We start from the raw sequence: 139192 nt of genomic DNA, 5'->3' as shown, positions 1-139192 counted from the left end.
AGGAACTGGTGGAATTGTAATGTCTAGTTGTATTATCTTCAGAAGTACTCTGGTACCTGCTAACCAGCCCAGATTCTTTATTAGTACCAATGTTATCTCTCTCCTTCCATTGCCAATCATCCCCCTTCCAATTGATCCCTTCTTTGGTGTATTCTTCAACCTTTTGTGAAGCCAACGCCATCACACCCCTCATTATCCCCCATGTCTTCTGCCCGATCTCAGTGGTTTTTGTAGCAACCACATTCACAGTTTCATTCACTTTTTCGTCATAAGCTCCTTCAGATACCTGTATCAGAAATGTGAAAATTTTCACTAGAATGATACTCAAGCTAATTCAGTGAAGAAAGAGGTTCAGTAGAAACTTTACAAGAATACTCTAGAAGGATAGAAGTAAATAGAGTTAGGAGATATAGAAGAAAAAAAATGCAAGCCCAATGCCTTGACTTCCAGATCTTTGAGGATAAACCAAAATAAGCATCCAATCCTAGATGGGATTATGACGCTTGCGTAGGTCCCTGAATATCTGTTTTCTGATAAGCTATTACAAATTGCTATTAAAGAAATTTTAGATGAGGAATATGTATATATTTAAAATATAACTAATGCTATGAAGGATTTCATAAAAAACAAATTTAGAAACATGTGCATTACTTTGGTAAACCTTTTGATAATACTTGTTTTCTTAGCTCAGATGCATGTTGCTGTGATTGTTATAATGATTTTAACTTTCTAATAAAATACAAATAAAAATAGTCAATTGGTTATTGAACTTTATCCAAATTGATATGGCAAAAATACAAATTTACTATTTTGTACATTGGCCACTTTAATTTTAAAACTATATCATTCTAAAGTTAAAAATCTGGTATATGTGTCATTAACGAATTTATCTCTCTTAGAATAGTAACTTAATCACTATAATTGGCAATGTTGTCCGTTAACTTTAAATATCATATGAAGTGAATTTAGTTGGCTATTGATATTATTAATTAATTATTTCATGTATTTTTATTAATATTTTGAATGACATTTCAATACTAAGAAAAATGATCAAAAGGAAATAAAATATAATGATAATAGAGAAGCAGGGAGAGAAAAAAAAAGAAATTAACATGAGATTGGTAAAAATTAATGGTATTTATGGGAGACTTACAGGCATACAAGGATATATATGCAATATTAGATTTATGCATTATTAGATTTTTCCTGTGATGGCAAAATATGATATATATTTACCCAAGATATTAATTTTGTAAGGAAACCCGAGATAGGGTTGTTACAACAATTCAATTGTTAAGTAAATCAAGTATTAAGAATTCATTTTTCCTCAACATTAGGTATGGATTTGAGTAGTAAACCGGTTTATTGAACCAAGTTTGAATCAAAAAAGAGTCCAATTTTTGTATCCTTTCCTGTCAATGTTAAGCCCTTGTTGCCTTGAAAATAAGGTGCTATATGCTTTTAACACAAGAAATGTGTTTAACCAAAGGAGCAAGTAATATTTGAGGGGTTCACATGAGTGCCAATTACTTGGTAGAAAAGCTCAAACATTTTATGCATGGAAAAGCTTAAGCAATTAGAACAAGCAAAAAAAAAAAAAAACAATGAAGGGTACCTTGGATGCTAGATCCTTTGTGCCTGCTTGTACAACATTAGCAGCCGACTGTACAACAGAGGTAGCCATAAAAGAGAGTCGACCCAGACCCTATTAAATAAACAAGATTAAGCCATATCTTCTTATCAAATACAGCGAAGCCAAAGATAGAATCCAATTATGAAATAGGCTTATAATTTTTCAAAAACCTCAAGTGTTATGAAAAACTCATCCTTGCATTTATGTAATGGTACAAAACTCTTATTGATGACAGCATATCCTTTCTTGATGATACAAGGGTACTACATCCATAAGTTCTTCATGTGTGGATCTTAGATACCTTAGTTGTCCAACCTCTTAGCTAAACAAGTATGCAGACTTGTTTACTAATCCTATCATCCATAGGCATTTTGTTTGTGTTGATTCTCAATCTATATTATAGATACTATCGATATGTTATTACTTTATAAGTGAAATAAAAAGATATGGATACCATTAGTGATAACTATGCATAAGTTATAAGTTTGCATAAGTTAATGGAGGGATAAGATCCATTTGCCTGATCCAAAATAGTTGGGCTTCACAAGCTTAACCATGGTAAACATGCTATTATTAAACCAAATAATAGGTTGAAATTCAATATACCATCAAAAGGCAAAGAATATGTCAACAAATGCAATGCCGCACTAAATCTAATGTTGTTTAGTAGCTGCCAAAGTATGAGATACAATGATGATAATATCCCAAGATACCTACATGATGGATTTTTCAATTACCAAGATCTTTTTCTGCAACAATTGAACTTTTAGCCTGAAAAGCTCAACTAATCAAGGGTACCAGTAAAATATATATGTACAAAGCAAAGGAAAACCATTTCATCATGAGAAACTATCAACTGATTGAACAGATTATATTTACTGATATAAATCTTTCTAGTTAAATTAAATACATGAATCTTAGAAATCTATCTCTATAACGACTTCTACTTGACAGACCATTCAAATGTAAAACCAAAAACATAAGCATGGTGAATTATTAAATATGTATAACAGGATTAAGTTTCCTACACCTGAGAAACCATGGAAACAGTGTCCTGGAGAAGATCACCCGAAGGGTCGTTCCTCTGAGCAGAAGATGGCAGTGTCGATCCAAAACCAACATATTTTCCACCCTGAGATGGAGGAATTCCCTCAGGACGAGAAGCATTTTCGGATACTTTCCTCGAAAAAAAGCTCTCCTTGTTGGCGGCTGATGCCTCCAGTTGCCCCCTGGAGTAGATGTTCTCCGTTGATCTGGATCTCGAGGGCGGTTGCGCCCCTCTTTCACCTCCACTTCCGGCCCTAAAATCGCCCACCGATTGGTTCCTCCGAATATCGGACGACGATGTCAAATTTTCGCCGTCCCAACTATCCCAACCACCGTCACCCGTCAAGTTGCCACCTTTGCTGGCGCTTGATCCCAGAGGAGGTTTTTTCGCCCCCGAACCGTGCGTTTCCTTGACGACGGGAGGATCACGCCACGAGCGGCCGTCTGCGAGGGCCTGGATCCGCTCGCGATACACGGCGGCAGCCCGCGTGTTATATTTAACGGCGATGTCCGTTTCCTTGGAGACGCCGTACTCAGCGAGGAAAGCGTTAAGGCGATCGTTTCCTCCGACCTCCATCTTCCTTAGCGGGACCTCGGACCAGGCGTCCATCGTGACCGATCGGACGAAGCTAATGTGAACGCCGAGGCCCCGGTGCTTCCCGGAGCATTCGAGACACATGAAGACGCCATATGAGACGGAGGCCCACTGCGGGTTCTTCTGGGCGCAGTCAACGCACGTCCTGTTCCCCGGCTGCGCCTGTAGCTGGCGCAGGCGGCGGGCAGCGGAGGCGTCCGCCATCGATCAAGATGCAAGATTCCGATGTGATCGAGCGGAGGGATGAAAATCCTAGAACACGAAATGCCTAGCGATCAGGGTAGTCGGTATGGAATTCAGGTAACGGTGGAGGGCAATGCGATCTTGAATCGCAGCCATTTTCGTCACTCATTCTTTCCTTCGCTGGGCGTGACTTTATTTATTCATATTTTTCGGCGTGCGGTTAATTATTAGCTCATTTTTAATATAATTAAATCTTATTTGAACTGTCAACCCAATAATTTGATCTCTGATTTAATTTTTTTTATAACATTAATAATTTCAATAATTCAGATTTAAATTCTTCACAAAAATTGACAATTTGAATTATACTACACAAAATATTACATAAATGTCATAATTTTAGTTGTATTTCCACGGATCTAATTTATATATTTTAGTTACGGTCAACGGATCGCCTCTTCCTCCTCCTCTTCGTCTTCCCACAGCCCAACGGCGCGCATGACACTAACGGAGGCCGCAAGCACCGCCACATTGAACAGCCGCGGGATGACGGCGTCGATGGCGGATCGGTCGAAGAGGTAGGCAGGCACGCACACTGCCTCACTTGGAGGGCCATCCATCGGGAGCCGCACTGATGCCGCACCGCACGACCGCAAGGAGGAGGCCGGCGAGAGGGCCCACACAAAGGCTACCTCCGGCGAGAAGACGGTGGCTGAGATGAGGGCGGTCCAGGTGGCGGCGTAGACGAGGAGTGGCCACCGGCGGAGGAGGAAAAGGAAGGGCATGGCGGACGTGATCGACGGACGCTGTGGCAACGATAGAAGTAATGGCGCGATTGAGGAGCTGGTGAATTAGTGGCTTCTGACGACTCCTGTTGTGTTCATGGTTCGGCTGGTTCATCAATTCATCCATGAAACTATCGCAAATTTTCTATTGAAAAAAATATATATTTTTTAATGCCACATTTCACCAAACAGTAAAGAAAATTAATTAAAAGAATTTCAGGCACAGTTGACCAAATCCAGCTATTACTAAGATATTAAAAAAATGCAATTTAATCTCCATACTTCTATTAATTAGAAACTTTAATTATAAATAATAACATTTTACCATAAAAATAAAATAAAATAAAATAACCTAATATTACATAAGTACCTTTAAAATTTTGCTAAAATATCTAATATATATCCATTTAATTGAATAATTTTCTAACAAACTTTCTGTCCGAATTCTCATGCACTAGTTGAAAATAATTTTTTTATTAAAAGGAGTAGCAGGTAAAGTTGATGGTCAACGAAGTATGAAGCCAAATCAACAAAACCACAATCTCCCACCAAGTTACAATTGCAGACAGCAGAGGCAAAGACAAGTAATTATTTTTAATATTTATCTCTGAAAAATGTTTAGTATCAATTCACCTATTAAATCTAGAATTTGATGTCCGACACTTGCGGTAAATATGAAGCATCAGCATTGCACATTATGAACTCTTTTAAGCTCTTAAAAAAATCGAAAATCTCATGTTGAGTTCGGCAACAAATTAAAACATATTGAATTACATCGATCTGCCTGTGGTTCAAACACTTTAAAAAAAAATAAATTTTAGCATTTTTATTATTGATGTAATCTTCTGAAATTTGAAGATTACCTTAGAAAGAATGTAAACATTATAGAAGATAAAGAGATTTATTGAGAAAAGGTTTAGTGCGAAAGTATCAGGGGATAAGATTAGATAACACGACTCATAGACAACAAATTAGAGTTGTTTAATCACTGGAAACAAAGAAAGCTTAAATCTATCAGAGATATTGCAGCACGCTGTGAGATCAAAATCACAAATGATGAGCAAACAGCAAAAGCGTAACAAACAGATAATCAACAAAATTTCAAAATAATAATAATTAATAAATTAGAGATCTAAGGAACAATGTAGGGTAAAAAGACGGCAATTTTGCATTTGGGAAAGTAGCATATTACATCATAACGAATTTTCCTTCCCATCGTAAAATAAAACATGGAGCACGCTAAATTTCTAAGGCAAATTCCGGATACCTAGCCACACGCATTGAAAAATGTTCTTATGAACTCGTAAATTTGGTCACCGCTTTTGTCCCTTCAGAAACAGCGTGCTTGGCGAGCTCACCGGGAAGCACCAAGCGGACAGACGTCTGGATCTCTCGAGATGTGACGGTGGGCTTCTTGTTGTAGCGAGCGAGCTTGGAGGACTCCTGGGCGAGCTTCTCGAAGATGTCGTTGATGAAGGAGTTCATGATGGACATGGCCTTACTCGAAATACCGATATCAGGGTGAACCTGCTTGAGCACCTTGAAGATGTAGATCTTGTAGGTCTCCGTCCCCTTCTTGACTTTCTTTTTCTTCTTGTCGCCGGCGGAAGCGTCCTTGGAGAGGCGCTTTTCCGCCTTGGGCTTCTTTTCCGCGGGGGCTTTCTCCGCCTTCTTCTCCTTGTCCTCCGCCGGTTTCTCGGCTGCTGGCTTCTTCTCTGCCGGCTTCTTCTCGGCCTTCGGCGCCATCGAGATTCCAACAACGGAGACCTAGAAAAGCTTTGATTCGGTTAAGGCGGTAATTGGGAACTAAATCGATAAATGACTTTGTTATATATAGGGAAGGCGCTGTGATTTGATTGGCTTGAATGAAGGAGTCAAGGATCGATGCGTTGGACGACATCAGAACGTTAATTTTCGTTTCATTCCGACGGTTACGATCTATGGAAACAACTTATCTACATTACTCGAACTGGGCGCCGTATCTACGTTCTAAAAGTATATTTTAATCGATCAATTAATAATAGTTCAGTGAAAAATGTAGCGTAAAAAAATTACGATAAATCCATCGTCCGCGTATTAAAAAAAGACAGATTAAATTGATACATCTAAAAACATTTATGAAAAAAATATTTTGGATTAGAGAGCTCTTAAGAGCTTTTACTAATCTAAAATTATTACATTTCATAATTTTAAAATACTATATAATTTTTTTAAAACACGATTATATAAATTTTAAAATAGATAATATTAATTTTTTAATATTAAAATACATTATATATGTATATATATATATTGAAATGATATAAATTTCAGAAGATTAAGGATTGATTAAATATTTCTAAAAAAATAAAATATGAATACAAATTAATGTGATAATTGTAGTTAAAATTAATTATATAACCGTTTTATATTATATAATTATTTTATCTGTTATTATTAAGTTGTTTGATTACTTTACAATATCTTTGATTATTTTTTTAATTAAATTTTAAATAGATAGATGAATTAAAATATTAGAGTTCCCTCCTATATCCTTAAAATAACCAAATGAATTATTAGTATCGATCGTCTCAAAAATATTGTCAATATGACATCTACTTTTAAATCAGTGATGTAATAGTTAACACACTCCTAATTAGTTTTTATTCGTTATTGACGAACCACCATTGTTTTCCAATGAGTGGGCATACTATTGACTAAGTAGTTAATTATAATATTTAGATAAAAATTAAATCTTGCTTTTTAAAATGATAGAATTCCATTCGGATATTTATTTTTGTCAGCAATTTGTTTTTCAACATATAATGACACAGTAATTTCAGTATTGAAATGTTTAAATTTTAAGGTCCAATAAACTTTGAATGTCTTATAACTTTTATAAGGGAGAAGAGAATAAAAAGAAGTCAAGAAAAGAAAATAATTTAGAATTTAAGAATTAATTATATCTCTTCCATAGGAATGGAGAAGCATCGACAAGGGTGAAAGAGAATTTTGAAAGGGCAAAAGGGCCACTAAGTCTTGGTTGTCCCAATAAATATTGTTGAACAACACTATTTCTAAGTCATTTCGCATAGATACACACTTGTGACTAGGTGTATCATAATGTATATATACTATATGTACTTGTGCTACATTTATAATACATGCATTTATATTAGATTACACTCAAAACACCCTCTACACTTGTAAACATTCAAGTAAAGATAATTAACAATCTTTATACTTGTAACAGCTTTAGTTTTTGTGGTAATTAAGTGGTAGTTTAACTTAGACAACAAAGGGAATCTTAATATAAAAAACTGTTTGTGACTTTGATCAGTTGACCCTGTGGTCTCAAATCAATCCAACCAATTAAATGGATGATCCATCATTAAAGGAAGATTATCTCTATCAGCATGCATCATTACTCTGCAAAGACTACTCTGAGCATGCTGAGGCTTAATCATGATCAGGCTTCAACTAGCAAATTAATAACAGGGTAATGATTAACTCAATTATCCAAAATTTAGTATAATATACAACCTATCTTCCTCAAGTGACAATATCCACATGCTCTCCTATTTGTCAAAGAGGCCCAAAAGTTTCATCAAACAAATTACACAATGACAACTCGTCTTGTTTATAAACTTATCGCCTTCACTTTCTAGCCTTCTTTTGACAAGTTCAGTGTGTGTTGGATTATTTTTTTAAGTTATCATCATGAGACATGGTTACTTCCATGGAATGTGGGAATATGTTCCTATTTAATAACATATTATTTGCCTTCTTTAGACTCTTAAAGCAAACCCATTTGCTAGCTATAGTCCACATGAAGGATCTTTAGACAATAATATTATCTAATTTAAGACCATGGTATTGATTTGAAGTAGATTGGAGGAGGAATAATCAGAGATCGAGTGGCAAAAAAGAAGGATTGATAAAGTTGAATTGATGAAAAAAAAAGCTTAAAGATGATTATCACTTGCTAAAAGTTTAACATCTACTTGCTATATCAAATTTGCATATAATGATAATTATTTTTATGTCACGAGATACTACAGAAAGAGATGAATAATCTTTTTTTTTTAATATATAATCTTGTTATCGGAACTCGGATATATAGTGTCTTGCATGAGAGGAAACATCATAGTCAATGAATTCATATTTAAATTAGTAGTGCTAAAGAGCATCAGATTCCAATTTTCAGTGGAAGACTAATTTGGATTATGGCAGGCAAAAGTATCTCTTTGGCTTCTATTAATATTATTACATAAAATAGTAATGATTATTTAGCAATCGATATGATGATAACAAATCGCGAGTTGATACATTTCCATCAAAGAAGTAATTTGGAGTTCCTCTTTAATATGACACATTTACTACTAGGATTTTAAAGTGCATTATCATATTTACATGTTATATATTCTTATTGACACATCCGATTCCGAAGCACCTACGATAGTTAATACATTTTAGAATAATTATAATCCATTTTATATAAATTTATAAAATCGGTATACGTATCAAATTTCTAAAATCTTTATTTAATCCTTCAATGTCAATTCAGGACATCAATTCTCGTGAATGATACTGATAATTTAAACTAATGGCCATATCCTAACACACCCAAGCTTTGTCCTGAGAACGAGAATCAATTAAACTGCAAGCGGACATGTTTTGCTGCAAATTAGGCTTAAATTAAGGGCAGACAAAGTTAATTAGAAGTGTTAAAAATTGTCTCCCACTAATTAGTAATATAACTATCTTTGATATGCTTGAAGCTAATCTCAGACTTAAACCAAGAACAGTTGGGGTTGTTTGCAAACGAGAAAACCTGGCCAAAAGGATGCAAGTCAATAGTCAATGTGGCCGAAAGGTTTCGGCTGTGATTGATAGCCCACCAGCACTTTAATTTTTCTAAAATGTCTCAGCTTAATGAGTGATAGACATTTGTCATTATGATATGGTTTAACTTAAGCTAATGATAATCAACTCATTAAGGTCATTTATTTGTTTTTATTAATCCAAATCTTCAACTAAGATCCACAGTTCGCACCACACTGGTGCCCTGTTCCCTGGTCCTCCTCAATCTCATCCCCTGTTTCTTGCCACTTTTTTCTCTTACTTTGCTCCCACTTTAAAACCGCATCAATCTACCTTGTTGTGAAGCTTCTCCCCTCACTGCTCTTCCACGCCTGCATGCTCTCTCTCCTCCAATCATGGCTCCCCTGCTCCTGAGAGAAATGAAAGGAAAGACCTTCTCCTGCTCTTCCCCTGCTTCCTTAGCCACTTGCTCCACCATCCATCACAAATCCACGATCCAACCCTTAACCCGAATGGAAATCGATCGACACACACCCCGTCTCAGAGACCCACAGAGGATTCACTTCGATCGTTCCAACTCATCCTCCAAACCAAGAGCAAGACACAGTAGTGACTCGAAGGCAGCAAGGAGGAAGAGCTCAGCAGATGTTGACTCTTCTAAATATCTCCTGAAATCTTCAAGATTTAGACTTGATGACTCTTACTACGATATATTTCCTGAAAATCCTGTACAAATTCCGAGCTTTCTAGCCATCGAAAAGCCAAGATCGGAACGCATAGGAGGCAATCAAGGGGCTGTTTTGAGGCCGTCTTCTTCTACTAGAACACAAGATCAGGTTTTAACCAGTCGCGTCTATATTTGATTTGGATGTTTCTTTCTTTTAATATGTTGTTGTTGGTTGGATTTGTCTCTAATTAGGTGGTTGTTCTGAGAGTGTCCCTGCATTGCAAAGGCTGTGAAGGGAAGGTGAGGAGGCACATAGCCAAGATGCAAGGTGAGACCATTAGATTCAGTTTTTTTTTTTTAATCTGCTTTAAACATGGAAATCCATCACTTAACCATGGATTGGATGTTGAAGCAGGAGTGAGATCTTTCAGCGTGGATTTGGCGACGAAGAAGGTGACTGTGGTGGGAGACGTGACGCCGCTGAGCGTGCTCAACAGCATCTCCAAGGTGAAGCATGCGCAGTTCTGGCAATCACCTCCTCGGGCTTCAGCATCCTTCTAACTCCATTCGATCGATCCGCTTCCTTTCGACGTGATTAAGAAAAGTGTGGCAAAGTTTGCTTTTGATCTATGCTGAAAGTTATTTCATGAATCCCGTCTTAAGCTGTGATCATTATTAGTGTACTTGTGCTTCCATTAGTCATGGTGTTTTAATTTAATCTGAAACATCCCAAAGTGAACGAGAAAGCAATTAATGAAGAAACCAACATGATACAGGAATGGACAGAACTCAAAAACGACCATAGCTCATTGCCCGAGGGTTGGAAAAAACAAGACCACCTTAAAAGGACGAATTGTCCGAAATATTAATTCCAATGGTCCCTGGTGTTTCGAGAACTAGTGGATTGATTGGATCGACCAATTCAACTAGAGATTTTCCAGTCAAACCGCTGATTTGATTGGAATTAATAGTTGCTGTTTATCTCTGCTGTGAATATGTGCAGTCCTCGGACAATAATTCTTCGGGGATTTGATTAGAAAATTTCGAGCTTCACGATATAGATAAACTGAAGGTAATCAAATCTTTTAATTCCACACGATGGATAATTCCAGAAGATTAACCTCTAGAAAAGATTATTCAAGGAAAATGTACACGTCGACTTCAGTTGGTCGTATGGGGGACGTCTAAATTCCAACAACCCGGAGGCCACCGACATGGTCGATCGCTTGCTCCGTCTCCTCGCCTCCTACGGCGTCGTCATCAACAAACCCATGTGAATATGTGATCTCCCAAGCAACGCCAATCCCAGTCCAAAACCACAAAAATCATGAATTAACGGTTCATAGCCGAAAGTGATGTGCCGTATCAAAAACCTAATAGTTGTTCGCATTGATCACTTCTCGGCCACCTAAATCGCGCTACATAAGTCACTTACAATTTCTTTCTCACTGGCACACACTTGATGAGGTGGAACCCTTTCAATTGACGGCCATGATGGCGAAATTGCAAATCTTAATGAAAAGCGTTGTTGGAGAAGATCCGTGTCGTTTCCCTCGCGTCCTCTTCCCTTTGTGACGGCTCTCTTCCTCCGCTCTTCGTCGCCTTCTCAGCAAGCTACATAGAGATCATGCAAGCTAAATATATCCATATCTCATTAAAATTCCAGTCGTGTTAAGTAAGATTAAACCAATTTTGCCAAATATAAAAACAACAAAGAAGTTTTATATATTACTTAATTAGGCCAACTGTAAAATTTTCTTGATGCTAAATGAAGTAGCATCACTATGCATCTGCATTGTTATGTTTACATGTTTTGCGTTTTTTGTATCAAGTATATTCATATACAAAATATGTATATGAAGTTATGAAATGGTTAGGATGGTTAATATAATTATTGCAATAAAGCTAATATTTGGTTATAATGATTACTAGATTGTTTAATTTGTCATATAATATATCAGATGTCAACTCCTTTTTTACATGATGCTATTCATTATTGTCAATATCACTAATATTTCTTTATTGCACTTTAATGGTATCTAATTCAAATGAGTTTGATTTGGATATTCACTTATTTTTTATAGTTCAGACTTGGATATCAATACAATATGGCAAGATTTACATTGGCATTGCATAAAATGGTTAAGTTTAAATGGCTATGGAATAACAACCAATAAATAAATAAATATACTCTATATTTTGTAATTTAAATTATTATTTTATGATAATACATACTACCAACATTGCATTAGAATTATATTTTATGGTATTAATAGTTTATATCAGTATTCAATTTTATTACATATTTAATTTTTTACTTCGTTCGCCATGTCGCTCCTCGCCTTGCTTTCGATCAGAATCCGCCTTGTGACCGTTCGTTCCTTGTTTAACCTGCGACAACGAGGACGACTCCGAAGGTTGCGATGCCTCTCCTCCCTTCTCTTCCGCTATTTCCCTCTTTAATTAGCATGCAGCTACAAAAACACTACTTCTCCCTCTCCGTTACGCTTTCCCCCTCGTCTCCTCCTCCTTCCTTCCTCGGTTCCTCCTCTTGTCTCGATCCCATCATCGCCTGAGAAAGGGAGAGAGAGAGAGAGAGGGAGGCAGGAGCGAGGGCAGAGAGATGCTGCAGAGGGCGGCGACCAATTCCTACTCGTGGTGGTGGGCGAGCCACATCCGAACGAAGCAGTCCAAATGGCTCGACAACAGCCTTCAAGGTCGACTTTTTATCCTTTCCCTGACCGATTCATTGTTCATTTTCGTCCCAATGATTGTGTTCTGTTTGTTTGGATGGAAATAAGATAAGGAAAAAAGAAACGAAATGAAACCATCCATTTCTCTTGTTTTTCTTGTGAGGAAATAATTAAGAGGACGATAATTCAATTCATTTCCTATTTCTGCCCGAGTCGCATGGAAATAGGCGAAAACACATTAAGGAAAATTGATATACATGTATGCTTGCCGTTTTCAAACGGCTCGGAATTTTCTTTTGTTCTTTCTCCACAGGAAGAATCAGAGAATACATGCATAAAGGTCTCACTAAGGTTTTAAACTTTTTCATTTTCGGGATTTGACGATGGAAGAGTTAAAAATAAAGACTCTTTAGGAAAAAAAAAAGACTTTGATTTTGTTGGCGATGAATATTGGTTTGGTAAAACTTTGATTATTTGAGTAGGAAAATCAAGATCAAAATTAAACAGGAAGAGAAAGAAAAAAGAAACAAACTCTGATCTAAAACGTGAGCCGACTTTGTTTGCCAATTTGTTTGTGATAAATATAATCTCCAGTATTATTGATTCCGACCTGTAATTAGTGGAAAGAAACTAAATATATGGTCGCAAGCATTCTTCTTTTTGAACAATGTGTTTTCTTTTGTGCTCTGTATATAAACAAAATCTTGATTTACCAATCTTCATATTTGATTTTTCTCACCAATAACATTACTGCAGAGATGGATAATGTAGTTAAAGCAATGCTCAAGCTCATTGATGCAGATGCTGATTCCTTTGCTAAGAGAGCAGAATTGTACTTCAAAAGAAGACCAGAGTTGATAAATTTTGTGGAAGATGCACACCGGGCATTCAGGGCATTGGCTGAAAGATATGACCATATATCGGGAGAATTACACAAGGCCAATCACACCATAGTAACTGCTTGCCCTGATCAAGTTCAGTATGCCATGCTAGAGGAGTACGATGATGGTCTTCCTAAAGCAATTATCCCAATTGATCCAAGTAAAATTAACAAGGCACTAGTGGAGGGATTAATAAACAAAAGAAGAGAGAGTGAATCTTCCTTGAATAAACAACAGAAAAATAGTGTGCCACAGATAAGTTTAGAAGTGGCCCAAGAAGAGATAGGTAGGCTTCAGAAAGAGATATTGGTTCTACAGACTGAAAAAGAATTCATCAGGAATTCTTATGAAAGTGGGATAGCCAAGCACTGGGAGATTGAAAAGCAAATAATAGAGATGCAAGAGAAAGTTTGTGGCTTGCAAGATGAGTTTAGTACCACCACAGTCATTGAGGACCATGAGGCACTTTCTTTGATGACATCCACAGCTCTTAAGTCTTGCGAGGATTCCATGGTTAACTTGCAGGAACTGAGAAAGAAATCCCAGGAACAAGCAAAAGTAGAATCTGAAAGAATTCAGGTTGCTTACGAAAAACTGAAGTCTCTCCAAGGTGAGAATTGCCAATCAAATGCGGAAGATACAGACATCTGTGGCAAAAACACACATATGAGTTTGTCTGCTGTAAATATCGAGGAAGATGCTTTAAACAAGGCAAGGCTTGATTTACAGTCCATTGGTGAAAAAATTAAGATATATTTTGAGATGAGTCCTGAAACTTCTGTGAATGAAATTGCAGAGAAGATTGATGAAATTGTAAATAAGGTTAGCACATTGGAAATGACAGTTTCATCACAAACTGTGCAAATCAATCGTTTGACTTCTGAAAACAATGATCTTGAAAAATCCCTTCACAAATTGGAAGAGGAGAAAACATCTCTGATCAATGACTCAAATGCATTGTCTAAAAAGCTGAAGGAAGCTGAAGAGGAGTTAAACAGAGTTCGAGCAATTGAGAAAATTGTTCATAGTGGAGAAATCAGTTGCAGTCAAAAATTTACTGAAACCTGTTGTAGTCTCAGCGATATTTCAGAGAAGCTGCAGACTTTTAAACCTCTGGAAAATGGGTGCACTGCAGATACATCTGTAGAGGAAGAATCTTCCACGTGTAACATTGAAACAGATAAACTCCGTCAAGTCATAGAGATAACTGAAATTAATGATATCAAGGTAGATTTGGTAGAGGAAATTAATGCAACTCAAGGACTTGGACGTTGTAAGGAAGATGCATCACATAATAGGGCTAGTTCTCATCTCAAGGATGCTTCAGAAACGATTGAGGACCCAAAGGAAACAAAGGGCCTGGAGGAGAAAGGTTCATCACAAATCCATTCTAGCATTCATCTGACTAAAACTTTAAAAAGCCTGCTGGGTGAGCACACTCAAACAATTTCTAGCGGTCTAGAAGGTGAAGAAGACGGTACACATGCTGAGTACACATCAGTTTTGCAAAATTATGAAGATACAAAGAGAACATTCTCTGAAACAGAGAAGAGAAGTGATGAAGATAATGAAGAAACAATGACTTTGATATCAGAACTGAAGAATACAAAGAGCCTTAAGCAAACAATTTCTAGCGGTCTAGAAGGTGAAAAAGATGGTACACATGCCGAGTACACATCAGTTTTGCAAAATTATGAAGAAACAAAGAGAACATTCTCTGAAACAGAGAAGAGAAGTGATGAAGATAATGAAGAAACAATGGCTTTGATATCAGGACTGAAGAATACGATCATAATGAAAGATTATGAGATCCAAAGGCTGAGACAACTTCTATCCTCTATGAAGACAAGTTCTAATGTCGCTATAGATTCTTGGAACGGTCAACAAAAGGCTGAAAGCACATCCATTGAATCTTTAGTTGTCACGAAGAACTATGAACTTCAAGATTCTACGATAACTGAAGATCAAAACCTATCATGTACTAAAACGGAGTCACTTGCTGAGTGTATGGAAAAAGAAAATGCCTTTACACAAAGCACTTATGCAAATAACATGAATGAGTCAGATTGGGTTTCACCTATTGCAGAAAAGCTCAGAAGAGATATTGACACCTTGGTCGAGGGAAATTTAGAATTTTGGCTTAGATTCAGTTCATCATTCCATCGCATACAGGAATTCAAATCCAAATATAATAATCTACAAGCTGAGATCAATGGTCTCAATGAAAAGAAGACATCAGGAGCAGAAGCTAGTCCCGAATCGGTACTGGTAATCTCAAAGCTAAGGGAATTAAAAACTGAAGCCCTTGTTTGGTTGGAACATAGCGCACTTTTAAGAGGGGAGCTGCAAAGTAGGATCTCAGGTCTTTCTGAATTGCAAAAAGAGATATCCGGTGCCATCAACACAAAACCTGAATCTGAAGAAGTTTTCTTCACTCCATATGAAGCTGCAACGTTTTATGGTGAGGTTATGAACATGAAACAGGAGTTTACTAAGGCTGAATTTGAGCTACAGTCAGGGAGAGAGCAAGTTAGGAAGCTTCAAGCTGAAATTGATGGTCAATTAATTAAGTCGTGTGGGAAGTTCGAACCATTTCCATCAGGCCGCTTTCATGCTCACTTGGATAATTCGCCGAGAGCTACAATACCCTTGCGTGTTTTCCTTTTTGGTGGTGCGAAGCCTAAAAAGCCATCGTTCTTTCAACGCATACAGCCAGTGTTCCAGAAACAAAACAGCAAGGATAGAGTTGAACGTCGGTGAGTTGCAAACTTGTGCAAGTTTGTAGATAACCAAAATTGATTTCCGTCTATCTTTTGCTTAAACTAGTGGTATTATCTTTGGCAGGTCTAAACACAATCTGCAGCCTGACAAATAACTCATTGCTAGTTGGATGATAAACACATTCTGCAGCCTGACAAGAAGTTCATTTCTTGTTGGATGATAATAACTACTACTATTACGATGAGGGCACGTCTAAACATCTTCTGCAGCCTGACGCCTTCTGCTTGGATGGTATCTATGGTTTGTCTCAGTTGCATCTTATTCCTACATAGGAACAACTTCCGTTAGCAAGTTTGATTGGCTGGCTTTGGATTTATTTCTTCTTGGTGAAAGAAGTTGAGTTTTGAGTTTCATGTTTTGGACACCTAAATTAGGCGATGCTGATTCTTTGCCCCCCAACATTACCTCATCTGCTTTATTATTCAATGCCTGGATTCTTTTACCTACTTGTAACACTCAAGAAGTTATTCCTTCTCCCCATTTCTTAACCAAGAACTTTGTACTGAATATAACTAATATTATATTTAATACTGCAATTTGAACTCATGTGCTTGATCTTTTTTTTTCCTTTGATCAACTCCAGCAGAAAATTTCACTAGCGTGAAAGTAAATCTTTTGCAACTAGACTCCATACTTCTGATTCCTTTCACTGAACGAAACACAAGAACTTGGCCTAAACAATGAAATAGTCTTCTTCTAGTGCATCTACTTTACAGAAATGTAATCTATTGTCCAATGTAGCCTTACTATGCTCTTATTCCTTGCATGAGTTTCACGAAGAAGTCAAAGTTTTTTTAGTTGGAAGAAGAATTGTAGCTGACAGACAAAATGCATGTCAAAATTACAATTTGAGTGCATTCACTGTACGATGGTTCACGGTCATTTGACTACAAAGGGGACTACTCACTTTTCAAGGGCACTCCAAATTTTTGTTGCTCGAACACCACGAGAACCAGAGAATAAAAGGATAAGCCTATCAATAAGTTTTTTGAATTAACCAAGACCACTTTGGCTGAACAACTGTGGGGTAGTCCTTAAGTACACCTCTGAAGTATATTAGATTGAGATACTAGAAATAACAAAGTGGTAACAAGACATTTTAACGATGGTAAAGGTGATTACGTTCATATTTTATGGTTGCGGCGAGGAACAAGCTGCTAGAGTTTTTTCTCTTCTCGGGCAAAACCCTGGCTATTTTACTACTGAGTGGAGGAGCGGGCCGGCCACTTGCCTTCGTTTGTTCTTAATCTGTCGTCGTCGTCTACGTTACCGAGATGGGGAAGGCGTATCCTTCTGTGTGCGAGCAGTACCTGAAGGCTGTGGAGAAAGCGAAGAGGAAGCTCCGTATCCTCATCGCAGATAAGAACTGCCTCCGCTGATGCTCCGCCTTGCGTATGTGGTCAACGCCACTTGATTTAGTTAGATTTTCTATGTTTTCGAGCATATCGGTGGTTGAGTTTGGAGGTTGGAGGTCTGGGGCTTCAGGTGGCACTCGGCAGGTACTTACGACGCCGTGTCGAAGACCGGAGGGCCTTTTGGGACTATGCGATTCAAGGAGGAGCTTTCGCATGGCGCCAACAATGGACTAGACATCGCCGTGAGGCTCCTGGAGCCAATCAAGGGTCAGTTTCCCATCTTGACCTACGCTGATTTCTACCAGGTTCGTTCTTTTCTTTTTATGCTTTTCTTTTGGTATTGTGTCTTTTGCCCTTTTCTTCATTCTCATTTCTGCTTTTCTATTGATAGCTTGCTGGTGTTGTTGCTGTCGAAGTTACTGGAGGACCGGAGATCCCTTTCCATCCTGGAAGGGAGGTATATAACTTAATCTCGACCTCAAAAATACATTTTTTTTCCTCTCTGAATGCTGGGAGTTCATATACTTCAGCTGCTATTCCTAGTGATATCTATTCATGCATAGGACAGCCATTACTGCTATTTTTTTCTAGTACTTTGTGCTAATTTGTCATAATGAAATCTCGTTATGTTTGTCGACTTCTATTGTTGTTGCCTCATGGATGTTAAGAGAACAGTTTTAGACCTGATAACTAAATCAATGTTCATTTGTGTCCCAAAGTATATGTTCTGACTCATTCCGCCTGAAGTCCTATTTGCTTGTGAGCTTTTATTTTTGATGAATCAATTCATGAAAGTTTTTTCTTGTGCAGTCTCCCTTATTAATTCTTTTTAATACACGGGCTTTGTTACTGTTGTCCAGTTGCGCAGCACTAATTTAGGGTGATATTTATATTATTTTGAGACCAATCATCCAAATATAGCCCCTGAAATCGGTAAATGCTCAAACCGGACCTATACCTTCCAAAATATAAAATATTGGTTCCTCGCATTAGTTGGACCAAAATTCCGTTTACTACGAAGAGAACTTGCTTTCTTGAATTAAGCTGTTATGGTGAAACAACTTGTGTGATTAAAAGAATTTTAAAAAGAGGAGCAAATTGATACTTGATTGACTGAAATAATTTTATTTATGCAAATAAAAATTAAATACTTGCTTTAGTTTAATTGACATCTGTTTTTTTTTAAATAACTTTTTTATTATTTCTGTCCTTAAACTTGTTTACCAAATAGCCTGATAGAATGTGACTGATTAATTTGGTTATTATAAAAAAAAAATTGTATGAAAAATTAAATGGATGAAGAATATTTATCTATTAAATTAATATCAAGTTTTTTTAATTGATATTCATCAATTGAATAATTGGTCCAACATTAACTTGCAAGAACTTTTTGTTCATTTATCTAAATTATATTATTACTAAATCTTATATTTTATATATTCAGTTTTAGATTTAGTTCTGCTTATATCCTTAAGTTTTAAAGTTTTTCTTCATAATTGTTTTTAATTAATATAAGCATTAAAATTCAGGAAAGGATTTTCCAATACTATTTACACTTGTTCAAGCCAAGCACATTGTTTTTTTTTTTGGCTGACTCAGATCGGTTATGTTATAAAAGGAAATTTCTTGAGATGCTACTGAGCATTTTATGTCCATGTACTGCAGATTTATACATTTGACACTTTTGGTTATCCTGGTGCAGGACAAGCTGGAACCACCAGTTGAAGGCCGTCTTCCTGATGCTACAAAGGGTATGTTTCGTTGCTTTTTGTACCAGTTCAACTATGACAATATCGTTCTCTCATTCATCTTGTTTGTTTAACTTCTGAGATGCTACATGTATTGCCTTCCATAAACTGTCATTAGATTATCTGAAGTTCCTTTGCCTTTCAAAATAACATCTTTTTTTTTCTTGAAAAGAAGCTTTCATCAACTCACATATGCTTTCATGTGGGTTTTTTTTCATCCTCCAGGTTCTGATCATCTCAGGGATGTCTTTGGACATATGGGTCTCAGTGATCAAGATATTGTTACTCTCTCTGGTGGTCACACACTGGTGAATTTCCTATTGTCCTGTTTAAATGTGTTCATAGTGTTTGTAACCATCACTGCGGCTCATTCTTCCATTTCATCTGTATGGCTTTTACTTTTCTTGGGACAGGGAAGATGCCACAAGGAGCGATCAGGTTTTGAAGGTGCTTGGACTTCAAATCCTCTTATTTTTGACAACTCGTACTTCAAGTAAGTTTTTCCTTCAATAATAGGGTTCATAAATTTCAATGACGATAATCTTTCAGCTACTGAAAGTGAGATAGATGATTTTTCTGTAGCTGTAAGCTTACATCAAGGTCAATTGGGTCAGGTCTAGTCTTTATCTTTTTTTCATTTGTATTTACTGATCATATTTAAGAAGAACCTCCCTCCATATGCTATTTGCTGCCAATATTGTGTTAATTGCTGACAGAGAAATCAGATTAAATTTGAAGCGTGAATTTTGGAGAGAAATTTTAGAAATTAAAAGTTTTAGGATAAGAACTGAAATTATTGAATATATGAAATACAATTTTCATAATAAGAAAATAATCTATGGAATTGTTAAAAATGATAATATAAAATTTGGAAAGTGTTTTAGTTATTTTTTAAATATACTATTCAACAAGGGGATATCAATAAAGATAAGAGCTAATCATATCATTAATTAAATAGAGAATGGATGGTCAACATGGAAAGAGGCTTATGATTATCATGACTCTATTAGGTTAAAATGAAAACTTTATAAGTATGACTACCACACTTATGAATTGGAGTGGTGGACTGATAGGAAGTGACACAGTAGAGATGAGAATACTACAACAGATGCATAAAATATAAAATACTAGTATTTAGGAGCAATTATGTGTAACTCTAATAGATGATGAAACATGAGAAAATGAATTGAGGAGGTTTGATCATGACGAAGATGACCAATAGATATTATAGTTAGGAGAGGTGATTGGATTAGTCAATATAATAAAAAAAGAATTTAGTTTCTTTGAATATTAATATTTAATATTGAGACAGCTTTGCATAGAGCTCAATGGAAAATAAAGTCATGTAATCGAGTGTAAATAGTTGAAACAAACACAATTGGATAATAGTGATAATCTATTCTTGTCTGTTGCCCCATTTAATTCAAAAGCATTAAAGCTATGTGGCATATGTATTTCTTAAGAAGTTTTGAATATAGAGAGCTTACTGATTGGATTTTCTGGCAGGGAACTTCTGAGTGGTGAGAAAGAAGATCTCCTCCAGCTGCCCTCAGACAAGGCCCTTCTAACTGATCCTGTATTTCGCCCTCTTGTGGAAAAATATGCTTCCGTATGTAATTTTAGTTTCATTGCCTTTTCCATAGAATCTACTTCGTCCAGACTGTTACTAACCCCGCCTCCAAATGGTTTGTTTTAGGATGAGGATGCTTTCTTTGCTGATTATGCTGAAGCACACCTGAAGTTGTCAGAACTTGGGTATGTTTAAGAGTAATTGTGAAGGTATAAACACTCATTTTGTTTAAAAGGCTTAATCTAATGTTTTTGATGTTCCCCTTTCAAGATTTACTGAAGCTTGAAGGGGTGAAGCTGCCAGATCTAGCAAGTCATTTCGTTGATATATCTGGCCACTACTATCACAAGGAGTTTGTCAGAAATAAGATTCTATGGTTGTATCATCTTTTGGTTATTCAATCGTCCATTTTTTTTAAAAGCTTAAAATGTACTCCAAGTCATGCATGTTGCAACTGCTAGAGATGTTGGCTATCTTTTGTTTCTCGTTGTTCCTTGAGTTTGAGTTGGATATTGCTGTTAGAATGATTGCTCTGCTAGGAATACATGCTACGTGCTTCATCTCTGTGCTTGATGTGAGTTTAAAACTAACTTTACCCTGGAACCAAGTTTTTATTTGCTTATGAGTTTATTTTTTGTACAATTGATGTGGGGGTAGGAAATGTACAGGTAATGGGATTGAACATGGTGTTATATTTTTTTTCTAAAAATGGAACTATTTCAGCTAGCGAAGTTGTTTCACTAAATATTCTTATATAATGATATTTATTAATTCGTCTTTTTTCTTTATAAATTGAATAATGGATTTGCCTATAAAATTAAATAGACATTTTTTAAAATTTTATTTTCCCATGACCCACCCACACCTTTGAATCAAGTTATTTTGATAGTAAAAAATATTGTGGTTAAAAAATGAGAGAAACTTGAACTATTGAAGTAAAATGTAATTCATACACTTTAAAATTTCCCGTTACCCACATCTTCAAGCATGAATTAAAAAGTAAATCAATTATTACACTTTAAATTTGAATTGAAAATTAATCAACGAATGTTAGTAAATCACTCCCAACACTTAAGACATAAGGACAATTGATTTATTGTAAATTCTAATCTCAAACTATTCATCTTCATTCATATGCTGTCTTTTTTCCTTTCAATCCTTGATAATCTCTGTGACGATTAGCTAGCTCGTTCTTGATTTGGAATGTATTTACTTCCTGAGTCTGCTCCATTTTAATATTTAGTTTTTGCAGTGTCAAATGTCATGACTAGCACTATTAATGTATTATTATGAAAATAAGAATTGTACAATCAATCCAGCTATTGAAACTCCAGGACAGTAGTAAATTGTCGTTTAATTCCCAACGCGTCGCAGGTGTCATCCATCTTTGGTACTTGAACTTCTACAGTAGCAATGACTTCACTCTGGATACTTCTGAAGTGTGCACTGGGTTATAAGAACACAACTAGTTTGATTTAAATTGATGCCTTCTTTTGTCTGCTAAAAACTGAACTAATGTTTTTTGAATCGAATATATGAAAAAGAACTTTCAAAACAGTGTTTGCATGCCGACAGAAATGGACTAGGACAAAACCGGGCACACTGCAGTGATGAAACAGATAGGTTTAAGTTAGCTTTCAGTATCCTCTAAGCAAAAGTTTCATAACATTTAATTTCGTGAATTAATTTTCATCTCCAGAAAAGCATGTCTTTACAGGCTTTTGAGTATACATCTGACCAGCTTTTTTTTTTTTTTCTGAAACGATTCTACACAAAAAGCTGCAGAATACATGATCATTTGAGAAACACTGCTGACCTGAAAAGGTTCTCGATCGGCTAGTTGTATTCCAAGTTGCTCTTAGTGCATGCCACTTCACCTAAAGAGAAGAAAGTAATTCTTTTATCGACAAGTTCGTACTTTGTTCCATGTGGTTCGTAGAGCCCATAATGCAATTCAAGTACTGCGAAATACAAAAAATAATTATTTGGTAGTTTCGTTTATGAATGAAATATAATATTCTCATTTAATATTGTTTATAGGAATTAATGTTATAAATATATTAATAATATATATATTCTATTGTTTGACTCGTTAAGTCTGTCAGTATATATATCCTCACCATTTGGTCTGATCTATTTAGAATATATATATTGTTTCTCAAAAAAAAATTATAGAATTGTTTCTAAATGTTTCACCAATTTTTTCTTTAAATAAAGAAAAAGGTCAATTCTTTAAAGAGAAGAGAATAGAGTTTCTAGAGAATTGAACAACTTTGAGCTCATTAATTAAATATGTAAATGTGGAGATTGAAGTGTAAACATTCGCTCATATATATGGAATTGTGTATACACTGTACCAAGTTTGGTCTACTAATTAGTGCAGGGTCACCCTTCCAATTAACCACCGATCACTCAAATCCTGACCAACTTATTCCTTACTTTTCAATAAATAAGTGAAGATTCTCCAGAGCTTAAAACAACTAAACTTCTTCAAGTCTGAACTACACTTGAATTGATGGCTTTCGAGTGAGAAACCGATCGAGGTCTGGAAACAGCAACTCAGTGGAGTCTGAGGCCACTTTTACATCATCTGAAAGCTCCTCCCAGGGTCAGAAAAGAAACCAGTCATGTTTACACAACTGCTCCAAAAAGTGAGATAATTATTTAAGCATATATATATCAAATGCTCAAGGGTCCCTCCTTGCAGCTTGTTGTAAAGCCACTGTGATCAGCAGAAATACTTTATGAGACGAATTAAAGCACTCAGTTCCCATGCAATTTTTAGCTAATTCATTTCATTTTCTTCTCATCATTGAAATTAGGAGCCAAAACAAGTCAAATCTTCCACATAATATTTTCTCCAAGTTTGACTTCAATATTATAAAGTGGTGCGCAGTGGTCTGTGTAGATGAACATTGACCTAAGTGTTTGGCTACGAGACATGTTTCCTGCATGCCAGCTTGTATCAAAACAAAATGTGTAGGACTTGTGGTCCTCTCTCAACAGTTTACTTTCGTTTGTTTTTCTGTTTTTTTTCAAGGATGTTCCTCCATTAAGTCATATTAATTAGCCTACCCTACAAATTGGGAAGAGTCAACCATAACACTAACAAGTAGGCACCTCCTCTCCCCAAGTTTGGGGTTTAGATAATCGAGTGTGGATGGTTTGAACGTTCAACTAATTCTTTGTACGCTTTCCCCTTCTATGGCTCTATTTCACGTATATATATATGTTTTCAATTACAGTAACTTCTCCCTTAATCAACGGAGAACTTGAAGTTTGTGGTAGGACTTAAGGAGAGTTTCTTCAGGACTAGGTCAGTCAAGTTCTATTCAGGGTCTTATGATCCACTCCCTTTTGTTCCCATTGCATCCTTAATTCCTAGGCTCTGAAACATGCACCAACCATAATATAATTAACGACTGTTTCGATTAATTACCTGGGGCAAAACTCAAGACCTTAATGGATTTGTATAGACTGATTATTGTACACTTAAATAACGAGTTCAATGTCTAATCCAAACTTAAGAATATTGTTATCCACTTGATGATACATTAATCTCATTAAATTAATTATATATCTTTAATCCTGATTAAAGACTGAAGAAGAAGATGGATAAGTATCCACTGCCAGCCTTGTCAACTGCCCTACCGGATTTTGTTCCCACTCCCATGAAGTCCACAAATAGAAGAAACTTTTTAAAAAATAATAAAAAAATTATTTGAATGGAAGACTATTTGAGGCGATACCTTTCTATAATTTTCTACGTCTAGAAGCGAAATAAGTTCTTGGCGCAATTAGGGACCATAATTGGGGGTCAAATCTAACTTATAATAAAATGCATCTTGCCGATAGCTAGCCACTTCTCTAAGAAGGATATATTCAAGATTTTTCTTTAAGAAAATATATAGTTAATTTAATTTTGGCCTTGCATTCAGGGTTTGAGCTAATTAACCTAGCGTGCCTTTGGCTTTAGGCTTTAGGCGTGTTAATTTAGTCAAGTTTTTTTGTTGATTTTATGGGGGCAAGTCAAAGGACTTTTGGACTCTAATTCGGGCCTTTGTTGACTATATATAATTCAACATGTTTTTGTAGACGATCGAGTTAAGCTTTTAATTTGTTCTCTATATGCGAGCGTAACGTGTCAAAAACGTAGCACTGGCCTTAAGTAAAATTGTGGTATTTAAAACTGAAATGTACCATTTATTACGAGTAATTAATTATGTGTAACACCTCCTAAAAATTAACTTGTGACACTTATTTACTAGTGAAAGATATTAGATATATACAGTTGTGGCACCTCAACTCAAATTGATTATTTGACCTATATATTTTTTTATAATCCATGTATCCATGTCTTATAGTCTGATTATTAGAATAGTCGATCGTGACGGAAAATTAATTTGACACATGTGTCAGTTATTTCAACTAATGACTTATCATCAGTCCCTTGCATGCATGAATGCGACAAATTAATTAGTCAGTGCTAAAAAAGCCTTTTTTTACTAGATTAAGCTAAATTTAGCCACATGTATTAATTATATAATTAATCCTTGTTGGGTTATTATATTGCGGCCATAATCAGATAGAAGACATGACGAGTCTGAACAAAGGTAAAGGAAAAAGAGTAGATTCGAGTCAAATTGTCTCTTTTCTCGGTTTGGAAATATTGATCAAAGTCTGTCCTCGTGAGGAAAACATAGCCTTAAATTTCATGGTAGATTTGAGTCATTTTCAAAAGGGAGCTTCCCACAACATCCTTCTTGATATTTTCACATTAAATTAACTCTCTTAATATTTGATTACTTTTCAAAAAAAAATCAAAATTATTTCGAAGAATATATTTAATAGTTTCTTTACGGCAATTAATGCACAAGAAGTGAGGAAGTCAAAAAATGTTAACATTAATCACTTAGAATGATACAATAAAAGATCTCACAATATAATTAATCAAACCTCTCATATATATAAATAGACTTCGTCCATTTTAATTATTCCAATTATTGATTAGAAGCTGCTTATATAATTAACTAGCTAGCTAGGATTTAGATTAATTAGACAAATTATATTGTCGCCAACATCGATCGATCTTGATGTCTGTTTAATTAATTAATTGAAATCTTATATATCCAACCACGGTTCACATCCTGAGGAGTTGACAAAAACGTAGCCCTGGCTGATGTCGTCGAGTAAGTAACAAGCATCATCGTTCTGAACCTGAAACATGCCATTGGGATCGGGTGCAAGTACTGGAGACTGATCTTGCTCCATTTCCATGCAAATCAAGGCGACCAAGTTCTTGTTCTGAGCTTGGAGGTTGATGAGCTCCGCCTGTGTCCTGGCCAGCTGAGCCTGGAGCTCGCTGACTTGCTTCTGAAGGTGGCATATCGCGCCTGCGCAACCGTACACCGGATCTCGAATTCGGGCACTCGCTTCGTACACCATGCTGCTCACTGCGTCCGCCCTTTGGCTCTCTGGCAAATCCTGCCACCGTACGTGCCATTGTTCAGCATTAAAAACTTGCACATTAAATTAAAGCTTCATACTGCCTCCTAACTAAAACAGATCTAGTACTAAGCTCTTTTTGTTTTTGTTAATCATAGGTTGATAATAATTGTCTACATGTTTTTGCTCTTAGAGTCTCGTTTACAAGAGATAATTGCCGTACGTTAAGCCTCTTAATAAGTAGCTTAATGTCCCTAAAGAATGCATGAGAATCGGTCAAACAAAGAATTAATTTAAGCGCCGAATGCAATCCTTTTTCTCAGGCAATGCTTAATATTTCATGGCCTAATATGTCGCGTCCCGGCCCCCAAAAGTCAAAATTATACTTAAAGACGACGAAGGGTGGGTGAATTTTGATGTGAATGCTAGATTTATTTTCTAAAATTGGAACCTAAAATCTATTTTTTTTTTCTCACAAAAAGAGTTTTGTTTTCAGACAAATACAAATACTTGCAAATAAATTAAATAAACGAATGAATACCTGCAAAAGTTTGATAATATTGCTAGCGCCGAAAACGCGGTGCGCGGTGGTGAATTTGAGCGGCTCCGTCGGCGGGAAATAAGGCGCGAGCACGCACTTGTCGGCGCACCGCCGGCGGAGGATCTTGCAGGCGGCGCAGGGACTGTGGATCACCGCCGGCGCCGGCGCCGGCGGGGAGGAGATGGGAGACGAAGACGTGGGCGAGGAATTAGAAGAGTTGGAGAAGTGGTGGAAGCTGCTGGTGACGTCACTCGACTCCATGGCGATGGCGGAGAGATGAGAGATGATTAAGAGGTGGTGGAGGAAGCTGCTTAATGAATTAATCGAGTCTCCAGAGAATAAATATATAGACGGAAGGGGAAGGACTGCGTGACGTCCCGACTCCAGCGATTTAGAATCTTTGGCATTAAATCCCCCACCGAGGCCAACGTGTGGTCTTGATTAATTAGCAGCTGGCAAATTCTAACATTTGGAAAATTTGGGGTTTCCCATTTCAATTTCATCTCAATATATTGAAGTTTAATTTCTACGAGAAGTAGAATTAATTATGTAATTCTCTAGAATATATGAACACAACATGGAATTAATTCCAAAGTCACAAGATCATATATAATTTGGAGAAAATTCTACTTAAAGTTATTCTTTTTAGTGTGTCGTTGGTTGACTAGCGCTCTTTGCCTAAGGCTCTTGTGAATTATTAATAAATTAAATTGCAGAAGGGTAAGATCGAATTGATCTCATCAAAATTTTGAAGATAATATCTATGAATCAATTTGACTTCAAGATTTTTTATGAACAATCAAGAACATCGTATCTCCTCGCTAAAATTAAACAGAATCGAAAAATAAAATAAAATAAAATAGAAACAAAATTGATTGGTATTATATATACTTTGGTATGAAAATTTGCTAGTGAATCAATAAACGAATTAAAGCATGCCCACCACTGCATAGAGCCTCCTGCCCTCACCAAGTCAGCACTGTGCCCCACCGCATTGAGGTCTCTCAATTTTGACTCGAGAAAGAATATATATAGTTCATCTTCCTCTTCGAGATGATCTCCATAATTTTAGGAAGACTGACCCAGTTACCGAACTGGACTTCCAGTCCTAGCTAACTCGTGAGATTGTCACTACGACGATCAAAATGACAAGCTTGTATAACTTTTACTGTGGTTAAATTTTAAAAAAAAATTAAAGTATATATGTGAAGAAGTTAATTTAAAAAATTGAAAAACAAAACAGCATCTTAAACAAGCGAGGAAGTTATTTATTTATATATATATAATCTTAACTATGCCTGTGAAGTCAATCAGATACGAATCCAAAGTGTTGAGATCCTCTAGTGCTTCCAGACTCGCCTTCAACGAGCCGCATAATAATTAATTAATCAGCTCACCTAATTAAATTGGAGGTTGTATGACTCATCATTTGTCTTTAAACGACGACATGTATATCACGATAGTCATCACCTTCCACTTTTTTTCCAGTTACCCTGTTCGCGAAGTGGGAGTCAATTAAGCGCTGTGATTGAATTCATTGCATGGGTGAGATGCTGCCAGGAAAGCAACCGTTTATCCATAATGGCTCCCACCACACCTAAACTGCACACTCTTAGTCTCATCTTAACTATACATATCACAAAGTCCTCTTTTTATTATCTTTTTTCTTACGTAATGCAAGCTGGAAGTAACTGTGGACTTGTGGTAGAACTAATTAAGATGACATTATATTGCATTGGATTCGATCTCTTCAAGCTTCCTTTTTCCCTTAGCTAATTCCCACCTTCATTCACATAGTTAGCTAGGTATAGTATTTCTTCCATTATCGTAACGCTAATAAAAAAGATTGGATAGAAAAGGATGCATTCGGTCTGGCTTGTAGTCAAACTTGGAGACTTATACATCAGCAAAACCTCTAGACCAGGCAAAAGGACTAGTTGATTACAAAACCAAATTAATTAGGTTCGCAGTGGTCTCCAGTGTCAAAAACTCCCCGTCACTGGTCAAAGAGAATGATCATTAATCGAAGAAAAAGGTGGCTGTTGGCACACTTAATCAAAGCACAACTAGTATATATCAATATTATCGTCCGTATATTTCTTTGAAAGGAAATAAAAAGTCATATAAATCATGATGAGGAACTAGAAGGGAGAGAAAAGTAAACAGCAGCACTGTGTATGTGTACAATTCATGGATGTTATACACTAGTGCACGTCAATTAATCCAGTTCCATGCACAAAGACGACCGCCCACATGGTCTTCATAGATCTTAGCAATTCTCCACTAACTTGAATCGAGATGGCATTGAGATGAATGATGCCAAATTAAAGTAATCATTCATGTATGCGTGTAAACTAAATTATATTAGTTTGTCTTGTTTTTTCCTCTTGTATATCCTTGCGTTATCTTCAGTTTGATCACAACAAGTGTCTCCCTCCTCGATATGCTTTCTTCATGCAGACATTGGTGATGATGGTGAGAGATTCCTGCATGCACCTTTTGCTATTTAATTTTCATCATACCGAATACGTGTGTAGTTCCTCTCTTTGTGCTTTCGCTTTCGCTTGCTGAAGACTGTCAACTGGAGGAGTTGGAGGGCACTTCTCCATCCAAAGCCAACTTGGCACCATCAATACTGCTGTAGACTTCGGATTTATGCGTAGAGAGAGATATAGGAATTGTCCGAAACAAAATCTCTGATTTGGCATGACATAAACAAGCAGAATCATTCTGTAAAACCAGCTTGAGTAATCGATAATCTGGTTGACTAATTGATTTCAGGAACAAGGTAGGTAAAATATCACTTCTTGCAAACATGAAATTTGCTATATGCATATGCAGGAAATCTCTTCAATTGTCCTTGAATTTCTATTTACCTATCAATGTTCTTGAATTTTGAGTACGGTTATAAATGCACTAAGTGTTCAAGGACAAACTTGACATCTTGATACCTGACTCCTTAAAAGCTTATTTATAATCGTTAAATACAAAAGTATGAAAGACAAACAAGCTTAAACATATTCTTAATTAGAACGAGCTTAACCACTTGTAACCTCAGATAGTTAACACTGAAAAATAAAACTGCAAAGTATTCATGAAGACATATATTTACAAAATTATGAATACTCATCTATGATCTGTTTACTAACTTATTCTCATACATATAATGAATGAATACAAATCACATTGTATATAAATATAGTATTTATGATATTATTTTTGTTTATTTTTTATGCAGCATAAATTTTAAGATTGCAAATTATTTATAGTATGCTTAAGAATAAAGAATGGAGCATAAGTTAAATTTATTAATTTTAGTTTTAGGTAACTTACAAGGGAAAATTTGTAATTTTATCAATCTTGAGCTTAAATGACATTGAGTTCTTTCAAACTCGTTTAATTTTCTAGTAAACAAGTTTGAAACCAATCAAACTTGGTCATAAGTTCTTGCTAAGAATGAAAAATAACCAAAACAGAAGTCAGTAGACAATCAGGTGAGATAGAATCTCTCAAAGATGTTATACAAGGATGCCAAGGCACTCGGTCGTGTTCCCAAGATGATTTGATTGAGTCCTAGAAGACAACTCAAGTAGGGTTCAAAGTTATTTCAGTTGTGTTTAGTTTAAGATGCAATTAACCATAAGTCGTAGCAAATGTGACCAGTAAATGATAACATGATTAAGCTGAACATTGTGCACTTATTTATACTGAGTGCGTATGTCGATATGGAACCGTTGTTCGTCCTATTAAATGAAAAGAAGATCAGAAAAATATCAATCAAGGTATCAGCTAAGGGAAGGCATGCCCTACAAAATGCTGTACTTTTTTACAACAATTTGCGAATGGAAAACTTTTGTTTTAAAAATTATGAGCTTGACATGAGACTGTAATCTTATGGCAACATCCTATCACAGTTGACTTTATTTAAAGAAAGAATAGTAGCCTACCGACAAAACCCATCTCTTTCATTTCCACTTGGATTATCCCAACACTCCACAATGGGGACCCTCTCTTTGATGAGAGCTCCTTCCCCATAACTCGCTTCTACCTGGTGAGCTCTCTGGAATAGTCGTCCTCTTCAACTAAATTTTCTCCTGTAGTCTTGTCATGTATTTGCTTTTATGCTCCCCATGAAATATAATCGAGTTGATACTCAAATAGTAAATTGACATATGCAAGCAGGGATCAAATCTGCTAGATAAACAATCTCTTAGGAAATAAAATTCCTGCCACTTGAAGAGATCGCTCGATCATTGTAATTTACCTCCCTTCAATTCATTGTGGAACCAACATTAAAGAGTGCTTGGAGTGAACATTATCACTTTTTGCCACGTGTATTTGCATTCATGCAATGGACGGCCTTTTCAGAAACAATGATTCATGCGTATGCAGTGAAAGTTCTCCCTCTTATAAGAAAGCTCTTGAGCATTAAATTTGCAAATTGAGCTAATAATGAACATTTGCAAACAAATCCAATGAACCAAACTACATGAAAAGAGAAGTTTGTAGAGACCACTTTATAACTCTATTTGAAAATTTCGTTTGCAAAATCATACAGGATTTTGCAGAACCTCAGTTCCCAGCCTCCAGAAAGACAAACAATAGAAGACTAATGCCATTGCTGATGATAAATAAAAGATTAGCCATTGATGAACTTCAACAAAGATGACAAAATGACCTAGAACCCGAGAAGGCATATTACGAAATCATAACCCATTTAATAATAGCCAATTAGCACCAAGATTGCAATAAGCATTGATCAAGTGTTAATAAAAATAGTTCATTGTAACCAATAAACATAAGACCGTGTTAAGCACAGAGAAATAACATCCACGAATGTGCTCGTCTCACTTGTACAAGTACTTTAAGATGCATGGAAGATTACACAAGTAATTTCTTGATCTGTCATATTCTTAAGGGGTTAGTGAACTTATAAGCTTCTAATGCTACAGTATGCAGGGGAAAACAAGGTCCAGAGTACATTTGAGCATCAAACATCTTTAAGGCCACAACCATCGCAGAAACTTCTGAATCAACTTAGAACAGACATCCTTTGCAATAAGTGTGTATTGCAAAGAATAAAGTTTTTAAAGAATAGCTTTGATGCACTTATATTTATATAACAAAAGTTGACAATACAAGCTCCTTTTAAAATTAGGAAAATATGACTCTGATACTATGGGGAAAACCCATTTATTGAAGGAAATAGATTATCAGTACCAAAACAAACTGGTCTTGACTTATCGTGGCATATAAGTCAACATTTGTGTTTGACTTATAAGTCTGACACAATAAGCCACTTGGCACAATAGACCATAATATGGCTTTGTTCTGGTCTGCTGACATTTGAGTATCCCAATATGTCCCCCTGAACTAGGCCCCCTACAGACATCGTTTGCCATGAAAGATCTATACTAGTATCAGAAAATAAACAAAACAAACTAAAATGCATACTTCTAATGAGACACAATAAAATACCTTGCAAACTCTAATGTTCAACTTGCAATTGGAGGAAAAAAAAATGAGGACAAAATACAAAGTGATTTTACAAACAGATGAGCATGATTTATATCACTTAAATAGAACCCAACCAACACAAATAATCGTAATGAACATCTATTATTAATCTAAAATCCTCATTCAGTTATCACTATATCTTTAATTAAACACATCTTTCCAAAGAGTTGACCACATTTAAGTTCTCATTAGAGTTCTCACAATTAACATGTTTCACTAGTTAAATGCCACATTCTTTTGTTGGCACTCATATCTCATTATTTACTCTAGTTTAATGCTCTGTTGCAAGTTATGATTATGGTGAAAAGCACAATAACCGCTCTAATAGATATCAGATACATAATAAGCTCGCTTGATGTTGGATCAATGCCCTATCAATGTGATAAAAGTAGGAATGGGTAAAAGCCCCCCATAACATGCGAGAGCAAATCACCTTGCACTTAGCTGCACAAGGACAACTATCCTAATACAACTCGTAAACCACTAATAAACTAAAGTCCCTTAGGAGCACAGGAACGAAGCCCAAATCACATGATTGGCAAGTTTTCACCATCATCACTTTCTTATTTCAATATAAGTATTTACATGTTATTTTACTCTTGGTGTTCTTAACATTGTTTAAGTTTACTTTAGAGTATTAAGAGTTTTACATATTAATTAGCTCATTACAATTATTACACAGGTATAATCTCAAAAAGGTCAACAACAAGAATATCATACAAACAAGCAACTTAAAGACAAGTATCAAACTAGTAAGCATTATGGAGAAAATTTCCCAAAAACAATCCCACAAATGAATTTACCTGTATGAATCAAAGCCCATGATCAGATGACAAGAATCGAAACATCAAATCAGTTAGTCCCTTCCCTCATAAGTTTATTCCTTTTCCTGGTTCCAATCATTTAAACAACAATTTTATATCCCTCATAAGTTTCAGCCTTCAAAATTGAGAATCTTGCTTACAATAATACCAATTGTTAGATCCATAATGGTTCAGTTAGGGGAGTGAATAGAAAGTGCTCTTTTTCTTGCATACAACAAAGTTCAAACATGTTCATTCCTTCTAGACTCTCTTGGCCATAGTTAATTACTCAGTACATATTCATCTTAGCAATGTGTCCTCTACCAATTTAATTCTTGTCTATGTTTCTTCCTAACAATCCAACACTTTAATACATAAAAGTATTGCTGCACTTAAACAGATAAAGTAATCATAATTTATAAAAAAAAATTCGCTTTAGCCTAAGGGGCACACGTTCATCACAGTTAAGAAGACTCTAGAAGCATATATCTATTTCGACTATCTATTCTTTATGCTACTAATAATATCTTGATTAATATTCCCTTCTTGTTGAATAATAATGCAAGATACATCAAACTCTTACAAAAGTTTTTGGTCATTCATCTTGATTACTCTGTTACCTTTTTTATTATTATTGAAATTATATTAGGCAACATTTTAAAAGAATATTGAAAGATATGAAGTCAGAATTTTTATTGCAAATATCTCCAAAAATTATTGCCAGACAAAAGATAAGAAGTAAAAGGTAGATCTAATAACTTACGAAGAGTCGCTTTCAATCTTTAGCTAATTTCTTCCTGGCAGCCCTGGCATTGTTGTATTCAAACTGTAGCACGTTCGGGATGTGCGAGGAGTCCTTTAGGTAGAGGAACCTCCCAGCTGCGCTCTCTTCGATTGCCGGAAAGTATTCCACGAGCATAGTGTTCACTATCCAAAACCACCCGGCACCAAGCGCCATTCCAAGAGTCGCTCCAGCGATGACCTAACCCATTCAACACGTGAAAATTAAATCTTGAGTGGATCTCACCGAAGAGAAGCGACAGCGGGAGTCATACCTGGGCAATGGTGTGGTAGCCGAGATAAACTCGGGAGTAGAGGGTGAGTAAGGCAGCCGGCCAGGGAAGGAGGGCGAGGAGACGCCTGGATCGAAGGGAGGAGAAGCCGGCGCCATTGAGGAGGCAGAGGAGGGTAAAGTAGGAAGCAAAGAAGAACATATACTGCGAGTGGCTGGAGGGCCAGCCATGGGAGTCGCAGACCTCGAGGACGGCGCACATCGCGGAGGGACGCGACTGCTGGATGGAGGACTTGATGAGCTCGTTGAGGAACTGGGAAAGGACGAGGCCAAAGGCAAAGAAGACGCCCTGCAGTTCCCGGCGGAAGATGAAGTGGGAGACGAAGCCGCCGAGGCTGATGAAGACCGGGATGAGGGAGACCCATGCCAGGAAGTGGCCCAAGGAGTCGCCTCGCCGGTAGCGAACGTGGGTCAGCGTCACCGCCTTCAGAGCCGCCACTGAAGGTCCCTCGTCCATCTCGCGGAATGGGAGCGTCGGTGGATCGGAGGAGGAAGGTGCTCGATGAATTGTTCTGCCTTTTTTGGAGGGCCTAGGTTAAGGACAAGAAGAGTACATGCAGTTGGTCGTTGCCTTGTTGGTTGGGAACAATCCGAATGGACGGTAGATGTTCCATGTATTCAACGCGTAGGTCGCCGATTTGCCTCAAGACTGCAATTGTTGAGTCGTCAAAAATGGAACGGTCTTTTTGATCCGTAAGAAAAGGGTGTTCTGGCTTTCTCGATCGCCAAAACAATAAAATAAAATGAAGTGGAGATCAAACAAAAAAACGCTTATCAAAATCAAACTTGTTGATTAGTTAGGCCCCACGCTTCTAGGCAAATTTAATCCAAATCATTCATGTACGAACAACCAAAGTTTTACGCAATCATGTAAGGGGACTTTTAATTGGCCGTTATATAATTTTATTTAATTTAGATTATGATTAATTTTTAAATAATATAATATCATCGTCACGAGTAAATAAATTATAATTCAAGAATATAATTACTTTAGTAGTATAATGTCTTCTACGATTTTGAAATTAATAAAAAAAAATTCATAATTATCTTATAATTATAAAATTGAGTTAATTGAAATATATGTAAAATTTAATTGAAATTAAATTAATTAATTTAATAAATTTTAATTTAAATATTTATAAATTTAAAAAAGATAATTTATTTTAAATTTTAAAAATTAAAATTAAAAATTATATTTATTAATTTAATAAATTATTTTATTAAAATAAAATTAATAAATTATAGTTATTAATGTAACAAATTATTTTAATGAATTATTTTATTAATATATATATATTAAATTTAAAAAAATAAAATTAAGTAATTATATTTATTAATTTAATTAATTATTTTATTAAAATAATTGTTTTAAAAAATAATTTTATTAAACATATATATATATTATTTTAAATTTAAAAAATTATAAATAAATTATAGTTATTTTTTATATATTATCAATTTATTGTCATCATTAATATTATTATTTTATTTTATTTTAAAAATAAAGATAATATAATAAATATTAAATTAATTATATTTTATTTTTTAATAAATTAAATTAGATTATAGTTTATACCTTATAATTTTAATATAATCACATAAATATACGATAATTTGAACAAAAACATCCGGATAGTTTTACATCGTAATTCATGTCATGCGTTTAAATCGTCAGGAAGTGGACAACGACTATCCTTCGTGTTTTATCTTTTGGTCGCTTCTTCTGGCCCAACATGCTGGAACAGTGGAACTACCGAACTACCAAGTTAAATTCGAATAAGAAGGACGTTGTGTACTTGTGGTTAACAGCCAAGAGTTTGATATGAGTCGAGAAGTCATCCAAAGCAAGAGGATGAGATCGCATAACTCTATCAATATTGGCCGCCAGCGCCATTCACTCCTCAACAAGCAGCGCCGGGGCAGCAAGAGCTCATCCGCCCCGGCGCCGTTTGCTCCATCCCCCCGAGGGACGCCGCCGCGTCCCTGTAGGCTGAGGGCTTCTGCCGCCTCGACGTCCGTCCGGCGTGGGAGCACTGCAAGGCGCGCTTCCTTGACAGTACTCTTCTTCGTGGAAGACAACGATGGGACGCCGCTGGCGCTGCTGAAGAAGTGGGCTCGCTTCGGCTATATCAGGCTGTGGATGGGGTAGTGTCTCGCCAACGAGCGGCTACTTTAATCAACACTACCTTCTTGATTGCAGTCCTTTTTGGCTGCAATCACTATATGATTGTAGTCTCCACGGACTAGTGCATGGTTCTTGTAAGGACGTTATCATTGATAACCATTGATTGCAAGCGCTACTGTTGTCAAGGACGAAGTTTCCATAATCTATCTTCCTTTCAAAATTCACCTTTATGCCACCGACTACATGATTGTAGAATAGAGGACAATTGGAAGCTTCAGGTTGAATGATTAGGCAGAATATGAATTGTTGAAGGGAAATGGAGAATGGACTGCAATTTGAAGCTAGACGATTGGATCATTGACCAAAATATGAAATGTTGCAAAGGACAAAACATGAAGAGAATACTAGTGGGGTTAATGGCGAAAGCTTGTTGATCTTCCACTAAGATACTTCTTACCAGCCTCGCCAAACTTGCTAATCAAAATAATTCCAGGAATCACACACTTAGCTGGGCAATTCACGGGGAATTCTAGTGCAACAGTGGAACACAGCTTGATAAAGATTTCAGGCTGCAAATGGTCAACTCTCACAAGACTACAAATTGACTTCTTTCAGTAGCATGCCAAATGTTAACTGATCCATATGCATATGCAGTGTATGCAATAGACTTAACCTATTCATATGAGAGAGGCCTATAAAGAAACTGTAACAGCCAAATGAGCCTGAGTAAGAGGAATCATAACCTAAATCCACGAATTGCAAAAGATGTGCAAAAAATCATACAGCTTATATATTAGTTGATGCTGAACGAAACCATCTGCTGGTTCAATTTGTAAGCTGTCAACTTCTGCAGCGACCACGAGTGCTTAGAACACCAACTGAAGCATAGACTATAAGCTGATAACTTCTTAAACAGATGCAATATTGGTATGTATTCAAGCCGCAGATAGTTATTATTCTACCTGACATGCTGAACCTATTGTCTCTCTATCTGGATGGTCACATGACTTATGTTGTGCTCTCTCCTGATGTATCCTATAACCTGATCAAGCACAACATCGGCATCCGCTTCCTGAGTGATTGTAACATGACATGCAAGGAGAATCTTCCCGACAGTGATTGCCCATATGTGGAGTTCGTGAATGGCTACCACGTCATCCATCTCACAGAGACCTTTCTCGAGCTTGGTTGCATCTATCTCTCGAGGAGTGCTTTCCATAAGGACCTCCAGTATATTCCTCAGCATCTTCACTGTAGTCAACAACACGACAACAGAAAAGATCAGAGTACATATGAGATCAATGATCTTCCACTCAGGTTTGTACCAGATGATGGCACCTCCAATCATGACTCCAACACTTTGGATCGAGTCACCAATAACATGTAGAAAAGCACTGTGGACATTGATGTTTCGTTGCTTCTTCCAGACACTAGAATTCTCATCTGAAGAATGTTCAGAATGTTGCAAAAGAGGAACATGTTCATCCTTCAGCCTCTCCTTGTTGGTATGATGATGATGGCTGGTGATTGTAACGTCATAACCATGATCATGCTCAGCATTGTGTTTATGATCATGAACATGGTGATCATCGTGCTGGGAGTGGTCATGGTCATCATCCTTATGACTGTGATCATGTTGACCATGCCCGTGACTGTGCCCACCATGTCCATGCTCATGACCCAGCATGACAGCCATCATGATATTGACTAATAAGCCAAATGCAGCAACAGCAAACATCAGTTTGCCTTGGACCACACCATTGTCATGTATAATTCTAACAATAGCTTCGTAAACCAATATACCTGCCAGGAGCCATATCATTTGAATAGAGACCAATGCTCCAAGGATTTCTACACGGAAAAACCCATATGATTGCTGAGGTGTTGCCTCCCAGCCTGATGCCCAGAGTGAGAACAGGGAGATAGCAAAAGCAGCAACATCAGAAAGGAGATGAGCAGCATCAGTAAGGATCGCAAGACTGTTTGCTGCAACACCTCCAGCTACTTCTACGCTCATAAATATTACACAAAGGATGACAACAATTAAAAGTTTCTTCATAGATGCAGATCTTTCTTTGGCATCTTTGGAACTGTTTCTAGAGTCAGAGAAATCACAAGAAGCACCCCCACAAATCTTATTTCCATCAATACCAGAAACACCAGGAGGCAAATCCATGTCTAATTCAATAATATGAGAACCATGAGAACTTTTCTCCATCTGAAACACAAAATAGATGTCAGCAACTCTCTGTTTTATCAGCATAGAGCTTCTAATCATTTCGGCACTATGGCTTCTAATTAGAGCTTCACAAGATATAAACAGTAACTAGATTTTCCCCATAGCATGACTCAACAACAGAAGTGATATCAAGAGAAAACGACCAAGAACGGTAAGCAGACATTATAAAAGAATAATTCAACTAAACTTTACTTCAATCTCAATGGTAACATCAAAAATAACGTTTGAATTTGCCGTATATGTCATAGTAAACTTGATAGTCAATGCTGAAACATCATAATTTCATAAGTATAAGACAATTAACAGCAGTACATTCAAAGTCAGATAAGGTAAGAAGACTTAGCATGAATATAGATTAGATGAGGAAAAAACCCAACATTTCTCGCAATCAAATAGCAGAACACCAAAGCCAACATTGTCATGCTAATATCTCTGATGTGGGATTATGGGTCATTTTGTTTCTGGTTAAGTTTATGATGCAGGGAATTCAAGTTCAATTGCAGCATCGGTGAGAAAGATGAGCATAAATGTAACATCATATTAATAAAAGGAGAAAAGTTTCAACTCAAAAGTCTTCTCTCTTTCAGCTATTCTTCTCAAGAGTTCTCAACCCTTCATGGACTTATAACATTGCCTAAGAATCTACTTGAAAAATAACTTTTACCAGAAGGAACAACATCAGACATTTACCTACATAGCATCTTAGAATTTCGTTCAGTAATTTTAATAGATTGTATGGACCAAAAACAACATGGACCTGAGATAAAAAGGAAGATTCGGCTTATGCAACAAACGCTATCTTCCGCTGTGAAAACGATCGTGTCAAATTGAAGCTAACGATTTGGGTCAGAATTAGAAAGGATCGGTCAAAGGAAAAGTGTTTTAAATTTCAAATAAAACCGTTTTATTCAATTACATGGGAAAGTTAATTTAAGAGTTGCAAGGATCCTGGACGTTACATTACAGGATTCACCATCCTACGCTACGAGGTAACTGAAAAGAAAGTGCTCTCCAGGCAGAATAAAAGGCGAAAGTATTTGGTCCAGGCCATCAATGTACTGCTTCAATTCCCGTATCAAAGAATAAACCCTAATTCTTCTGCAAGAGTCCGTAGACCACGTGATTTGCCTCGGCAAATGCTGAAGAATCACAGTTTATCCTTCGTAACGAAATATTCGAACCCGTTTTCTGTCCCTATCATCTTGAAAACGAACAAACGATGTCGCGATTTTAGAGTGAACGCAAGAACCCTAATCGCACCAATGAAAGCATTCACATATTTGGACCAAAGACGAACAAATTGCGCTAATTATGCCCAAAGTGAAAATCAAAACGTCGAAGAACAGATTTCAACTAATCATGACAGCAGCGGACACAAAATACTAATAATAAACTAAAATATTAAAAAAAAACGCAGATTCTCAGACTCACAGAATCGAGAAGAAGACCAAAATGTATACTTATATACATATATACATATTAAAAAAAGGGTAGAGAGTTTCTTAATAAATCATTGCTGCTGCAATAAATCAGATAAAGGTAAAACTTAAACTATGCCAATATTTGGAACCAACGATGCCAATATTTGTTACCTTGTGAAAATCAGAGGAGAAGGGAATAATCTCCGGCGTCGTTGCTTCCCCCCTTGTGGAACGAACTGAGTGGAGGAAAGCGGAGCGAAAGAGATTGGGAGACTGGAATGGATCTGTACGCCCGTCCAAAACTGATTCTGAACTCGGGTTGGCCGATAAATAAAAAAGATAAGCCGCATTTGAATCATCACCTACGTCCTACCACGCTTAAACGGAGAACAACAGCCCACTTGTGTTCGAGGTAACAACTTGGGTTGGGTTTGCGTTCCTCGTTTAGAAGAGGCAGTTCAGGCGGGAACCATCTGTGCCTCGACTATTCTTCCCGTGACCGACTCATCCAATTTGTTCAGTCACACAATCACTCATTCAATCACAATCATCCATTCAATCTACGTTCTTATAAAATAACCCAAGTTCAGTCATGCCCGAGTCAGCGCGAGCTTGACTCACTATTTTTAAGACCACCCTAAAATCCTCATTGTGCCTGCTTATGGCTTAAGCCACCCTCACCTAGATCATTGTGCAGTTCAAGCTAAGTTGGGCATGGCGACACGTTTGAATCACTATTTAATTTACATTCGTATAGGCCGTTAGCTTTCCCTCTTTGCGGTGTTCTCATGTCTTACGTTTTATTGGCATTTCAAATGCCACATTTTATTTATTAAATAACATATGCAACTTTTAAGAATATCCAAATTAAGGGTGTATTATATTTTGGTATTTATCAAAAGACTATCTCATCAAATACTTAAGTCCACCCAATCAGCTTGTCTTTTTTTTTGTTACGTGGAAGAAATTAAAAGAGATTGCAGAGGCATACCTCTTCTTCAAATGTCGGAAGTTGGGCATGGCGACACGTTTGAATCACTATTTAATTTACTTTCGTATAGGCCGTTAGCTTTCAAATGTCTTACGTTTTATTGGCATTTCAAATGCCACATTTTATTTATTATAATAACATATGCAACTTTTAAGAATATAAATTAAGATCTCGGGGCATAACTGAGTTGGTTACGACGCAGCAGACTTGCAGAAGAGGATAAGGGTTCGAATTCTGACGAAGCCAGATAATATTTGCTGTATTCTGCGTCATAACCAACTGCAATTTCTCGATTTACCTCCTCACAGATGATCGTAGGACCGACTGTGTGGGGCTGCTAAGGTGACGGATTCCACCTTTACAAAAAAAAAATCCAAATTAAGGGATTATATTTTGGTATTTATCAAAAGACTATCTCATCAAATAAAGTCCACTCCGCCAGCGGTCCTTTTTTGATCTCTTCGTCGGTCTTCGGTCGCGATTTGGCCGAAAATTGATCACGATTTGACCTACAGTGGTCAGGTCCGCGATTTGGCTGTTTCCGACTGAATTCGGTCGGATTCCAACCACTATCCGGGCGGAATCAGGTGTCGGATGGTGCGCCAACGAGTGGGCCGTCAATCGGCCCGGGGCGGCAATCTCCGATGGTCGGACGACGACGACAGTGGTTGGGGGTCGGGGATGTCGCGCACAGGTCGCGGATGGAAGTGTCGCGCAGCGCATTTATATATATATATATATATATATATATATATATATATATATATATATATATAATGAATGAGTGCAAAGCTACTTTTCTTATGTAAAAATGTGAAATTTGTTATCTTAGTAGTTTTACACGGTCGATCTCACGATCATCTGTAAAAAGGTAAATCAAAACACTACAATTAATCACAATGCAAAAGGATATTACCTGACTTCGCCATAGCAAAGTTACTTTAAACATTGGACAAGAGGAAGTAACGAACAAAGAATTAAAATATATGCTGCAGCGGAATAATGAAGCATCGTAGTTTGCATGCCTTAGCTGTGGTGTGGATAGAGGCAAAGTAGGAATATATCCTTTGAGTCTTACGCCCAGTTTACTCAAAGTAGGATTTTGATGTGTTAGAAATAACATTGGAAAAGATTAATTTGCTTGATTATGCCTCAATGTATACATGGAACTAACATTTGATTACAACAACATTTACATTATAATAAAAGGTTTATTTCTATTTCCAACGACACTGATTCAATACTACCATAATTAATAAGAGCTTCACTGAAATGCATGCGTTATGTACATAATAGAGAGATCTTGTTCTCTATTTATTTATTTATTTAAAGATATTGAATTCTAATGCATGCACTCAAATGATTTGGATTCAGAAGTGACATTTTGAGGTACACTATTTTAGATTAGATCATTTTCAGTGCTACCTTTGAACAAGACCGCATAGGAATATTTTAAACATGCAATGACAAACAAACTTTTCCTTTGCTTTCGATACAATAATTGTGTAAGAATTCTGTCCCTTGTTAATCAATTTGAGCATTTTGAGTCTGCATGGAGCCTTAAGTGGCATGATTGGATATGACACTTGATATAGAAAAATATTGCCGGCCGGTCTAATCAGATCAGTTTTAAGTAGCTAAACAGAGCATTCTCTTCCACCAACTTAACAGATTAATTAATGGACCTTTTGTGGCTAATCAACTCACCGTGCACGAATGAGCCCTAGCTGTCCTTTTCCTCAGCACCCTTCACATTTCTATTTCAATGAGCCCTGTTCATCACGAAAGATCCCTTGGTTTTTTTAAGTGAATGGAAGGAAAATGTATAATTACATGTGTGATGAACATAAGGCCAGATGAGAATAGTCTCTTTATTTACAAGTTAAGGGGGAAAAGCTCATTTATTCAACTTGAGGTTCACGTTTTATTCCTTTGACCGATCCGATCACCGTTCGGTTTTAAAATTAATTAGTAGATGGAATTTGGTTGAATAACCTCAAACTGGCACAGCTGTTGCCCGTCACAAGCTCACCAACCATGAGACTGCTGAGCTGCCTTCATGAACCAAAATTTCTAACAAGTAAACTCTAAAAATTAAGTGAATAATAATAATTTAACAAAAGTACTTGATTCACAGAAGCAAACTCAACTTGTTAGACTTTTAAATTTTATTTATCATGTGACAAGCATATTATATAATTTGGAGGAATTCCTTCTTTCACTCTTCTACTTTAATTTATTCAAATTTAAATAAGATTAACTAGGTCAAGACAATATAATTACTATAATTTCACTCTGTTATAGCATCAAGACTTTATATATTTTTTTATTATAAATTCCTTTTATTTTGAGTACTCAATTAACTGGTTCAATTGAATCATGCCCTCTATTGTTAAAAAAACAATTTAAGTTTGCCTCAAATAATCCATAACAGTATACCCTCGTCTTAATTAGATTATAAATCTCAAGTTAGTCCTATCATTTTAACTAGATAAATGAAAATAAATCAAATTTATTTTTTACTTCCATGATAAAAATATAAAGGTGGCAGGCAATGAGTTATATTTTAAAGGCTTGGCACGTTTTTTATATTCTTTTTATCAAAGGTTGCAATTATTGATGCTGGGCAGGAGCTAGCAATTAATAATTTGTCACAGTACTTTTGTTTGGGTAGGAACTCAATTATTTTCAAGGACCACCATTTAAAAACAATTGATTTGCATTAAATTTATACCCAACAGATTAGATATGATATGAACTTTAGTTAGAAGTCACAGTTAAATCCATATGGATTTAGATTTTATGATGTCGACTCAGTAAACCTGCTTACACCTAATGATGATATATATATTAAGGCCATTTACCAAATCACACCTTCTCTAATGATTATTTATTGACTCACACCTCAGTCTTGTTTAAAAAAATACAAAATTCAAATGCAAATTGATTATTAAAATATTAAACTTGTACAAAATTAAGGCATGAGAAATTTCAAAAAAAAAAACAAAGAAAGTAGATTGAAGCAAGGGACTAGATATTTAATTTTGGGACAAACATAATGGTGCAAGTTGATATGTGACTCATTATTCACTTGTACCTTAACCTAAACAATGTATCAACTCCCATAGCTACCTCAATATATAATTCATGGAGCAACTCAACTGCACTCACGAAACCAACGGGACAAAACTAATTACTTTTTTTTTTAAAATCCATGAGGATCTTAATGTGCTATCATATTCATATTGATGTGAGGATGACTATCAGTGTTTGGACTTGGAAGCTAGTAGTTGATGAACGGCTGCAACTAAACCCCAAACTAGCCAACCACAGACATGTGCCATCGCCAGCTAGCTATCAACTAAATATAAAATAGAGAGAGGTTTACGACTACAAGCAATAGCCAGATAAGACGGAGCTAGACTTTGGCAACCTCTCTAGCTGCTGTTTTCTTCTGTAAAAAGGCGGAATTTATCACCCCAGTAGTTTCACAAGACCGGTTCACGATCATCTCTAGCTGCTCTTGATTGTTCCAAAAGATACAACTTTAATTACACAAAATTGATCACGGTTCTAATTCGTTCTGGTTCTTTTGTAGTAGCAACCAGCGATTAGGATCGGACCACCCCCACCTACTATTTTTCTTTCTTTTTGGAACCTTCTTTGACACTCCCATTGGCATTTCGTCCATCATCAAATTGATCCTCCTTTGATTGAATTGTTTTCTCTTGTGGCGAGGGATAAAGTAAAGGAAGAGGAAACTGGAAAGCAATTGTCGAACCAATCCATCAACACCTCCTCACTTTTTCCTCCACTGCCTTCTTTCTGCTCTCTGTTGTTGTATTTCAATCCCCATTCTCAAGAAGGTGAGTTCGAAATGATGGCTCGTCGGAAACTGCCGCTCCTCGAGGCGGACGCGTTCGGCTTGAAGCAGTCGTCACCTTTTGGAGGCAACGGCCGGAAGAGCAGCAAGTACTCTGTTTTCGTGGTAATCTCGACGGTGTTGCTCTTGTTCACGTTCATGTATAATGAGGATGTGAAGTCGATCGCCGAGCATCCTTTTGGCAGCAGGGATAGTTCTCCGACGGAATTCCCCATAAGACATGATATAGGCCACCAACAAGTCAAGCAGGCAATTAAGGAGGATGAGATCGCTATATTAATCGAGAAAGCAGAGGGGAAGCCGGCGACCGAGAAGGATCGAGCCGTGATGGTCGACGTCGTCGACTCTTCCGTCGAAAAGGAAGAGCGAAATGAAGACGAATCGCATGCAGAAAAGGCGCCGGCCATCGAGGAACAAGACCGAAAACAAGAATTGCAGGAAGCAAAGGAGCCTGCCATCGAAGATGAAGGGAAAAAAGAAGAATTGGGTGATGTAAAGGCGCCTGCGCCGGCCATCGAGGAAGAAGGACGAACAGGGCAATTGAGGGAAGTAAAGGCATCGATCATGGATAAAAAAGAGAGAAAAGAAGAATCGCGCGAAGTAAAAGCGTCGGACTCTTCTTTTCATGAAGTAAAGCCACCGGCCATGGAGGTCGAAGAGGTGATGGAGAAGACCGAGCGGCAGAGGATTGTCCTGGACGTGCCGGAGAGCTGTGACCTGTTTGACGGTAGGTGGGTGTACGACGACGTGAACTACCCGGTATACAAAGAAGCGGAGTGCCAGTTCTTGACGGAGCAAGTCACTTGCATGAGGAACGGCCGGCGAGACGACCGCTTCCAGAAGTGGCGGTGGCAGCCCAAAGATTGCACTCTGCCCAGGTTTGAACTTTGACTCTGAAAACCTGAGTGAATTACGATTCTTCTACTAATGCTTAATCAGTTAAACTAATTGATACAAATTTAACAGGTTCGATGCGAAAGTGATGCTAGAGAGGCTGCGAGGGAAGCGGCTCATGTTCGTCGGCGATTCCCTGAACCGAAATCAATGGGAGTCAATGGTCTGCCTCGTCCAATCTGCCGTGCCATGGAACAAGAAGAGCCTCACAAAGAATGGCTCGCTCAGCGTGTTCCGGCTCGAGGTAATCCATTTCAACCAACTCTGATATTTGATATTCAGTCTTTGATCAAACAACTATAATCAATTCGAATAGGAGTACAATGCGACTGTGGAATTCTACTGGGCACCATTCCTGGTCGAATCCAACTCCGACGACCCCAAGATTCACAGTATCCTGAATCGAATCATCACGCCCAAATCCATCGACAAGCATGGCGAGAACTGGAAGAACGTTGACTACCTCGTCTTCAACACCTACATCTGGTGGATGAACACCCCCACCATGAAAGTCCTGTGCGTTATTTGGAAGCTAAAATTATTCAATCCGAACTATGTACACTCGTAAACAGATCTAACGACTCCAGCTTCTGATTTCCATCTAAACAGACGAGGATCGTTCGACGAGGGATCGACGGAGTACGACGAGGTGCAGCGGCCGCTAGCGTACAGGAGAGTGTTGAACACGTGGGCTAAATGGGTGCAGAACAACGTGAACCCGAACCGGACCATGGTGTTCTTCATGAGCATGTCACCCAACCACATCAGGTCAGATTCCTTTCTGGACATCATTGCCACATAAAACAACAGGATCGAGCTAATAATGTCGAAATCATATCGCGAACCCCGCAATGATTTCCCCTTGCAGACGCAGCTCCTCACGTCAGAACCTTATTCCGAGCTTTAGAAAAGCCACTTTGATTAAACAATATCCCGAAGACTTTAATTTGGGCCCTGACAACATCGAGTCTGTAATGACATTGCAGGAGCACGGACTGGGGCAACCCGACTGGGATCAAATGCGCGCTGGAGACCGAACCGGTGGGGAACTGGTCCGGGTGGCGGCCGCTGGAGGTCGGGACGGACTGGAGGTTGTTCGCGGTGGCGGAGAACGTGATCGGGAGGCTGCGGAGGAAGGTGCCGGCGACGTTCGTGAAGATAACGGCGATGTCGGAGTACCGGAAGGACGCGCACACGTCGGTGCACACGCTGCGGCAGGGGAAGCTGCTGACGGCGGAGCAGCAGGCGGATCCTGCCCATTTCTCCGACTGTATACACTGGTGCCTGCCGGGCTTGCCGGACACCTGGAACGAGTTCCTCTATGCCCGCATCGCGTCGAGCCCTTGGAACGACCAGTAGCCCTTCTTTTACGTTCTTTTGATGTGATTTTTTTTTGGTATAATTTTGATTTGTGATAATCAACACCGAACGCTTGGAATTGATAGCAACAATTGGTTAAACTCCACAAACTACGTACCGGTACAACTTCTCAGGGATCATGGCAGAACACAAAAGCACCAATTGAAGCTTGTGCATTACATGACTAGCTACGTACTGCATAACCTAAACAAAACACGAAGTAGTTGAACACAAACTGATCTAAGACACTACTTGCGACTGACTACGTAAAAGCATGCATGATTGGTTGGTTACTGCTGCTGCCCAGTTCTGTACTTGGACTCGTCGATGGGGATGCCTTCCTTGGCGGCCCGCTCACCGCCGGACTCCTCCGAGGTGGATAAACCACCTTTGCGACCCATCTCCTGGTAGCCTTCGTGACCGATCTGCTGCTTCCTTGTCTCCCCTCCCTTGTGGCCCAACTCCTGGTACCCCTCCGTCCCCAGTTGCTCCCTCCTTGTCTGCCCTCCACGGCTCCGTCCTGTTCATACATCATCACACCCTCTCACAATTTATAAATATCAATTAATTTGATAAGAACACAGAAATGCGCTGATCGATTGGCTTAATGGAACCTTCAGCCAGGTGTTCTTGGGCCTCGAGGCTCTTGCCGCCGGTGCCGCCTGGGACGACAGTCTCGCCCCGCCTCGCCAGCTCGTCCAGCTCGCGCCGCTCCTGCTCCGTCGACATGGTGCGGATTGCTGCTACTCCCGACTGTTGCCTACCACTCGATGAATATTTCGGCCGTGGGAGCCTCAATCGCATCCACATGCGATGCCTACGATTGATGGGAGCAGGAGATGAAATGAGGCGTGGTTAAATAGTGTGGGAGTCGGTTGTGGATGGGGACAGCTGGGAGCTTAGTTGGCAGCAGGGGAGAGCGTGAGAGCTAGGGGGATGACACGCTTCCGGCTGGTCTCCTGGTGGTGACACGCGAGCCATCTGTAGCAGTTTCTTACATGAAATCGTCGGTTAGATTCATACCTACAGGCTTTATGCTAAATCTGGGTTCATTCAATCTGACAAAAGCAATAAAATTTTTATCAATTTTTGCAAGATCTCGAAGCCGAACAGAAATTGGATGAATGAGTGAGTTAGAAGAGTGGAGTCTGATTGATGTAAAAGAATACAGAAACAAGAAGCCTGATGGCGAACAGAATGCTTTTTACTAAGTTTTGAGCAAGTTTTTTGTTAAGAAAAAAAGAGAGAGAATTACCGAGAGTGTTTTCAACTATATCTGACATTTATTGGTATAACAATCCATTCAAGTATTATATATTGATCTATCTGACAATGTTTTGTCGACAGATCTGATACTTTGTAGCTGACAAGATGCTTTCACTAGATTGATCTAAAGCATATATGTGAATCGATGTGTGTTGTATATGTAGTTGATTTGGTTTTGTCTTCAATCTTCATACCTAATTATAGATGTAATTAAAGGAGAGAAAATCGTATCAATTAAGGAGAATTAATGGGAGTTTGATAATCCATTATTTGATAACAAATGAAGGTGAGATAAGCAAAACTTGACAAACTTACTCCTTCTTTGCCTCGCCGAACACCTTGGTTCCTTATTGAAAACATACCAACTAAAGGTTAGAATGAGGGCAAGGCGCATGCACTTAAGGGCCCCTCTAATATTCAAGTTAGAGTTAAGAAGAAGAACATAGAAAAGGAATGAAAAGTAGTAGAATAAAGAGTAGTTTCACCGTCAATTGTATACACTTAGGGACAAGTTAAGAATTTCATATTAGGACGAAAGATGTATGTGTTAAGAATGGACATTGCCTCCTATTTGCTCCTCATTCACCTTCCATTTCTATACTCCTACCTCTCTTATATTAAAAAATTAAAAATGAGTGATCATCGTCATCATCCCCACTTTAGCTCCATCCATGAGTATGCATCTTCTTTATGTTAATACAGTTACCTTATATAGGCATGGAGGGTGAGCAAGGTTTTCCAACGGACATCTCTTTATAATCGGCACGCCTCCTTCTTTAATCAGCACCATTATTGTTGACGAGATAATCGACGTACCTTTTTATCAGTTGTTGTTGCTCTTGTAACTAACACACCTTTTTGATAACCGACATCTCTTCACAAGCCTTCTGATGCTTTCACATTATTCATCTACTAAAACAAACATAGATACAGTGTTCTTCAACACTACAGAACGTGAGAGTGTCACCCACTTGGGTTTGGAGATGCTACAGTGTTGGGGTGTTATTGTGCTCTAGATGCATGGTCACCCACTCAAGCTTGAGATGCTACAATTGTACTCGATCACTATGATGCTCGGGATGAAAGACTACAAAATCTAATTCATAATATGACAAATGAGGAAAACACAATATACGAAATTAGACGTTAGAAAAATACCTAGAGCAGAAGATGTCGATGAGCTCATCTTCGTTTCTTTGAGAGAAACCTAGACAAAGAGAAAATAGTAGAGAGGAAACTGCTCCTATCACCCGCCGTAGACAAAATTTCGTGTATGTCTCAATGGGGCGACAAAACACCTACGTTAGGGTTAGGAGTAGGGGTCTACACATATAGAAGAAATAATGGACCAAGCCTACCCATTATGGCTAAGCTCAATAGCATCCTATTAATTATGCTAGTCCACATAAATTATCCAACATTCTCCCACTTGGACAGCATAACTAATACATCAGATTAATCAACAATATGTGACCATAATAAGATGTCAAAATAAGTCAACACATAACACGAAAAGGTCCAAAATGGAACTATAAGCATCTTAATAATACAGAAAATCACATTCGAAGGAATAATGATATCATGCATTGTAAGATACTTATATCCTGTGACCCAACAACAAAATGGAATATGGATAAATGGGAAAGCCCAACAAAATGACATGCTAAAATTTGAACAAAGTGTTATTTCCCAGTAGAATGACCCAAACATCTGCCCAAGATGTCATATAATAACAACAAAATTGAGACTGGGTCCGAAATGTCTCCACAATATACAATCCCAAGATGTCATATATAATAACAACAAAATTGAGACTGGGTCCGAAATGTCTCCATATACAATATTGCCCATCACAATATATATACAACAGTAGTTATTATTTGAGCAATATCAACAGTAGTTATTATTTGAGCAATATCTCAATATTGTTCAATGTCTCAAATATTATAAATATGATGTCATAACAAAAACATAAGCATAAACTCCCACTAACCCAAAATATCAAAAGGCTTTACCACACCCATACGGGTTACATGGTCAACAAAAGCTTTAACAGTTATGTCTTTGGTTAGGGGATCAGCAATATTAAGCTCTGTAGGGATATGCTCGACACGAGTTTTAAACTCTTGAACCTTCTCTATCACAAACATAAATTTTGTCTCAAAGTGTTTGGTGCGCTTTGAGCTTTTATTATTGAGAGAGAAAGCTCACCACGACAGAGTTATCACAATATATAGTGAGAGGCCTAGAGATACTCTCCACAAAATCAAATTCAGCAATAAAGTTTTTTTCAACCATATCGCTTGACATGTGGCCTCATAACAAGCTATGTACTCTGCTTCCATGGTTGATGTAGCTGTAAGAGTTTGTTTAACACTTTTCCAAGAGATAGCTCCTCCAGCTAACATGAATATATATCCTGATGTGGACTTATGATCATCTGGGCAACCTCTATAATCAGAATCAGAGTAACCTGTTACCTCAAGATGATTTGATCTCCTATATGTGATCATATAATTTTTTTTTTTTCAGATACCTCAAAACACGTTTTACAGCCTGCCAATGTGTCACACCAGGTTTACTCAAGTATCTCCCAAGTACACCCACAACAAAAGTAATATCAAGATGTGTACATACTTGAGCATACATAAGGTTGCCAACAGACTTTATTAGAATGAGTCCATTTTTTTTTTTATGTTTTGTTATAACAGCAGCGGAAGATTCAGTTGTGGGAACATTAGGCTCATTCTCAGTAAGGGCAGCATCAACATTAGAAATGGCAAGGAATAACTTAACAGAGTCAACCCAGTCCTCATAATTGGTTCCATTCAGCTTTGGTAAAGAGTTCATACTCATAGGCAAAGCTGGAATTTAAACATTAATGGGAGATTATTGTCGAGCATATCCAACAAAAGAAATAGAGCTTATGACCACAATAAAATTATCTCATGCAAATGCAATCCCGCCGAAGGGTCCCGAATTACAATGCATCAATTAATTCTCACATCACATAATTATATTTTTAAAGCTAATATCGAAAGGATACTGAAAACTTTAAAATATAATTACTAATCATTAGAACTATATCAATAAAGACAAACCGATAGGGTAAGTGCATTATTAAAATAATTCCTAATGCCACATTAATAACAATTTTCCAACAATGATATTTTATCATAATCCGTCTCGCGAAGGCGAGCTCACAACTATGAAAAAAATATTAACAACAATACAAAATGGTTTTAAATTTAGAAGACCTCTTTTAAATTTAAGATAATTTAAAATAACAAATGTCGTAGGCAATTTGGTTAATGGAGAAGAACAAAGCCATTGCCTTAATTAAGCAAGCAAAAAGAACCAAACAATGAATGGGGTTAGCTAGTTGTGATCCACCCCAAACATCCCAAGGTTCCCTGTCCCTCTCTCTCATTCGGCGCGATAGTCTATAATGTCTAATATATTAACAGGGTATCCCAGTGACTAATCATTTTAAGATGGAATGAGGTTTAATTATAATTCAACACGGTATCAGACCAACATTGATATCATTGAATTAAGATAGGCATGAAGGGGCGTGTTAAGCAAAAATATCACATTTTCATTTGTCCCACACGGACATGTACAGGTCCATTATGTATATCTACTAAAAGGATATCCCCTCTCAAATGACTAGTCATTTGGGATGGAATGGGTTCAACCCCAATTGAAGATATACTTAAGTTCTTATACAATCCCGACAAGTCCACATGATACACCCCACATAATGGAATACATAATGACAGAAGATTAAGGACAGTCATGTATAGGCAATTTAGTTCATGAGGTTACTCAATTTCACTATGAAAAAGTCATAAACAGACTTGTAATCTGTGAGAAAGAATGTCTTGTTGGTTGCTTGCACGATAGGAAGTCACACTCACAAACAAACAAAATAATAATAAGCATGATGCCAACTTGTGATCTGAGTTGGTGAACGCACATGGACAACAATTACAAAACTAGGAACATTTAATCATCAGCAGAATCTAGACCAATTTCATGCAGTATGGAATAGATTGATGTATATGAGTCTATAGAAAAGCATTGTTCTGTTAAGAAGAAAATTTGGATTTTTTTTTAATAATTAAAATGGTAAAAAAAATTGAAACCACGTCGTTCTCAAATTTGGACGCAATTAACCACGTTGTTCATTTTCAAAAACTGACGCAACCGTCCAAAATTTTAAAATTAATAATAATAAAACAATAAATTATTGTTGTCATCGTTCTTTCCGAACCACCGCCAACATCACACCGTCTCAAGAAGACAGTTTCCAACCATGAAATTCATAATATGACAAATGAGGAAAACACAATATACGAAATTAGACGTTAGAAAAATACCTAGAGCAGAAGATGTCGATGAGCTCATCTTCGTTTCTTTGAGAGAAACCTAGACAAAAGAGAGAAAAGTAGAGAGGAAACTGCTCCTATCACCCGCCGTAGACAAAATTTCGTGTATGTCTCAATGGGCGACAAAACACCTACGTTAGGGTTAGGAGTAGGGGTCACATATAGAAGAAATAATGGACCATTATGGCTAGCTCAATAGCATCCTATTAATTATGCTAGTCCACATAAATTATCCAACACGGGATTGTCCGAGCACTTAGAAGTGCAACCCACTCGAGTTCAGGTATTTAGAAGCGTCATCCACTTAAGCTCGAACGTCTCTCAATCATACTCGAGCATCAACTACTCAAGCTTAATACCAATAGTATCTTTGAAATCAGATTGATCAAGGTTCTTATTGACCAAACCACAGACATACCATGTGCTATGTTGACCGAGTCAAGGAGCATTATGTTGACTAGGTTAATTAAGGTCATGCCACACGGTTAGACCACTATTCACCTCTGTATCAAATATGAATAAAAGTATGTAACGGACAATATGATATCCCTGTGTAAGTGTAAATAAACTTTTTGAATCATGAAAAATTTGTGCGTATTTTTTATTTACTGATTATTTGTCGGTCATGGCTCAATTATATTACACGAAAGATCTATTAAGATCTTAATAACCGAACTAATTTATTTGCTTATTGAATTTAAGCATTGAGTCAAACATTTAAAATCCACTCATTTGAACTTGTGAACGCTTTTGTTGCCTTGTAATATTTCTTCACGTGGGACATCTTCTATGTCATAATTTTTTAAAAACTTTTTTCTTTAAAAAAAAATGAAAGGCCTCCATTATATATATATATATATATAACTAAAATTATTTATTAATTAATTAGCTAAAAATCATATGACCATTTCTAATTGACTATCAAAGGATATATTTATTTTAAACAAAAGGTAATTAACATTTCTAATTGACTATCAAAAGATATGTTTATTTTAAACTTGATAAGTTGATTTCCACCTATAATTCATTGCCTCAATGCAAACAAATAGATTATGAAGTGGTAAAATACTTGCCTAATTAAAAAGAATATAAAGACTACTAAGGATAAATTATTATAAAATAAATAATAAAATCATAAGAATCATTAAAAAAACATGGAGCAAATTAATTAGAGTGAAAGTAAATTTAAAGAATAAGAAATGAGTTGAGAGTATACGAATGAAACATAGAATTGTGGTGATGATATATAGATGAAGGATGAAATAGGGAAGGTAGTTGTAGGAAAATTTTATAATTGTTTGAAATGTTTTCAGAGTTGATTTGATAATCTTACGTAAAAACTAACAATAATAACCTTGAAATTATAGTTATTTAATTGGGCCCTTGGTATTGAACTCGGGTAATTCCAACATGCATGTAATGCTCACCTCGGCCTACAGGGGCGAACTGTCCTAGCTAGTCCGACTTGACCTGTCCGTCGAGCATGGCCTGGTTGAGCCACGAGCAACCCAATTTAATTGTCACCTCTATCATAATTATAATGGACAATAAGAAATCATTTCTAAAAAATCTAAAAGACGGTTACATGGCCAATTGAACCTGAACCCACCGTTTCACCAATATAAGAAGGCCCATAAATACTACATATGCATAATTATGATATGTCTTATCTTTATTGATTTACTCTCTTTTTTGTTTCATTTTTCATGTTCAGTCTCCATGTCGTAGGTCAATATATTCAATGGTTGGGATTCATTGAATGTGGGCGCGTTTATCATAAATTTGCCATTTGTAATTGAAATTGATTCTTACATTGCTTTCTTATTTTCATACATACATAGATTACTAAATAAATAAAATTTGTAAGAAAAAAAAATCCTCTTTTTCATTTTTTTTACAAAAAAGTGTATCATGGACTACTAGAATAATGTTCTTTAATACACTCTTATAGTACACTTTTAATGATTCTAAAGTTATTGTGACATTATTGAAAAATACATTAATGTATAATTTGTTCAATGTTAATATAAAAATATACTATTTTAGAAACATATTCAGAAATCAGAAACATATCAGAATATGCTAGAATATGCTATTCGATCCTGGTTGAAAGGATTGTTGAGATACAATCAAAGTACCATATTGGAAATACATGGAAAAGATCATGAGTTTATAATATGGAAGATATTTTTATTGATATGAAGTCTTTTAGGTTGAGCCTGAAAATAAGATCATGAAAGTTTATCCCCAAAGTGGATAATATCATATCATTATGAAGATATTTTGATTTAAGAAAAACAAAGAAGGTAGGGGAGGATATACAATCAAAATACCATATTGAAATACATGAAAAAGATCATGAATTTATAATATGAAAGATATTTTCATTGGTATGAGACTTTTGAGTTGAACTCAAAAATAAAATCATGAGGACTTAAGTTCAAAATAGATAATATCATAAAATTATGAAAATATTTAATTTCATTGATATTAACATATCAACATATTCAGTGTCAACGTTCTAGGAAGTGCACAGAGGGACATGATCGGATAAATATATGAAACAGTTCAGTACCATCACATCCTTATTTCAATATTTAGTGGGAGAAAAACTACAATGACTTTCACTAGATCCATCTTCACAACAGCTAGCGATACAACAATAACAACGCCAATATTGAGACCAACAATATTGTCGGAATTCAACAAAGCTTCCACCGGATCGTATCCAAATCTAACACACGTACGTACGTACCACTTCAAATAGATTATCCAAATTATATTCTACTAGCTCTCACCTTCCACAAGATTATCCAAATGTAACTCGATCACAATTATTACCAAATCCAACCACATCATGAAGCATGCAGTACTCAATCAAGGTGTCCTCGGCTGGAACGGGTTCGGAATTTCCAACCCGGGGTTCGGCACAAAGGTGTCGTCGATCCCGGGAAGAAACTGAGCGCTCTTCGCCGCCGGGCCGCTGCTGTCCAAACCGCGGACCGCCGGCAACTCATGGCTTCCGAGGGCGTACCTTCCGATTCCGGGAATGACCACGGTGCCCTCCTGGACTCCTAAGAATTCCGGTTCCTTCTTGTCGGGGATCGCCGGAGTTCCACGTCCGGCGAGTGCAGCTGGAAGTGCAAATGCCGAGAAAGCCAACAGGAGGAGCACGAGATGGCAATTCAACGAGGCTGCGGCCATTGGACGTCGATGAAGAAGAAGATGGCAATGATATGAATATATTAGGAGGATCGGTGGTTGATGGAATTGCTTCCGAGTGGTCTGTTTTTATAAGAACGGAGTAGGTGGAGATATGGCGGTGATTAAGAAGAGCCTAAATTCCTAGCTCAACAACTTGTTGCTGCTCATTAATTAATTATGCAGCTGATGGAAGAGTGGACAAATTTGGTTTATAACGTTGAAGAAATTTTCTCTCGCATGGTTTAATTCTTATCTATTTAAGGAAGGTAAGAATTGCTGATGAGAACTGGTGGACATTAAAAATGTTGGATGGGCAGCGGGTGAACGAAGCGATATATATATCCCGCCAGTATACGATACCTGGAAGCAAATGAATTATAAAATAAATTTTCATTCGAAGTTTAAATTATTATTTTGTATGTTTTATACGGTGCTATTAAAATTTTGTTTTAAAAAAATATTATTAGATTGTATTATAAATAATATTAAATTATATCATAAATATTATTTAGTTTTATTACAAATGATATTAAAGTATACTATATAAATAATGACAATAAGTGATGAAGTGAATTTAACGCAGAAAAAATTACCAACTAGCTAGTATCGTAATTAAGGGATACTGATGGCAATGCGTCTAATACTAATAATTTTCTTTTGTATCCTGATCCATTCATATAATACCTCAAAGTTATAAATTTATTATGTCTGTCTGTTTAACTAAGTTGATACACATCAGGAAATTGAATCTGTCACAAATAAGTGAATAATGTTATATCTAAAAATAAAGTGAGCACCTAAACTATATATATATAGATATGAAATGGCACACACATAAAATTACTAACACTCTAGTAAACTAATTGCTGTTTATGTTTATATTTAACAATTTGTTATGGAAACTAATTTTCGACGGATCTCATAAGCTGAACTAAAAAAACATATCATAGTTTTCTTTTGATTTATTTTTTTAAAAAACAATGATAAATTGAAGAGTGCTTAACCTGGGCTTTAAATCAAATGGACTGGACAAGCGTCAGAAAACTAGACGCTCATCAAAAGCCCATTCACCTCGCTCCTTCAATTCCTAAATCGGTTTCTCCGGCTCTTAAATGGACTGAATTCACCTTGGGCTTCTCGTCCGGACTAAAGAGATCGGCACTGCACCACTCTAGTGAACACTGGAAATTATTTTTCTTGATACTCGCTTATTTATTTTAAAACTTACGAGAAGGCAGTTCCTTCAGCAGAGAGTTTCCCTGTGTACATAAATTTTTAGATTTGCATGTAAAATACAGTTGCGGCGAGGCAACCTCCGGTTCGCCGCACTAAATCCTGCACATTTTCCCTCGGAAGTCGGAAGCTTTAAGCTTTTACAAAACCTCGAACTTGTTGCTCGACTTCGACCTGCCGAGCTGCCGTCGCCCATGCATACAGTCAAACTGTCAAAGGCAGAATAAATGCGGTCGGTGCCTACATTGGATCTGTTTCAGCAAAACAAGGTCAATCTCCTCGCTCTGCCACTTCCCATCTGCTCCGCTGAGCGATACCAGCTCGCCTCGGGAAGCAACGCGTCCTCTTCCAACCAATCTATTCCTACCTCTTAATTGCTGTTGGTTTCTTCTAATTTATTTTGCGAGGGGAAGGAAAAGCAAAAGCAAAGGCTGCCTGCTTGCTTCTTGCTTCTTGCTTCTTGCTCATGCCATTCATCGTGCTGATGCTGTGGGCGGGCGGAAAACAGACCGCCGGCAGTTTCGCCCTCCGAGTAATGGTCTACCTTGCCAGATATTTCGTTGCGTCTTCCGAGAATCCTGTTCCGTCTGTTTGATGAGCTAGGTATATATGGTGTCTCGTGCGTGCGGCACCAAACTTAACGTATCCGGAATATAACCAACGGTCAACGGAGGAGACATGGTGGGACCCAAGTTAGTTACTCCAAATGATATCAGAAGGCTGCTCACTGAGGACCGAGTAGGAACGAGCGACCTGAAAAAATTAGCGTGACGAAGGAGACCTCATGGTGTTTTCTGTCGAAGTCCCTTATTATCAGCGCCGCGATTGAATACTGCTAAGATTGCTTAAATCTGACATTAGATACAAAATAAGACATCCAAAAGATTTTTTTTTTTCAAGATGAACTCTATGAATGAAAAATAGCATGAAACAGTTGAAGGTTAGAGAGCAAGAGTCTTAATGCAACATTATCAAGGGATAATGCATGTGAAGATGAAAATTAATTTGTAAATTGATGAATAAGGAGAAATTATATAAGTGATTGTGATCTTAGTTTATATTTTTGGTAACACATTATAGAGATGATGCGTATGCCTAAATATGGAATACCCTTTTTTAGAGTCTTTGATTAAACAAATCACATATTCCTAATTTTAGTTGGTTGTTGAGCTTAATTCTAAGTTTTACATATATAGGCTTATAAGAGTGAAATTCAAGTAAAGTTTAAAATTCTAAGCAAATTCATTTAATTGATGGTGAATATCACTCAATTCTAGTAGTCTGTATGATTTAAAAGTAAATTGTATAATTTTTATTTTTAAAAATATATATATTTTTAATCTTAGTTTATTGAAATTGATTATTTATAGTAAAATCTATACACACAAAGTATCAAATATGTAAACATCTTTATTACAAATTTTATCCCGATAACAAAAAAAATCATTTAGAATCTTTTTAAATATGTATGTTATACTGTTTTATTAGCATCACATAAATGTTTGTTGTGTATTTTTTGGACACTGTCTCGGAACACGATCTTTACTAAATTCCAGACGCCGTTAATTATATATATTCTCAAATCCTCCTCACATATTGCGGGCTTTGTTCCCTAACACACGCTCAAAGATGCCAACACCCTTGCTGGCATGGGTTCTTGCCATCACGATTTCCCTTTTTTTTAATCCATTGAATTCAGTGCTTAATATCAAACTCATTTGAAAATAAAAATAAATCCTTCTGATTAATTAAAACATGCAGTTAAAAACTTATGATTGAATCATTTATCAATCGGACTAAAAAAAAAGCTAAGATCGAGAAAGAGGTCCTTGCCCTTGAAAGAAAAATATTTTAATTGAATTCTTGATTCCCTGTTTGTATTTTCCCACATTATATTCCATACATAATTTCACCTCAACAACTGACAGACAATTAATATTTTTAAATAATCCCAATATGTTTTTTTTAAAGATAAGGATACTTTTATTTAGAATAAATTAAAAAAATACTTGCACTTTTCAAAAATATAATTTCATAAATCAATTATTAGTTTTTATTAACTATGATTCTCTAATTCTTTCGGTCGATGCCTGAATATTCCAAAGTTATCAACTTTTATTCTTCTTCTGATTACTTAACTTCGTGCATTCCTCACAAAAATCTTTCGCATGTTATTCCAATCTCGTCGCTATCCAAAAGTTATATTATTTGCTTTTTCTTTTTTTACTCTGCATGTTAACTTCAAGCACGATGACAATGATTTAAAAAAAACATCTCTTTCTTAATAATTTTTTAAATTAAATCCGCTGGAATCGTCGTCAATATTTTTTGCTTAATTTCTTTTTGTTAATTATTTTTTGTCCGTAAATTAATTAAAGCCATATATATACATAGTTGCCTGGAGCCACATACTAAAAGTATTTGTTTGTGCTTCTTCGTGGACTCCATCTATTGATATGCTCCATCAGAAGGAAACATCAAATCCACCAATCATCTGTTTGTCTGTCTCATCATACTCGGAACAATTACTTGATCACGGTCGCAATATAATTGGTTAGCATTCAATAATCTTGTGACTATCTTCCTAATTAATCATTAGGGATACGTGTGTCGACTTTTTGTGCTCGGCGACAGCTACAACAAAACTTGTGCATGGAGGGCAGGGGGGTTAAGGTTGAATATTCGAGAAAAATTAAAGGCATGGTTGATAATTTAATTACAGGTTGATGATGAAGAGTCGCAATCAGTTATAAGATATATTTATTCTACAAAAATCTATAGGCAACACATCTGCAAAATCTGGGCAACAACCATTACCAATAAGTTAACCAACCATTGATTGAATCAAACAGTGCCCGATGCCTAATCTATCTATCACTTCTTCAACTCCAGGTGGTTGGAGCAACTCATCGCCACTGATGCCTTCTTACCGTCCAATTCGCAAGCAAATTAAACGTGCACCCTTCGCCCAAACTCCCCCCACCAAACTGCTAGCCAGCAAGCTAACGGAAAAGAAAACAGAAGGGCATGCATCGTGCACGTCTCCTACTTCTCCCGCAACATCCAGAAGCCACAAAGGAACACGAATCCCCCACTTCGTCCCTATCGTCTACTTCGCCAGCAATATCCTGATCGAATCCATTAATTAATAGTAAGTTAGTATGAGTTAATCAAACGCAACCAACCAGCAAGATTTATCTATCCGATCGATCCACTCTCAAGTAATCACTCGAGGAAAAATTTGATGAGCGATTGAATTAGTAATTATATAGGTTCAGTAATTCAGATAAGCGTCACTTCGTTATCCAACCAGAGTAATTCCGTTGCGTCCAAAATACCGTTTACCTTCTCCCTCTCACGTGCCATTGTTTTTGTTATTTTTGTGTATATCCAAAAACCCACCTTTAAATACCGGCGCCGAGTGGCCCGAGTCCATTTCACCTTCTCTGCTCGGGAACCACGCCTACCGCCTTCTTCCATGGCGAGCTGGACCAGAGGGCGGCAAATCGGCAGCGGCACCTTTGGTGACGTCGACCTTGCTGTTCGTCAGTCAACCGGCGAGACCTTCGCCGTCAAGTCCGTCCACATCAATTCCCCCCATCGCGCCTCCCTCGAGAACGAGATCGCCATCCTCAAGTCCCTCGCCTCGCCCTACGTCGTCCGCTATCTCGGCGACGACACCGCCGGGGAGCACCGGAACCTGCACCTCGAACTCGTGCCTGGAGGCTCCCTGGCCGACGTCCTGGCGTCCGAGAAGTGCGCGGCCCTCGACGAAGCGGAGGTGCGGGCGTACGCCCGGTGTGTGACCAGCGCGCTGCGGTACCTCCACGACGTCGCCGGCGTGGTGCACTGCGACGTCAAGGGTAGGAATGTCCTGATCGGCGGCGCCCCTGGCGTCGCCAAGCTCGCAGACTTCGGCGCGGCGGTGCGGACTTCGGATGACGGCGTGAAGGGTAACCGCGGGGTTCGTGGGACGCCGCTTTGGATGGCACCGGAGGTCGCGAGAGGGGAGGGGCCGAGACCGGCGTCCGACGTGTGGTCGCTCGGGTGCACGGTGATCGAGATAGTCACAGGGACACATCCTTGGCCGGAACTCAAGCGAGCAGAGCCCGAAGCAGCTATGTTTCACATCGGCTACGGAGACGAGCTGCCGGAATTCCCGCTGCATATGTCGAAGCTAGGGAAGGATTTCCTCGGCAAGTGTTTGAGAAAAGAGACGAGTGAGCGGTGGACGGCGGAGCAGTTGCTACAGCATCCCTTTCTTGCCGAAGAAGGTATCTCCCTCGACAATTCGCCGAGAGGAGTGCTCGAATGGACAAATTGGGAGTTTGACAGAGACAATTGCGGCTCCGATTGCAGTAGCAGCTTTTCATCTTCTGTCGATCCGATGTCTCATGCGAGAGACAGAGTGAGACAGTTATCTTCATGCAGTAAACAAGTAAGTTGGGATGATGATGATGATGATGGTTGGGAGGAGATCAGGAAAGCAGATCAGGCCAATTTAGCAGGGGATGGAACAGAGGAAGCAGCAGAAGAACATGTCCAAGATTGCAACTGCTCCTCTTTGCGATTGGACAACATTGATCGAGGAGTCTTCGTTCCTGCTTCTGATGCGTCTTCTTCTGCTTCTGCTGTTAATCGTTGTTGTTCTTGGTGTTCCCAGGATGGCGGTGTGTGGCACCACCAGATTGGGCTCGACAGGAAGTTGTTGGTTGGTTGGTGTGAATTATTTTTCCAACTACAGATGATTATTGATACGATTCTACATTATTTCCCTTTCTTTGATTTTGTTTCAAGTCGTTGACGGAAGATATTTCTTGTTTCTGATTTGATTGGTTAAATCGGCCGGTTGATCAGGTTCTGGAAACATTATCGCATAAATGACGTAGTTGATTACCTTGGCAAGTCGCAACACCGAATTTTAAGGGGTGAAAGAAGGGACACAGAGTATGGTGTGGTTGAGCTAATAGATGCTTCACTTTCTTGGTTTGTGATTAAAAAATAACTCGTACACATTCTCATGCAACTTGGTGTATCATTGTGTCTGGCCAGGCTTGGTTTGGCTTGACTGGGGGAGAGAGAGAGAGAGAGAGAGAGAGAGAGGGAGCGCCTGTGTTTCGCTGCCTGGTCCTCTACTCTCCTCACTGCTCGTCTGCTGCGGTGCTCTTCAGCTTTTTAGCCTTTATGCAGGATGGATTGAGCCTTCGACGTGGGGTCCTGCGCCGGGTGATACTAAAAGCGTGGCCTCAAAAGATGCACGCGCCGGGTGAGGCTACAGTACAGTGCAGATGGCCCGCATGATGCCCTCTCTTTCTCTCTCTCTCATGCCATACAAAATTGAGCATTTTACTGAGTCACGGTCTTCCTGTTCATTTTGACCACATTCTTAGGCTTTTAATTAACTCACCCCTTAGTTTTTATTGTGCACTATATTGTTTTTGATTTTCGAATGTTATTCAAAAACAATTTACATTATAATTTCTAAAATAATTTTAAAATAACTGTCAAGACGTCCCCGCGTTTAGTGCGTAAACAAATTGAAGATAATCACTGTCTTTAATTAGAAGGAACTTAAAAAGTATGTTCCTGGATGATTTTAATTTACGTACGCCCTGAGAAAAATAAACTTCAGGGCGTAAACAAGGAAAATGAAATGTGATTTGGTGAAACATAAACACAAGCAGCGTGATTAATGGTACTCCCTACAAATCATTAAGTTGCAGGAAATCCTTCGCTCCGTGATAACTTATTTATATTGATGGGCCAGCTCGAAATCCAAAGTGAAAGCTTTGTTCAAAGGAACTTTCTTCCTCATATGCGGTCAAAGCTAAGTACAGCGAAAGAAAAAACCATAGCACGGTACCGATTGAAACACTCCGTTGAGCAGTTTGTTAAGTGAATAACAAATTTCTAGTTTAACCGATGAAACCTATTATCGTAAATTTAGAAATAGTTTATTACATGTTTTCACTTGTAAAAGTAGGATGGAAAGAACTTAGATCATCATTTTAGTAAGGGTCCTCTTCGATTGGTTGCATGATCTGATTGATCAGATTTGCCACGAGAGAATGTTCTTAGCCTCATGATATCGAATCCTATGGAAGGGAATGGCCGGAGAATAAACCCACCCTCCATATTCCGCATCTAGTCATTCATGTTCATGTTTATGCGCTTGAGTTTGAACACGAACTAAAACTCATCAAGAATTGGGTTAATCTTATGCACCTTGAATTGATACAGCATGCTAAGACACACTTATTGGACAATCTTGTTGTCGAAGATAAATGAGAATTTGCTATGATGAACAGCATGCTAAGACACACTTATTGGACAATCTTATGCACCTTGAATTGATGAAGCCAAGAAAAATATCTTCTCCGTAATGGTCAATTATAATTTTCTGATTTACCTCCTCACATATGGTTATGGAGTCGATCATGTGGGCCGCCGGGATGATGAATTTCACCTTTTGCTATAATAGAAGGGAATTTGCTGAATTGAAATTACAAATCAAATCACACTTATCATTTAGTGATCTGGGCTGATAATCTCAAACTGTTAACTTTGAAGGTTAGGCCAAGCTGCTAGGTTGTCTGCACACGAGTACAACGAGGTATGTTACTCCAATGTTTCCCGAGTCTGAATGGGAAGTTGGCTGAGTATCCATGTACCGAGTCGACCGAGTACTCAAAGCGTCAAGTACTTCGAGTGTAGAGTCGACCGAGTACGTATCGAGTCATCGAATACTCTGAGTGCCGAATTGACCGAGCTCGTGTCGAGTCACCGAGTACTTCGAGTGCCAAGCCGCTGAGTGTTAAGCTCGTCTGAATGCCGAGTCGGGAAAGAAGTCGTCCAACTACCAAATATCGCCCGAGTGTCAAGAACTCAAGTGTGGAATTTAGGTGCTTGGGAAAGTAATCCCAAGTAAATTTTTGAGAGCTCGGGAATGAACAATGAAAGAACCCAAAAATAAGATGAAGATATCTTCATTGATATGAGATCTTTTGAATAGAGCCCAAAAATAAAATCATGAGGGCATAAGTCCAAAATAGACAATATCATACTAGAAGATATGTTGATTCACTAGATTCTAACAATTGATATCAAAACCATGATATGTGTAGAGCCATGTGGGAACACTCGAAAAAAATAATGGAGACAGGGAAGGCCTAAACCATGAGGATAATGATTGGTACGAGACCTTTTAGGTAAAACCAAAAAATAAAATAATGAGAGCTTAGATCCTAAGTGGACAATATCATACCATTGTAGAGATATGTTGATTTTATCGGTTCTAACAGTCCGGTCAATCGTGACCCATCTGGATTTTTCTCACCTTATGCCAATGTTATTCTGGACTTCCGACATCGTCAAATATTCGATCAATCTGACCTACTCAACATCTCACTTTACCACCTACATATTATTCAAACATCGAAATTCAACTCGAATCAATTTAATCTTGGTCAACCCAATCAACCCTGACCAAAGGTTGATTGCACTAACAATAATCTGACAAAATATTTTACGTTGATACCAAGCGCCCAACACGACTGACCCCACATCCAAATGTAGAGATATAAATCAAGAAGTTAAAATAATAAAATTGATCCCCATGTGGGAGGGTAATTTCTCAACTTCTTCAAGTTTCAACTCTTGTTTAATGTGACAAACCTATCACATAGTTACCAACTCAACCATTACCTAGGGGCACTTTGTACCAACGATAGTGAACTATGAGTTAATGAACTTTATAGGCTTAGATAGTTAATTTAATAAATTAGTTTATTTATTAGTTAAATAATGTGATTTTATTTTATTGTCACAAGAATTATGCATTAAGATTTTGCCATTAAACCGATTCAGATAGAAACGAGAAATTCAACTCATCAATTTTTATTGGAAAAAAGAAGAAAGGAAGAGAAGAGAAGACTCGCCGCCTACGCAAAAAATAATTTTTATTGTCTTTTTCTTTCTTTCACTGTAAAATATTCAGAAAAATAATTATTAGAATTTGAATTGAATGAACTTTTAGAAGTCGTCTTCTAAACATATATAAACATGCTTCAAATTTATTCGGACTATTATAAAAAAATACCCCGTCTCTATTAATTATATTATAAATGTTATTGACTCAACACCGAGATCAAATTATCAAACAAACCATCTAAGAATTAAAAACGAAATTGATAAAATCAAAAAGAAAATAATCTCACACGTATAAAAAAACTGTCGTACAAGAAAGTAAAATAGAAAATTATATTAATTCAAAGAGGACTAAACTATAAAAATTTAGATTCTTTTTATTGACTGACTCATTTAATAATAAATATAAAAATAAATATTTTAAATAAAAAACTAATCTAATTGGGATTATAATTATTTTATATTTATTATCAAAATAGAAATTATTAATTATTAAATAATAAAATTAAATATTTGATTTATTATAGATGTATCACTATTGAATATTTTTTAATTTAATTTAATTTATTATAAATACGTTAATCTTAAATATTTTCCTTTTATTATTTTTTTTTATTTTCCTTTTATGACAAATGCATAAATCTTTAATATTTTCTAATATGGAACACTTTGAATGTTTTTTAAGATCAATCTGAAATTTATTTTTAATTATTTTTTCCTACCATATTTATTTCCTTTGCATTATATTATTAGATTATATTGTATCATAGATTATATAAAAAAATTCTGACAGTAGTATTAAATCATATGATATGTGCTGCTAAATTTATTCTATTTGCTATTAAATTATAAATTATATGCTAAAAAGTAGTATTTAAATTTTTTTGTATATTTTATTTTAAATTTTATATGATAAAAAACAAAAAAAAAACGTGCACACGTGTAAAAATGATTTCACAGGAAAGCGACTAATCACAACATGAAGTCAATTCAACTGGGGCACGTTTTAATTTATGGAAATTTCGAAGCTGTCTTTTTCCCCATTCTATTTTTAAAATTATTATACGGAACAGATAGTTACGCTGGTTTAGCTTGTCAATATTTTAATGTGGAAATGGAAAGGATCATCACTGCGTCCACTTTGCCACGCAAGGCGCGCCGCGTGGTGTCGACGTGTCGTTCTGAGAAACCAAATTTATGCGTTGAAAAACATCGGACGGCGACAACTATGACAAAAGAGTCCAAACTCAAAGTGCAGTACCTGCCCGTGCCATGTGTCGATCTAATCCAACACTTGCACCCTTTACATTTCTTTATTCGTCTTCTCTATCCATTTATTTTCGTTGTTCTATTTCCAGAAGACATCGTTCCGTAGCGGATTAAACGTTTCTTCCAGATTGATGGTACATCAATGAGATCGACGGTCGGTTGTGGGCGTTACGAATGGGTATCTTTAGGTTCGCTGAACCTTTTTAGAGATGCACACTGACCGCCCCGTGATGATTGATTGAACAACGGAACGTCCTCCTATGTAGGAGTAGGACATCTGCTTTCCTGGACCAGTTTGTTACGTTCCTTCGTTTGCATCTCTGGCTGAGGTGGATTGGGGTCTCGTCTCCTACATCATTTTGCGATTTGATTGATTTGTGATTCCAGATCGTGAAATTTTCCGTCCCTGTGGTGGTGGTGGTGTTGGTGGTGTTGAGAAATTTGAATCTCCCTCGAAGATTCACCGGTTGGTCCTCTTCTTTTCCATGGCCGCTGCAGCTTCGGACAGGGTTCGTGAAATTGTTCGTTGGTTTATTATCTTAATCCATAAGAGACAATATTTTAATCTTTGATTTTGATTTGCCAGGGAGGGCGTAGCTTGTTGGGGAATGGAGTCGTTGGGATTCTCGCGGAGTCGATCAATATATGGGAAAGGCGAGCGCCGCTGGCTCCCTCGCACTGCGCCCGCCTTTTGCTGAGCGGGAAGAGGCAGAGCGGAGTCGAGAGGATCATCGTGCAACCGAGCACGAAGCGGATTCATCACGACTCCCTGTATGAGGATGTAGGGTGCGAGATTTCGGACGATCTTTCTGAATGCGGGCTCATCGTCGGTATAAAGCAACCGAAGGTTGTAACTTGGGTCTTTTAGTTGAATCTCTGTAAATTTGTGACTTGACTGGGGGCTGTTTTGGTTAGTGCAGATGGAGATGATTCTTCCAGATAGAGCATATGCATTCTTCTCGCATACCCACAAGGCTCAGAAAGAGAACATGCCCTTGTTGGACAAGGTAGCTTCTCGAGAATGCTGGGCTCCGATGATCTTTTTTTCTGCATCCGCAATGTGAATGGTTTTATACTTCAACTTGCAGATTCTTGCTGAAAGGGTATCCCTGTTCGATTATGAGCTTATAGTTGGAGATAATGGGAAAAGGCTGCTTGCATTTGGCAAATTTGCTGGTAGAGCTGGTCTAATCGATTTTTTACATGGTCTTGGACAGCGTAAGAGACCGTGACTCTATTGATAACTAACTTCTCTATTTTCGTCTTTTGGCCGCTGATTAGTTTAATTCTTCACTGCCGAGACAACCAAATGTTGTCACTGCGTCCATACTGCATCTTTCTTGCTTAGTTCTTACATTAGCAAACTAAGACGTTTTTAGACTAACTAAATCTTGTTCCTAAGATACTAATGCAATTTGTTTGTTATCGTTTACATTTCTAAGCCTACTCTTTTTCTATGAAGCTTAACATCCTTGTTGCCTGCATCAAAATAATAACTCCTCTGATTACATATTTGTACCTCTATTGTGGGTTGATTTTTTATTTTTCTTAACTACAGGATACTTGAATCTTGGATATTCAACTCCTTTCTTGTCCCTAGGAGCATCTCATATGTATTCTTCCCTTGCTGCGGCCAAGGCTGCAGTGATTGCTGTGGGAGAAGAAATAGCAACATTTGGGCTGCCATCTGGAATTTCTCCTATAGTCTTCGTATTTACTGGGGATGGAAATGGTAATCTGTATAGAATGATTCGTCATCTGGAGGTTTATTTGTATTATGTTAGTCTCAAATTCTACACTTGTATTTACCGGATTATCTAATGTTGTCTGTACCTAATAGTGGGTTGGTCACTCAGTTATCTGGATCATATCTTGGATATAGCATAACCGTTAAATGGTTTCAGCTGTTGCATTTAAACAAAGGCAAATAGCTAATGGTTGTTGCAGTGTTTTATGTACTGCAAACTAAAGAAGTGACTTAAATAATAAAAAACTTTTTGCTAGTTATCACTATGAAATCTCTACTGTTTTTCATATTAGATAATATTTCACTTTTTGTAGTGATTCCACCTAAGCTTCTGATGACTATATAGTCTATATGCTGGCATAAATTACATGAGATGTAGGCATAGTATCTATGCATGCATCAACTTTTCTGGTTATGATTTTGTGGGTGACATTCACAACTTATCTTGTTTTGATTGTGTAGGTGCCATTCACAACTTATCTTTGCTGCATATAACGTTGTTGTTGTTGTCGTGTAGTTTCTCAGGGTGCTCAAGAGATATTTAAGCTCTTACCACATACGTTTGTTGATGCTCAAAAGCTTCCAGAAATTGTTGCAATGGTATTTGTTTTTCTTTCCTTTCCATATTTTAACCCTTCTTGCACAAACTCACCTTGGGTATATTATTGTATATCTACCTTGGCCCCACTTATAGATACTAAAAGACCCTGTTTGCTTCCTTATCTTTTTGAAAACTTCAATCATGAAACTGTGAACGAAATGATCTAACTGTATGCACTGTTAAAGCAAGATTCACTACTTGCCATTAATGCTATAGTTTTTTTTGCACTAGCAAAGTGCAATCTTGAGCAAACTAATAGTAGGACCCAATGAATTTAACTAAGAGGGCACATTTGGATAGTCAGTTTTCCTCGTGCATTTGGATAGATTATTTCTTTTTCTTTCCAAAATAGAAAATTTTGGCAGAACATGCAATTTGTTGTTCTTTTGTGACATGTGTTTATTTCTTTCCACTTAACTTTATTGTTGACAATATGTCAAGATAGGACCTAACCAATTTTTAGTGGAGTACCAGCTTCAAACAGGATTTAGAAGTGTTGGAATGACTGTAATAAACCAAAAATAACCTTTCCACTATTCTAGTAGGGTTTTCACGAGAGTAATAAATTAACCCTGTTGGACGACATGATTTTTTGTTCCTAAGTTTTACCATGAAACAGCTCATTATAGAATAATATTTCTATGTAAGTCATGGAGTACTTTGTTGAACTATTTGAAAGTTTTAAAGTGAATTGGTATGTTTGTTTGTGCATCCAACTAGCCCACTTATAATCCACAAAAATAGGTTCCACAAGAAATACATAATTCTTCTGATATTGTATTGCATAGTGTTTGAGTCACCATTGCTGAAATATTTTTCATGACAGCTAATTTCTTTGCTTGAAATTGTAGGCCAAGGATGGCGCCAAACACACTAGATCAAAGAGATTTTTTCAAGTCTATGGCTGTGTGGTGACTTGTCAAGACATGGTTGCACCAAAAGATTCAACTAAGGCTTTCAATAAAGTAGGTTATCTTTTTTCCTTTTTGTTGATGCATTACTCCTACGTCATATTATATCTATATAGATTATGTATTTTTTCCTAATTTATTTTGTACTAAGATATATTTACTCACATCATGGTTGTCATAAGACAACCTTTAGTCACTTCAATGCTTAGATCTGGTGAATTCAATTGATTTCTTTATTTGATATCATGGTTTGGAATTTTGTATTGTATTGTGCTAGAAGATCACTACTTTAGAAAAATATCAAAATTGGAATTGATTAGTACAAGTAATTTCTTGTATACCATTCATGTTGAGTATTAGATCATGAAGACCTTTGACATACTTTGAGATTCACGAGATGAATTCAACTAAAAATTAGTCAAAAAGTTTGTTGTATATATATATATACACATATTAGAAACTTGTTAAATTTTAATTAAATTGACTTTCTAATTTTATAATCTTATTATTAAAAGTAAACAAGAAAAATTGAAGTTGATTAAATGTGTAAAATTAATCTTAGCATGCTTAGCATGTGAGTGTTGACAAGTATAATGCAACAAAGTTTTAGTTTGACCAACTTATATAGTTGCTTCACTCTTTTTTTTTCAAATAAAAAATAAAGTGGAAAAGTATTAAAGGAGATTACAAGCTTGTAGATAAATAGAAGGCATACAATTGCTATTATGTATACGTTAAAATAACATGTTTGTTGGTTCAATATGTTTTGACTTAAGATGAGTTATTGAGTTATCTGTCATTAGTTTGTCAGTCAAGTGAGCTTCTTATTGGCGTTTAGAATTGAAGTTATATGTATATTCTCTGGTAATTGAAGTTTAACATGTAGTTTTCTTGCAGGAAGACTATTATGCACATCCAGATCATTATTATCCTGTTTTTCATGAAAAAATAGCACCATATACATCTGTGATAGGTAAGATTCTATGTTACTTTTTGACAAAATTAAGTTTTCCTAGTTCTATTCTATTTTTTTTGTTATTGGAATCTGCCCAATAATGCAACTTAAGTTTCAATTTGTAGGAAATAAATTGGACTCTAATAAATTTCTTTTGTATTAGCAATTTTGAAATTCTATCTCGGTAAAGTAAGAATCCAATCTTTGTTTGTTTACTATTTTTAATAATTGAATCAAAATGAGAAACTGATCATTGGTAAATAGGTAAATCTGGATTTTTATTTTGTTTTGTAAAAACTAAAAACATAGGTCAAATGTGTATCTTTTCCAAAGACTTCAATATTATCAAGTGACAGATGCTTCTAAAAATTTCATGATTATCCCTCAAGTAATTGAATATTCTTTAAGATCACTTATAACTATGTGGCAATCTTCAACAAGAAAAAAGACTTCACATGTTAATTCAATGGAAAATGATTGATTTTGAAAATTCTACTGTGAATGTGCATTAACTTGCATGATTTCTGTCAGGTATTACTATTTACTATATAGTTAGGAAATAAGGTAATTGCATGCATATACCTTATAATTGTGGCAAGGCCTCCTAATACTTCGTGACTGACTAATCTATACCTGTCAAATGTGATAATTGTTCTTTAAATACTTGTGAACATGAGCTTTCAGTTCATTGCAATTGTTTTGAAAGAAATTTCATTTTAAATGGAATCCTCATTCCTCTTCCTTTGTTGATGATTTAGTATATTATTTGTATTGAATATTTTAACAAACTAGTATAGTACTGATAGAAATCAATATTAAACCAATTGGAGAGTCCTGATCAGTTAGGGTGTCAGCTCCTTGGAATACAAAGTGCATACGTGCAGACTTAGAATTCAAGAGTTACTCTGGTAAATTATTTTGTTTAGAAGGGATTTCCTATTTATTAATTCTTTGTAAATTATTACTCTAATCAAGGAATGATACACTTGGAGGTAATAAATTAGTCCTTCATAGCGGTGAACTTTAATTGATTTCTTTCCAGGACTTTATGTTTTAAATCTCTGTTTGAGAAATTATTTGGGAATATTATAAGATGCTTTTAATTACTACCTTTTAGTTGTTACCGTATTATTACTTTTATTTTTGTATCCTGAGTCTAGTTTGATTTTAAAGAGTATAAAGCAATTAGGAACTTAACTTTCAAAGCTTCCAATAATAATTTGTCCAGAATTTTTAGAGTTGAGTTTAATTGATTCTAGAGAATATTTCTTGATGAAATTACTGATCCACCTAAGAGTAATATCATAACATCAAATCACCTTAAATATCAAAACAGAACCTGCCATATACCATAGACTATCTTTTTTTTTTCCCAAGGTGGATGGTCAAAGACAATATCATTTCAAGAGATATAAAAACATGCAGTGTAAAAATAAAGAAAAAGGAAAGACAAAAACAAGGTCATGATGATAAACTGTTCAAGATGATCCCCATTTGAGAAACCCCTCCATCAAAGATGATCCTATTTCTAACCCTTCAAATGCACCAACTGAAGATAAATGCAGATCAGATGTAAGATCGCCAACTTGTGACAGGCACTACATCAATGCATGTAACACATTGCAACATTTGTAATGAAAGACGAACTTTCTTCAAAATGTGTGCCAAGCTATAATTTCTCTTAAGAATGCTTTGCAACTTTATAGAAGAAAGTTACATTCGTTTAATCCAATGCACTATAGTATATTTTTTTATACTTCACACTGTCATTGGCAATAAACAATTGCCACTTTTCAACATGCACTGATACTTTGCTTCTTCTTTGGCAGTTAACTGTATGTATTGGGAGAGAAGATTTCCACGGTTGCTGACTACCATTCAGTTGAAAGAATTAATGAATAAAGGATGCCCTCTTATTGGAGTTTCTGATATTACATGTGATATTGGAGGTTCACTTGAATTCGTTAACCAATCTACATCCATAGAGAGGCCTTTCGTCAGGTATTCTGTTCTTTTTCTTTCTTTCTGTTGCTTCAAGAAGTCAGATTCATGGTTTCATTTATGTTCACTTATAACTTTTTCTTGGTATGCACATCTTGCTCTTTTTCTTTAATTATCCTTGCTCTTTTTGTTCTATGCATATCTTTCTTTCATATGCTAATTCAGAAATTCATCACCTGTTAGTTTTTCTGTTAAATCATCATTACTAATCCATGGTAGTCTAACTTTTTGGGATCAGCTATGTGAATTTTGCTCCTCAGTACTCTATGGAATGCTATATTTTTAGATTCTTCTTTTAAATATGATCAGCAAATTTTTTTCATTCAGTCTCGGTAATGTTGCTAAAGAAGAGCAAAAGAATAGGTTTCTCATGAGAAGAACAGTGATCCACTAATCATGGTAGGGACAGTGGCTTTGGTTCTCAATGTAATTAGCTATCATTGTGCTTTCCATGGTATGTTCCTGAATGAGCATGAACAACACCTTTAATTGTAGGAAGATGTATTTAAATATGTACATATATATCTGTACCTACTTTGGGATACTGGTAGATAGGGGTACTTGTCCCCAAAGCAAGATTTTAGCCAATATTGTTGGAATTGTGGTGCTAGTATCCACATCTCAGCATGTAGAGATTTTACTGATTAGATTCCCTAATGCAGGTTGGAATTAGGATGTTTTTTTGCAAGTATTTTATCAGGATCTTGGTTAAGGATGACGCTCAATTAGTTTGTTGCAATCTATTCTTCCTACTTAATCTATAGCTATATATGATTCTACCAATGTAAGATATTAGTTAAGAATGATGCTTGATGAGTTTGTTGCACCATTTTTTCCTACTTAATCTGTAGTTGTATATGTGATTCTACTTATGTAACTTATTTTGGGTTAACCACTTCCTAATAATTCAACTCTAAGGAAATGAATTATCAAATGCTCGTAGAAACTTTAGAGAGAAAAATGAAGATTGCTTTGTGATAGTCAAAGTTTTGTTTCATAAAAAAAACAGCCAGTGGTCATTCACTGGAAGATGTAAGTTATATAGAAAAGCAAGTTAGTAGCATGGACTAGATGAATAAGCATTACATTATCACATTTTTTAAAAGTATATGATCTTGCTCATCCTTTGTTTTAATGATTGATCAAACAAGCTTATGAGAGTTTCGTTCCGCTAGTGATTCACCTTTCACAAACAATTTATGTATCCTTGACTTCTGTAAGTAGTCGTACATGATTGAACAGTATCTGCATTTATACATATGCAGACACATCCATATAGTTTTTTGCTCCAAGTAAACTTGATCAATTTCGGTTGTTAGGTATGACCCCTTCACTGATTCATACCACGATAACATGGAGCGTGATGGCCTTATTTGTTTAGCTGTTGATATCCTCCCAACAGAGTTTTCAAGAGAGGTAGGTTTTTTGTTGTTGCACAAGGCTATCAAGAGGTTACCACTTGTACATCTGCATGTATTTTCAGATCCTTTCTTAACTTTCCTAATGTTTTCTCTTTTTCCTTTTCCATTTTGGTGCAGGCTTCTAATCATTTTGGGGACATCTTATCACAGTTCATTGGTAGTTTGGCTTCAACCGAAAACATTAGAGAACTTCCTTTGCACTTGCAAAAGGCCTGCATTACCCATAATGGGGCATATACCTCTTTATATGAATATATACCCCGAATGAGAAAAACCACAATGTAAGCTTCAAACATAATCTGGTTTTTCTGCTTATTAAAGTGTGCTACACAGCTGCTCCTCTTTGTGTTGGTTCTATTAGGTAGTAAATAAACTTTTGTGGATTAAAAAACTTGTGTTGGATGGATTGAGAATAAGATGTTTGTAGTTTATGCTAATCAATACAATTTAAGGATCACATGCCTGTTGATGGTGCAAGCTATGTGTTGCATGAAAATAGAAACAACAAGCTCCTTGTTTGCTTGGTTGTAATGATCATGATGGTGCATTAAAACACTTTTTTGCACTTCGTTCTATCATGAGACTTTTAAGGAACATGGAGCAGAATTCTCACTTTTCATGATGGTTTAACAAGATAGTGAGAGAACTCCCATTTAATGTTTTTCTTAAAGAAACAAAAAGGAAAATAATCCACATATTCATGTCTTTGTCTTCCTTTTGGAAGATTCAGTGCTTGATAAGAAAATTCTTGGTCTTGGCTACTATGTGGTCATTAAATTAGCATGGTAACGAGAAATTTAAATACACTAATATAAATTTGTTATTTCCCCCCTATCTTGCAAATTAATGACCTATTTCCCCTAGTTTTTTTTTGTGCTGAGGAATATACTCAATAAAATTTGCTGTAAAAGAACATCGTCCAAGTTTAATTCTTGAATTATCCAACTTTTATATCTTCTTTCTCTACAGTTACTATTCTTTGCTTTCTACTATTTCCACTTTGAGCCTTCAGTGTGACTTAAAAGTTTATCTGTTTGTTTTTATTGCTGTCTATGCTGAAATCTGTTTCTATTGCTAGAGATCCTACAACAGAGCCTCTAGATGATTCATCTGAGAAGAAGAAATATTGTACATTGGTAAGAACTCAAGTCTTATTTGATATTGCATTTTGTCAGTAAAATACTTTTAACCCTTCTATCTCTCTACATGTCAAATTTGTTATGATGTTATCTGTTTACTTACAATGTCATATTGATTTATTGGAAATGTAACTTCCTGATTACAGGTATCTCTCAGTGGTCATTTGTTTGATCAATTTTTAATTAATGAAGCTCTGGATGTCATTGAAGCTGCTGGTGGTTCATTTCACTTACTTAAGTGTGAAGTTGGTCAAACTTCAAAGTCCATGTCCTATTCTGAACTTGAAGTAAGTTGGATGACTGATACAATGTTTCTCTTGGTCAACCAAAGTGTCCATCTTCACATTGCACATTTGTTTGTTATTGCACTTGTATAATCTTAGAACTGTCAGCTGTGTTGTCAATGTTGATTCTTTCTGCATCCTCAAGAGGCATGTCTGAGCAAAGTGACAGATAATGTTTAGCTTCTTAGAGAAGATATGATCTTTTGGATGGTTTTACAGGTTGGTGCTGATGACACTGCAGTCCTTGACCAAATAATGGATTCTTTGACTAATATTGTGAAAAAAAGCCATACAAATGGAGCTTTGGATAAAAATCTCTCCTTAAAGATAGGCAAAGTTAGAGAAAGTATCTTGCAAGATAGATGTGAAACTGTTAGAAGGCCCTGTGTTTTAATCCTAGGTGCAGGACGTGTTTGCCGACCGGCTGTAGAGTTTTTAGCTTCTGTAGGGAGTACATCCAATGGAAGTTATCTGAAATCATGTCTGACTATTGATGGTGAGGAACTTGAAGAATATGAGGTCATTGTGGCTTCTCTTTATCTGCAGGATGCAAAAGAGGTATGCTCTAGAAACTATCATGCAGTTTTTAATCAACACACTGTCACTTATGGTTGAAGGTTAAGGTTTTGCATTTACAAGATTGCGAAAGTGTAGAATACAATTATACACTAAGATGTGTATGATGCACAATCATACCAGATAAACATGATAGATCCACATAAAAGCTAAAACCAACAAGGGGAAAAGAGGTATGTTATGCAGCTTTTAATCAAAACACTTTGACAAAAAGGTTGAAGAAAAGTTAAGGCTTTGCATTTACAAGGCCATGAGAGTGTAGAATATATACTAAGATGAGTATGATGCACAACCTTACCAGATAAACAATCTAGATCCAAGTAAAAGTTGCACAACCTTACCAGATAAACAATCTAGATCCAAGTAAAAGTTAAAACAAACTAGTCTAGTATTTTACCACAAATTAGAGTATGGATATGAATCATCCCAACTTGGCACATAAAGTAAAAAATTGTGTTAATTACATATTACAATCTACATGAACACAAATTTTGAGGGTTCAGATATTATATTGTGATCATAATGACAGGATTGTAGAAATGAGTTTAACTATGGAATTGCTTAGATGTACACCGCCCTTGAGCATTCAAGTTCTTGATATCTAGTTAAAAGCAAGTCTGCATTCAAATTTCAAAATTTATAATGTGAGATATTATAAGGCTCCAAGGATGATTTCGGGAAGAGCATTGTTAAATTGATTGTATGCATCAGTGAAGCATATTTTAACTAAACTTTAAGGAGAAAACATAGATGAGTTGGGAGAATCTTTAAGTGATTAGGTCACATGAATAAGATGGCATAATGTAAGTACTAGGCAAGCTCTAGTGAAACTGGCACATCAAGCTCTAATGAGGAGTGCACTTCGTAGCTGAGCTAGATGTCATTGTTTTGTTTCGTTTTCGAAGTGTGTGCCTTCAACTGGCTATACCATAATTTAAAATTAAACAAATCATTCTTCTTGAAGCACAAAATTTCTAAATTTTCTTATAGTTCCTATGATGCTCCTTTTTTTGTATTACTATTCTAGAAAACTGCTTGTCTTAACAAATACATGGAGTACTTTTTCAACGCATAGTCTGATGCAGAAATCATTTTATACAGATTGTTGAAGGCATTCCAAATGCAAAGGCTGTTCAGCTCGATGCAATGGATTATGAGAAGCTCAACCAGTGTGTATCTGAGGTAAAACTTAATCTGCTTATGAGTATCCTTATACTAAGTAATGCTATCCAAATTGTGCATCATAGTTATTAGTGCATGTTTCTCTTGAAGAAAACATCTAGAATTTTAAATTGTTTTAAAATATTATATAATGTTGGTGTTTCTATCTTTGGCTGAAATGACACAGTTTCAATCATATGCTGACGCTTCACACTTTAAAGCATTCCAAAATTTTCTTAAATGAGATTCACTTTATAATTTTCTTCCACTTTGTTTACTTTTATAGATAAGACTATAGTAACTATCAAATAAAATGAATTCAAATTTGGGAGCAACTCGTTATGAAAATATAACAAACATATCAACTAATAATTATACCCTTGTAGTACCACTATGAGTGTTATGTATTAGATGAGATCATCGGTTCTTATAGTATCAAACTAAGATTAATTCCATAATTTTCAAGTCTCATATTTAATAATATTTCCATGGTATCTAATATTAGAATTAATTTCTCCATATGTTCATATATATATATATATATATATATATATATATATATTGACAATTGAACTGGAATTATATGTATATATTGTTAAGATTACAATCAAAGTCCCATATTGGAAATACATAGAAAAGATCATGAGTTTATAAGATGGAAGAAATCTCTATTAGTATGAGGCCTTTTGGGTTGAGTTCAAAAACAAAACCACGAGGGCTTAGGCCCAAAGTGGACAATATTATACCATTGTGACCATCGTTACTAACATATATGTCTGTTTTTTTTTTAGTTGCACCACTCCTCTATCCTATTAATGGTTCCTTGATTGATGCTTTCTCATTTTGTCATTCCCTTTTTTCTAGTATTCTATCTCCTTGACAAGTAGATGAAATTAGTATGTGAAGATAACTTTTTTGTTTTGGCCAATATTGTCTTCTCTTTCCCTACCTATAGTGTTTCATGTGCTCCCAATTTAGAATCAAAGGATATAACATGGGAAGATAATTTTCCTATCTTTCTCTTCCCATATGAAACCATCGGCATAGGCACACAGTGACTTTTAACCATGCTGTCCCAACACAACCAAACAATGTCTTTGGGAATCCTGACCTATACGATTGACACTTAAAAGCATGCTATATGGTTTCTATTGCCTCACAAATAAGAACTGCCAGTTTTGTGGTAATCAGATGAAGAAAAAATGTTTCGTTGTTGATGGCTTGATTAATGCTCTGTTTTTACTTGTTTAGCAACCTATTCAGACTAGACTACTCTTCAATTGTTAATAATATCTTGAGTGATGCCAACTGTGAATATGTTCATCAAAGTTTGGAGTTGGTTCAGTAGAACAAGCATTCTTATCTTTAGTAAAATGAGAAAAGGAGAGAGTAAGTTTCCTCTGAAATTGGTTCCAAGTATCATTCTTCTCCTTAGACTAGAACTCTTTGATGTTAACATTGTCATGTGCATATTGCTTATAGTCACCTGACTAAGTGTTTATGCCTTAAATCTGATATCTTGCAGGTTCAAGTTGTACTTAGCTTATTACCTCCTAGTTTCCATGCTAACATAGCAAAGGCGTGTATAGAGGTACTCTCTTGTTCATTTGCATTTCTCTTTTTCCATAACAAGGTTCAATTTGTTCTTATCTAAGCACACTAAGGACATTGTCCTAATAAACTATACAGAAGTACAGAATGTACAAAGATAAAACCCTAAGTTGTTTGTCTTTCACGTAGACAACATGATTAATCAGAGTATCTGCAAGGTTATGGATTAATGCCCTAATGCAGTCTCCTCTCCCTAACTGGCACTGCCACAGAAACCAATATTTCTTGGTAAACGAGAACAAGGAGAATAAATTGAAAATAGTGAGCACAGAGATAGTGTACTTTGCACCTTATATCAGAGTTCGAGTTATTACTTGTGAGTTCTTTGTTCTGTTAAAATATTGTTGTGTAAATGCTATGGCAAAAAAAGGGTTCTAGGCGCCCATCATGATGTCTGGATGGAAGATGTATTAAGCGTTATGCCAAAGTTGTACCAAGCCTTATTCTTTTAAGAAGAAGCATTTTACTGTGGTATCAAGCCTGATTCTTTTAACAAAGCAAAATTGAGAAAAATTTTGTGAACTATTAACTCAATGATTTTTGCCTGTCAGATCTAATACATCTCAATTTACCTTTTCATGTTTGCTATTCTTGCAAAAAAATGTAATCACCATGATGCTCTAAGAACCAGCTTTGGCTATTTACTAGATCTCTTCCAACTGATGTTACTTTTTATTATTTCAAGCTTTAGTTCTGCTAATGGTGTCTGATATTTTATTGAGCCAATTCATTTTCTTGGTTATGATACTCATCAATTGAGAAATATAATTTCAGTGCAACCTAAAACTACAGCAAATATATCTCTCTTGCAGCACAAAAAGCACTTGGTCACAGCAAGCTACGTTGAAACTACCATGTCTAGCTTGGATGAAATGGCAAGGAGTGCTGGCATTACTGTCCTTTGTGAAATGGGCCTTGATCCTGGGATAGGTACATATATATTCAATTGTAGATTCAGTCTATACTATTATCATCCATCACATCACCAGCAATATTTATTGACAAATACACCTTTTGGTGTTTGTTAGGTTTACTGGTGCAATACTTAGATCTTAAGATGTGCTTGTTTGTATTCATGAATGCCAATTGTATGTAATTTATCTTATGGATTGTAACGTTTTGGTTGGACAGACCACATGATGGCTATGAAGATGATTGATCAAGCGCACATACGAGGAGGGAAAATAAAATCATTTACTTCCTACTGTGGTGGTCTTCCTTCTCCTGATGCTGCCAACAACCCATTAGCGTATAAGTTCAGGTGAAAATACCATTACTGGACAAGTCAAGGAAAATAAGTTAGTTGTAAAGCGTCATATATAACTGTTTAGCCAATATGACAAAGAACAAGTACAGAATCAGACTAGTTAGCACATACACCAGCAGTATAAGTCATACTAGGGTGCAAAAGTCTAATAAATTGTGATACAGTGTTATTCCAGGAGCAATTAGGTATAACCTCAATTAATAAAGCAAATATTGAAAAATAAATTAAGATTGGTTTGGACATATTCATAGATGATCAACATATTCTAACAAAGTTAAATCAATTAGAGTTGAATCTATGAAGGATAGAGGGAGAACAAAGAAGATTATATATAATGGAAAAATAACTTAAAAATATTTGGACATATAAAGTTCAATAATAGGATATGATTCACGTGGCAGATTCCAAATAGTTAGAAACTTTAATCCAGCTTCTTGAGTAACTGTTATTACTATTTACTAATTTTTTTCATCAAATGCATGTACCTGAGGCATCTAACTTATCTATACATATATGCTTCGACATGAGGTATATTTCCTAACATAGAAGTAGGCAAGAGATCTTAATAGTATTCTGACAAAGCTTGACTTTGGCACCTAAGTCAAATCATGAAGATGTGTAGAAGTGTTAAGTGCCCGAAGTGACACGCCTTAGGTTTTCTAAACTGAGAGTATGACCAAAGAAATATGATTTTCTGGTCATTGTTGTGCATGTATGCTCATGATGACATGTCATCTTTGAGATCCGGTCATCAATGTGTGATGTGGCATATAAGGCTTGATTGTACGACCGAAAAGAATTGTTGACATATCGTTGCCTTAATCATGAAGAAATGGTCAATCTTTAATGAAAGAGACAAAATACTCATTTCCATATATATAGAGACGGCCATGAGGTTAGATTTGGTTTTGTCCATCACCAATTGGATCAAATCAGCCTTGACCATAGGATTGGAGCAGGCCTCTGCCTTTACCCATGGCCAGAGTTAGAGTAGACTTTGTCCTTGACTTGAGGGGTTGAAGTTGGTCTGACCGTCATGATCAGCATGACCTCGACCTTGGAGGTTAAACACCCAGTCCTGCACACTAGAAGTGCATCTTGCATGGATGTGCATGAACGTGAACCACTAATGGATGTTCTCCAAATATTGGTGTTCTTGCAAATTTATAATTTGTAACTTTCTTCAGAATTTGCTGCCTTTTATGACATTAGGATCAGCTAATGAAATTGTTGTGCTACTCAACTCATTTAAAGACTTTAGATTAGATAGTGAACTATTTCTGCTAATGTATTCTCAATTTGTAAATTCTACTCCTATTTCAGTTGGAATCCTGCTGGTGCTCTTCGAGCAGGGCGAAATTCTGCCCTATGGCATTAGGATCAGCTAATGAAATTGTTGTGCTACTCAACTCATTTAAAGACTTTAGATTAGATATTGAACTATTTCTGCTAATGTATTCTCAATTTGTAAATTCTACTCCTATTTCAGTTGGAATCCTGCTGGTGCTCTCCGAGCAGGGCGAAATTCTGCCTCATACAAGTTACATGGAGAAATTGTACATGTTGATGGTTAGTTGTATGCTTCTGAAGCTTTACCATGAGAATATAAGCATACAGTTGTATTATATACAATTATTATGGAAAATCATGTTAAGATGTTCAATTTGACACAATCAATTATGATTCGTATTTTTAATTTATTATTACATAGTTTCATACTTCTATCATGCAATTGTTTTTATACAAAGCTCATGGTAGTTTTTTTATAAGCCAAGTATTAATCTTGGGAAAAGACTCAAATGACCTGCTGAAACTAAGGCAAGAGGTTCCAGCCATCACTAACACGAAATTTCACTAGAATGCAGACAAAGGCATTCCTTACAACGATCGGAATTCAAATTCCAATCCTTTGCATGTTGGCACACAGCATTTTCAGCCACCAAGAATGGTTTTCTCTCTTTTTAGCACGGGCATTCATCTCAATAGGATATCTTCTAACTAGGAGCATAATAACTTATAATGGATCATTCATCAAACATCTATCTTGTAACTTTTAGGCATAGATTCATGTCTTGTTTCTTAGCTTATATAATAGGTCAAAAGGTCCAACATGTTTGATTTTCTTTCTTTTATTTTTCATTTAGGTAATGAACTGTTTGACTCAGCTGTGAGATTCAGGATGCCTGAATATCCGGCCTTTGGATTGGAATGCATCCCAAATTGGAATTCCTTAGTCTATGGTGATGCATATGGGATCACAAATGAGGCATCAACTGTGTTTAGGGCAACCCTCAGATATGAAGGTTTGTAAAGAATATATCATATTCCATTTTTCTTGTAACAAGACTTCAATTGCTGTCAGATGCTTTTGCAGGCTTTTCTGAAATAATGGCAAGTCTGGCGAGGATTGGTTTCTTTGAAACTGAACCGCACCCCATGCTTAAAGGATCTGTGAAGCCCACATTTGCTGCCTTTCTTAATGAGCTTCTACATGCGAAAAATTCTCCAGATAACAAATTAACTGGATCAATTGAAACTGATGAAGAAATGATAAAGTCTTTGGTCACGCTTGGACATTGCAAGGATAAAACTATAGCAACTAAAACAGTCAAAACTATCAAGTTAGTGGCTCCCACCTTTTTCAGCTAATTTCTCAATATTTATTTGATGATCCATCATGCTAAGCTGAATGGTTTTCACTGGGTATGCTCAATAAGGGAATTCTTGGACAGCATTACGGTTTTTCACTTAGGATGTTTTCACTTGAGTTTCCACCATGATTCCAGTTACATCCGCCTGCTAGTATTTAAGTTCTTAAACTGCATTACTGCAGCATGTATTTCCATCAGTCTTTTTCTTTCATTTTGAGTCTATTTCGAGTATGGTCTTCAAATGGCAGAACTAATTCTAGAATTATAGCATTTTTGGCTCATAGTGTCGGCAAAATTTCATCTTACAATAGAAATGTCTTATACCATAATAATGTTGGTATAATGGAACAGGTTCCTGGGCCTTAATGAATGTCAGGAAATTCCAGTGGCGTGTTCAAGTGCATTTCATGTAGTCTGTTTGCGGATGGAAGAGAAGCTAGCCTATACCAGCAAAGAGAAGGTATTATAGATATGGTATCTTTTAAAATTAGATTACACAGCACGATCTGCTATAGTCGATGCTTTATATATGTTATTTTATTATTATTATTATGTATATACACAGGAATTTAGTAGTATATTAGCTGAATCTGATTAAGTTAAACCAAACAAATGGTTTGACCTTCAAAACTCAATCATCTATATTAAAAAACAAATGGGAAATCCCATAAGTTATCTGATTATAATGCATTTGCTAATAAAAATTTATGGGAGTATCTGCATACAACGGAAATGTCAATTATTTGTCTAATTGCTGTTATCCATCACTTTAGAGTTGCATCTTAGAACTATGAATCATGTGCGTATACAACCTGTAGATATTAATCCAGTCTTTTTTTTCTAAACAATATAAGATAATGAGGATAGCCTCGCATCTTATGGATGTACGTCAATTTTGTTCATATCAATCTTATAATCTCATTGCAGGACATGGTGGTGTTACATCATGAAATTGAAGTAGAGTTTCCTGATGGAAGACCTACAGAGAATCACTGGGCAACCCTACTAGAATACGGGAGGATAGAAGATGGGAAATCGACGACTGCAATGGCTCTCACCGTTGGAATCCCTGCAGCAATAGGAGTACTGGTAATTCCTATTTCATTGAAATATTGCCCTAAATGCGAAAACATAATTGAATAATAGAACTATTCTAAATTCTTATGAAAAAGAACTATCTTGATTTATTTCTTTGATTTGATTTTCAGCTCTTACTTCTGAACAAGGTGAAGAGGCGAGGGGTGGTCAGACCTTTAGAACCCGAAGTGTATGTTCCAGGTAAAGATGTTAACATGTTGAAGTACTGCTAAATGTATTTGTTTAATATTGATTTTCTTGGCAATTCGCTGTCAAATTTTGCAGCGTTAGACATTTTGCAAGCTTCTGGGATAAAGTTGGTAGAGAAATTTGAGACCTCATAACCCAAGTCAAACAGCATTTGCCACTAGTGGTGTATATTTCTTCGTTTGTTCTGTATAATTTTGAATAATGTAACTGGAACGTCATGTCTATTTCTTGCATAAGTCTTTATATCTTTCAATTGCTAATAAACAAAATGTAAAAGAAACTTGTGTCTATGATCTTGATAATAATATTTGTGGGTGATCCCACCATGCCTTTTCTTTTGTGTTATCATGTGCCAAAATTTTGTTTTACGCACAAAAGTTCATTCTATTTTCCAACGTAGAATTACCAAACGTTCCCTGTAGTTTTAAACTCTACTATGGTCACGTCAAGCTTCAGGCCCAGAAAATATTTTGGTGAGGCCTACGTGGCAGCACGTGAATTTTACACGTTTTAAACGTCACGCAAAAAACCCACAAAAAATGATAATTTTATTCGCTTGCATCAGGCATTAGTGTCATGGAGCCTCATTCCGTTCCGTCGTTAATTTCGTCGAGCTTAATAAGAAATTTAACTTCAACTCAAATTGTTAAATTTTTTACTAAATTTATTTATAAAATAAATAAATACATTTAAATTTGGCTCGACTTATTTAAGGTTTAATAATTCTATTCTCTCTCAATTAATTAACGCTTGTTTTTAATAAACAATTCTCTCTCGGTTCTTATAATAAATTGGATTTGTAGAATCGTCACTATCTAATCTTGTAATCTCTTCGTAACTCCAACATGCAACATTGCATCAAGGGCAACCATAAAATAATAAAAAACAATACATGTATAATAACAAAAATATTTTTTAATTGTAATAAATCACAGCCAGTCTATAGCCGTTAACAATCATTTAGATTAAATAACTGATCGTAATGGACGGATCAATTTTGACAAATATAGCTTAAACTGCAAGGCAGCCAGTGACTAGACAAGATAATCAACTACTTAGTGTGTCCACCCAAGACAACAAAACTTCCAATTGGAGAGGATTGGCCATAAGCTCCGGGATAAGATGCTATGGTAAAAAATAAGATCTTACTTTATAGATAATCCTCTCCAATTCAAATCTTATTTAGGGTATATTACACTTAAAGAGTTTAAAAAATTTATGACGTTGAATCATTCGTTAAAATTCATTTGTGCTTCTTGATATACTTTGGTGACCAATGAAATTTTTTTATGAAATCATATTGATCATCTTCAAAATTAATCAGATAGTAAAAATTAGATATCTAAATTATTAAAAAATATATCCATAAGCCTTCCATTTGCAATCATTTATCCTTCTGATATGGATCTCAATTGTAATCATTTATCCAGTTATATAAATATGAACTCACTAGATCCATATCATACCAGACTCCACAGAATTTTGATCCTGGAGAACAAAACAGACCTGTACTTTTTAAAAGGAAAAAATGATTTAAAAGTGAATAAAAAAGTTGATTTGATCTGTGGAACCCAAAATGGCAATTACAAACTACACAAATCTATTACTACAGGACAAAACAAAAAACTATGATTTAACAAGAAATGGATCGAACAACTTCTCTCTGCTCTTATGGATTGGATAAAGAGATTAAAAAAGAAAAATAACCCTTAATTCGTTTACTGATGATTTACATAAAAACAACACTATTTTCCGAAATAAAATCCTTTTAATGCTTCCGATACGCGTTCGCTGATGGCGCCTGCATGCAACATTCCGGACCCTGCTCTACGTCGCCTCCCTGGGAGGCGCTACCGGAGGTCGAGGCAACGCTCCACCTCCCTTGGCTCAGTATCATCCTTAGCGTCTTCAACGTCTGCTCGACCGACGACGACGCCCCCTCCACCGCTACCCTCGTCGGCGACGGTCCGCCGGCCGAAGTGCTCGACGAACCTTCACCCGCTCCCTCTGTTCCTGTCTGCAACCTGCTCGACGGAACGACCACCACCAGCGACGCGGCCTCTCCCGCCGCAACTCGCCTCGGGGATCCTCTCCCGATGGGGCTACTCCGGCAGAGCGGGCAGGTACTGTGGGAATGGAACCACATGTCGATGCACTCGAGGTGGAACCCGTGGCCGCACCCGGGAAGCAGACGGGCAGTCTCGCCCTCGGCCAGCTCGGAGAGGCACACGGAGCACTCGACCGGCTCCTTGAAGTACGCCCCCCGGAAGACGATCGCAGGGAGCGAGCGGAGCACGGCAGCGTCGAGGCCGGACGGGTTCGGCGCCGCGGCACCCTCCGTGTGGCTGTACGAGCGAATTTGCCATCTGAGGTAGAGGTAGACGAATAAAGCGGCGCAGATGACCAAGAAGAGGAAGATGATCGCCGCCAGCACGATCTCACAGCCGATCCTGATGCTCAGAAGACGACCGCTGTCTCCGGGCATTGTTAGATTCTGCTCTGTTCTGGAGGATGGAATTAAATTAGACAAGCAAATTTAATGTTTGAGGAAATGCTTACGTGGGACGGTGCTAGTGATCGAAATCGATGGCAGTGACCTCGGTGGAGATCCAAATCGCAGTGAGAAGTGTGCGTGTGGTGTTTATGAGTAAGAGGGAATTGGGTGGATCACAATGTCTCCGGAGACTTCCTTGGAGCCCTTGGATCTTGTCGTTTGACCCGTTCAGCCGGAAATTTTGATTCAAATGATTGATTTGGTCAAGATTATTCTATCAAAATTCGATATCTAATGAGTAAATGTAAAATTAGGACTGAATTGGATTCTAATAGAAAATCTAGGAACTAAAATTTGCTCATCAATTTGCATAAAAAACGCACAGAAAAATAGTGTTAGCATTGTTCCTTCTCTAAAACATTCCTAGCAGTTATCAGTCTCATTTTTAATTTTTGATGTTTCTTCACTGACATAAAAAAATTCTCGAATAATTTCAAAAGTAAATGGTTACAAAAAAAAATGTTAGAATTATGTATAATAAAACTATCTTTATTATCCTTTTCATAAATATTTAATTTCAGGTTTTTCTCTTCATCTTCCTTTTACATTTGTTTCATTATAATTCTTTAAGCATTGAAATGGTATTTTAAAATATATAAATGAAAATTCCAAAAAAGAAAAATTAATCTCCTTTTAAAGTTTTCTGAAACTGCAACAAAGTTTGTTTATTTGTTGCCATAGAGATAAGTTGGTTAAAACTTAATTGAGAACCTAATTTAATTTAAAATGCTGAATCTTTTATATATATATTTAAGCATATTTAAGAACTGGAGACTAAAGATTGAAGAACAGTGGAAGCATAAACAATTTACCCACGGATGATATATACATCGAGCACCGTTATAAGATTGGTTACTAGCTTTCTACTCTTGTTGGGAAGTAGGAACTTTTAATTTCTCTCATGTTAATTGGCAACTTTGCTGGAGAGAACAAGCCACGGGCTACGCCCAGTGCCTCAGCCTCTTCTTCACATGCTACATATCATCCTCTGTTTCACCAAATCGATCAATACAGCAAAAGGTCATTACAAATCCACTCTGTGGCACGATTATAAAATTTAGCTTCGTGAATGATTGATGCACTGCGAGAGTTTTTTTGGCATTTACAAAAGTGAAATCATTTCTGAACACTACTAAAATTTAGCTTGGCCAGAGCGCTGGTAGTAAAACTGCCCTCCTCCTGCCGTCGAGCTTTGAAATGACAGAGACCTAGTGAGCACCAGTCCGAGCGCCGCCGCCGCCGCCGCCGCGGCGCTGTGACAAACCATCAACGAGTGTCCTTTCCCTTTGGCTCATCATGTAGCTTAATGCAGCAAGCGCAACATTGTTGAATCGGGTCCATCTAGCCCGCCCGTCTCCGATACCGTTTCGGATCCAAATCTTTATCCAAATCCGCCCCGAAAATCCAGTGGTTCCGACTTCGGAGTCAAAAACTTTTGTGATCCTCACTGCGCTCCGCCGGCCCTCCTTCCTCTCTGCCTCCTCACCACCGCGGCCGATATCGGATACGAGACCTGCTGACACGTCTATGGCAGTGCCGGCGTTCATGATGGGCATATCCATCTCTCTCTTTAGCGTCCTCACCGCCCTCCTGATAGGCGCCGCATGCTTTGCCTTGGGATTCTTCCTCGCCCTAAGGGAGACCAAGGGCGGCTTCCCGTTTTTGTATATTTGGACCAAAGGCTTAACGAACAGGAATAAGGTGGTCGACGAAGCTCCCAACGATCCGAGGAATTTGAACAGGGTCACGGTGAAGAAGCCGACCCTCGAGATTGAAAGCCTTGCTGAAATCATTGAAGACTTCAAAATGGTAACTTTTGGGATTTTTTTTCTTGTGGTTTTTTTGTTTACCTCATAGCACGACACCTGATTTAGCAAGATGTGTTCTTTGATTATTCTGCCGTCATTCTAGCACTGTTTTCCCTTTTTAATCTAAACATGTTGCTTTTATTAGCATATTCATATGCTATTGTAGTTTGTTACCCAACTTTGCAGGTTTTGGTTGTTAGAAATGACTTGAAGATGGGTAAAGGCAAGATTGCTGCCCAGTGCAGGTATGTTAATAATGCTCAGTGACAAAGAGGTTCTGCAGTAGAAGAATGCGAGTATATTTAATTATTTCTTGAATCACCGTCAACATTGCATTACTTGTGAATTTGTAATCTCTCGATGTTTTAATCTTCATAGCTTCCTTATCCATTGGTCCCCTAACCCTAGTGCGTATTTGCTTGCCGTCAGTTTATTTATTTATATTTATGGCATGTAATATTGAGTAAGTGAAAGTTGTGAAGGTAGGTCAACAAGTCCATATTGTGTGTATTTCTAATGCATTTTTATCTGGGTCATTCAAGCTGATCCCTCGAGAAAAACAAATTGATTCCTTACAAGGCTCTACTAGTACTGATACTATTCCATTAGATTTTCACTCATGCGTTTGTGTGTTTGTAGTTGGATGCTATTGATGTTTGAAAACAATAACTTTTTCCTTTTTCTCTCTTTCTTTAATAGGGTGAATATCTGGATTACTCTATTTTTTTTTTTAAAAAAAAAAGCACAAAAGAAAATTCATATAATTCACTACAAATTGTACCCTAGATTAGAGAGAGGACAAACTGTTAACACTTAACTTTTTCTGGTTGTTTCAGAAGATGTAGTTGTGTTCCTTTTGTTTCAATACCACCGGTGGCAACCTGTTGATAAAATAATTATACGTTCTACTTATAAGACAAGTCTTCACTCCCTTTCTTAATTGAAGTCAAATTGCAGTTTTAAAATTTTTGACAGAACAAATGACAAATGCTTTTATTTTGTCTAACAAACTGAGTAGCTAATATTATTGTAAAAAGTTGAAATGGAGACAGTCTTTGACGTGCTTACTCTCCAGCCATGCAACTTTGGGTTTGTATAAAAAGCTTCTTCATAGAGCTCCAAAAGCACTAAGCAGGTAACTTTTCACTATCCTCATGAAGGATTTCTGATTTTCTTGTATTTAATTAAAAATATTGATTATGTGCTGATTTTTGACTGAGTTTATTTCGTGTCACTTCTTTTGCTGACAGATGGGAAAATTGTGGACAAGTTAAGGTGGTACTGAAGATTGAAAGTGAGGATGATCTTCTTGTGCTACAGGTATGTTAATCTGACTTTAAAAGATTATTACTTTTTTTCTCTCTCATAACTGTTCTTTATTTGTGGAACTTGGTTTCATCTGAAATGTGTGGTACGACAACTTCTAGTAACACAGCAGTCATCGGAACATGCAGCAGTCAACCAGTGGGATTATGCCGTCCTGCCTTTGACTGGCTGAAATGCATGGCTATATACTGCATCAAAAACTCAACATCAATCTATATTGCTCTAGAAAAAGGAGATGGTGAATATTTTGATTTTGGACGCATATCATTCTCTAGCAGACCAACAACAGTCAATTTTTTATTGTTCCATTGGCGTCTTTAATTAGTAATGATCCATAAATCTCATGTATAAACTGAATTAACTCTTTAGAGCAAAAACTGTGAGGATAGTTGGAGATTAAAAAGAATGTTACACTTGATCAAAACTTCATATGACCTGCTGTTATTAACTTCATGACCTTAGTAGATACAGATTTATAGGGGTTAAGATTCAGGAGCTCACCTCATGTGTTTTGGAAATGGAACTTGTTATTGTTGTTTTTTTTTATAAAAAAAATTGTCATAGTTGTTGGAAACTAGAATGGATCCTTTTCCCGGACCCCGCATGGCGGGAGCTTCGTGCACCGGGCTGCCCTTTAGTTGTTGGAAACTAGAATCCTATTCCGTTCAATTCTTGCCAGACAAAAATTTTTCGAATAGTGATAATGTAGTATGCCCAATTAGTGAAAGTTGTTATATTTGAATGAGGCTGTGTTACTTGCTCTACCTTATGCAGCTGTGACATATGATTTTCTTCATCAACTATAACATTCTTGTAAAGTTTTGAAAGAAGTATTTTTTACTATTTCTGTTCTCCAACTAACTTGAGTTCTGTCCTCTATATGCTGAATTTATCAAAGTTCCAATCAAATGCTACAGAATTGGATGTATATAATTTATTTTGGCTAGCCATCTATTTTATACAAGCTGTGTGGTGCTGAAGTACTGGAAATGGATAATTTGAACCTTTGATCTTATTGTGTTTCATTTTTTATTCAGGGAAGGGCAAAGTCTCTGAAGCTACCAAATCATATAACAATTGATGCTGGGAGGACCCAAATTGCACCAAGTGTGTTAAATCTATTTTTTCTGCAGAAATCTCAAGCACTTCCTCTTTATGTTTCATCTACTAGGAAGTGACAATAGATTCACAACTGCAGAAACTGTTTTTACTACTGTCCAATATAGATTTTAGCAAGTTATTTCCACTAAACTTAGTTTTGCTTGCCTAGTTAAGAGATTGTACTGACTGTATATTTTCCTGCAGATTCAAGGACAGTGATGGCTATTCTGGGTAAGCTACTTAAAATTGCAATCAATTACTATTATGATATTGGTTTCTAGAAGTTAACCACTTCGCTAGTTTAACAATGTATGATTTTGGTAAAGTGAGAACAAATTAGAGGATTGCTTCTATCAATATATTCAATATTACTATTGTACCATTACAAACTGTTTCTCTACAGTTTAACATATAGTAAAAGTAGACATAAATGACGATTTTAGTTTCTGTGGAAGGATAAGATTCTAAGATTTCAGAGGAAGAGTAGCTTATAGCGTCCGTCTAGAATCCACTTCATTTCAGAGATTCTGTTTCTTTCTAAAACTGTTAGTTATTATTTTTATTATTATTGTTTCAATTAAAGTTGACGTGAAAAATATTCTACCCTTGCAAGGATACAATTTATATTGGTTAAATTTTGCCAATAAATTATATAAACCTCAATGAACTTTGTGCAGACATTGTCTCATTTATTTTGCTCCTAAACATCCATTATGCATTCTGATGTATTGAATTTCATGAGCAGGACCCAGCGACTTGGTTGATGATGTTACAGGAGGTCTGAAGCTTTTATGACATTTTCTACTATTGGATGGGTAATCATCGGTTCATTTTTTTTATGATCAAGTTTCTTCAACCTAATCGGAGATGCTTGATCTGAAAGCTATAGGTCGTTAGAAGCTTATTCTCAGTGGTCATGATCTGACCTGATTGTCTCTCATCTAGAGAAGTCAAACCTGAAGGTTGCTACCTATTAGAGAATAGTATGCCCTAGATGATAGTATTTAAACAATCCTGTGAACCTTATATTCTGTAATTCAGTGATACTATGTAATTTTTAAACTTCATGAATTATGACTCCGTTTTGGTTGAAGACTTTCGTTCTTAGTGCACCTGATTATTTTGGTCATGAAGGATACAGACTATTAATATGAATAGTCAGGATACATGTTATTAATGTATGAATTGTAACATATCATCATAAGATATGGATTGTGAACTGTATGACTATAACAACCATGCCCTTGATTCATTGATCTTTCTCATCGTACTTAGCCCATCTATCCCTAATCCTCTTGGCCCGTTGTATCCACTCGACCCATTTCGGTGACCTATCTATCTAACCCACTTGACCTATTTAATTGTCTCAGCATGTTCAGACTAATCAATTCATTTGACCTATTTCCTCATGCTTGAACCACACAAAATATTGGATCATGGGTCCAAGGTGTAGAGCAGGAATATTTATTCCTTGAAATGGTAAGAGTAATAGTTAAGAATGATCATGGGGAGAATAAGAGTCCCATGAATACTCATATCAAAGTGGATTTTGTAAACTTAATATAGAAGAATTATTTTGTGATAATTTATAAGGTATAGAATAGATATCCCTGTGAACAAACTCAAGATATGTCAGATAGTTTCCGAAGTTAATTCTTACCTCATTGATATTTTTGTTACATTTATTAATTTTGTTTGCAGGCTATTCTTTGACATTATTTTGATTTATCGCATGTGCGCCAAATACCTTCAACTTTTCCATGTCACATCAATTTGTCATCCAAGTTTGTACGTAAGAAAAATTCATAAATTTATAGATAAAGATCATTCCTAACAGCATAGGCGTTTGATATTAGTCGATTCAATTCTTAGAAATGTCAAGTAAAAGCAATCTCCCAGTAACTATAGCACAAAGGCAGATTAGATTATCAGAACAACTTTTTTCCCCTCTCTTTATTGTTAGCATAAGCATGGGGATGTGACTGAACATACCGTTGATGGTCCCTTGCTTGCTATCTTGAAGGAACAAAGTTATCAAGGGGAAGGATAGGGTATAGGATAACCAGTTTGGATAACTTGTGTTTCTAGTGCTGCTTATCTGTAGCAAACACAAGAAAGGAAGCATCATTCAATGTTGGTGGTCCTTCCTTTCCAAACATCACTACCAATTCCTTCCCATCATAAATTCGCCTTTTCATTTCTTAAAGAGCCTGCCAAGCCAATTCCACCACTTTGTAATGCTTTTGTAGTAGGTAGCAGGGATAAAGCAATGCTACTTCAGTAGTATCTTCTTTCAAATCTCAAATAGATATTTTTTTGTTGCAACTGTGTTTAACTTTTCTTTATTCTTCTTTGTGGTTAGGGGTGATTAATTAGTTCAAAACTAAATCGAACAAATCGAAATCGATTAAATGGATTTTTTTTAGACAAATAGATCAAATTTTATCATCAAAATCAAATAAATCTAACCTATATAAAATCAATTAATACGATCAGTTAGCGAATTAATTGATCATCATTGATATTAAATAATCGTAATTGTTGTTCAATTTAAATATATCAATCAACTGTTTAATATAAACAATCGACTGTGATATTTTAGTTTAATCACCGATTTATAAATTTTAAAATCGAAACGGAATCAAATAAATTAATATTTTTTTTAAAAAAATAAAATTTTAAATTATTTGAATTGAATTCGATCTATAGAAATTAAAGTTGATCATGACGGAGAAGAGTATTGTCCGATTTTATCGAGATTTGAATTCTTGTAACTTTGCTCTGTTGTAACCAACTTAGCAATTCTGTTCTGTTGTAACTAACTCAGTTATGTTCCGGAAGTGTGGTGTCTCTTGTGCTTCAATGTGAAGTGGTGGAGATGGTCTTCAATTTGCTTTTACGCTGATTCTCCCTTGCCCACTTTAATACATTAGTCGTAGGCAATAGCTGCTTGCCTCCTTCCTCAACACTAGTCTAGTATGCACTAGTTTTCTTCTCTCACTCAAAATTGTTCCAACTTCTTAACAACTTTTATTGCTCAATTCACTCTTGCACCTTTTTACAAAATCTGTGCTCATATAGATCATCGGAGGAATCATCTTACTATTTTTTTTTTTTTTCAATTTTAATGTCAGATGAGAGGAGACTTCGCCCGCAAGGTTATTCTTGCTGGGGCTTTCACAAAAAGGGTTTTTCTTTTTCTACTAATGAAGTTGCTTAGAAGGCCCATCATGCATTATTGGTCTCCCATCTTAAGAAAATGTTTAATATGCAATTGTCATCTCTTTAATGCTGTTGATAGCTGGTCCCTCCCCTCAGCAGTGCTTCACAAACTTGTAGATCTGACTGGGATCTTATGCAAATCTGACTCGGCAAAATCTTAGATCCTGGTCCCCGGATCAAATTCTGCTTCACATGGGTCGTCGTGTCACCGGTTGGACGTTTTCTCTAGTATCTTCAGTATCTCTGTCAAAGGAACTTCGTCTTGCAACTTACATGATCCGCTTGCTTGGTGACCTTTGACTGTCAAAGACTGTCCCCTACTTTCTCCTGTTCAAAGTCAATGCATGGTTCGTCTCATCCATTTCATCTCGTGCCTAATCCTAGCATAAGAAAAAGTCATATTTCTCTGGTATTCAGTGCAATAGTTAAAAAGATTCAAAAATTTTTGCACTCTGATTACTCAGCCACCATCATATTCCTGTATCGAGTCGCCATCATCGACAGTTGAGTCATTCTGCTTAGCTTAGTCTGGTATTCCATCTTCCCTGTTTCCTATTACCAATCTGTCTATATAAACACCCCCTTCTTCTTTCTGATTTCCTCCCCTCCTCTTCTCCCTCTCTGCTTTCTTTTTGTTTATGATTCACTGTCAAAAAGAGAGAAAAATGAACGTCATGGTGGATTACTGCTGCGCTAGTCATGCCCTGATTCGATTCCTTAAGCAGACCGCCTTCTTATTATCTCTTGTATCGAAATGGTTCCTTTTCCCCTGCTACGACGCCTGGTGGCTTGATTCTTCTTCGCCGGAGGGGGACGGAAAAGGAGCCGAGGCCAGGGAACGGCACCGCGCAGCCGCCCGGGCGGTGCGGATGGCCCTTCGGGTCGCCACCTACGGCGAGCTGGTGGCCGAGCAGGAAGCGGCGGCCTCGTGCGCCGTGTGCCTTTGCAGGGTGGAGCCCGGCGACCGTGTGCGCGAGCTGCGCAGCTGCCGGCACGTGTTCCACAGGCGGTGCCTCGACCGATGGCTCGACCACGACGAGCGCCTCAGCTGCCCGCTCTGCCGCGCGCCGCTCTTCGACCGGCCAGGGACGTCGGTTCAGCCGTCGCCGCCGCCGCCGGCGCAGCCCAGCTGGGCCGTCGAGCGCCTGCTCTACCTATTCGGGGATGACGTCCTCCTCGCTGATCTTCATCACTCGTAGCTTCGCCTGCTGCTACGTGCCCTGTTTTCTTTGGTTGCTGGGGGGAATGTCTGTCAATGTGTGGATATGGAATTAGCATTAGATTGTATTGAATACATTAATTACTCATCATCGAAATCAAAATTTCCAATAAAAATTTAGTGCGTTTAACCCTATCTAATGCATCCATGTAAGCATGGATTCATGATTTCATGTTTCCATTGGGTGTTAGAAAGTGACAAACTTATTATAATAATATAAAGAATTAATTTTCGGTAGATGCATATCTTTGGAGAAAAAAATCTTTTTATTTTAAACTATTTGATGGTTGTATATAAATTGATCCTCTGTGATTCACATAATTTATAAATGGATTATGAGATTGAATTTTATCTCTCTTTACCTAATTTAAGAACGAATTACGATGGATGTCTAGGATTCATGTTCCATTTGTTAACATATGCATTATATTTTGTCCCACATCGATTGATGTGAATTATAGAATTATGTTTAACCTTATATAAAGGGATGTAATATCTTCTTTTTGTTGGATCCCCTTTCCGGGTCCGGTACAAGCCTTGCATTAAAATAAAATACTTTATACTTTCATACATTCTCATTTCACAGGAATGTTCCTTTACATTTCTTTACATTTCATTCATATCATGCTGAACATTCCTGCTACTTTGATCTCATTTCATACTTTCTTTACATTCTTGGATAGAGTCCATCTTTACGTCTCTTTGTAACCCTAAGGTTACTATTCATCTTGACTCTATTCCTTATCCATTCTTTAGGATGGTCAGAACTTCGTTGGTTAGGTTCAGTCCCTTGTTTGGACCCAACCTGAGTTGAACCAACTTGATAAACCATCCGAGGCCTAAAGTTTCACTTCCGGCCTCTTAATCTTGCATTTACAGAGGCCTTAATCGATCAACCGATCGATTAAGTGGCTCTTGTAATCGATCCAGAAATCGATTATGAACCTCGGCCACAGAAGGTCTGGTAATCGATCAGGTGATCGATTACCATGCCTTAATCGATCACCTGATCGATTACCGCTCGTAGGATTTTCCTCCGAGGCTTGGTAATCGATCTGCGGATCGATTAACCTCCTTTAATCGATCATCAGATCGATTAGTTGTCGGAGATTCATTCCTCTTTAAAGCTATTAATCGATCATGGGATCGATTATGTTTCTGGTAATCGATCCAATGATCGATTACCGACCCTACTGTTCATCTTCTTTCAGTTTTTCTGTTTCTGTTCTTCGTTTTCGTTTCTGTTAACTCTTTTACTTATATCCAGGAAATCTAACCGACTCTACAACATCGTGTATGTTTACGGTTGTGGTTCTACAACATCCTTTATCATCACATAACTATGCAACCTTACATCAACTGAACTAATTACTGATATATCATCAGAACATGCTATGGAAATAAACCAGGTAACATTCAAATACATTTCCTTCGGTAGCTACATATATGTTCATGTCATCATTCAGGTAATACCAACTATGCCACTACTATATAGCTAATATGCTACAGGTGAGGAGAGCTTACCGTGGGGTAACGAGAAGAGTAAAACCTCAGTGAAGCAGATCTTCAGCCCCCCGATCCTTCAGCCACCACTCCTTCAGAGCCTTCGGCCTTCTTCTTCAACCTTCCGCAACCCCGATAATGAGAAGGAAGGCCTTTATTTATAGGATTAAGGCAGCCACACCACAGGTAACGTAGTGCATTAAGGTTTATCATTATGGTTCAGTAATGTAGGTAACGCAAATCCGTTCATCTTGCATTCACCTCTTCACCTCCTGCACGTGTATCTTTCACTCCATATCTCATAACCTAACATATAACTTATATTCCTTTTATCTTTCGTTAAGCATACCCTTGCTAGGGCACATGGTTATCACATGCATCCTCTAAGGCTTAGGTCTAAGGTTCAAATCCTTGATTCTCCTTTCTTTTTCCTTTATTTTTAACAAAGCCTACATTCAAGGGTACGCTTTATGCTTTTTTTTTTATTCACCCTAAGGCCTATTATTGATAGCAACATTTTTCATACCTTATGCTATCCTTTAAACGGACCCGTCCAATATCTCGTAAATATTAAAGGGATTTTGCCGGGTGTTACAATCCAACTAAAATAACAAAGTTAACTTTTTATTATATTAATTCTAATTTTTTACATAGAAAAAAATGTAGATTTAATTTATTCATCGTTAGGCAATGCAATAGATGCAATTGTTGTTGTTTTTTAAATATCACAGGGGAATTTAAAATAATCAAAGTATAAATCTACGCATATATAATAGGATTTTATAAAATTTAAATAATTTTGAATTAAAAAATAAATCTAACTATTATGATATAGTTTACTTTAATATAATTAGGCAAGCTTTATGATAATTCAATGTTTTGCAATAGAATGTTATAAATTTCTAATGAATTTTGATATTGTAAAGTCATATTATTTTTTTAACAAAATCTTATAAAGATGCTATAAGTTCTAAATTTTGCAATAATTTTTATCATAAAAATGTATAGTTTGCAAGTTATATATAAAATTTAAATTATTTTGAGCGGAACTTGTATGTTATGAAAATTTATTGTAAGATGAGAAGAGGAAAAAGGAGTCTATAATGTGCTCAATAGTTTTGTTCAATATCTTAAATTTAACTTGAAATATTGAGGTTAGATGATAACGTTGATCTCCAACGGTAAGATATTTAGTGGATTCATAGAGTATTACAGTGCAAAACCTAGCTGGGGTAAGGGCATACTTTACACTTTACAGTGAATTTTCGACAAGCGCAAGGCTTTGCATTGGACCATGCAAAATAATTTATCATAAAGTTTCATCCATAATAATCATTTAATTTTATGATTGCTAGATAAAAGATTGGTTTCATTATCTAACTAATGAGATATGTTCATAGATGACTTATTTAATAATTCTAATTTTTTAAAGTCAAGTTAGCTATTTAAGTTAAATAAAGATATTCTACTCAAGATAAACGGAGACTAAATGGATCAGTTCTGATTGTCTTGAAATTGAATTTTCTAATGATGTTAAATCCAATGCAATTCATAATGAATTAAATATTTATTTTAAAGAAAATGATAAGAAATAAAAGAGATTTATATATTATTATTTTACAATTTTATTTGAATTATTATATTTATTTGTCAAAGCTATTATAAATAATCGATAAAAGTTTTAAAATGTTAAAAAAATTGTACTGTTTAATTTGATCAATTGACGATTAGTACGATCAACCTGTACAACACGTATGATTAACCGGAGAGGCACATTAGATTCTTTTGCTTTCTTTGATTGCCTATCAATTTTATTCATGGCAAGTACAACTCTCATTGCAAAACCTTACAAATATCTTGCTAACTAGCAAGTACAATGCTCATTTTAATAAATTATGGCCTACAAGCTAGCTGAAGACAACCATTTCACTCAATATTTTTACAATTTATGCACAAATGCCCATCAAAAATAAGTAAATCACGTGAAACATATAAAATACAGTTAATTCTGCTGTGAAACAAACTATTATTGCAAAAATTGATGAATACAACAACTGAATTTCATCTTTGGACCAAAAAAATTAATCCATAAGTATTTAAATGTCTTTGGAACCTGAATCGTCTTTATGATTCTGTGCAATTGAATACGAAACGACGTACTCACAAATCTCAAGCTCCAATTTCTGGTAGCAGGTCATGGAAGTGACAAGGTGCTTTTGGCATAGATAGTTTTATTATGTTAATTTCTCTGGCAAGAAAAGATAACGAAATCTGGAGTCGAAAGGTAGGAGTGCAAAATTACGGGAAGCGAGGATCCTTTGTCGGCGCTGCGACACGCACTTCTGAACAAAACTTGCTTGTTGGTGGGGAAGAAATTGGGAGACCCAAGTTGGGAAGCTGGTATCATCGACAAGGCCTCTGACAAAAAAATATAGCATTTTTGGCGCTAGTAACTTCCCTTTATGGCTCACTCCAACTGAAGCACGTACATAGTCCCGCTGAGCCTCCAGAAGCTCTTCCTTCAAGTTTGTAGGAGTGTAGATCTTTACCTGCAAATGAAACGATTTGAACGTTGTTGTTACTTACCATGATGATATCTGATAAATGGACATGAAAAACTGTCTACATTGCGAAATAATCTTCTTGAGGAAAACTTCAAATGTCGAACAACATTGCTTTTTAAAATTAATGATATATACAAGCTACTCAATTAAGCTTGGAATGACAGCATGTAAGCCAGAGTAATTACATATAAGTTAGGAAAGACAATTTGAAAAGAAAAATTAGGAACAATATTACCGCTGGGGAAGAATATGATCCGCAACTCAAAGCAAATGCCACAAGTGGCTCAAATGTCTCGATTGAAAACTTTTTCTGCTCTTCAGATAATTTTAATTTGTGAAGAGCAAGTAGCAAAGCCTGTGAATAGAGAATAACGATATCAACACTCTATCTAACATATTCAAAGAATACCAAAATGGCTAGATTCCCTATTTAGAAGACATTCACATACAGTTTGAGGCCTGTGGACAGGTGGCTTCATTTTTAGTATTCCATATTCAATGCTAGCAGCACTAAATGAATGCCCTCCAACCGTGTATGCTGCCTAATTTTAAAGCAAAGAACAAGACAATTTAAAAGTGCAAAAATATTCTCTGAGGCGAAAATATAGGAGGGGAAATGATGTTTAGTCAACCTTCTGCATTAGGGAAAATAGTTTCATATCACTCTTTGGAACACCATATGCCAGATAAGCCTGCATTTGACGACAGAAGAATGGTCAAATCCTTCTTGCCTACAGGACACTATTTATTTTAAAAACAAACCAGCAAATTGCATGTCCCAGGTAGCTTACATGCATGATCAATGCATTGTACAAGTTTATCCAAAATGCCAATTTCTCGTTGTCCGTAAGGTGGACTACGTTTACTTCTGCTAGTTGCTCAATCAGTGATCTGCCTAATCCAAGGATATTAGTATGGCAAAGAAAAATCAAACCAATTATTGATGCTTAGAGTCAATATCTTTGATTGCAATTACATGACAAAATGAGAAACTATTTCAGTCACTCAAGACTTGGCGGCACGGCCAATAAATACAGAATAGTAAGGTAGTGTCTTACGCATGTTCAATGACTTTCCCTCGAATCCATGAGAGTTATGAACACACGGTTGGTAACAAAAAAATGTATTGTCCATATTTAGCCAAAATTATTCAAGAAACAGTAGTGGTTCAAGAATCAATTTATTCCAAAATATTTACAGTTCAACTATTATATTATAATTGAAAGAAACAGAAAACAGTTCTTCAGTAATGATTATTCTTAAATGAAAATTTTTAAAACTGAGTTTATTGCGCACATAATTCAGATGTATTTTATCAAACACTGATAAGAAATAGAGGTGTTCCCAATAGTCCAAGATATGGCCATAATCATAATGTAGATGATAATTGAAAGGCAATAAATAATTCTAAATGAGATAAAACATATATATATATATATATATATATATATATATATATGATATATATATAAATTGTAGGTATTTAAACGAAAAGAAAATGCAAATAAAAATTACCTGAACCGTCTAAGTGCACCAGCAGCATATTCAAGTTGTCTTTTCTCAACAGACATCCAAGAGACTTCAGATGCCAAACTATAATTACCAATATCAGCCCAACATAGTTTTCCATGAGCGCAGTAAGGATCAAATATAGTTCCTGTAGCTAAAATGTCATTATTATATTGCTGACCAACTTGAGGACTGTCTACCCATGAAGAAATTGATGATTCAGATATTGAACAATGTGATGAAATTGAAAAGTTATCCGCCGGTGAGGATGGAAATCGAACAATGTCAGAGGACATTCGAGATGATACCGTAGAAACATCAGCTAATGAGATGAAAATATTTTTCATACAACGGATTACTTCTTCAGATAGCTGATTGGGATGATTCCAAAGGCCTTTCATGGGGATCTGTTTTCTGAAAATTTCAGTTGGCACATCCTGACAAAATTCTTTCTCTGGTAACTTCTCTTCTTGATCAAGCATGTTGCCCGTAGGGTCCTGACAAAATCATCACCTATTACAAATTATAGTCCAACACATAAACCTACGAAACACAAAATAACTTAAATTCATTAACTGTTTATTGCCACCTCCAATTTGGAGATCAATAGAAAAAAGTGCAGTGCTACTTATGCCAATCAATACAAATTTTATTAAGAGTACAGCCTTGTGGTGTTTCTTGTATACAATTCCTATTAACTTGCATTACAATTCATACTTCTAATTGACAAAATTTACAAGTACAACATCTTGTTCATAAAATAACACAGTTCATACTTGTAATGACTAGGTTGGACCAATAAATACTGATTATATGTGTACACTAATAGTAGCTTCGTGCAAAGTTTTCAGTCATTATATGAAACATATAATGTAAGCCTATTACTAGAGTGCAACCATTTGATGTGAATGGCATTGAGAAATATTCTTTTAAATCAATGGAGTAGCAGAAAAGAATAATTAATATGCCATTTGAAAAGTCAATTCAAGATTAGGTTACAGATGCGAAATAGAAACGTTTGATTGAAATACCACTTTATAATATTTTTTGTTTAGCATAAGTTGATTGAACCCTTCTATCTGAAAAAGAACAAAAGGATTACACTTGCTGCATTTTTAACAGGGCTGAATTTTGATGGCTGTGCAGGCAATTGTTTTAGTTGATACTCAGCGAGTCTTCTTTCATTTCTTTCTTGAATAAACTGAAAATGCAAAGAGATCATCTCTTCCTCTAATCTGGAAACAGACATCTCTAACGATGCTATATTGGACAGCAAATCCTGTGCCTATGAATCATAAGATACATTGGAATATGAAACCGTTAATAACTAACAACAAAATGGAAATGCATGCTATTCACTGCACCCATTTGAAGTAGTAAAATTCTGTAGTAACAACTCATTGGGATATTGCTATAGAAAATATGATCATAAAGATGTAATCAGAGGAAGATTGCTTGTATCTAAGGATTTAGAAAAAAGACTACATCCAGGTACATTGTTGCTGATTTCATGTTTCTTTGGGATTTTTCAAACTAAAAGCGTTTTCTAAAAAAGCTTTTAAACCTTGGACAAGAAAGAAGTGAGAATTTTAGTCCAACGTTTAAGTTCCAGAGGAAGTTCAAGACATTTAAAAAAATGTACTCATAAAATTATGTCTTTGAAAAATATGGAGTTTGTGGAAGCGCCATATGTTGCACCATATAAATGTTCCAGCAGAAACCTTCTACCTCCCTAAAAACAAAGCTTTGGTCATTCGATGTGTGCACTCTTATGAACCGATTTCAGTCACCTTGTTTCACATATCCAATAGGAAAATTAACCCCCATTGCACACCATTGATAGGGATGATAAATAAAGCCACAAAAAGGTGACTATATGCTGCAAGTGTATAAGCTATCATTCTGATTTACTAGCAGTTATTTCAAGTGGTCAAACCATCATTCCGATTCAGTGGCAGTTATTGCAAGCGGACAAGTCATCATTCCAATTTTCTGGCAATCATTTCCCAGCATCTCCTATCCTCAACGAACAAATTGAAAACATTGCCCAACAGATGCACAGAGGATTGCTATGAAATTCGTCAAAAGTATCAAAGCATAAGACGTGAGAGAAAAAGATGAATTCAGTTGATATAATTTTGCGTTGGTGTGAAATATATATAACTATTTTAACCAATTCACTATCTCAAATGTAAGTCAAGGACAGAAAAATTGCAGAAGCTGCAGATATTAATCTGGTCATAAAATCACAAAAAATTAAAACTTATTTATCTGAGAATATATTAAGAATTATAATACTTTGCTTCATAATGTTAGTTTGTATGTTAAATGGATCTCAATGAGATCCAAGAACATACCTCATTTGGAAGGTATGACAAATCAGATAGTGTTACAGCAGCATGCTCCAAAGCATTTTCAAGGACGACATGCAATTCCATTTCTTCCTGCAACACTTGTTGGAGTCTATGAACCTAAAACAAGGTAAAGCTAATATAGCAAGAGAGAGAGAGAGAGAGAGAGAGAGAGATTTTTAACGAAGCTGAAAAAAGAGGCTCCATATAAATATTTGACATAAATTTAACCAAAACATTTTTCTCTATCAAGTATTTATCCCAATATCCTAAAACATTTGTGGAAAAAACATTGCTAGTTATATAATTGAAAAGTTTATGAACTTAAGCTAGTTAGGGATAGCAATCAGTCAAACTAAACAGGATAATTGACCATGACACTGTGTTTGAATCCTGCCAGTGTCATTGCTTCAAAAAAATACCTAAGTCAAATTTCGTTGAATGAAAAGATTTAATAAACTGCATATCATAAGTTGGCATGTATCCTACTGGCAAGATCACAATACAAATGACGGCAATAGAGATTGATGATGAGCTTCCAAAAGGAGATAGTAGCAACATGAAAATTTTCATCATACATTGCCTATGACATATTACAATCATTATGATAAATGTAATTGAGCAGAATAAAGTGCACTTACTTCCTGTTCCAGTTGAAACCTAGAAGAATGATTGGAGAAACTTCTATTACACAACATCATGCTTCCAGCTTCTCCAACTTGATCTTTTTCCTAAAAAATATTACAAGCTTAGCAACTTGATAGGAATACAACACTTTTAAAATTCAAAGTTGGATTACTTAGTAAAGCTTCAAAACCCAGCAGTAACCACTATCTATGATCAACGAATCCATGCTTTTGTGTGTATATAATTTTGCAAGACAAAATGCAATAATGGAGGAATTTTGATAGCATGAAAGGCGTATTCAGTGGGAAGTATTATTACGGAAAGAAATTTAGAATACAACAATTTTACTCTATTATGTAAAACACAACTGATGACGTATTATCTGACGGTGATCATACAATAGTCAGTTTAGAGCCAAACATCATGAGGAAAATTAATGCTACCATCTGATATGGTATTTGGAGCATACAAGTCACCAGAATGATTGCTATTACTGATGTTAAACCAATAGGTACCAAAAAATTGCATTTTTTCTTTGAAGTTTAAGTTTATTCAAGAGATAATCTGATATAAAAATCAAACGAAGATTAACATATACTGATTACCAGGTCTAAAATAAAAAATGGTAGGGTAAAGATTAAAAATTTAGCTATAAGTTGAATTTGATGGTGTGGTTCACTTTATTTTGAATCAACGCGAAATGTAATATCTTGAAAATTAAACACCAACCTGCAATCGATATGAGCACCTATCTATCCTGAAATCATCTTGGAGGCCATGATTTTTTGTGGGTTTTGAGAAGTTCTCAAGAATTGAGTCTTTTCTGCTTTGGAAAAAAAGGAGCTTAGCATAGCATTGGTACAAGTAACAGAGAATAAACAGAACCATCATGTGATTACATGTTCGTTTTGCATCTCAGAGCAGGCCGGTCGCACATTCTACTACTATGGAACGATGTAAAACCGACAAGACAGTTAAATCGCTCTTGTATTCTGTCTATGCCTGCCCACAAGGAAAACATATCAGTGAAGAACTCATACCTAATATGATAGTTTGATAGACAACGAAAAGGCCACCTATATGATAGTTTGTCATATGCCTCTTTGGAACCTAGCGGATGTTACAGTTCGACATTATGCATCTAAAATGATAAAGCATCATCTCCTATATCTTCGGTTCATAGAAATTAAAACACAGTAGAGTCCTCGTAAGTACTAATGCTCTTTTTCCTCTATCTGGTTTCTAATAGCAAAAGCCCCCAAAAGGCCTCCTGTTACTCCGTTTTGACCTTTCCCTTTGTGATCACACTAGTAGCGGAGAAAAGATTAGAGTTTGATTCACAACCGATAGCAAAACCTACTTGTCATTGAAATCGTCTTGTAAAGAAAACAAATCGAAATCCCTAAAACTCAAACCCGTCAAGGATGCAAGAGATGTGACATGGAAGTGGGAAAAGAGACTGAAACTTTGGATCTTATAGCTTACAGTTCGATCGATAAGGTTATGCGAGTGCAGATTGGAGTGCATGGAGCGCTCTTGCCAGGAAAAAGAAGATCGGAACGTTACCCGGAGAAGAGCCGATTTGATGCTCTCGAGGAAGGGAGAGATTTGAGCGAGATGGCACCCTGGAGAGCCGGCATCGACTGCTATGTATTTTTCGGGGCAAAGAGTCAGAGCTCATCAGAGATTTCAAATTTCAAACGCGGAGTTGGTTTCCACTAATATCCTATCTTATTGATTTGTTTTTTTATCATTCTTTTTGTGTTGAATAGGTAAAGTTCTTCGTCCCAAGCATTCTCATACCCACAAGCTCTCCTCTCTCACACAAACTGACGTGGCGTCCGTTACAGAAGACCAACAGCTGTTGGGTGGACGTTTTCAGATTGACTGTCTTTAACTAGACAGGATTCTCCATATTTACCACGAGGGGCTTCCGCGACTTGGCCATTGCGGGGGCACAGGTGGTAGAATAACATGAACATGATATTTTGAACACATATGATCCTCATTCTTGACGATGTCGCTCTGCAGCCTTCTATTTTGATGTTGCAAATTCAGCACCATGAAACTAACCCTCATTTTCTAGTACATAATTCCTAATCCCTTAATTTTTTTAAAAAAAATAAATTTATGCGAATGTAACACACATAATTTAAGCTTTTTAATTAATAATTATTTAATTTAGCAGTTAATGAGTTTAATTAGGAAAATTTGATTAAAAAATAAGTTTATAGGAAAATTAGTATAATTTATTTTCGGCAGGAAACGTGCGTTTACATATATATTATTCAGTAGGTGGGATAGTATGGCCATTAAAAATAATAAAATCACAATCATAACAACTATGTATTAGATAAGCCTAATTATATTGCCTAATGATCTCAATTAATTTCATAATGCAAGTTGACTTCTGACTTCTTCTCTTATTCGTTTGCTGAGATTTAGTGAATTATGCACGTCATAATCTTGCACTGTACGATCAGAATCCGCAAAGCTACAAAAGGGGCGGGTTTATATCTCAATCGCAGCACAGCATCCCAATTCATGGAGATTAATTTAAAGTATTAAAAAGGTATTTACTTTTATTAAAATTTAATTCTTTAATTTTATCATTGAATTATACGTAAAAAATTAAAAGTTTAAAACTATATGCTATAAAAAAAATTAAAATCAGGGTTTCGTCAATTTTAAAATTAGTCAGACTGGGTCTGTAATTGCGTTGACTTGATTTGTCTCGCGAACAACGCTATCTCGCCTCTTGATTGGTGCCACAACTGGACCCACACTTCCCTGGATTGGTGCCTTTCGGGGGGGTTCATGCTCGGGGATACTTTAATTTGTAAAAAATAAGGCCGGGCCCACGACAAAGGTAATTACATTCGAGGTTTGGGCTATTTCGATCTCCCTCCCTGTTTCGACGCGTGGAAGTACTTATTCAAATAAAATAAATTTACTCTAGAGACGGCGGTTTTCTTCCCGAGGTATAACAAAACTCCATAGAAGAAGACTTGCTTTCCACTTCATCGTCGCCCTTCCGTCTAATCCGCGTGACTCAAGGAAGGTGTAGATCGGCGCTGTCGAAGAAAGTGCTCCCGATTCATCGTAGGCCATGATTTTGATTTAGTAACTTCTTCGTTTATGTTCATTCAGCCTATCCACTGGTATTTTTTTCTCTCCGTGTTCTCCAGAAACAAGTTGTGAGGGTTTTGTGTCAAACAAAGACTAGTTTTCTTTTTCTTCCCTTAGGAGGATTGGTTGATAGTGGATTTTGCTTTTTTTTTTCCCCCCCCCCAAGCTTCTATCGCAAAGTAAAGGTAGTTTAACAAGTGCTATGGTTTGCGAGCCGAGTAAGTTGCAAAACTGGAAGAAAAAAAAGTATAATTTTTAATGAAAAACTCCATTTTTCCCGGTCTTCTGCTTCTGTACTAGTTGTTATTTTTCGGCTGTTAGATCAGGGATGGGAGTTTAAGGGAGTAGAGTCAATTGCGGTTCTTTCTTGACTCCGGATTAATAGGGTATTGGTCGGCGGGTATGAGGTAAAAAGTTTTGATGACTGACAGCTCGTCAGAAACCCATGTGTTACTGTGTAAATCAAAGTGGGAATGACCTCTCTCGGTGGATTCGTGCTGACCAATCAATAAAGTATTTTTCTTTTTCGCCCTCTGAAAATTGACTTGCTTTTTCAGAATCTCAAAAGTGATTTGCAATTTGTTTCAAGGTACGAGTATGGCATCCAAACTTAGAGGAGTGGTGCATTATTTTTGGAGACTCCGTGTGGAAGGGAGAACAGCTTATTTTGCGTTAAGTAAAGAATATCATGATCACTCCTGAATGCATGTTGGTTACGTCTTTCGTCTTGAAGTGTAAATAGGTTACCATGTTGAAAAACAGTATAAGCTAGAGTGGTAGGCTGATAAAAGTATAAAACGGGTACTTGTGGATTGTTGGATAGAATAAATTCTGTAAAGGAGAGAATAAAATCATTAAAGGCTGTTGTTTATGTCGGAGTAGTAATCGACATGTGTGATTCATGGCAAAAGCTTAGTCAATTATGACGGCTAGGTGCTCCTTGATCTGGGGGTATTCTCTTCTTTTGTTTGAATGGAAATGAACTTTTAAAGATAATCTTCATGCATGGAAGTTGAGTTTCACAAAACTAGCTAACGTTTGCTTGAATAGATTTTGGGCTGTTCTAACCTCCTCGTAGAGCAGCAAAAGTTTCAGTTGCAGATTGTTTCATCTAAACTTGGTCTGCTTTCCATAATTCTAAGAGGTAAAAGTAGTGTGCTTCCTTTATGCATCTATTCAAATCTGACCTAACAGATTTTTGTAGATAGGAGTTTTTCTTTGATATGTGGTGCTAAGATTGAACACGTCTGCTCATTATATGAAAGTTATGCATCAATATCATCAAATACCTTCATTGAATTGTAGTTTCTATTTTTTAAATTCATTTGGCCTGATTAACTACCTCGAGGCATCAAATGAGTACTTAAACATTTCATGCTGCAGGATAGTTAATTCAGAGTTGTCTTTCCTGTAAATAGTCCCTCTTGGATGGATTGGACTTCAGTGGTTCCTTTGCCATGGGACTACAGTTGCTTGCCTCTTGTCAGTGGAAAAGAAGGTGAGAATCTAAAACCTATCCAACAAATTGACAGAGTCTATGATCCCCATTGGACTACCAGTTACTGGAATGACAACGGATCAGTATATTCATCCGGCAGTACTGACTTTTCTGGTTCAGAAATAGAATTTCAACCAAAAAGCTTCTTGTCAGTATCTGTTGGTCTACCGTCAAAGGCAGGAACCATAACACGGCAATCAACCTTCGATTTAGTGAAACAGCCTCCTGAGAGCTTGAAGGAGAATAAAGGCATGGACAGGGTGGACGCCAGCATTCTTCATAGGGTAGTGGTTCCATATAGTAGTAAGAAACCTCTTATTAGTCCTAAGATCTGCAAGGGAACGTATTTGGAAGGTATGTCTGAAAAAAACAACATAGATTCTTCTTCTTTGGCGTCCATGAACCTGTCCAATGGTTTGGTTAAAAAAGTGAAGGTATCACAGCAGAACATAAAGAATTCGTATTGCCAAGTTGATGGTTGTAATGCAAATCTCAGCGGTTGCAAAGACTATCACAGGAAGCATAGAGTTTGTGGAAGCCATTCCAAGGCTCCCAAGGTTATTATTGATGGCCAGATCTGCAGGTTCTGTCAACAATGTAGCAGGTAATGACTTAGCATAGTGCTTTTTATATCTAGTTAAACAATTTTAACCTAGAAATTGGACATTTATCTAGTTTTCTTTTTGGCTAAGAAAGTAAAGTTCTTAGGGAAAGGAGGGGTAGTTTAGATGGTGAATCATTTTCCAGTAAGGTAAAAGAAGCTTATTTGCGCTTACATAGTAATGGTACTTGGTAATTATTTGATCTAGAGAGCCTTGAGTATATTATTATATATAACAAAAATATTCAAACTGATTGGTAAAGGAGCAATATTGTAGGTCTCACTCAATTTCTTAATTATTCGTCTTCTGATATTAATATGATGATTATTTTATCTTTTAGGTTTCATAATCTATCCGAGTTTGATCAAAATAAGCGAAGCTGCCGAAGACGCTTAACTGAACATAATGCTCGTCGACGCAGACAATTTCCAAAGACAATTTCATTTGGTTCGGCCGCATTTTCTGCATCAAGTTATGGTAATACTTTGATGACAAAATATTATTTATACACACACACACACATCAAATAGCTTTGAGGATGCCTCTACGAGTGTGTGGTCGTCATGGTTTAAAATCTCAACCCGTGCCGAGGTTTCGGTCCAGGACGTGAACGATACAGTTTTGGTATTTTCAATACTACATCATGCCATGTCGATATAGTTTCAGTATTTTTTAAATATAAAATATATTAATTAAAAATAAAAAATATTTAATCTAAATATTTAATTAATGAGATAATTTTATTAGGTTTTAATTAAGTCTATCTAAATTATTTCAATCATAGTCAGAAGTTGATTAAAATTATTAACCTAAGTTAATTAAATATAAGTTGAAACCTTCGGCCTGACCACCACTTGTTATGCACCACCAACGCACAACAGCGGGCTTGTGCAACATTGCCACATTGATCTTCGGGCCAGTGCGACTTGTTCGGACGCGTAGCCAGCGACCTCCGAGCCATCACGGCGTGTCGTCAGGTCATCGCGACTCGTCCTAATGCGTCGTTGGGACATCACAACGCGCTCGGATGCATCATCGGGCCAGTGTGACGCGTCCATCACGATGCTTCCGGATGCATTGCCAGGCCATTGTGATGCGTCCGGACACATCATCGCGAAGCGTCCGAAGGCCTCAGTGCACGCCAACACCGGAGGCATGCCGGTGCCGGTCTGCGGACGAAACGAAATATTTTGTTTGTATTAAGTGAAACGGCTCAAGATTTTAAACTGTGGGGTGTGGTATAGTAATAAAGCACTCGGGCGAACAAGTAAGACGACCAGGGTTCGAATCCTACTAGAGACGAATATTCTGGAGGTCGACTTCTGACCGTGCATAAGTTGTGCTCCAGATTTATCTAATAAGCGAATAGGGGGAAGGTTATCTACCTCTAGAATTAGTCAAGCAAAGTCCGGACACCTAAAAAAATTATGAGGCCTAGTCTTGGAATGTCTCATTTAATTAATAAATTTTGATACATTGCTCAATTTAACTACTGAACCTGTGATGTTCTGAATTTGTCAATCACGACCTCAACTAGGTTCTTTTCCAGTCATGTTATTTTAATGAAAAAATTTCACACCAATGGTGCACAATTTTTAGAGAAATTTATCATTTGGCAGTTTCCTCGAAATGTTGGTAATCTGGATGGAAAACTAAGGAATAAACCTGGAGTAGAAACTCAAGTTAGTGGCTATAAGACAATCAAGATTATAGGAGATGAAATCAGATTTTACAGGCTAACTATAAATCATTCATAGGATGGCAATTGACCTATTTGCATGGTTATCCATACTGATTGTGGTTGCCGTATGCTGCCCAAGAACGTAAATGGGATTTTATGCTCCCATCTCATTTTGTGACCCTTGATCCGAACAAAATGTAATGAGAAGTTTTAGAACGTCTCAAATAATTTAAACCTTTTTATATTTTTATGTTGTCTCACCTCGATACCACTGTCTTTATGCCCCCATTGAGCTGGATGAGAAAGAGAATTTTTCACAGTAGCTGAACTTTGCTGCGTGGGTGTATTTATTAGCATCTTTCAGTTTTTTTTTCTCTCTCAATGTCAATATTTCTTTGTAAATCCCCTCTAGGTTTGATCCCTGAAAATTTTCTTCTGTCCATACAGATGATAGCCGGCAAACAAGTTCGATTGTTGGCCAACTTTCTTTTGATCAGGTGACAGATATGAACTGTTCCAGATGGTCTGGCTTAAGTGGTTTAGACCTCAGTCCTAACGGATGGGTCACTTCAAGTAGATTAGGAGGCGCTAATGGACAACTACATTTTCCCAACAGTGGAGTATCAAAGAACATGCTAACTGTTCACCATGATTTCAATAAGTTATTGCCTTTCAATGACATGAACGCTGAGCCATTCAATAAAGGTAATGGCATCAAACCTTGTCTCATCTGTTTGACTGAGAGCTTTTGAATTCCATGACTACATTAATCTCCATCCACCCACTTAAATGCAATTCTCTGAAATGCAAAACTTTTGACTTATAGTTGAATTGCCCATTCAACAACTACTAATTCCCACCTATGTCGTAATGCACAAAGAAGGTGCATTGACATTTTTCGACGCCTTTGAGATTCCTTTAACAAAGAAAGTTTAGCCATTAGTTTAAATATTTTGTTAGAAGCTAAAGAAATGTCACATATCTTAAACAGTATTTATATATTTATAATGAAGGGTTCTGATAAATGATAATTGAATCTTGTTGCATCAGATAAGGTTTTGTATTTTGTTTATCTCGTCTGATACTATTTCATAAAGACATCAGCATTAGAACCTATAGAAACCACGACATAGGTAAACAGTGAGATCCAATAGTGATTGAAGAACTTGTTGGGGAGGTTGATCTCCAAAGCCTCAGCACAAATTGAAGGAGGCCAGCAGAGTTGCTGGATGTCGATAAGCTGGCAGAACCGTACACCATGCTAAAGAGAAAGTTCTAGGGATAGAAGTCTTCTTCCTTCTTGCTCTGCATCTTATTTTTCCTCCTTGTTTTGTTCTCTCTTCCTTCTGATTGTTTATCGGTTGCATCTCCTACTAATGGTACTGAAAAAGCCCCCAGAACCCTATTGTTCGTTCAAGCTTCCAGCACCTGCTGCAGCACAGGTATTTCAAACCATTCTTAGCATATGCTTTCAGGGGTCCTGCAAAAACATTGTTTTCTTAAATGAAATCATTGTCAATACAGTATTTTTTGTCATTGTTTTAAAAAAGTAGCATAGGAAGCCTCATCTATGACTTCCTCAGCATATGTGGTAAGAGATTGTATCATATGTAGTATATTTGTTTGCCATCAATACTCAGGACTAAGTGATCTATATTACTTTCCCTTGTTCCTTGTCAAGGGATAACGGATAATGAAGTTCTTTTATAAGTTCATTTTTGAAGATGGTAATTTGTTAATTCTTTTCAAGTGTTCAATTGTATTCATGTTACTCTGATAATATGTTTTACATTTTTTATTAATATAGATTATGTATGGATTATATGCATATTGTAGGAAATTAGTAATTGGATATTTCAATTAGGATAGTTTATGATATGTATTTCAAACATTTTAGCATTATAAATTATTTTAATTTTTTAATAGCCACCTCACATGCCCCTATATATGTTTTTAATAGCCACCTATATTTAAAAGATAGACTGCATGATGCCTACATATGCTTTTAAAATCTTACTTTTAATTACATTTTCTGTGAGATATCTGGCCAACATGGAACTTAATATTCTTTATACAATTGAATTCTCTCTTTTTGCCATGCTGTTGGTATAAAGTGTTTTCAGCTAGGCATTTTTATTTCCTGAGTTATTCCATTTCTTCTCTTAATCAGTGTGGCAATCACTTTCTATGACATGATTTTAGTGGTGAGTACAGGAAGAAATTTGAGGTAGAGTAACCTCCCCCCCCCCCCCCCCCCCCCCCCCCCCCTCCTTTTTGTTTGTTTGAATTTGCATAACATCATGCCAACTTTTGAACTTCGTTAAATGATATATATGAAGTCATTAACAACTATGATGTGCATGTTATAGTATTGTCACACAAGAGAAGAAGTAGCAAGACCCATGTATGAATTTTCATATAGAGATGAAATAATTGCTTCAAAGTCCCAAAGTGAAACATCTCTCACTGGGAGAATTGTATTCGGAATTTTAATGCCAAAAAAATTTCTTCGCCAACATATGGCAACTTTCTGCTTGCACTTACTCATATTCCATCCCCAGAATAAAGTTCAGAAAGAGACCAAGAATAGGTTTTCTTGTTGATAAATTGATTTTGTTGGAGGACACTATCATGATCTACATGTATGATCTCACTTTTGCAGGAGGATTAGCTACCATGTGGCTCTGCAGTCATCTTATAGTTAGTCGGCCATGACAGTATTTATCTGTCATCTTTTGCACCTTGATTGCCTATCAACTTAGTAAACTTGCCTACTAGAGCTTCATGTTCTATTGATGACTTGCTTAACTTTTACCAATTTATGATCTTTAAAAAGCTAATGGAAATGATGTTTATGATTCATGTATTGTAGCATACTATCTATTATATGCTTTAGATGAGTTACCTTTCCTTGCATTCCAATTCAAATTTATTTTCTCTTCCAATCATGTACCTACTACAAACGTAAACAACTATCCTTCATTGGCTATTATTAGGGTTGATTGGATAACTAGTTATCTTAAAAGATTGAACTATTAAAGAAAAGACTAATTTATATATTTATTTTATTAAACACTTCTCCTTTCATGTGTGGATGAAGTACTCACTTGATTGTTCTGAACCCCTCAATACATGAAATTGATTAGAATTTTTTTAACATAGGTGGAATTTGAAGCCTCAACTTCTTGCTTTGATATCATGTTAAAATTGATGGATTAACCATGTATCTAAAAGTTTGAGTATTCAGATAAAGACCAGTTTGTATATATTATCTACTAGTGATGAAGTAGAGGTTTCATTAATGTTTGTTTCATAAAGCATAATTTAGTTTGTAGCTATAGAATGCTCAGATTCTAACTGAGAACCTTTTTTCAGTTAGTATTTTTTTTTTTGTAATCCTTCCGAGTTAACAACAGCACTCTACTTGTTCAAGTTTCTATAATGGGTCTCATAAATCTTTTTCCACAGATCCAGTAGCACCTGCTTTTTCTCATAAATTCAATGGAGCACCGAATCCGTGTGTTCTCTCTCTTCTGTCATCTGAATCTTGTTTTCCACACAAGGCACAATCGAATTTCCAGCGTGCGAATCCAATCAGTTTTGTATCAACTCAGACTAATGAAACAGGCGGCATTTGGCAAGAAGAACAGCCACCGATCAGACTTGACCTGCAAAACAATCAAAGCTAACTCTGGGACTTCCAATTGCACAGGACGCCCAAGGAGCCCCCCGTCGACTTCAATAGGATGTTATGGGCACTTTAAAGAGAGTCAATCTGAATGTATTCATGTAGATTGGGTGTCTTGTGCTGTTTTACAGTTCAATATGGTACGTAGTCCTAGTTTCCACTTTGTGGTTCCGTGTACTTGCCGTTTTGAAGAATCCTAGGTACTGGAAATTTTAGCTTCAAATGATCGCCCATTATGCCATTTCAAATATCATCATCAGCTGGAGAATGGGTAAATGTGAGAAGTAGCTATTTTTGTCTTATATTTCACTGGTCCTTTCGTAGTTTTGAATCGGGTTGAGCTCAGTCCATTCCAAGTTGAGAGAAGATCGCCTTCTAATACACAGGTATAATGGATGGCTGTAATTGTGAACGAAAGGCTAATGGGTATGAAATATTTTTAAGGTTCAACATTCCATCTCAAAATGATTTAAGATAGAATGAACTCCAGGAAATAGATAAGAGGAAGCAAGATACTTGAAAAACATCGTTTAAACACTTCTATGTAGAGTTGATGTTTCGATCTAGAGTGCAGAATTGATTAATCATGGGAGTTGAGTGTCAATAAAGAGCACAGAGTTTAAATTATCACTTCGTTTATGGCAAACATCAACTACCAATCCAGTTGGGAATAAGTGTCATGTCTTCGACTATACATTCGGGGCATCAACATGCTCTGTAAACGGGTAAGAAATATGGCAACCATTGTAAAAGAAACCATTTGTATTCCATCATAACCATACAGATTCGAACCATCGCTTGCATTTTAATGGCACAGAGAAGCCACTGTTCATAAGAATAGAGAATACACAAATATAAGAATAATGTGCGACACCAGAGCTAACTGGATTTGGGAACTCATCGCACTTAGACGAGTTAAATTGATATACATTGGTTTGTATTCAACAGAAAGCAGCACTACTATCCAGACAGATGAGAACCTATTTACTCAGTACATTATCCATGAGCATATTTTGAACAATTTGAGTCCAAAAAAGGCAATTTGACCAAAAACCTCATTTCAATAAGTTTTATCTGATCTATCTGCAGTCCAGAAATCTTCATCGCATGAAACACTTGTTACTTTTGCTCACTAAAACTTCAGTCAAAGGTCATTGGCTGTATGCAACAACGGAACCGTGCTCTACGAACAGTATTCACAATCTCTTCTTCTGCACTCTCTAGCATCCCAACAATGTCGGAGAAGGAAGGGCGCACATCAGGATCAGGGTCCCAGCAGCAGGTCATGATCTGGCTAAGTGCAGGGAGGCAACCTTGCGGTATAATTGGGCGTACTCCCTTGTTCACAACAGCAAATGCCGCCTGCACGGCTGTCATATTCTGGAAAGGGAGCATTCCAGTTATAAGCTCCCAGAGAACAATGCCAAAGCTGTACACGTCAACTTTCTGATTGTATTGTCTATGCTGTATCATTTCGCTGAGAACAATGGGTGTAGTTAAGGGGCAAATTTAGTAGCAATCCATAATGTAGGAACACAAACAAATTGCAGTGAAAAGAAAAGAACAAAAGTCGACATATTCAGATGGAATTTTCTTAATCAGAGTAATGCATAAAACAGATCTTTATACATAGTTGGATGATAGGTTGAATATCAGTAATTATCCTATATCTGGCAATAAAAAGCGCACATTCAAGGGGAAACAGCCTTTGCTACAGATATGACTAAGAGAAAACATCTTGCCATTCTAGAGTGTAGTGTTCTTTCACTCACAAATTATCCACCATCCCTGAGTCCTAAGAACAAAAAGAGGATAATATTTAAGCCCCTGAAACCAAATTGTCAGGTATTATCATTCTAATACATATTGTAAGGATGCTATTATAATTAACTGAAAATTTAATTCTGGAGGAATTTAGGGTCTCCTTACCACCCAACCTACCAAGATATTCCAATTTACATCTAATCAAATTAGAAAGCATGTCCGACCATTTTTTTTAAAATCAGTAATAATCCAACCTAGGTAAATTAATCAATCTTTGAATTTCTTCATTATTTATTATACTATTAAGGGCTATGTGAACTATTCTAAGATGTTTGGCTTGTTTGTGGATAATCGAACTCAGGGAAGTAAATCTAACAGCAAATGTAATTTGCAATATTCCAAAGTCTTGGCTTCCTTAGTCCAACTCAGGAAGTCATTCTCAATTGAACAAAATCTTAGTCCAACTGCATAAAGGGATCTCTTAACAAGCAGCAGCATATGAAGATTAAGCTTCATTATATAAATGATTATGCTACTATAAAACATATATGAAGCAATATGAAACATATCTACACATCCTAAATTAACCTAGAAGAGTGCATGCATTCATTGTGGTTGTTGTTTTAGGCCTTTCCTCATATAGCACATCAATTAGCACATCAAAAACATTTATCATGGCAGAGTTATACATATGTTGGTTCTAATGGGCAATTCATGAGAACAAAAATCAATCAAAGAAATCATTACCACAACTTGAAGGAAAGATATTTCAACCAAACTCTGATAGGATTTTTATTATGCATTATCAGCAGTCACTAGTAAGCACATTTTTTAGCTGAAAATTGCCTAATTGGATCTAGATTGGTGATTCTTCCCTGTCTATGCACTTAATAACTCTCTTTCCTACTGTCACATGATGTTATATGCTACATAGCTTTACTATCTTTTAGGTGTAATATCACATTTTTATACTCTGATATAGCAGTACAAAACTCTTGTCAACATACCTAGAATGAAAATATCTTATCTTGTCAACAAATACAATGAATGATGAGAAAAAAAACTTGTGTCCTTCAGTGAGGACTTCAATAGATGTTAAAATGGTAAAAACTTATGAAAGGCCAACTTCACATACGGAGCCATCCACCGATAAGTTCCAGTTTCAGGTGTCATTCCTTCAGTCTTGACCTCAATACGAGCAACCCCAAAGTCAGCAATCTTAATTGATTTATCCGAAAATATAAGTAGATTATCAGACTTAAGATCCCTGTGTATGAATCCCAAGCCATGAATATACTCCATCCCCTTAGCAATGTCTATTGCTTGCTTGACTGCCAGCTTTAGAGGGACTGATCTATTCTGCCTCTTCATAAGAAATTGCCTCACCGATCCACCCTTTGCATACTCTGTCACAATGCACCAGACCATAGGCTTCCTGCAGGCCCCAATAAATCTGACAATATTTGGATGTTTGAGATTTGCGAGCATCATAACCTCCTGTCTGAACTGCTGCTCCATGACCAATTCCCTCTCAGGATCATTCTCAGGCTTTTCCAGCAGCTTAATAGCAACATCTTGTCCATCATAAGTACCCTTGTAGAGCTTCCCAAAAGCACCCTGAGCAAAGGCCACCCCCATATTCAACTTCCTTAGATATAGGGTCCATTCATCATAGTTCTCGAGAGACTCTGTAGGATACCGTGGGTCCATCAAGGTCTGAGCCAAAGCGTCTTCGTTCATAGCATGAGAGACCCTACCAGGTCTCAGCACGCTATGCCCCACGGAGAAATTGACACCTGGGAATAGGCGGAGTCCAGTGTGGTGCAGTATTCCAGTCCTAGAGTTGTTCGATCCGACACTGCTATCTTCCACGGACATGGCCGCCGACCCACCATCAATGCTCGTCTGAAGGCTTCTAACACTATCTATCGACATGTTAGAACCCTCATCTAGCTTTTGGTAAAATCCCATATCATAAAACCCATTCCCAACGACATTTCCTCTAACCCCGCCACCAATAATCGCAGCAAATTTCGATCCATCCGCCATTTGTAGATGAACCAAAGATCCCCGATTCAACTAACTACGTCAGATGCTTCTAGAAAGCACATAAATTTCCATTCATTTCGAGCGTCAAGAGTTACCAAAACCTACAAACATGAATCCCCGTCGGTACGCAGGCGACACCTGTTATACCCGAATCGAAAAAAGCATATCGGTCAGAATATTCAATGGAAGCACCTAAAGTTAAAACCTTTGTAAAAACTTCCGCTAATAATCGACAGGCAACAAAACGGCAAAACTCAATCGAAGCATAGGAAGCACCGGGTGAGAGTGCCTACCTCGATCTTGAGGAGAGAGGCCGGCCGGGACTAGGGATCTTGCATATGAACAAGGAATCCGGCTCACGAAGAGGGTCGAATGGGGAAGGTAAGGGCGGAAGGGTCGGTGGCGGCCGGAAGACGACGATCGGTGCGGACAGGAGAAGTAAATCCTTTGATTGCTTTCTTCTGCTTTCCCTTCACGCGTCTCTACTCATTATTATAAATCATTTTTCTTGTTTCATTTACTATTACACCCTTTCAGTTTGGGTTATTCCCCAACTGTCGTGTTACAATATGACCGTTACAAGAAGCCGCAGGGCCGTTACGCGGAGATAAAATGTTCCATAAAAGGATCGGGGTTGATCCACTTGGGCAAATTCTGCCCTGACCGATCCGATATTCAACGAGCGCGCACCCACGCGTGAGAGAAAGTCTCTCCCCTTGCATTTGTTCACAACTTCAATGCTTGTGATACAATATAAACCAACCAAGTTGCCCCTCAACTACCAATGTGGAATTAAACTCCTCCATAATGAAGGTCTTCTTCATCCTTCCATTTTATTGTTTCCATTCATATTTCCAACCTAATTAACCTTGCATTGAATTGTTGAATAGAATAAGCAAGTCTATTAGATTTATGAGTTATAAAAATAGTGGGAAAACACCACAAACATGTAATCACATGCAATAACCATAAGGTCACATTATAATTAACTTAACCGTCTTGAACTAATTAATCATCTGAACTCCAACAACACTATACTAAACCTTGATTAAGATTAAGCAGATCCTTGGATTTTAAAATCTTGAACTAATTAATCAACTAGACTACAACAATGCCATCCAAATCGCAGTGGTTTATCGTTAAAAACCCTCATCACCTCGATGTTCTCATTGGCGAAGCGATGATTTACCTAGCGTCGCTCTCTGCATTGGGTTAATCAACAATGGTGCAGTGATATAGGATTTAACGAGAATGTTCCCATCTTGTATTTGTTTATGCAAGAGATTGCAATCCATTTCTATATTTTTCTATACATTTTTTTCCTGAATGGTGGCTATTTATTTTCTAAATTATATTATCTCTCTTCCCAATTAATATTCAATTAATCAAAGTGCATTTTCCTCTGGAGCCAGGCTGTGTCTTAATTTTGTTTTTTACTACAAAAATAAAGACCTATTCTTTCACTAATCAGGAGACAAATGAATCTTTTTCTTAATTAACAAAGTACACCGCGCGGAAATCACTAAGAAACGGAAAATTCTTATTTTCGATTCAACTTTATTTTGTATATATATCGTGCACGCTCCATTTATTAATTGTTATATATGAATTGGTCTGCAAATTAAGAATAGATAACGATTATCAAATATATACTTACAAGTAGACATGCAAACCACCAAATTAGCCAGCTTGAATATCTCAAATTAATCGCACAAGAGTGAATAAAGAAAACACAAGTTTATAAAAGACAACGTTTATAAAATCTGACCCTTGGATCTTGATTCTTTAGCCAAAGACCAAATTACTAGTACACTACACAATATATTATAGAGAAGGGCCAAGTACTGCATTCCATGACCTTAAATTCTCAGAGAATTGAAGGCAGGGAGATCTAGTTGGACCTTTTCTTTAATACCTGCAGCTCCACTATTTTGATCATTGACATTGCGATGATATTTTCCATGCGAGTGAAAACTTAAGTTGAGCATTAATCAACATTTGTAATTTGGATCCCGATCGAGTCCGAAGAATATGGCAGTGCTGTTCTTCATCAAAGGGAGGAAGAAGTCGTCGCAGAGGGAGAAGGAGGTGATCAAGGACTCGCTGTTGCATGGCAAGGAGATGGCGGTGCCGAAGGGGTGCATGGCGGTGTACGTGGGGGAGGAACTGAGGCGGTTCGTGATTCCGACGAGCTACCTGTGCCTGCCGGTGTTCCGGCCGTTGATGGAGAGGGTGAAGGAGGAGTTCGGGTTTGACCAGGCTGGCGGGCTGCGGATCCCCTGCGACGAGGAAGACTTCGAGCGGCTGCTGCAAGCGTTGCGGGCGCAGGCGAGATCATCGGGGAAGAAGGGCAAGAAGCTGATGAGAAACTTCATATGATCCAGGATTTTTGGTTAGAGATATACATATGATCGAGGATTTGTTAATTAACATAGCATGGAGTTGGAATATTATATATATTATCGCAGCTAGGGAAGATCCATGGATTATATATATATATATATAGATATTAGTGAAAAGTTATGTTATGCCTCCCTTTAATTACCACATTTCAATTACGAGCAGTCTTGTCCGGCCGGTGTTAATTCCTGAAGAAAGATTTGTCTCAGTGTTGATACCTAAAAATTCGTCGTTGTTTAATTATAAGAATGTTCTATGCAAAAGAATTATCTATATGATTCACCTGAATATCCACGTAATATATGATACTATGCATTTTGTGACAAAAATAGAGGATTCATCAGACACCACTTTGATGTCTAAAGCGAAAAGAATCTCATTTAGATGTGAACAACGTTTCTATAACCAAACAGGATTTGATCAACTAAATCAGGGAGCAAATTAGCAAACGCCAATTTGATCCAATATTAGTAAAAGAATGGTGTTTTTCAATTGAATTAATTTTTAATGGATTTTATCAGAAAAGAAGTCAATGACAAGGCAACCCTAATCCGAGTTTCAAACTACAAGACAAGGCGCGAGTTTGGACTTAAACCATAGCATTGCTTGTCTTTATTAACTAAGAAGTTGGGATGTACGTAATTTCTACCTGGATTTTTAGAGAAAATTTAATCTTGAAAGAAATTGTTTCTGTTTATATATCATTGAAAATTTTGCCTTAATTGAATTACCCCACCCTCCCAGCTTTCACAAGTGCTAAATTAATATTGATCCTTTGGACTAGAATCAAAGTGTCATTTATAAAAGCAAACAATCAAAGTGCAAGTGCTAAATATTGATTTGGTGGACTAGAATCAAAATGTCATTTATTTGACATAATTAAAAGTATTGCTAAACGTAAGACATCGAGAAAAAAGTGTTATCAACTACTGAGAGTAGTTACTTTATTATCTTTTGAACACCAATCAAAGTAAAGTTAAGGTGTTTCGTTCATATTAATTATGCCTCTTTTGACACCTCAATATGGCCATTTATATCGATATGGGCACACAAACTACCAACTAGCAAAACTTGTTTAATTAATTTCTTGGATAACGTGGGAGATAACACAGCGCCACTAACACAGAAAGGCGTACGTGCGTGTATAGTTGCTGATTCATCAAGTCACCTCACCGGAGGAAAAGAAAACTGACTCTATTTTCAATAGACACACTCAGCAGCTAGCTGCCTTTCCACGATGATATAGATATATAATCATATATATGTAAAGTAGCCATGGCAAATTTTTCTCTTGCTAATATCACCGACGACACGTCGGCCCTGTCCGCCAATTGTTACTGCTGTATATATATGCTTTTATATTTTGGAGTGTTAAACCTAAATATATGTAGAAAATCAGATTAATAAATTAAAATTATTCTCAAATAAATCAACCAAAACTTTTCCTACACTTCATCATTTTTATTAAAACATTTAACTAATTACACTCTTTCTTTTCCTCTTTTCTCTCGTTCTTTTCTTCTTTCCATTAAATACACAGAGACACAGACACGTTAGTTAGTTATAACAAATTGTCATCACATCTCACATTGTCGTCACATCTCACATGGGGTTGATCCCCAACAGTTTATAAATATCATTTATTACACTCAGTTTGGTCTTTGGAGCAACAGCGGGGTCTTTGATTTGGAGGAAGAGCTATCTCGACCTCGTGCTGGTGCCTTTAGGTCTCCTTTTTCACATCGCCTACAACCTCTGGCTCATCCACAAAGTCCGTTCCCAGCCACTGCACACAATTATCGGCATCAACTCGTCCGACCGCCGTCACTGGGTTCAAGCCATCATAAAGGTTTGCAATTGTCATTATAAACTTCGTCAACCAGCTGGTCAACTTCCTCGTCAACTTGACCCGGTAGTGGCTCGAGGTTAAATCTGATTAACGATCAAATTTTCAATCACTAATCGATCATTAAATCTGATTAACGATTGAAAAAAAAATCATAAAAAATTTCGTTGTAATTCGATTTGGCGACTAATATTAAATTCGATCGCTAATTAACGATCGAATCTGATTTCGATCGTTAAATTTAACAACCGATAGTAGATTTGGTTGTTAAATATAATGATAGAAATTAGATTTGGTCGTTCGATTTAGCGACCGAAATTAATATCGGTCACTAAATTTAGCGACCAAATTTTAATTCGATCATTAATTAGCGATCGAATGTTAAAGCGGTCACTGAATGGATTGCAAATTAACAATCGATTTTCATGTTCCGTCGTTAATATTAACGATCGATTGTGAATTCAATCGCTGATAGTTGCAAGCAGAAGAGGAACAATGACGGACTGAATTCAATCATCATTAGATCTTGGCCGACAAAGATTGGAAAGATCGCTGTTAATTTTAAAATATAATATATTATCCGCAGCGCACTTGATTATGTGCGCTGTAAAAACTATTATTAACAACACACTGTAGATGTGTGCCGTTAATGACGTGCTGCGGAAAGTCAAATTTGTTCTAGTGTTGGTATGTAGCCATGTAGAGCACCAAAGACACAGACAATGTTGTGCGGACTCGTTAGTTCGTTATTGAACTGTCGTCATAGTCTCACGTGGGAAAACTACATTTGCGATCAATGCATGTTAGCCATGTGATGAAAATTTTTATCGTGGTTGTGGGCACTACAAAAATAATCACATTTAACGATCAAATTTTCGATCGCTAATCAATAGTTAAATCCGATTAACGACTGATTAGTGATCGAAAAAAGAATCATAAAAATTTCGTCGTAATTCAATTTAGCGATCGAAATTAAATTCGGTCGACCGATTGGTCTTCGGTCACTATTTTTAGCGACGATCGAACCAAGGTTCGATCGCTATTTTAGCGATCGAATCTTGGTTCGATCACTAAATTTAGAGACCGACTGGTCTTCGGTCGCTAGCTTGTTTCGACCACTAAAATTTTAACTTACTAATTCGTATCCATGTAGATCCCATCCAACTTCAAAATTAGTGATCGAATATAAGTTATGTCGCTAAATTAGCGATCGAATATAAAATCAATCGCTAAAATTGTGATCGATTTGTAATTAGTCACTAAATTAGCGATCAAATTATAATCGATCGCTATTTAGTGATAAAATTATAATTTCAATGGCTAAATAACGACCGTGATAAAATCGGTCGTTATTTATAGTTATTTTTGTAGCGGGGTAAATGGGATCCATTTAATTTTTATATGTGATCTCTAAACTCTGCATTAATTTTAATTTGGTCACGGCAGCATCATGAAGCATAAACTAGTAATTAACAGGATTGCTTTATGAATATTTATAAATAAGTAATTATGTTTAATACAAAAAAATGCTTTATTAGACATATCATTATTTAGGTGTAGTTATGCCTAAAAATAATCATAAAAATATCTATGAGGTAATTATATTTTCATTACAACATGGTACAAGTGTGGCCAAAATATCAATTTGCTTTATTCTTATACACGCCATCGCTATCATATATGACTAATGATGTTTCCCACATTTAGCTCAATTTTAAATAATGAGATGATGTGCAATATATCATATTTTTCAACAAGTTAAACTATATGATTCCTTTGTAATATGTTATATTAAAAGAATAGAAAATATAATTTTGCACTCTCTCTATGACAAAAATACATTTAAATGCTAAACATATTATGAGAGCTAGGTTTATGACGGTATGCTGTAATACTTACATAGGAGAATGATACGAAATTTTTTTACTAAAATATATTTAAATTTTTAAATAAAAAAGTATTTAAAATATTTTTAAAAATATAATCAAGAATCACATTCGGAATTAAGTGCATTTTCAAACTCATTGATGGGGTTTCAGATGCCTTAAAACTTGCAAATGGAAAAAAAAAAGTTAATGGACACCTCACAGCCCTTGAAATTCTAAATTATATTTTAAACATATGGCTTTGAACAAAGCTACGTGTTAAATGGTCAACCATAACTATGAGTTGTATCCTAAAAGGAAAGGTTTTAATTATTTGCTCAAAAGTTTTTGTTACGAAATTAAACGCTTGATGGATATCTAATGGCTCTAATTTAATTATCTTTATTTCGAATTATCGATACTTTTCTAAAATACGAAGTATTTTTTATTACTGGATTTTATTTTGTATTAAAAATAGTTTAAGATATTTTACTCAGGGATGCTAGCTAGATTTTTCATTTGCAGGGATGCTAGCTAGCGAGCCGGAGAATGGCACGGTACATCATCCAAATTGCTTTAAAAGAAATCGAAAATGCTTTATTTTTTTTTCTTTTAAATAATCAGAATGAAAAAGACCGCTCGATGATAAGGCATTAATTACATGCATCTCGACATAGAAAATTACAAAGGATGCTGAGCTTCTGGTTTGACCATCATATGCGCTTCTCGATTTACTTTGTAGGTCGATAGAAAATTTCTATTGAACCAGGCCGACCACTCCCAATAATTAAGTTCATAAGACTGACTAAGATTTATCATTTTTTTTCGACCGAGAAAATTAATACGTATATATTCCAATAGATTGTCTTCGTCACGAACAACCATCCTTGCCTTCGTCATGGCGTACGTACGCCTTCAGCTGACTCAGCGCGCTGCCCAAATTTGACTCATTTTGCTCCGCAAACCGCGTGCATTGGTTAATTAAGATGTGTGACATAAAATGCTAATTATTTTGTAATCATCTTAATTATTTTCTTAACGAGTAGTTTATCATATGTTCCGGTTGAGAACTGCTCCAGAACACGTCACCGGGCCTCCTCGTAGATGGCTCTGAACAGTAGCAGGTGGTGGAGGCAATGAGAGCTTCACGGTCGCCGCAGACTTCGCCGGGGTAGAGGAGGATCAGCAGCGACCTTAAGGATGGCCTGAGAACACAAAAATCGTCAGTAGGAAGGCCAGGGGTACCCTGGCGCGACCACTCCGACGCTCAAGTCAAGGACGACGGGAGGAAGAAGATGAACAGTGTAACGAACTTGAGCGTAAAAAGAAGAGTATATGTGGAAAAAACCCCCCCTGTGGAGGAGGGAGTGGTCGTTTTATAGAGAGATGAGTGTGTACCTGTCACGTCATCATTAAAGGAGATCCCATCACAATTAATGAGGTGAAGGAACAATTGAGTTATCTGTCCCATCGTTGCTAGCTAGTAACCATCTTGTCATGACCCATGTGGGTGTCAGGAGGATGACGATAATAAATGAAGGGCGTGGGCCAGTCAGAGAACCTGATGGGACATGTCAGGGCACTGTAAGTCGAGTCTGCTGAGGACTCGGATTCGGCCTAGTGAGGAGTCTACTGAGGACTCGGACTCGGCCTGGTGAGGAGTCTGCTGAGGACTCGGATTCGGCAAGATTCGGCCGGATTCGGCGAGGCTCCTGCCGAATGGAAGGATTCGGCGAGGTATCTGCCGAATGGGTGTACTTCGTCAGTATACGCCTAAACTACTTGAGGTTACAGACTCAATGAGTTAAACTTGTACGTTGGGACCAGACTTAGACTCGAGTTCGACCATGATGAGCCCATTGGATTATACCCGGAACATCATCCTTTGAATATATTGCGACCATTTAAACTGATTTTGCTATAAAATGCTAATTATCAATGTTTGAGCACTTTTTACAAACCCGGGCTCAGGTTGAATGCATCATGAGATCATGATTTTTCAATCTGATTTACTTCAATCAAACAATTCAACCTATTTATGCCAGTACAGTCAATATAAATACAAATCAGTAGTATATGGGTGGAGTCTCATTCAGTAGTATTTATTGTTAGTACAATCAACCTCTAGTCAAAATTTATCAGTTTGATCGTTTGGCCAAGTTCAAATCAGCTCGAGTTTGATTTCGACATTTGATCAATATGTTAATTGGTTGAGTGAAGCGTCAAGTGAGTCTTGATCAGATACTTAACGATGAAAAAGTCCAAATAGATCATGGTTGATCGGATCACTTTGCAATCAGAAATTCAACGAAGAGTTGGCAAAAAAAAGTCTAAGTGGATTATGGTTGATCGAGCACTTAACGATTGAAAGTCCAAGTGAGTCACAGTTGATTAAACATTTGACAATGAAAAGTTCAACGAAGAGTTAGGCACGAGAAAGTGAAATTCTGATAGGTGAAAGTTAATCGAATGTTAGGTACAAGACAAGAAGTCTTGTCAAGTCAGCCTTAAACCTTGAAATCAAGGTTTAGAGGGATTGGCATTGTGAACATTTTTTTAGGATTTGCTATAATATTTTAAGGGTCTACTACATTATTAGGGTTTAGGGTTTTCTATAGTTTTAGGATTTATTATAATTCTAGTGTTTGTTACAATAAGTAGTTGATTGATAAATAATAACAGTCGACTGTTACTATAATAAACAAAATTAGTGATCAACTCAATTGATATTATTGTAGCAAACAAAAAGTTTGATTACTATAACAAGTAAAAAGTTATGAAATCGATTGATTAATTCGATTGATGTTGATCAGTCGAGTTGATTAGTCGATTAATGTCACTATTCGAATGAATAAAAAGTTCAAAATTTGACTGGTTACTCATCAATTGATTAATGAATTTGAGTAGTTGACTTATGTCATTGTAATAATGAATAGAAGATTTTTGAGTATTTGGGTAACAATCGACTGATGAATAATAATAGTTGATTGTTCATGGTCAAATCTGTTAGTACCGATGGAATCAAAATATCTCCTCCACAATGGTATGATATTGTCCACTTTGAACCTAAGCCCTCATGGATTTGTTCTTGGACTCTCCCCAAAAGGTCTCATACCAATGGAGATACTTTCCATCCTTTTAACCCTATGATCTTTTCTATATACTTTAGATGTGGGACTATGTTTGCACCCTTGCAACCCAACAATTCCTCTCTCAAACAAAGAACCACAGGCCCCCCTCAACGTCGTTTTTGATGTCTGAATCCTCAACCCACCAGGACTTTTTGTCCCTCGGTCCACCCGATCTACTAGGACTTCCCACCTAGCCGCAGCTAGGACTTTTTGCCCCTCGGTCCACCCGACCTACTAGGACTTCCCACCTACTCGTAACTAGAATTTTTTACCCCTCGGTCCACCCAACCTACTAGGACTTCTTACCTGGTGTTTGGTCCTCTTGATTCAAACACGGGAGCACCCACTTCCTTTGTTTAAGGTTCAAACCATATGGTTAGATCTGGATCATGGCTCATCCGGCGGTTAGTCCGGTGAAGAGCGGTCTCGCTCTAATACCACTTGTTAAAATCGATGGAATCAAAATCTCTCTACAATGATATGATATTGTCCACTTTAAACCTAAGCCCTCATGACTTTGTTCTTGGACTCTCCCTAAAAGGTCTCATACCAATGGAGATACTTTCCATCCTTTTAACCCCATGATCTTTTCCATGTACTTTAGATGTAGGACTATATTTGCACCCTTGCAATCCAACAAAATCAGAGTTGTTAAGAGTTGTTATGTAGGTGCAACGATCGAATTCATCAAAGTAATTGACTCGTTGTGATATATAAACAATCGACTGATAGGTAGAAACAATTTTAACCAAGAGGCTATAAAAGAAGAATTTCAAAAAAAAAATTGGAATCGATTCTTAAGGATTTTGGAAACAAGTGCTCATGCATTTCAAACCTCATGAGTCATTCCAAAGTCATCACAAAACATTTAAAGCAAAATTCCTTTCATGTTAATAATTTTATTTACATATATTGTTCACCATTTTATCTTTATTTTATTTTATTCTATGCCTTCGGAAGATATCTAATAAGAGAGCTAATAGTGATTTCCCTAGGATGGTAAACTGTGGAGTAGAAATCAGATATTTTAAACCACGTTAAATCAGTTTATTTTGTACTTGTTTCTATTGTTCGGTGTTTATTTGCATTTTCTTAGGGTTAATCTTTTATTAAAAAAAATGGGAAGCTAGATAAGTACGATAATTGAATGAACACCATCACATCTAAGTCAATCGCAAATCACTATTAGCTCCCCTCTAGTGATGTCTGTCAACGGTCCTAACAATTTTTTTTCCTTTTTTAAAAAATGGGAAGCTAGAATTTTGTAAGCCTATTGTAGTTACAAAAAACATGTTTTTCTTTTAAATTACGAACTGCTGAATGATTTAGTTGGCTTGAAGAATTACCTAGTTTATCTATTTTTAGGAAAAAAAATAATGACGAAATTAATAACTAAGGTTGTTATTTGTTGTATATCTTTAATAACGCAAATATCACGGAAATATAATTCAACTCTTCAGAGTTCCTAAAGTTCCTTATAAGATTTAATGAAAGATTCATTGTCGGCTCCGATTAATTTTTTTTATTCTTGTACCAATTAAAATTCATTCCTATTCCCAAATTTTTATTGAAAAAAAATTCATGGCATTTGACAACAGAACAATTAACAAAGTGTCATAGCTAACAAAATATTTAAATCCGCTAAATGGGTTGAGTAAGAATAATATCTTTGATCCGTTTAGACCATGCGGATGGATCTACTAACTCCGATTCGTTAAGACCCGCCATGATTGACCTAAGTTGGGCTTCCAAATCGACACATGTTTGAATAAATGAGAGAGAATAATTTGAGCTTAAGAAGAAAAAGAGAGAGAGAGAGAGAGAGAGAGAGAGAAAATGACCTGACAGAGAGGAAAATTCCATGAAGAAAATATGTGACACCTACGTACCAAGTTGTGCCACTAACGAATATTGTATTTCTCCTCAATTATTGCATGGATCTAATTGTAATTTAGCCAAATTGTTGCCAGTATACATCACTAAGTTTAATTCTTGGTGTCTTACATTTCAGTTCTCCTTGATTTGACTTCAAATTTGTTCTTTCTTAAGAGTCAATTTAGTGGGATCGTTAAATTCAAATCGAAGTAATTAATTGTTTTTAAATTACCCGATTATTTTACTTCTAAAAAATGACCATGATAATCGACATGTGCCTAGCATCTGAATTATCTGCACCACTGGACAAACTGCTTGGTTGTTGGATGTCTATTCGGGTCATTGCCACGTTGTTTCAACGCGTCAATTATATTATATATACTTTTCTTCGTATTTCTTTAAAACCGTGTGTAGCACGTGAAGTCAAGTTGATTAATAATCAATGTAACGAATGGATCATTGATTAAGGAAAGAGAAGGGGGGAAAAAATCATGTTATGTATGATCATTGTTTTCTAATCAATGACGATCAATTACTTTTCATGATTTTAAACGGGTGAGTTATAAAGAATGAGTACTTTTAAAATGTTTATTTTTTAAAAAAAAAATCTTTAATTTATCTCTTCAAAAAGAGAGACGCACTAAGTTTGGAGATCAAAACTAGAGCGAATATTTTTGCTTTGCATTATGAGAAAGTATGTTGTTGTGGTTCAAATAGAAAACGCGCGCGTCTAGTCTTGGATGTTTTATCAAGGGGAGATAAGAAGCGTGGTTCTTTGTTAATTGGCTAATTAGGGAAAAAGATGATTCCTCACGTTTGTTAATTAGAGAAGAGGAGCTAACAGGCAATGCCTAGCCTTTAATAATTCAATTTTGTTTTACTAGGAAATTAAGCATTTTTCTTTAAGAAAATAATGTTCATTAATATGGCTATAAAATATAAAATATTCATCACTTCTTAGAAAATATATATATATATGTTGGGTTGTAAGGGTGCAAACATAGTCCCACATCTAAAACACATGGAAAAGATCATAAGTTTAAAAGGATGGAAGATATCTCCATTGGAATGAGACCTCTTGGGGAGAGCTCAAGAACAAAGTCATGAGAGCTTAGCCTCAAAATGGACAATATCATGTCATTGTGGAGATATTTTGATTCCATCGGTTCTAACACTATAATTATTAATTTTACCATCTTAATTTATTTAATATTCTCATCTTATATTTCAATTACATGATAAATACTATAAAATTTCATCAGTAAAATTTTTAAAATGAATTCACCAAGAGAGTTTTTATTGTTTGAATCATCAAAGGGGGTCCTTTTTTAATCAAAAGATCCTCCAGCCGAGTTGATACTCATGCGATAGATTTATAACAATATGGAGTAAAATTTGAATCCCCACGGGTGCATGTCTTTGGGAAATTAATTCCTCCCACCGAGGAGATTGCTAGGTATACCGTGATTTACCTCTCTTCCACGATGTTTGAGGGTGAACAGTAGAGGGGCACTTAGGGTGAGCGTTATCACCTTTTCGCAACAATACAACGTGAATGTTATTAAATATGACAAGTTCAAATTGTAATAGCTACGGTTTGAGCGCTGCTACAACGTGAATATTATTGAATAGAACAAGTCTGAGTTGTAGCAGCTATGTTTTTGTAGCTACTACAACGTAAATACTAGGTGAATATGTCAAACTCACATTATAGTAGCTACAAAATCATAGTTGTTACAACATGAATGTTAGATGAATATATCAAATTTACGCTGTAGCAGCTACGAAACCCTAACTGCCACAACGTAAATATTTTTAAACATATTAAGTATAAATTACAGCAACTACAAAATCGTACAACCAGGGCCGTCTCAAGATTTTATGGGGCCCTAGGCTAAATTTTTTTTAGACTTTTAATAATTTTTTTTTAAAATATAAAATTTTTCCTCATCCTTTTTCATTCGGACTTGGGACCGACAATGATAGATTTAAAATATTTTTTAAATAAAATATTAATTTAAAAATAATTTTTATGTAAAATCTAGTTTTCTAACTATTAATTTAAAAATAAATTTTTATATAAAATTTAATTATCTTTAAATTATTAATAAAATTTTTATATTTAAATTTGGTTAATAAAATTTTTTCAATTGATAAAATTGTTAGATTATTTAATCTTTCTTAAGATATTGTTGAATGTAAATAAGACTTTATTAAGACATTATTTTTAGAATGATTCATCAATTCAGTCATGCATTAATTTTTATGCATGCATCAACTTCTCATGCATGCAGGCGTGAGTAGTGCATCAGTGGCATCCAATTCTCATGCGTAACCATACAGGCGTGATGTGGCTCTGCGAAAATCGAAACACCGTGAACTCATGAAATGAACATGTTGTTTGATTGATATAAAAAAATTATTAAAATATATTTTTTTAATAACAATGGGCCCCAAGTTCATTGCGGGCCCTAGGCATAGGCCTATGCCTTGAGCCGGCACTGCGTACAACACAGATTTATTCATACAACTGGCTAATGGGATCGGGTGATAGGAGATAATAATATCAAACAATATACTGGAGGGTAGCTCTGTCATTTTAAGAGAGTCGGGTGCGGTGGGGGTGTCATTTTAATTAAAAAAATATAAAGGGGCACCCTTCAATAATTCCAATAAAAATGTGCATTCTTTTGATTATTACCTTAAGCATTCAGGATTTAATTCTTATATAGGGCATCCTATGTTTGTGCTTTCGGATTTACTCTACCTCCAAAATTAATTAGACACGAGCCTTTAATTGGATGCAAACTTAAATACTTGGATGAATGTTGTTGAACAAGTCTAAGTTGTAACAGCTATAATTCCATAGCTATTATAACATGAATGCTAGGTGAATAGAAAAATTCACATTGTAACAACTATGAAATCGTAGTTGCTATAACGTAAATATTAGGTGAATATGTCACATTTGCATTGTAACAGCTATGGAACCATAACTGCTATAGCATAAATATTTTTGAACATATTAAGTATAAGTTGTAGCATCTACATAATAGTACAGCAATACATACTTGTTCATATAACTGGTTGATGGGATTGAGTGCTAAGAGATAATAATATCCAACAGTGTATTAGGGTAACCATGTCATTTTAAGGGAGGCTGGTGGCAGTGGAGTGCCTTTTTTGATATAAAATCAAAAAGAGATGCCTTTCGATAACTCTAATAAAAATGGGCTTCTTCTTGATTATTGCCATTCAATTCTTATACGGGGCATCTTCTATATGTTTGTAGTGCTCGAACTATTGGATCGATAGGTTGCCATGTCATAAGCTGCTAGCTGTGCTTTCAGATTTACTCAGTGGATGAACATGAGAAAGGTCGTCTATACCTCCAGAACTAATTAGACGCAAGTCTTTAATTAGATGCAAACCTAAATACTTGGATGAATATTGTTGAACATAACAAGTCTGAGTTGTAGTAGTTATGATTTCGTAACTGCTACAACGTTAACGTGAATAATTGGTAAATAGATTAAATCCGCATTGTAGTAATTACGAAATCATAACTACTACAATGTAAATATTAAGTAATTAAATTAAATCTATATTGTAACAACTACAAAACTATAATTACTATATCATAATATTTTTTTAAAATATTAAGTATAAGTTGAGTAGTCACAAAATTGTACAACACTAACTTGTTTAGATAACTGATTGATAGGATCGAATGATAGAAAATAATAATATCAAACAATGTATTAGAAGGTAGCTTTTCATTTCAAAGGAGTCTGATGGATGGAATGCTTTTTGATAAAAAATAAAAAAAAGGACTTTTTGATAATCTATATATATATAAAAACAGAGTTGTCTGGCTAAAAATTTCCCGCCTAAATATCATTTCAATAAATAGACATATTTATCTATATGGAAACAAACGTAAACCGCTATAATTGATTGATAATATAACTTTTCATCCATATTAATACCACAGATTTTTAAATGTATTTTAATTCATATTAAGCATAAACTTTAATGCTTAAATTATTATTATTAAATAATAAAATACAGATTCCTAATATATTGAATAACTTTAATGATAAAAATATAACTTTTCATCTATATTAATAACACAGATTTTTAAATGCATTTTAATTCATATTATCATCGAACTGTATCAGCCAACCAGAAGTAGTTTGGGATTCGTGCTGGACATATTTAGCAGACGATGTTTTATACAGACAACGTAACTTGATGCAACACCAAGGTATGCATGTATCAATAAACTTTTTTTTATATCTGTTATTTTTGTAAATTATATATATAATATATCTTCTTTTTTTTTTTGTAGAATTGGAATTGAATGATGATGAAATTAAAAGTTATGCCTTGGTTGAAATTGAAAAACTATTGCGAAGCTATGGAAAAAGTTTACGTGAATTCCAATCAATGTCATTTCCAGGTGATCAATATTTTCAGTCTTCACAAAACAGATTAATACATGATGAGTTGCGGTTTGATAGAAGATCTTTGTCAGAAGAATATGATAATCTCCTTAATAATTTAAACTCTGACCAACGTCGTGTATATGATACAATAATGAATGCAGTTGATTCAAATAAGGGAGGGGTTTTCTTTGTATATGGATATGGAGGCACTGGAAAAACATTTGTCTGGAAAACTCTGTCTGCATTCTTGAGATCGAAGGGAGAAATTGTCTTGAATGTGGCATCCAGTGGTATAACATCTCTTCTATTGCCTAGTGAAAGAACTGCTCATTCTCGCTTTGCAATTCCATTTAATCCTAATGAGGAATCAACATTCAATATCAAACAAGGGAGTCCTCTTGCAGAGCTTATTGTAAAAGCTAAACTTATCATTTGGGATGAGGCTCCAATGCCGCATAAGTTTTGTTTTGAAGCTTTAGATAAAAGCATGAAAGATATAATGAGATTTGTCAATCCTTTAAGCCTTTATTTGCCTTTTGGAGGCAAAACAGTTGTTTTCGGTGGTGATTTTCGACAAATATTACCTGTTATTCCAAAAGGCAGTAGGCAGGATATTGTTCACGCCACTATCAATTCTTCGTATCTTTAGAGACATTGCACAGTTTTGAGATTGACAAAAAAATGCGACTATAGAATTTAGGTTCTGATGAAGAATGTGCTAAAATGAAGCAATTTTCGGATTGGATTGCTAATTTAGGAGATGGAAAAATTGGAGAACCAAATGACGGTTTTGCGACAATCGATATTCCTGATGAACTTTTGCTGAAAGATTGCAATGATCCTATTGCAGCAATAGTTGATAGTACGTATCCGTCTTCAGGCAACAATATCAACAAGACTGTATATTTTCAACAGAGGACTATTCTAGCACCAACTCTTGATGTCGTTCAGTTAATAAATAAATACATGATATCTCTAAACCATTCCGAGGGAAGGTTGTATTTAAGTTCTGATTCGACGTGCCATTCGGATAGAAATGTTGATCTATTGCATGATGTGCATACCCCTGAATTCTTAAATGGAATAAGATGTTCTGGAGTACTAAATCACGAGTTAAACTTGAAGGTTGAAACTCCGGTTATGCTGCTGCGGAACATAGATCATTCTCTTGGATTATGCAATGACACTAGATTGATCGTGACGAGGCTCGGAAACCATGTTTTAGAAGGACAAATTTTTACTGGAAGTAATGCCGGTCATAAAGTGCTTATTCCAAGAATGTCATTGACTCCTTCTGATCCAAGACTTCCTTTTAAATTCCAACGAATGCAGTATCCTTTGATTGTATCATACACAATGACAATCAACAAAAGTCAAGGTCAATCATTGTCTCATATATGATTTATTTTAAAGAACCCCGTTTTTAGTCATAGTCAGTTGTATGTCGCTGTATCCAGAGTTACGAATCCTATGGGTCTAAAAATTTTGATATGTGATAGTGACAGCAAACAGAAAAATTTAACAACAAACGTTGTATTTAAGGAAGTTTTTCAAAATTTATAAATTTTTTTCTAATTGTACAATTTAACTTATTTGTATTTTAATTATTTATTCAAACACTCATACTTACTAATTTTAATTGTTAATTATATAAAATAACATCTCGTGCATTGCACGGGTGAAATACTAGTTCTAATAAAAATGAAGATCCTTTGATTATTGTCTTAAGCATATGATTCAATTCTTATTCAGGGCATCCTAGGTTTACAGTAGTCAAACTATTGAGATCGTTGGATTGCCATGTCATAAGCTACTATACTTTCAAATGATAAATCTCAATCAGTCTCATGGACTCAATTCCTGAGAGTGCCCGATTCGATCACACGGAAATTTTCCATCGACCACCAAAGTAAATCGAGAAGCACATACGGCAATATATACTTTCAGATCTACACAGACAGGAGGAATATCGTCGATCGCGACCTCTCGAATTAATTAATTGGAAGCAAACTTAAATACTCGGATTAATAAATAAAAAAAAAACACACACACACACACGCCCAAGAACAGAGGAAAGTGGTCCAAAAAACACACGCTTTCTCAGTGTAGCGGGTGGGGCCTGTTGGTGGCATCGTCTAAGGTAATAGTATTAAACATGATCAAATTGTATAATTTAACTTGATTTAATTCAAAATATAAAAAACAATGGAATTTCCAAACGACATAATATTATATTTAAATATGTAAATGAATTGATATGAATTTAACTCATCTATGAGAAAGTATTAGTTAAAAAACATTTAAAATTTATATATAATAAAATTTAATTATTTTAAAAGTACCAATTACATACTTTATAAATGTTTATTGATCTAAATGATATAACTAATTTATAACACAATTAACAAAAGGTATCATTTTTGGTGATGTTTGATTGATCCTTACGTAGTGTTTTAATAGGCTTACTTATTTATTTTGATCAAAATTATTATTTAAGATATAATTTAAAAAATAAGAATTATAATTTTTTTTATAAAAAACAATAAACGGTAAAGTAATATAAATTCGGCCTAAAATTTGGAAATTAACTGCCATATAGTATAATCTTTTTTTTAAAGTATTTCAAAATTATTTTTAAATAATATTAATTTTAAAAGATATCACACTGTACGTACACACATATAAATCTAAGAGTATATTTAATTTACTTTTTAAATATAAATTAAAGTATAATAATTTTGATCCAAATTGATTGGCTAAGTTTGGTCAAAATTAATAAATTCATCTAATAGTTATGGCAACGATATAAAATCATCCTATAACAATCTTGATTAAAAAAAAGTAAATTTTAAAAATATTATTATATATATTTATTCATATTCAAAAATTTTAACAACTAATTATATTGTTTATATATTCAATTTTTTATATAAATTAGTACATGGTGGTGCCCACCTAGTCAAAAAAATTTAAATATTTTTATTAATTTTGACTTGTTATACTAGAATGAATTATTAACTCTTGACATATCTTTACGCGGTAAAAGATAATACGTTCACTTCAGACGACGTCTCTCACACGGTTATAGTCCTTAAAGGTTAAATCAGAAAATTGAGTGGCCCCAATGTATCGACGTACCTTCATGGCGTATAGAAGAGGAATATGATTCCAAAGCTTTCATTTGACTTAAAGGCTGTATACGACAGACACATATCACATATGATTCGTAAGATACTGAATGCTTCGTTACTGGTGAAAACTGTAGAAGGTTCAAATTTTTTCAATCTATTAAATACTCGTTTAGTTTGAGAATTATAATGTGTCAACTATAACTCCTAAAAGTAGTGCTAGTAAATACTTTTCACTAATTATAATAAATCTTTTAATGTAATTTATTGAATCCTGCATTTAAATTTTAAATGTGTAATTTGATAAATTGTTTTTTTATTTTTTCACTGTAAGACTAAAACAAAACTATGGTTAATTTAAAAGTTAATATAAAAGGTTACTGGAACCGCTCCTCCTTTATCGGAAAAAATGGATGTTGACGGAATATTAATGCAAAAAAGGCTTTTCTAGGGTATTTGAAATAAAAATATTTTTACTTTTAGTATAAAAAAATTATATAAATGCCTAAATTGTCACAAAAATATATACAAATCCCTGGTTTAAAAAATGCCGAGAACAGCAGGTTAAACTTGAACCGTTCGCCTACATAAACAAGCCACTCCCCCATCCTTCGTCCTCGTCGCGGAGGAGTTGGAATAATCCACTTCCATGGCTATCTTCTCCTCGGAGACCCACGCTGACGGATTAATCATCAGCCGCACCTACAGCTTCGCCCGCCTCGGTCGCTACCTCCACACTCTCCTCCTCTTCGTCTATCGCCTCTCTGGCTTCTACATCACCCCCTTCTTCCTCCAACTCTGCTATTTCATCTCTCTCACCTTCCTCGGCTCCCTCCTCCTCGCCCTCCTCAAGCCCAGCGACCCCGACTTCTCCCCTGGCTACCTTGACATGCTCTTCATGTCCACCTCCTCCATCACTGTGTCCTGCCTCGGCGTCGTCGAGATGGAGAGATTCTCCAGCGCACAGATCGTCGTTCTCATGCTTCTTATGTTCCTCGGTGGCGATGTCTTCGTCTCCCTCCTCGTCCTCCTCCTTAGAAAAGCCAACACGACGGAGAACTCATCGAGGAGCGTTGAGATTGAGGCCGGCCCAATCCCCCACGACGACGACGCCGTCGTCGATCGCTCCGAAGCAGGGATGGACATCAACCCCTCAGCCGCTGACGTCGAATCGAAGACCTATACGTGTTTGCTAATTTACGTAATCTCCGGCTACATTGCGACTTTTCACGTGCTCGGCACGGCGTCGCTGTTGGCCTACTTTGCAGGCGTTTCGAGGGCACGAGGCGTCTTAAAGACGAAGGGTATCAATCTCTTCCTCTTTTGCTTGTGCACGACTGTTTCATCCTTCGCCAACGGGGGATTTGTCCCTACAAGCGAGAACATGGTGGTGTTCAACCGGGACCCTGTGGTGCTGCTGTTGATGACGGCTGTGGCACTCGTCGGCAACACTTTGTTTCCTTTGTTCTTAAGGTTGGCGATCTGGGCCTCCAGCAAACTCACCAGGAGAGCAGAGTTCGGCAGCATGTTAAAGAGCTCGGGAAATGAAGCTCGACTCTGGCCTCTTCTCCCGAAGTCGCAGACTTGGATGCTGTCTCTAACCGCTGTCGGGCTGTTGCTGGCCGTGCTGGTTCTGTTCTGCGCGATGGACTGGAACGGCGCCGTTTTTGATGGCTTGAACTCTTTTCAGAAATTAACCAGCGCATTGTTCATCGTGGTGAACTCAAGGCACGCCGGGGAAAACTCCATCGATTGCTCCCTCATCTCCCCTGCTGTGCTCGTATTCCTCATCGTTATGATGTCAGTACTTTTGACCCCTCAACGTTTAAAAACGCGCGACGCATTTAGTTTCAACTCATATAGCTTGATACCATGTTTGTTTGACAACAAATTCGCAGGTACCTTCCCGCTTCCGCGTCGTTCACTTTGGCTCGCGAGGATGATTCAATCCACGAACGAACTCAGAGAAAACCCCAGGGGAAAAGCTCGTGGTTGCAACGCCTAATTTTTCCACAAATATCTTGGATTTTCATCTCTGTAGTTGCAGTATGCATTACAGAGAGGAGGAAGATGTCCAGAGATTCGCTCAACTTCAGCACATTGAACATCATTTTCGAAGTGACGAGGTAATACAGTAATTTGGTGAAGTCATTCTTTATGATCACACACAGGATGCTTATTATATAGGCGAAGCACAAACACGTCAATTTTAGCACTGTTATTCACCGACACGAATAATTAAGAGAATCAACTAGTGAATGATAAGACTAGATGAGAATAGGGCACAGTGCTGTATTATCGATAACAATAGTCCATAGCATACAATTTCAAGTTGATTTGAACTATATATAACTACTGGACATGATTTTCAA

The 139192-nt window shown here is 36.4% G+C and overlaps 22 protein-coding genes across 25 annotated transcripts in view; 12 read left to right on the top strand and 10 right to left on the bottom strand.

Annotated features, from left to right (window-relative positions):
• Positions 1-3560, bottom strand: part of LOC141841026 (putative ADP-ribosylation factor GTPase-activating protein AGD6) — a 3884-nt gene extending 324 nt beyond the window's left edge. Inside the window, exons 1-3 of the mRNA XM_074729155.1 lie at positions 2664-3560; positions 1616-1705; positions 1-286 (exon numbers count right to left, since the gene is read on the bottom strand). The exon at positions 1-286 is cut by the window's left edge and continues 324 nt beyond it. Of these exons, the coding sequence (XP_074585256.1) occupies positions 1-286; positions 1616-1705; positions 2664-3479 (1192 nt within the window). The 5' untranslated portion in view covers positions 3480-3560. The remainder of the gene's footprint in view (positions 287-1615; positions 1706-2663) is intronic.
• Positions 3561-3901: 341 nt separating this feature from the next.
• LOC141837186 (uncharacterized) lies at positions 3902-4243 on the bottom strand. The gene has a single exon (XM_074724632.1). The coding sequence runs from the start codon at positions 4241-4243 to the stop codon at positions 3902-3904; it is 342 nt and encodes a 113-aa protein (XP_074580733.1).
• Positions 4244-5388: 1145 nt separating this feature from the next.
• Positions 5389-6030, bottom strand: LOC141839073 (histone H2B.11). The gene has a single exon (XM_074726729.1). It carries the CDS (start codon positions 5987-5989, stop codon positions 5537-5539), a length of 453 nt encoding a protein of 150 aa, XP_074582830.1. The 5' UTR covers positions 5990-6030; the 3' UTR covers positions 5389-5536.
• Positions 6031-9381: 3351 nt separating this feature from the next.
• On the top strand, positions 9382-10317 carry LOC141842136 (protein SODIUM POTASSIUM ROOT DEFECTIVE 2-like). The gene is made up of 3 exons (XM_074730351.1): positions 9382-9882; positions 9966-10041; positions 10129-10317. The coding sequence occupies exons 1-3, from the start codon at positions 9442-9444 to the stop codon at positions 10272-10274; spliced, it is 663 nt and encodes a 220-aa protein (XP_074586452.1). The 5' UTR covers positions 9382-9441; the 3' UTR covers positions 10275-10317.
• Positions 10318-12336: 2019 nt separating this feature from the next.
• Positions 12337-16669, top strand: LOC141840705 (protein NETWORKED 2C-like). The gene is made up of 3 exons (XM_074728764.1): positions 12337-12430; positions 13163-16043; positions 16132-16669. The coding sequence occupies exons 1-3, from the start codon at positions 12337-12339 to the stop codon at positions 16160-16162; spliced, it is 3006 nt and encodes a 1001-aa protein (XP_074584865.1). The 3' UTR covers positions 16163-16669.
• A 2733-nt stretch (positions 16670-19402) lies between these two features.
• LOC141838945 (L-ascorbate peroxidase 2, cytosolic-like) lies at positions 19403-21159 on the top strand. Its single transcript, XM_074726578.1, has 5 exons — positions 19403-19479; positions 19585-19664; positions 20678-20780; positions 20868-20926; positions 21012-21159. The coding sequence occupies exons 1-5, from the start codon at positions 19429-19431 to the stop codon at positions 21025-21027; spliced, it is 309 nt and encodes a 102-aa protein (XP_074582679.1). The 5' UTR covers positions 19403-19428; the 3' UTR covers positions 21028-21159.
• A 4546-nt stretch (positions 21160-25705) lies between these two features.
• Positions 25706-27022, bottom strand: LOC141839930 (LOB domain-containing protein 1-like). The gene is made up of 2 exons (XM_074727789.1): positions 26728-27022; positions 25706-26225 (listed from the first exon to the last, which is right to left on the bottom strand). The coding sequence occupies exons 1-2, from the start codon at positions 26986-26988 to the stop codon at positions 25863-25865; spliced, it is 624 nt and encodes a 207-aa protein (XP_074583890.1). The 5' UTR covers positions 26989-27022; the 3' UTR covers positions 25706-25862.
• Positions 27023-31302: 4280 nt separating this feature from the next.
• On the bottom strand, positions 31303-34609 carry LOC141842044 (lipid phosphate phosphatase gamma-like). Of its 3 annotated transcripts, none has more exons than XM_074730262.1 (3): positions 34103-34609; positions 33811-34029; positions 31303-31348 (listed from the first exon to the last, which is right to left on the bottom strand). In XM_074730262.1, exons 1-2 carry the CDS (start codon positions 34574-34576, stop codon positions 33823-33825), a joined length of 681 nt encoding a protein of 226 aa, XP_074586363.1. In that variant the 5' UTR covers positions 34577-34609; the 3' UTR covers positions 31303-31348; positions 33811-33822. The 3 variants fall into 3 exon arrangements, with proteins under 3 accessions (XP_074586363.1, XP_074586360.1, XP_074586361.1); XM_074730259.1 differs by lacking the exon at positions 31303-31348 and adding an exon at positions 31630-32109; XM_074730260.1 differs by lacking the exon at positions 31303-31348 and adding an exon at positions 31630-31763.
• Positions 34610-36835: 2226 nt separating this feature from the next.
• On the bottom strand, positions 36836-40187 carry LOC141839315 (metal tolerance protein 1-like). Its single transcript, XM_074727041.1, has 2 exons — positions 40076-40187; positions 36836-38462 (listed from the first exon to the last, which is right to left on the bottom strand). The coding sequence occupies exon 2, from the start codon at positions 38460-38462 to the stop codon at positions 37221-37223; it is 1242 nt and encodes a 413-aa protein (XP_074583142.1). The 5' UTR covers positions 40076-40187; the 3' UTR covers positions 36836-37220.
• Positions 40188-44512: 4325 nt separating this feature from the next.
• LOC141839034 (protein trichome birefringence-like 28) lies at positions 44513-47090 on the top strand. Its single transcript, XM_074726686.1, has 5 exons — positions 44513-45656; positions 45745-45916; positions 45989-46188; positions 46282-46440; positions 46659-47090. The coding sequence occupies exons 1-5, from the start codon at positions 44773-44775 to the stop codon at positions 47029-47031; spliced, it is 1788 nt and encodes a 595-aa protein (XP_074582787.1). The 5' UTR covers positions 44513-44772; the 3' UTR covers positions 47032-47090.
• On the bottom strand, positions 47085-47841 carry LOC141839035 (protein SLE1-like). The gene is made up of 2 exons (XM_074726687.1): positions 47646-47841; positions 47085-47551 (listed from the first exon to the last, which is right to left on the bottom strand). The coding sequence occupies exons 1-2, from the start codon at positions 47839-47841 to the stop codon at positions 47322-47324; spliced, it is 426 nt and encodes a 141-aa protein (XP_074582788.1). The 3' UTR covers positions 47085-47321.
• Positions 47842-60589: 12748 nt separating this feature from the next.
• Positions 60590-62037, top strand: LOC141841328 (mitogen-activated protein kinase kinase kinase 18-like). The gene has a single exon (XM_074729474.1). The coding sequence runs from the start codon at positions 60604-60606 to the stop codon at positions 61927-61929; it is 1326 nt and encodes a 441-aa protein (XP_074585575.1). The 5' UTR covers positions 60590-60603; the 3' UTR covers positions 61930-62037.
• Positions 62038-66475: 4438 nt separating this feature from the next.
• On the top strand, positions 66476-84272 carry LOC141838918 (alpha-aminoadipic semialdehyde synthase). The gene is made up of 25 exons (XM_074726546.1): positions 66476-66829; positions 66907-67167; positions 67241-67327; positions 67409-67538; positions 67879-68052; positions 68585-68667; positions 69520-69633; positions 70477-70552; positions 72364-72535; positions 73855-73951; positions 74074-74237; positions 75035-75092; positions 75242-75382; positions 75599-75937; positions 77057-77137; positions 78642-78707; positions 79540-79657; positions 79859-79988; positions 81484-81563; positions 82139-82297; positions 82369-82615; positions 82997-83105; positions 83573-83734; positions 83854-83923; positions 84008-84272. Exons 1-25 carry the CDS (start codon positions 66806-66808, stop codon positions 84064-84066), a joined length of 3201 nt encoding a protein of 1066 aa, XP_074582647.1. The 5' UTR covers positions 66476-66805; the 3' UTR covers positions 84067-84272.
• Positions 84273-85700: 1428 nt separating this feature from the next.
• On the bottom strand, positions 85701-86417 carry LOC141837185 (RING-H2 finger protein ATL2-like). The gene has a single exon (XM_074724631.1). It carries the CDS (start codon positions 86415-86417, stop codon positions 85701-85703), a length of 717 nt encoding a protein of 238 aa, XP_074580732.1.
• Positions 86418-87926: 1509 nt separating this feature from the next.
• On the top strand, positions 87927-91814 carry LOC141840263 (uncharacterized). Its single transcript, XM_074728195.1, has 7 exons — positions 87927-88295; positions 88481-88539; positions 89370-89429; positions 89545-89614; positions 90658-90727; positions 90926-90952; positions 91467-91814. Exons 1-7 carry the CDS (start codon positions 88014-88016, stop codon positions 91514-91516), a joined length of 618 nt encoding a protein of 205 aa, XP_074584296.1. The 5' UTR covers positions 87927-88013; the 3' UTR covers positions 91517-91814.
• A 2670-nt stretch (positions 91815-94484) lies between these two features.
• Positions 94485-95287, top strand: LOC141842069 (E3 ubiquitin-protein ligase Os03g0188200-like). Its single transcript, XM_074730286.1, has one exon. The coding sequence runs from the start codon at positions 94582-94584 to the stop codon at positions 95140-95142; it is 561 nt and encodes a 186-aa protein (XP_074586387.1). The 5' UTR covers positions 94485-94581; the 3' UTR covers positions 95143-95287.
• A 3440-nt stretch (positions 95288-98727) lies between these two features.
• LOC141842214 (uncharacterized) lies at positions 98728-104673 on the bottom strand. The gene is made up of 11 exons (XM_074730435.1): positions 104616-104673; positions 104446-104539; positions 103731-103820; positions 103096-103209; positions 101841-102023; positions 100745-101235; positions 100021-100120; positions 99862-99921; positions 99679-99771; positions 99465-99584; positions 98728-99214 (listed from the first exon to the last, which is right to left on the bottom strand). Exons 1-11 carry the CDS (start codon positions 104651-104653, stop codon positions 98900-98902), a joined length of 1698 nt encoding a protein of 565 aa, XP_074586536.1. The 5' UTR covers positions 104654-104673; the 3' UTR covers positions 98728-98899.
• Positions 104674-106740: 2067 nt separating this feature from the next.
• Positions 106741-114684, top strand: LOC141841728 (squamosa promoter-binding-like protein 12). Of its 2 annotated transcripts, none has more exons than XM_074729919.1 (5): positions 106741-106818; positions 108229-108947; positions 109286-109422; positions 111074-111331; positions 114095-114684. In XM_074729919.1, the coding sequence occupies exons 2-5, from the start codon at positions 108274-108276 to the stop codon at positions 114313-114315; spliced, it is 1290 nt and encodes a 429-aa protein (XP_074586020.1). In that variant the 5' UTR covers positions 106741-106818; positions 108229-108273; the 3' UTR covers positions 114316-114684. The 2 variants fall into 2 exon arrangements, with proteins under 2 accessions (XP_074586020.1, XP_074586019.1); XM_074729918.1 differs by lacking the exon at positions 106741-106818 and adding an exon at positions 107513-107989.
• Positions 114685-115097: 413 nt separating this feature from the next.
• On the bottom strand, positions 115098-118580 carry LOC141840431 (serine/threonine-protein kinase STY13-like). Its single transcript, XM_074728413.1, has 3 exons — positions 118421-118580; positions 117214-118265; positions 115098-115791 (listed from the first exon to the last, which is right to left on the bottom strand). Exons 2-3 carry the CDS (start codon positions 118125-118127, stop codon positions 115455-115457), a joined length of 1251 nt encoding a protein of 416 aa, XP_074584514.1. The 5' UTR covers positions 118128-118265; positions 118421-118580; the 3' UTR covers positions 115098-115454.
• A 1578-nt stretch (positions 118581-120158) lies between these two features.
• On the top strand, positions 120159-120506 carry LOC141837657 (auxin-induced protein X15-like). The gene has a single exon (XM_074725027.1). It carries the CDS (start codon positions 120159-120161, stop codon positions 120504-120506), a length of 348 nt encoding a protein of 115 aa, XP_074581128.1.
• A 13337-nt stretch (positions 120507-133843) lies between these two features.
• On the top strand, positions 133844-134341 carry LOC141837184 (uncharacterized). The gene has a single exon (XM_074724630.1). The coding sequence runs from the start codon at positions 133844-133846 to the stop codon at positions 134339-134341; it is 498 nt and encodes a 165-aa protein (XP_074580731.1).
• A 3115-nt stretch (positions 134342-137456) lies between these two features.
• Positions 137457-139192, top strand: part of LOC141839877 (cation transporter HKT2;2-like) — a 2140-nt gene continuing 404 nt past the window's right edge. Inside the window, exons 1-2 of the mRNA XM_074727727.1 lie at positions 137457-138620; positions 138719-138946. Coding sequence (XP_074583828.1) covers positions 137470-138620; positions 138719-138946 — 1379 coding nt within the window. The 5' untranslated portion in view covers positions 137457-137469. The remainder of the gene's footprint in view (positions 138621-138718; positions 138947-139192) is intronic.

The sequence above is a fragment of the Curcuma longa genome, chromosome 11 (assembly GCF_044706935.1).
Source record: "Curcuma longa cultivar G26 ecotype Majalengka, Jawa Barat chromosome 11, ITB_CL_G26_1.1, whole genome shotgun sequence".
NCBI lineage: Eukaryota > Viridiplantae > Streptophyta > Magnoliopsida > Zingiberales > Zingiberaceae > Curcuma > Curcuma longa.
The sequence above is the reverse complement of the archived record's forward strand: the minus strand, read 5'-3'. Positions and strand labels throughout refer to the sequence as shown.

What these genes read in the sequence shown, in the direction of transcription:
- LOC141837185 (XM_074724631.1), bottom strand. Translation starts at nt 86,417, where the DNA reads ATGCCCGGAGACAGCGGTCGTCTTCTGAGCATCAGGATCGGCTGTGAG.
- LOC141839035 (XM_074726687.1), bottom strand. Translation starts at nt 47,841, where the DNA reads ATGTGGATGCGATTGAGGCTCCCACGGCCGAAATATTCATCGAGTGGT. An exon ending in CCAAGAACACCTGGCTGAAG is followed by an intron (nt 47,552 to 47,645) that starts GTTCCATTAAGC and finishes ATGTATGAACAG; the next exon opens with GACGGAGCCGTGGAGGGCAG.
- LOC141840705 (XM_074728764.1), top strand. Translation starts at nt 12,337, where the DNA reads ATGCTGCAGAGGGCGGCGACCAATTCCTACTCGTGGTGGTGGGCGAGC. An exon ending in GCTCGACAACAGCCTTCAAG is followed by an intron (nt 12,431 to 13,162) that starts GTCGACTTTTTA and finishes ACATTACTGCAG; the next exon opens with AGATGGATAATGTAGTTAAA. An exon ending in AAGGATAGAGTTGAACGTCG is followed by an intron (nt 16,044 to 16,131) that starts GTGAGTTGCAAA and finishes TATCTTTGGCAG; the next exon opens with GTCTAAACACAATCTGCAGC.
- LOC141841728 (XM_074729919.1), top strand. Translation starts at nt 108,274, where the DNA reads ATGGATTGGACTTCAGTGGTTCCTTTGCCATGGGACTACAGTTGCTTG. An exon ending in ATTTTCTGCATCAAGTTATG is followed by an intron (nt 109,423 to 111,073) that starts GTAATACTTTGA and finishes CTGTCCATACAG; the next exon opens with ATGATAGCCGGCAAACAAGT. An exon ending in CGCTGAGCCATTCAATAAAG is followed by an intron (nt 111,332 to 114,094) that starts GTAATGGCATCA and finishes CTTTTTCCACAG; the next exon opens with ATCCAGTAGCACCTGCTTTT.
- LOC141842069 (XM_074730286.1), top strand. Translation starts at nt 94,582, where the DNA reads ATGATTCACTGTCAAAAAGAGAGAAAAATGAACGTCATGGTGGATTAC.
- LOC141842136 (XM_074730351.1), top strand. Translation starts at nt 9,442, where the DNA reads ATGGCTCCCCTGCTCCTGAGAGAAATGAAAGGAAAGACCTTCTCCTGC. An exon ending in CTACTAGAACACAAGATCAG is followed by an intron (nt 9,883 to 9,965) that starts GTTTTAACCAGT and finishes GTCTCTAATTAG; the next exon opens with GTGGTTGTTCTGAGAGTGTC. An exon ending in GCACATAGCCAAGATGCAAG is followed by an intron (nt 10,042 to 10,128) that starts GTGAGACCATTA and finishes ATGTTGAAGCAG; the next exon opens with GAGTGAGATCTTTCAGCGTG.
- LOC141837184 (XM_074724630.1), top strand. Translation starts at nt 133,844, where the DNA reads ATGAATGCAGTTGATTCAAATAAGGGAGGGGTTTTCTTTGTATATGGA.
- LOC141841328 (XM_074729474.1), top strand. Translation starts at nt 60,604, where the DNA reads ATGGCGAGCTGGACCAGAGGGCGGCAAATCGGCAGCGGCACCTTTGGT.
- LOC141839315 (XM_074727041.1), bottom strand. Translation starts at nt 38,462, where the DNA reads ATGGAGAAAAGTTCTCATGGTTCTCATATTATTGAATTAGACATGGAT.
- LOC141837657 (XM_074725027.1), top strand. Translation starts at nt 120,159, where the DNA reads ATGGCAGTGCTGTTCTTCATCAAAGGGAGGAAGAAGTCGTCGCAGAGG.
- LOC141842214 (XM_074730435.1), bottom strand. Translation starts at nt 104,653, where the DNA reads ATGTGCGACCGGCCTGCTCTGAGATGCAAAACGAACAT. An exon ending in CTGAGATGCAAAACGAACAT is followed by an intron (nt 104,540 to 104,615) that starts GTAATCACATGA and finishes TTTCCAAAGCAG; the next exon opens with AAAAGACTCAATTCTTGAGA. An exon ending in TATTTTCCCTAATGCAGAAG is followed by an intron (nt 99,772 to 99,861) that starts GTTGACTAAACA and finishes CTTTAAAATTAG; the next exon opens with GCAGCATACACGGTTGGAGG.
- LOC141839034 (XM_074726686.1), top strand. Translation starts at nt 44,773, where the DNA reads ATGATGGCTCGTCGGAAACTGCCGCTCCTCGAGGCGGACGCGTTCGGC. An exon ending in AAAGATTGCACTCTGCCCAG is followed by an intron (nt 45,657 to 45,744) that starts GTTTGAACTTTG and finishes CAAATTTAACAG; the next exon opens with GTTCGATGCGAAAGTGATGC. An exon ending in ATGTCACCCAACCACATCAG is followed by an intron (nt 46,441 to 46,658) that starts GTCAGATTCCTT and finishes ATGACATTGCAG; the next exon opens with GAGCACGGACTGGGGCAACC.
- LOC141839073 (XM_074726729.1), bottom strand. Translation starts at nt 5,989, where the DNA reads ATGGCGCCGAAGGCCGAGAAGAAGCCGGCAGAGAAGAAGCCAGCAGCC.
- LOC141840263 (XM_074728195.1), top strand. Translation starts at nt 88,014, where the DNA reads ATGGCAGTGCCGGCGTTCATGATGGGCATATCCATCTCTCTCTTTAGC. An exon ending in GAGGACCCAAATTGCACCAA is followed by an intron (nt 90,728 to 90,925) that starts GTGTGTTAAATC and finishes ATTTTCCTGCAG; the next exon opens with ATTCAAGGACAGTGATGGCT. An exon ending in GACAGTGATGGCTATTCTGG is followed by an intron (nt 90,953 to 91,466) that starts GTAAGCTACTTA and finishes TTTCATGAGCAG; the next exon opens with GACCCAGCGACTTGGTTGAT.
- LOC141838918 (XM_074726546.1), top strand. Translation starts at nt 66,806, where the DNA reads ATGGCCGCTGCAGCTTCGGACAGG. An exon ending in ACATGCCCTTGTTGGACAAG is followed by an intron (nt 67,328 to 67,408) that starts GTAGCTTCTCGA and finishes TTCAACTTGCAG; the next exon opens with ATTCTTGCTGAAAGGGTATC. An exon ending in CAACAGAGTTTTCAAGAGAG is followed by an intron (nt 73,952 to 74,073) that starts GTAGGTTTTTTG and finishes ATTTTGGTGCAG; the next exon opens with GCTTCTAATCATTTTGGGGA.
- LOC141840431 (XM_074728413.1), bottom strand. Translation starts at nt 118,127, where the DNA reads ATGGCGGATGGATCGAAATTTGCTGCGATTATTGGTGGCGGGGTTAGA. An exon ending in ACTTATCGGTGGATGGCTCC is followed by an intron (nt 115,792 to 117,213) that starts GTATGTGAAGTT and finishes CATTGTTCTCAG; the next exon opens with CGAAATGATACAGCATAGAC.
- LOC141842044 (XM_074730262.1), bottom strand. Translation starts at nt 34,576, where the DNA reads ATGGACGAGGGACCTTCAGTGGCGGCTCTGAAGGCGGTGACGCTGACC. An exon ending in GCTACCACACCATTGCCCAG is followed by an intron (nt 34,030 to 34,102) that starts GTATGACTCCCG and finishes TGAATGGGTTAG; the next exon opens with GTCATCGCTGGAGCGACTCT.
- LOC141838945 (XM_074726578.1), top strand. Translation starts at nt 19,429, where the DNA reads ATGGGTCTCAGTGATCAAGATATTGTTACTCTCTCTGGTGGTCACACA. An exon ending in TTTGACAACTCGTACTTCAA is followed by an intron (nt 19,665 to 20,677) that starts GTAAGTTTTTCC and finishes ATTTTCTGGCAG; the next exon opens with GGAACTTCTGAGTGGTGAGA. An exon ending in TTGTGGAAAAATATGCTTCC is followed by an intron (nt 20,781 to 20,867) that starts GTATGTAATTTT and finishes GGTTTGTTTTAG; the next exon opens with GATGAGGATGCTTTCTTTGC.
- LOC141837186 (XM_074724632.1), bottom strand. Translation starts at nt 4,243, where the DNA reads ATGCCCTTCCTTTTCCTCCTCCGCCGGTGGCCACTCCTCGTCTACGCC.
- LOC141839930 (XM_074727789.1), bottom strand. Translation starts at nt 26,988, where the DNA reads ATGGAGTCGAGTGACGTCACCAGCAGCTTCCACCACTTCTCCAACTCT. An exon ending in ATATTATCAAACTTTTGCAG is followed by an intron (nt 26,226 to 26,727) that starts GTATTCATTCGT and finishes GTACGGTGGCAG; the next exon opens with GATTTGCCAGAGAGCCAAAG.